This window comes from Dermochelys coriacea, chromosome 3 (assembly GCF_009764565.3).
Source record: "Dermochelys coriacea isolate rDerCor1 chromosome 3, rDerCor1.pri.v4, whole genome shotgun sequence".
NCBI lineage: Eukaryota > Metazoa > Chordata > Testudines > Dermochelyidae > Dermochelys > Dermochelys coriacea.
The window spans coordinates 195,558,147-195,702,325 of NC_050070.1; the positions used below are offsets into that span (position 1 = coordinate 195,558,147).

The 144,179-nt window shown below is 42.7% G+C and overlaps 2 protein-coding genes across 16 annotated transcripts; both read right to left on the reverse strand.

Annotated features, from left to right (window-relative positions):
* Positions 1–12,747: 12,747 nt before the first annotated feature.
* Positions 12,748–67,902, reverse strand: AFTPH (aftiphilin). 15 transcript variants are annotated; one of them, XM_038394516.2, is made up of 13 exons: positions 67,700–67,902; positions 67,109–67,146; positions 52,853–52,918; positions 51,542–51,689; positions 48,625–50,522; positions 34,871–35,022; positions 34,176–34,302; positions 33,753–33,809; positions 31,133–31,255; positions 25,228–25,288; positions 23,525–23,608; positions 18,259–18,382; positions 12,748–13,836 (listed from the first exon to the last, which is right to left on the reverse strand). In XM_038394516.2, exons 5-13 carry the CDS (start codon positions 50,488–50,490, stop codon positions 13,692–13,694), a joined length of 2,739 nt encoding a protein of 912 aa, XP_038250444.1. In that variant the 5' UTR covers positions 50,491–50,522; positions 51,542–51,689; positions 52,853–52,918; positions 67,109–67,146; positions 67,700–67,902; the 3' UTR covers positions 12,748–13,691. The 15 variants fall into 15 exon arrangements, with proteins under 15 accessions (XP_038250444.1, XP_038250433.1, XP_038250443.1 ...); XM_038394505.2 differs by having other exon boundaries at positions 67,109–67,205; XM_038394515.2 differs by lacking the exon at positions 67,109–67,146.
* A 49,544-nt stretch (positions 67,903–117,446) lies between these two features.
* Positions 117,447–123,081, reverse strand: LGALSL (galectin like). Its single transcript, XM_038397267.2, has 5 exons — positions 122,556–123,081; positions 121,811–121,882; positions 121,602–121,690; positions 121,005–121,182; positions 117,447–119,201 (listed from the first exon to the last, which is right to left on the reverse strand). Exons 1-5 carry the CDS (start codon positions 122,586–122,588, stop codon positions 119,058–119,060), a joined length of 516 nt encoding a protein of 171 aa, XP_038253195.1. The 5' UTR covers positions 122,589–123,081; the 3' UTR covers positions 117,447–119,057.
* Between the last annotated feature and the right edge of the window lie 21,098 nt (positions 123,082–144,179).

Genomic DNA, 144,179 nt, shown 5'->3' on the forward strand with positions numbered 1-144,179 from the left:
ATCATCCTAGCCAGGGCTTTGTCAAGCCTGACCTTAAAAACCTCTAAGGAAGGAGATTCTACCACCTCCCTAGGTAACGCATTCCAGTGTTTCACCACCCTCTTAGTGAAAAAGTTTTTCCTAATATCCAATCTAAACCTCCCCCATTGCAACTTGAGACCATTACTCCTCGTTCTGTCATCTGCTACCATTGAGAACAGTCTAGAGCCATCCTCTTTGAAACCCCCTTTCAGGTAGTTGAAAGCAGCTATCAAATCCCCCCTCATTCTTCTCTTCTGCAGACTAAACAATCCCAGCTCCCTCAGCCTCTCCTCATAAGTCATGTGCTCTAGACCCCTAATCATTTTTGTTGCCCTTCGCTGTACTCTTTCCAATTTATCCACATCCTTCTTGTAGTGTGGGGCCCAAAACTGGACACAGTACTCCAGATGAGGCCTCACCAGTGTCGAATAGAGGGGAACGATCACGTCCCTCGATCTGCTCGCTATGCCCCTACTTATACATCCCAAAATGCCATTGGCCTTCTTGGCAACAAGGGCACACTGCTGACTCATATCCAGCTTCTCGTCCACTGTCACCCCTAGGTCCTTTTCCGCAGAACTGCTGCCGAGCCATTCGGTCCCTAGTCTGTAGCGGTGCATTGGATTCTTCCATCCTAAGTGCAGGACCCTGCACTTATCCTTATTGAACCTCATTAGATTTCTTTTGGCCCAATCTTCCAATTTGTCTAGGTCCTTCTGTATCCTATCCCTCCCCTCCAGCGTATCTACCACTCCTCCCAGTTTAGTATCATCCGCAAATTTGCTGAGAGTGCAATCCACACCATCCTCCAGATCATTTATGATCCAAGTCCAACAGATGGCAGAAGAGCATTCATAGCCTGAACCACTTAAAAAGAAATAGATGCTGCTTCTCAGCTGCTGTTTTTCAGTAACCCACCTTTCTGCTGCTAAATAGCAGGCTTGCTGCAAAGCAGGTAACATTCCTGTATTTCAGGTCTTCGCCAGGGCTGTGGGCATTAGGTATATTCATTGAGGAGGAACATTTCCAACTGTTGTACCTCCAGTACTCAGGCTGAAATCCCCATTTTCCCCTGTAATGCAATAATCAGGCATCCTGCCTGTATCACCTGTAAACCAGCACAGTCCTTCTGTTCACACTTAAAAGGCAAGAATCAATTCTGAGGCCTGCCAATCAAATCCTGCAGGGCAAGAGGTCAGTGAAGGGGATGTGGAATTCTGTACACAAGACATATTAGTTACTAATGAGATTTCAACTGTAATACTCCGCACCCATAGCTTTCAAGATGCGTCTCTGCCACTTTGAACAAAAATGTTTAGGGAAACAGACCTCTCCAACATAGCTTTGTGGTGCCATGTCTGGAGCAACAGTCCTGAACTAAAGCCCAACTCCTGGGGCCTGAGTTTAGACAGATGATGAGAATCCACTGCTCTCATTGACTTCCACTGGGATTGTGGGTGCTCAACTCTGAAAAATCAGGCCCCTATTATCCTACTTCAGTGCTGGAGGGAAGGGTGATGTTCTTCTTTATCCTTTTAGATTTGTGTATTGCTCTGTCAGTGGCATTTGCTTTTTGGATCATTACCATGGTATGTCTATTCAGCTGATGTATTACACTGTACTAGCATTTATAAATACCAATCATTCACACTATCTGGAGCCCTCACAAGGAGCAGAGAAAACTGTAGAATTAAAATCTGACTATGCAAAGTCAGATTCTGCTCTTAGTTCCACCGGTGCAAATCTATTGGGCCAGATCCTCAGCTGGGGTAAATCAGCAGCTGACACCAGCTGAGGATCTGTCCCAGTTTGGCTTGAGTAGAATCACTCTGTTGTTACACAGGCTTAAAAGAGCAGAATTTGGCCCTTCTAAACAGGAACATCAAGATCTCATACACGTAAATAACCCCATTCTCAGCAGAGTGGCTTTAATACACAAAGGGAATTTAACATGCAAACTGCAAAACTTCAGTAGTGTGCAGAGAAATAATAGCACCAGAGCTCTTCCTAGGTGCCAGCACAGTCCTTCACTGTACTGTTCAAGTCTGTATCATCCCATAATGGAAACATACGAAATCTGTGCCAGCCTGATGGTCCATGTTGGAAAAGGCTGAACTCTCTACCCCTTCGTCCCTGAGCTGGGGAAGAACTGGCTCATGCAGTCTCCCTGCATAAAAAGGCAGCCTTCCTAATGTATGAACTCACACTGCCAGCTCGCTAAGGAGCGTCATTGATTTGGAGCCTAAAGGAACAGCTGTTTGGGTCCTCCCTCTCCACCCCTTTCCCTCCTCCTCAGCCAAGGGAGGAGGACAGTTGCCAGAGCAGACTCCAGATGGGTGGAGATGGAGAAAACTAGAGAAAAGGAGGGAAAGCTGAACACTTAAGTGCACGAAAGCAGCTAGGCAACTGCTTACTTTGCCACTGTCAGAGCCAGTCACAAGGAAAGTTTAACAACTTACAATATTCCTGACAGCTGCGTGATGCCACTGGCAGTTAGACCACCAGCTCCGTGTAGACTTTTGACTTACTTCAGGGTTAACTGAGCAACAGAAGAATTTAGTGTTCAGTAATGCACAATAATTTCACATACTACAATATTGGAGCCTCACAAACTATATGGAAATAGAACTGTCTTGCGCAAACTGGGACAAGTCATATCAGGCCCTTGGATATGGACAAAACATCTGAAATAAGGTTTTTCTGGGTGAGTTTAAAGAAAAGAAACTCTTGTTTCCATTCTGGTTCTACAAACAGCCACGTTTGTGTTTGTACTTAGAATCAATGCTGCCTAAGAGCCAAACTGTGTCCAGTGATCACCTTGGAAATACACAGAACCAGCCTTTGCAGTTTTGAATGGGGCTCAAACAATCCCCCCCAGCTTCCCTCCTCTAAACGCCCGTCAAACATGATCACAGGCTAGGCCGAGAGTGTGGGGAGGACTCGGGGAGAGGGTTCTGTGGGGCTAACCACACTAACTCACTTTATATCAAAAAGTGGGTGTTAGGAGTATAACCCAGCCTTCTCCTATGAGAGCAGCCGAGTCCAGCCGCTTGCGTCCATTACACAACTGCCAGTGTTTACAAGGGATGATTCCCGAACTAAGATTGGGCCATTACAGGGTACAGGGACGTTCTGGTGAATTTTAGAGATTTACAAACCTTCATCACAGCACCACGTCTCAGGGGGACACTCAGGCAGAAGATTAAGAAGCTCAGCTGAAGGCCAGTGAGAGTCAGTGGTAGTGCTACAGTTACAATGCATGAGGTCTCTTGCTTTCAGTCCTGTTATTATTTGTATTACTGAAGTACCTAGGAGCCCCGGTTACGGACCAGGACCCCATTGTGCTAGGCACTGTACAAACCCAGAACACAGACAGCCCAGCATCAGACTTCTACTCATACCACTGAGTGGGCCACAGAGGAGTCAGTTGGGTGGGAGCTTTGTGACAACACTAATGTCGTGAGCAGCCATGGGAGCAACCCTATGCCCCGCAGCCAGAAATCAGTCTGCTGTCGCTATGGCAAAGGGACCTGGGGCCATGGTCTCTGTGGTGCTGAGGCCAGCCCTGGGTGGTAGTGGTGGGGACTGCAAATAACTCATGATCTTTAGGAGGGGAGAAAGAAAATGGAGGTCCCTAAAAGCAGGAAGTACTGACAAGTACAGGCTTCACCAGCCAGATAGGGGAGCAAAGCAGTCTCCAGCCCATTCATGTTCCTGTCCTCCTAGATTAGGAAGGACTGTTTATTAGGCCAAGAGAACGTTTGTTGGCTATGTCTTCTGCAGATAGCTGTGCCTGCAGTGGTACAGAAAGGGGGTTGCCTTGCTTAAGAAAAATCCAGCATTCATTGCAGACTCCCTCTTTCACTTGGGTTTGTGCCACAATGAAGGGAGCTGAACATGATTGCACTGAAGCATTTGGTTTCAGAGTAGCAGCCGTGTTAGTCTGTATTCGCAAAAAGAAAAGGAGTACTTGTGGCACCTTAGAGACTAACAAATTTTGTGGCACCTTAGAGATTTCATGAAATTTCAAATTTGTTAGTCTCTAAGGTGCCACAAGTACTCCTTTTCTTGAAGCATTTGGGTGTCTGATGCATTGTGAAACTTCTGTCTATGTGTGGGACTTAAATACTACACAACTCTTCCCAGGTACTAGCCACCTGAGCAACTGGAGCTCAGTTATAAAGAGTCAGGTGCAACCAAATGAGCCTGCTTTTCACCAATTGTGTAATACCTTCCAATTACTAGTCTAAAGAGCTTAAGGCTCAGGGGAGTTTCAGCACTGGCTGCTTACATCCTGCCATTTAGAAGATTAAAGCTGTCTTGAAAGCCACACCTGGCCTTGGTAACAGGGCTGGCTGCAGTTCTCAGTGTCTGAGAGAAGCAAACACCGAGCCAGCATTTTGTCCCTTAGCGCTTTAAGAGTGAATTGGTCACATTTCACTGGACAGGCTGAGACAAAGGCACAGACAACACATCATTCAGCATACCTGCTAAACTGCACTGAAATCAGCCCTTCCACACTGTATTCCCACTCCTCCTTCATGATTTAAAAATCCTAGCACTTTGATAACATCCAGACTACAATTACAGCCATGGTGGAGAACCCACTTTCATCAAGGAGGGGTTCAGACCATGCTATAATATGCTCTGATTTTGCTTGCAAGGACCAGACCAAACCATGTTATAACCATAAGGGCAATAGCATGGTTAAAAGACACAGGCATATCCAAACTAGGTTATAGCATGGTTAGAACACATCCATGTCAAATGTGTTCCTTACCCTAGTTGTAACTGAGCAGACAAGGCTAACGGTTTGTACATATATTCTCCTTATTCAATAATGCTGGTGATGAAGGTGCAGGGTTGAGGGAAGAATCAGAACAGACAGCTCCAGGTCATAACTACTGTGAAAGCTAATTGACAGTGAAATTTTGATTCCTCTGTTTTGCTTTGTAAAGTGGGTTAGAATTCATTTGAAACCACAGGATCATATAAACTATGTATTACATGCCCAAAACTATATTGAAAAGAACATTAAGACAAGCCCTCAAGTTAGGAAATGCCAGAAACAAGGTTGCCTGTACAACCATAATTCAGCCCTGTTATGTGTATACATGATGATACAGTTTAATTACATGATCACACTGTTATTCTGTATTTTTTAATCTTCCACATTCAATATTTGGCCCTAGATCTTACTTAACACATGCCATCCAAACCCTGCACTACATACAGAATTATTTCCTCCCACGCATTTCTAAGGTGATATCACCAGACTGTCTTAGAGCTTCATAAATGAATGAACTCATCTTCACAATACCATCTTACTTCATAGGGGTGTTGGCCCCCATTTTGCAGCTGAGAACCGAGATGCAAGATTAAGGCTGAAAGCATCCACTAATTTTGGGTGCTCAACTTCTGATTTTCAAGAGTACTTCGCAACCCATAAAGAGCTCCCAATGACTCCGTGAGTGCTCAGCGCTTCTACAAGTCTGTCCCAGGTGTCTCATGTTGGGCACTCAACAAAGGAACACACAGATGGTGGCCACCCGTGAAAAGTTTGGTTCAAGTGACCGTCCCAGCATCACACAGGATGTGGTAGAGGCAGGGATAGAATCCGGTTCTCCAGGGCAGCATTCAACTGCCTTAAGCAGGAGACCGTCCTTTCTCTTCCTGCCACCCCCTCCCCCTGACACATTCACTACACACCTTCCAACACTTCTGCAACTAATGAAGCAGGTGTGCTACAGTCTCCTTCACAACACAACCTTGAATCATTCCCAAAGCACAGTCCATCCTGTGCACTGAATGAGACAGGAGTCCTGTAGGAAAAAAATAGTATATGATCATGTCACTAAAAACTGTATTATAATGCATTTGCACAAGGGGATCAAATTAACATTGCGCAGGCAATCTTAATTCTGGCTTTTCCAGCTTCTGATTGCTTGACTTCCAAACTTCACATTTTTGAATGTGTTTTTTTTAATGTGATTTTCAAAGAATTAAAGAAATGGGAACAAAAAGATTCTAATCATGTGGAACCATATTAATCCCCAACTTGGATCATCAGTGGAGTTCCGTCCTTTAGATTTGCAGCTCAGACGTCTGCTACTTTAGCCAGTGGAGTAAGGGGTAGCCGTATTAGGCTCGATATGGTGGTTATCTGTGTGGACTCCTTTGCCAGTGGGTTTCACATCTCTTTACTGACAGGAGAGGGCGGCTCTGGAGGGGAACGTGCTCTAGTGGTTCTAGCCCTTCTGCCTGTCTGCTCCCATCCAGCTCCTGTCCCCCTATCCCCTGCCCTCCTATCCAGATCCTCCCACCCCCACTACTTATACTCCAGAGTTCTTGCTTCCTCTGCTCCCCACCACCCTTTAGCTCCCGCAGCCCTCGGTCCCTCTATTTGCCTCTTGTTCCTCCCTCCCATTTTCACTCCTTTGCATTCAAAGCAGGCTGTTTTCCCCTCCTCGACCCTGCCTGAGCACAGCAAGGGAGGCCCAGAGCCCAGGAGAGAGTCTCTCTGCTCTCAGTTCCTGTTGCCAGTGTCACAGCAGCCTGTGCCAGCCAGGAGCAGCAATTGCAGGGAAAGTCCTCCTCAGTCCCAGTCTGGCGCATGCTAAGACTCTTCAGAGAATTTAGCTGACAAATGCTAACATGTCTCTACTGAGCATGTGCAGACAGACTTTCAAACACGTACAACTTAGGCAAATGTGGTGGCTTTCTATTGAGATGACAAAAAGGCATATCCCTGACTCCAGGGTGACCACACCCAGACAAATTTCAAGTCATGCTTTGAAGCAGTGGAGGCACTAGAGCATCTCAATGACCTGGGTGTACATTTAAAAAACCCCCCAAACCATGGGCAAAACAACATTTTCCCCTAACCTCATTCCTGGAAACAACTAATCACTTTTGATTACAATTTTCAAAAAATTTCAGTTGGAGACACATCCAGCATAGGAAACTTCAGTCCAAACAGTTAAAGTTGGCAAATTACAAACAGGATCTTGTAATGGAAAGTGTAGGGCAACCTTAACTTTAGGTGGCGCCTGCCAGCTCTGTCTGTAGTTTGCTTGCAACACTCTGCTAGGGGACATTCAGTGCCTGCTTATTCTTGTTTTTGTGTTTCCTTCCAGTTTGATCTGCTCCACTTTTCACATTTGTTTTCCCAAGTACAAGGTCTCTCCCCCACAGCATCTCCATTCCAGACTTATCCTTTTCCTTGACTTTATTTTCAGTTACTTGAAAGTTTAGCTTTTTTTTAATCAATCCACTTAACTGATGTGTAAAACTTGATTTTACGCTTAGTCCCATAATTCCTCCCCTTGGGTTCTGATGACATGGTAGCCACTAAAGAGCTCTACTTAGGCATTTCCAGCCTTGCATTCATATGTTGAAGAAACTCAGAAAACTCTAAACATTTACCCCAAATCAGCTCCAACACAGGCATTGGACCAAAGCTGAGTATTTATATTTGTAAGACTTTTAGAGAAGCCAACAGAAGAAATTCAGTCTCCACCCCCAACCAAAAAAAAACAAACAAACTTGTGCTTAATTTCATGTCTTCTGGGAACATGACTTCAGAGGTAATGGAAGCATTCCAAATGGCCTACACATCTGTGGACTGCGATTTCCAAAGCTACCTCATTTGGACATTCAATTCCCATTAAAATCAATGGGCATATAAGAAGTTCATTAGGCACCTACGGAAACCTCACCAATAGCACTGAAGAGGACTGTCAGACACCTAGGGCTCACCACTGCTTCAGAGGCTGTTGGTTCTTTTACTTACCAGTTTCCCCCTAGCAGGTACTTTTCTAGCCTTCATCACCGTAGCAGCAGATCACTCCTTCCTCCCTCATGAGAGCTGCTGCTCTCAGAACCCCCTGACACAACATAGCTTTAAAGTTTGCAGTGTTTTAAAAACATGTTAGAGAATCACATCACACAGCTCAGAGCTGTACATGGATTAAAATGGTTCTTCCTTCACCTACTCCCCACTAGCGGGAAGGAGGTTCACTTACTTCTGAGGCACATCAAACTGTTGGGTAGGGACTTTGCTGTTTGAGCATAGCTGTAAAGCACAGATGGGTAATGAGAGTCTGCAGGGAAATCTTATTCTTTGAACAGGCTTGATATTGCCATTGATGTTTGTGAAAGAACACTCAAGTGTGGTTTTTTTTTTTTGACACTTTCCCTTTATAGGTTTTTTGTTTTTTTCCCCAAGATGAAATGAAGCCTTTATGCATAGGAGTTCCAGATTTTTGTTCCAAGATGTTTATACCTGATGACAGGTGTTGGTAATCTTAGTTTAAGACTGCTCATTTCTTACAGCAGGGGTTCTCAACCTTTTTCTTTCTGAGCCCCCTCCCCCAAACATGTTATAAAAATTCCACGGTCCACCACTGCCACAACTGTTTTTCTGCATACGAAAGCCAGGGCTGGCATAAAGGGGTAGCAAGCAAGGCAATTGCCAGGGCCCCGCAAAGCTAAGTTGCTCAGGCTTTAGCTTCAGCTCTAGCTCTAGAGAGAAGGGCTCAGTGCCACAGGCTTCAGCCCACATGCTGGGGCTTTAGCTTTCTGCCCTGGGCCCCAGCAAGTCTAACACTAGCCTTGCTTGGCGGACCCCTTGTCACTGGCTTGCGGCCCTGGACCCTGGTTGAGAGAAACGCTGTCTTACAGAACATGCACCCCCCGCCCCCGTTCAGCAGGTGTCTGTTGAAATGATCCTATCACAACCATGGACCATCTACACAACATCCAACCACTAGAGCTGGACTGGGCAAAATTTGGGGGGGGGGGGCGGGAAAGCCAAGAGAAGTCCTTAGAATTTCACACAGAAGGACATAACAGCGTGTCTAATTTTGACTAAAAAAGGGGAGTAGAAAAAGAGCATAATCTTACAGAAAAGGTGTTAGATGGCTGAATGGAACAAGTGTATATTTTTACTTATATTGGCAATTGTAAATGCAGAGGGGTTTATGGACAGTAGCTGCTGGTGAAGAGACCAGTACTCACAGGTTAACTGTGTTGCAGATGGAATAACTGCTGGTGCTCCATAGCTTTACTGACATATGCCAGAGACACAGTCAGTCCCAACTGATAAAGAAATTTGTTTTTGGCTTTGTTTGTTCTGTAAGCTTAAATATCGAGAATATTTGGCAGGCTTGACAGAATTTCCAAACAAACAGGCAAAAGTCCTGCGGTGAAAGGTTTTAAATTGTTGATTATTAGTAACCAGGAAAGCTAAGACACCAATATTAATAAAACACACTGGGACAGATCTGCATTGAATTTATACCAGTGTAATCCCCAAGTAACTCCATTTGCTTCAGCGAGGGACTGTAGTAGAACTGAGATCAGAATCGGACACTGAAAAATCTGTGATACAATTATCAAGCAGTTGAGAAGTATTTTCATATACAAGAACTGCAGTTCCTGAAAGAAAGAGGAAAAATAAGCTACAAAATATAACTTCAGACCTTTTTAAAAAAGAAGTAGTCAGCTTTGCATAAAGGAAATGCTCCTCCAGCAATTAGTGAAATCAGAGAAGCATCTCTGCTTCTCTAGGCAAGACACCCTCAGGGCTCCACACAATTATCACTGTGCAGTATGTATCTGTGCAGTATATATCTAAGTTATGTGCGATTTATGTGAGGTGAACTGTTTTTGCAACTATCTTGTACCTTGACAGTATTCTGCAATGTAAATAAAAAGAGAGACAACCTCCAAAGACACAAAAGGGACAGAATGAGGCAAAAGGGGTTCTGTTTAAGACAAGTGAGCAACTAGACCAACATCTGACATGTGGCTTGGCTTGATCTGCTTTACGCTCATACTCCCACCCCCAATAATACCTTTTGCCCCGGTTGAAACCCCCTAAAATCCTAAACATGAGTTGCTGCATAATTAAATAAGGTGTTGATAGATTCACTTGAAGGTATTTGTGAACTTTCCTTCTGTGAACTCAAAGCTAATCGAGGTAAGTTATTATTGATTTTTCGATGAAACCTTAGATGTTGTGGGAAGTCTGGTATCAGGAATGCAGCAGGTGGCACTGTTCCCTATGAATCAGTACTGAACTACAATGTGCTACGGGGCATGTTGTCCTCTTGTGTCTTACCCAAATGAAAGTTCAGCTCTTTTAGTATCATTGAAGAACCCTGTGGCACTTTTCAGAGTAGGTGTATTAGATTTGGGTTTATGGCCAAACTCCAATTCAGACAATGGGTTTCCAACAAACACATCCTTGCAGTTTCAGCTGGGTATGCACACAAGCACTTCAACTATTAAAACCAAGCAGGCTCTCGAGTGAACGTGGTCCATATTTACAAGCCCCTGTAATATTACCTAACAATGTTTCTGAGAAGATACAAGTGGCCACCATCCAAGTGGCCACCATGAAGTTACAGGCAAGATTTCAATTAGAGAGAATATGCTGTTCATCTCAGTAGGCCCAAAATGGATAAACAGCTGTTTGTGGGCAGGTCTTCTCGATGAAAGTTGCTATATAAAACAAAGCAATCTTCTGAGAAAAATCTATAGACCTGTATACAGTAAAAAAGGACAGCTGTAGGGAAGACTGTCCATTCTACTAGAATGAACCAACGAAAGGATTAATATGAAAGGGAAATGTGGTTTTGTTTTTGTGGCTTGTTTTTAAAGCAAGCAACAAACATCTCAGATACTGACCAATTAAATGGATAAATTTAGATACGCATTTTATACATTTCAGCAATGTAAAATTTCATGCAAAAATCAACTAGCAACCAGGTTTTACATGAAGTTCGGGATTAAAGCATCAGTTACAATAGACATTCCCCTCCCCCATTGTCTCCCTTCCCCTCTTTCTGCCAGAGCCACCAGTCCTGCACTTTGAGCTTGGAAGACAAAACGGGCAGCTGCCACTAGAGGCAATTGTGAGAAGACTGAAGATCAACTTGCAGCTGGCACTCCCACCCCCACCTCTCTCTCTAACAGCTTAGTCCACTAGCCCTCAGCCTAGGATCATGAGTCAGCTCCCAAACATTTTCTCCTCAAACAATAGCTCTAGCTCTCTACTCCAACTATATCACACTAGTCTGGCTCTAATGGACACATTTGTAGTTATAAAAACAAAAGCACTGATTTTCAATACAGCAGTCCACTGTTAGAACTGAATGTTATATTAAGTAAATGTTGCAAAAAACAACAACTTAAAAAACCTCAGAATGAATCAAAATCTAGTACTGAGATGAAGTGTACAGTACAAGACAATGCTACAACGAAGATTATTTGGAAGAAACAATTTAAAGAGGTTTTTCAGGCAATAAAGCAGATGGCTTTCACATCAATCCTTTCAGCTATGCGGGGATGTTGCTTTACATGATGACACTATGCACTGGAGCACTAGTCAGAGAGCAGAGGAGACAGTTTAGGCTTTGCACACTTACTTTACTGCAGCTGTGAGGCTAATAATTAAGCCTTGAGTGGCCATCACAAACTAACTGGAACTTCCACATTACAAGAGGTAGAACTCAGGTGAATTTCTTTCGAACACTTTACAAAATAGGAACATTTAGATCAGCGATTTCCAAACTTTATTGCACCGTGACCCCCTTCTGACAACAAAAGTTACTACCGGAGCCCAGGAGGGTCGCAGGGGGCCAAAGCCCAAGCCCCACCTCCCTGGGTGGGGAGGAGGGGGGACCAAGCCAAAGCCTGAGCCTTACCACCCTTGGTGGTGGTGGTGGAGCGAAGCCAAAGGGCTTCAGCCCTGGGTGGGGGAGCATGTAATCTGAGTCCTGCCGCCCAGGGCTGAAGCCCTCAGGCATCAGTTTAATCCCTGGGCACCAGGAAGTCTAACGCCAGCCCTGGCGACCCAATTATATGGTTGCGATCCACTTTGGGGTCTTGACCCACAGTTTGAGAACTGATGATTTAGATTTAACAGGCTGAATTTTGTGAAGATGTATTCCAGGATTTAGCTATTGGCCAACGACAGCAGAATGAATTTATACGATTATGACCAAAATTTCAGACAGCTGGACAATGAGGCACAGGAAGAAGAGGCACATTTGTTGGAGATTTCTCAGAGCTGAATATTCACTGATGAATCGGTAGTTAATATTGGTACTATAAATAGCTAAGTGAAGACCTGAGATTACATGTTAGACGTGGACAGTTTACATTCCTGGTGGATCTCTCAATTGAAGGATGTGCTAGCTCACTGAGCTCTATCCAATTCCATTGAAATCAATGGGGGCTGGAACAGACAACCTCCCTCCTCTCACCAAAGATATTATTCTTGTAAGAGCTACAACAGGACAATGACATTAAAGGTTTGTGTGTCAGAGAAATTAAGGAAATACGACACTAGCATTTTTAATTGTTGTTCGGAAGTTGGCTGGTATAGTTGGCTTCCCCTACCTGTTCAGCATTGCCAATATACTGTAAAGCGGTCATGCTGTAATCAGACTAACTTGTTTCATGCCACAATGTCCTAACAGAGAGCAAGTTTCTGTCAGAAGAAAATAACTGCCTCAATTCAGAAGCTGGATACAATTAAACCATGCCTCGCTCTTCCTTGTGTAGGTCCCAAGAAAGTGTGTTGTGGGCCTGGTGCAGCCCAGAGGGAAGTTTTATTGTATGCTCTCCTAGTACAGTATATTTAATTGTCCCTTAGCATTATAAAAAACAAGCAAGCATATGTGACAAAGTGCATAAAAAGATATCAGACTATACACATCTTTTAAATTATTTTATTTTGTGTAAGCTAAAAGGAAATTTACACACTTAAATTTCAAAAGACCTTGGGCATGCACATTAACCTTGTTAGAGGTTCTTCTACATAGCTTTATTTTTCCATAGGAATTTCCCCAACATTTACAACCCATAGTTTTTACTGTATATACAGCCTAAACCATAGCAATCTATGATTATGTCATTTTACACTGTGCAAAATCAAACATAGGAATAGTGGTACAACAAAACAAAAACTGTAACAGGTAAATCTCATTGTAAGACATTCATAGTTTTGGTCCTTCTTTTCAAAAATCAAACTGATTAAATGTAGACTGATTCATAATTTAACACAAAAAGGTACTGACAATATACCTTTCAAAAGGCTATATAGTGTTTTAGCCATATTGTTAAAGTTTGAAGAGTTAAAAAACAAATTAAAAAAATTTAGGTTGATCAAACAGAAGAACTGCCTGCTTTAAAGAAACAGCTGAAAACCCCCCACAAAAAAACCCCAAACAAAAAAACCATGTGACCTTTTTCAGTTAAAATGAAATATTTTAATATATGCAGAAAAGAAATAAGACACTTGATACAATCTGAAAACACTGAAAGGGGATTTCACAGAGAGTGAAGATTGGAATTTTTTTTTTAAAATTTTTAAAGTTTTGTAAGAAGGACACCAGTGTATTTCACAAAGACAGAAATGTATACATCCGAGCACAACAAAAAGAATAAATCTCCAAAAAGATTCACCCCCAATTATTTACACTTTTTTCTAATATAAATTTAGATTCCAGTATGTAAATAAATATACATTACTATGTATACCTTTCTAGTGCTGCTTACCAACAAATCATCTGAACTTGAAGTTTTTAATTAAAGCAAGATTGCTTTTTATGACCCGGGGGGGGGGGGGGAATCAATAGAAAGTGTCCAATTCACATCACTTAGTCTACCTTTTCTTGGCAGCGTGTTGAAGGTGTTAACGTGGCTGGGAACATCAACACCTTGGCATGCATGAAAGTTAAGTCAGGAAGGCTAGAAATCACCTTGGCAGCCTCTTCACTAAGATGTTCTTCCTTTTTAGGCTTCCTGTTAAGAAGAGAAAGAGTGCATTAATCCATTACTTGACAATCCTGGAGAAAGAGCCACTGTTTGAGGTAACACCATTTCTGTAAAGAGATACAAATTATATCCTGCCTACTTGCAACATTACCTCACATGGAAGTTTGGCACAGAGCTTCTAAACATTATTGCAATGAAGGAAATTGGTTTCCTACTCAGATGTTAAATTTTTTGCAAGTTCTGAAGCACCATCATGGGATTGTTCACTTTATGTGAGAAATAATTGTAACTTTAGCCATCGGGTAAGATAGCAGGAGTACTATCATTAACATACAGAGAAATCTTTCAGTCCAAATCAGGAACATCTGAAAGGAGGCTTGGAGGCCTGCTAGATGCAATCCAGCTACATAATTAGTGGCTGCATCCAATAGTAACCCAGAATATTTTACCAAGTCCTTTTTCTATAGGACTCTCCATTTTAGCTTGTTTATCTTCAAGTTTAATATACCAGTACGTAAGGAACTATTTTGTCAATTCCCCCCACCCCCATTTTGAGGAAGTAACTGTATAATTGTGAGCAACCAGGCTGTGGATGAAAATGGTGCTACTTCACACAAATGAGGGTGCCTTGAGGAAGTCACTTGACATTTCCACAACAGGTTTCTAAACCTTCTGTGAGGGGACAAGTGAGATGGGTAAACTGATCTTGGGTTCAAACAAATTTCAGAAGAAAAAAGGATATTCAGAATGTTTCTTTTTCAGAGGGGATGGGATTAATTAAAAAAAACCTAACAGCTGATCGCTGCCAATTGTTAAATTCAGATTTAATAGTTGAATTTCGGTTGCAAAATTAAATTAAGACTGGAAACTTCAGGTCCCAGCTGCTCCAAACCAGCCTTCATTCGTGAACCCAGGATTAACCACAATCTAAGGTCCCTTTCTTTTCCTCCACAAGCTCCTGAAGCTTCCTCTCATAGCTACCAGCACCAGGAGCCAGGGAACAGGATAAAGGGAAGGCCTACCAACCCACACCTTACTCTCCACCACATACACCAATCTGGGGCATCAAACTCCAGCAGCCCTAAGTTACTTGCAACGTATGTTGGTTGGATCAGCATGTGCAGCTTCTGTGGCATGCCATAAAAACCCCCAAACACCAGACCACAAGTTATAGCCTCTTCATGTCACCATAATCAATATCTGGATTTGATACTAACTTCCATTTCCATCACAACCCCTTACCTGTAGCTGGCCTACCTCATTTCCCTCTGCCTATGCCTCTTCACATGCCTCTACTTTTCCTCGTCTTTATCCTCATCCTTTTCATATACATCCTCCCACGTCCTTGTCTTCATCTTCTTGCCTCCAAAATTACTTCCACCATCTTTGTTTCCTCGCTTTTGCCACATTATCAATCCCCCCCTTCAAAAAATTGAAACAATCTACAAAATAATGCTAACGCAAAGTGGGTATTATTAAAGCTATTGCATGGCCATGTTACTCCATTTTTTTTTTTTGCACTCTGATGTCCCTTTTTAGTCTCTATCTGTGCTTAAACACCACGAGGCTACTACTTGGGGTGACCTGTTTGCTTGCAAAGTTCCTACCATACTTGGGATGCTGAACCCAAAAACCCACAATCAAATATAACAATGTAGTATGCCGACAGACATTCGTTTGAATAAAAGACTTTCTACCACTTTGTAAAAACTGAATATTTTGAAAAGTCTGCCAGGCAAACAAGTACAAATCTAGAGAAAGACTTACTAGAGTAAACAAAGACATTTCCGAGCACTACATGTACCTTGGAGTTTGCAAGATTTTCTGTGAGTTTTCAGCTGTTTTTATTAAATATCTGTAAAACCACTCTACAGTTATAATGAAGTGAGCATTGTTCTCTTACATGTGAAGACTAAAAAATTTTTACATTTCTGTTCAGTGCTTTCAGACCATTGAGATAAATTTTCAAAAAAAGTTACTGTATTTCCAAGAAGATGCTAGATTGTCAGTCCTGCTATATATAGTACTGTTAAACAGTGAAGCTGAAATCAGATAAACCAAGACAGCTCTGAGGTTTAGGGCTCCCCCTAATGGTTTGCAGTTGAAATTTCATCAGTCACTAAAAGAAATGGAGGTTTCAGAGTATTCGCAAAAAGAAATGGAGTACTTGTGGCACCTTAGAGACTAACAAATTTATTTGAGCATAAGCTTTCGTGAGCTGTAGCTTATGCTCAAATAAATGTGTTAGTCTCCAAGGTGCCACAAGTCCTCCTTTTCTTTTTGCAAATACAGACTAACCCGGCTGCTACTCTGATCACTACTACTGTCACTATAAGTCAGTGGTGGGCAACCTGTGGCCCGTCAGGGTAATACACTGGTAGGCCACGAGACAGTTTGTTTACATTTGCACAGCTGCCTGCAGCTCCCAGTGGCTGTGGTTCGCCATTCCCGGCCAATGGGAGCTGCGGGTAGTGGCGGCCAGCACATCCCTGCGGTCTCCGCTGCTTCCTGCAGCTCCCACTGGCCAGGAACGGCGAACTGCAGCTATTGGGAGCTGTAGGCAGCCGTGCAAATGTAAACAAGCTGTCTGGCAGCCTGCCAGCGGATTACCCTGACGGGCCGCAAGTTGCCCACCACTGCTGTAAGTTCTTTTTGAAGATCAGCTTCTGGTATTTTCACACTGTGGGGAAACAGTAAAAACATTATTCCACAGACTCAGAAAAACACTCTGTAGCGAGTGCTTTCAACATCTAGCATTTGGTGTTTAAAAAACGACCTAGTCTAAACATCATAATCATAAAGTATTAAACTACAATACCATTCATATCATAGCATAATTCTACAATAAATGTCATTAAGTGGAAGCACAGAATAAAAGTTCTTTTCTTTGCAAATAATATAAATTAGTAGAAAAAGTTATTCAGAACGTGGCTTACTTAGTGTTACTGCCTTTTTAAATTTAATATGTTTAACACAGTACTTCTCAAGCTTACTTGATCGGGCCCCCTTTTGCGTCTGTGGTCGTTTACGCTTCCCCTCAAGTACATAGACCACTACCACCCAGCTCTGAAGGCAGAGCAGAGCAGCAGCAGCAGCTGGCTGGATGCCCAGCTCTGAAGGCAGCACACACCAGAAGCAGCAAGAAGTAAGGTGGCAATGTGAAAAGTTATGTGTCATCACTTTTCACAGCAGACTTGCACCCCATTGCCACCCTTACTTCTGCACTGCTGCTGCCACCCTGGGGCTGCCAGCTGGAACCCAGGCTGCATCTTGGTGAGGGACTGGAGTGGGAGGGGGAGGAGAGACTGAGCTGTCTCCTGGTGAGGGATTGGGTAGAGGGAAGTCCAAGCCTCCTCCCAGTGAGGGGATTGGGGGTAGTGAGGAGATCCTGAGCCAGGGTGATGGGGTTTTGGCTGTCCCCTTTATCCCCGCTCTTGAGTGTGCATGGCCCTTCTGCATAAGCCCCAGCCATCTGGGGCTGACAGATAGAGCTCTTAAAAAAACAAAAACCAAAAACAAACAAAAAAAAACCACGTCAGCATACAGCTCACGCATCCCTTGACCATTCCTGTGCCTCCCTTGGGAGGGCCCCCCATAGTTTGAGAACCGCTGGTTTAATTTGAATTTTAGATAGGAACGGGATATCTCTGGACGGAGCTAGGATACACAATCACTGAATAAGCCGTGAACTAGTTCTTATGAATAAGGACTGCTTGTTCTGCTCTAATGTGATACACAAGTCTTCAGGGATACATATGTAATCGAAAGGTTCTGATTTAGGTTGTGCATAAAGAAAAAGCAATGTCCATGAAGCACATACATACCATGAAGTACATGCTTATTCCTAAATACACCGCTTTTGGCAGTTGCCGTGGAGTGTTCCACAGATAAAGCTGGTTTTTAATGTGCAGTTTGTCCCCTTGCACCCACTTCTCTTGCTTGACAACTTTGCTAGCTAGAAAGCAAGTACAACTCTCCATATTATGGATTAACTAGAGTAAACACAACAAAAATGAGCTTCTCCCACAATGACCTGTTAGAGCTGACTCCTCTAAATCAATGTGAAACCTAACTAGTAAGTGCTATAGTTAAGTTTCTGTCAGGACTCACTTCATCCTCTCATTTTTAGCAGCTAATGATTTTCCTGAGAGATTCTCCTTTTCTGATCCAGCCATGTTTGGTATCTTTACAAATAATTAAATTCTGATAGAGAAAATTAATATGCACACACTAACTCATTTTAATGAGTCTCCTGATTTGATTACATCATCATCAAAATAGGGGAAAATCAGTGATGAAGTTGTGATGTGGACTAGTCTTCATTAATGCATTTACTAACATAAAATGTGTTTCATTCAAGGACTTGGAATCTAAAGGCACGGCCATTCATTTCTCAGCCACTGACCAATCCTTAATTTTCAAAATTCTTAACTGGTCGCCATGATTTACCTTGTAGATGTGCTTGCCTTCTCTACTGTGGACATGAGCCTTGCGAATGCATCAGTCACTTTGCTGCTTGCATTGGAGGTTTCCAGTTTTGAAGTTGTCAACTCATACAACTCTGGATCCACACCTTATAGTATAAAATAATAATCAGTGATGGTTGGATGCAAATACGTCATAATTAGTCAGATCAAGATGTTAAAGGCTTCATTTTCTGTAAACATCTGAGTAATTTAAAAATGTTAACAAAATACTGTAAGAAAACATGACAGAACTTGTCAATGTTTCCAAACCTCTCACCCCCTTTCAGTGGCTTACAACTGCACTAGAAAAATGTATATACAAGTGGACTTACATTTGGCATAAAAGGTCTCGACCTGTGGGCAACCAACATTAAGATTTGGTTTGCGCATTAGAGTGCATCTTGCACAGCTAACATTTTTATAAGTGTAATATTTAACATTTATTCATTTTCACTCAACTAGTTTTTATTAAAAAATAATTTAACAATTGATTGATTGGAACATATCATTTTAGCGACCATTTAGAAGTAGAAAAAAATACAAAATTGAGTTTTAAAAATGAATGTTTCATAGTGACAATAAATCAGTGGGCTTCAAATAAGATATTACGTAGTGTATTGCACAAACATTAAAACACATGATACCATATTAAGTAATAAGAGCTTGGCTGAAAATTGATGAAAGTGAGGAAGATCAATCATTCTTAACTCTACTTCACTGGATCTACAGTACAAACCGTAAAGTAGCATAGATTTATAATTATACCTAAATACTTGACCCATTGTATTTTCTCCTCTCTCTCACGTTTACAGCGCACCAATTATTGAAGTAACTGGATTCTTCAGTCTTAATTTTACAGCTTTTATCATCTTAAGCCACATCTGTTTTGACATTGTCCCTTGAATGAATTTTAGATTCTAATAGCAAACCATTAATCCGAAAGAATAAAAATACAAACAAACCTATGAAATGCAGTAACAAAATACAAAAAAACCCAGCACAGGCTTGGGCAAAAAACAGTGCTCACTTTACATTTATTTTTTATTACAAATATTTGCACTGTAAAAAAAAAATAATTTTTCAATTCACCTCATACAAGTACTGTAGTGCAATCTCTATCATGAAAGTTGAACTTACAAATGTAGAATTATGTACAAAAAAACCCTGCATTCAAAAACAAAAACAGTGTAAAACTTTATAGCCTACAATCCACTCAGTCCTACTTCTTGGTCAGCCAATCACTCAGACAAACAAGGCTGGTTACAATTTGCAGGAAATAATGCTGCCTGCTTCTTGTTTACAATGTCACCTGAAAGCGAGAACAGGCGTTCGCATGGCACTGTTGTAGCTGGCACTGCAAGATATTTACATGCCAGATGCGCTAAAGATTCATATGTCCCTTCATACTTCAACCACCATTCCAGAGGACATGCTTCCATGCTGATGATGGGTTCTGCTTGATAACGATCCAAAGCAGTGTGGACTGACGAATGTTCATTTTCATCATTTGAGTCAGATGCCACCAGCAGAAGGTTGATTTTCTGTTTGGGTTCTGTAGCTTCTGCATTGGAATGTTGCTCTTTTAAGACTTCTAAAAGCATGCTCCCACCACGTCTCTCTCAGATTTTGAACAGCACTTCAGATTCTTAAACCTTGTGTCAAGTGCTGTAGCTATATTTAGAAATCTCACATCGATAGCTTCTTTGCGTTTTGTCAAATCTGCTGTGAAAGTGTTCTTAAAATGAACATGTGCTGGGTCATCATTCACAACTGCTATAACATGAAATATATGCAGAATGCGGGTAAAACAGAGCAGGAGACATACAATTCTCCCCCAAGGAGTACAATCACAAATTTAATTGATGCATTATTTTTTTAACGAGCATCATCAGCATGGAAGCATGTCCTTTGCAATGGCGGCCAAAGCATAAAGGGGCATACGAATATTTAGCATATCTGGCATGTAAATACCTTGCAGTGCTGGCTACAAAAGTGCCCTGCAAAATGCCTGTTCTCACTTTCAGGTGACATTGTAAATAAGAAGCAGGCAGCATTATCTCCGGTCAATGTTCACAAACTTGTTTGTCTTAGCGATTGGCAGAACAAGAAGTAGGACTGAGTGGATGTGCAGGCTCTAAAATTTTACACTCTTGTTTTTGAGTGCAGTTATCTAACCAGAAAAAAAATCTGCATTTGTAAGTTTCTCTTTCACAATAAAGAGATTGCACTTCAGTACTTATATGAGGTGAACTGAAAAAATACTATTTATTTTGTTTATCATTTTTACAGTGCATATATCTGTAATAAAAAAATATAAAGTGAGCACTGTGCACTTTGTATTCTGTGTTGTAATTGAAATCAATATTGAAAATGTAGAAACACCCAAAAATATCTAATAAATTTCAATTGGTATTCTATTGTTATAAGTGCGATTAACCGCGATTAATGTTTTTAATTGCGATTAATTTTTGTTAATTGCATGAGTTAACTGTGATTAACTGACAACTAGAAATGATCTAAAAATATTAACTGTTATAAACTGATTGCAATGTTAGATATTAGCTAATGTCTGGGCATTGTTTAGAAATGCTCTACACACATACCAAACTTCAAAATCTCACCAGTTAAAACCCAGCTATGCCTGTTACTCCTCCAATTCCATTTTGTAACTAACAGCCATAACCTCGGTGCAAGTGGATGAGATTAACTGCCCTCAATTGCATTTTGTATAAGCTCCTCACTGCTGGGTCATTAATGCCCAGGAAGTGGCTGGCATATCAATCACTGGAATAAACTAAACAGTCTTGAGATGTGCTTAATAAATTAAACTGATGACAAAGTAATTAAAACTGATAATCCCTTGGTTAAACCAAAGAGGGGGGTGGAGGGAAGTGTTTGCCTTTGATACTTGTTCACTAGAAAGAAACTAGTCAACATGTACTTGTTTTTCCAAATTCTCATAAAGTGAGGTCTTAGCCAGATTTACATACAACATGGGAAAATGCGCCAAGTTTGAGACCAGTATACCATGCATTTTAAACAGTATCAGATGTTTACAGAACTCGGAAATGATCAGAAAACACTCAACTCCATTGAATGTCCACTTCTAGTAGGGGGAGTGACTTGCAAAAGCTTTTGAGATCCCATTAAGGTGTAAACAGTAAAGCTACAATTTTTTTAAAAAAAATGTGATCAGAGCGAGCCCTTTGGTATGCAGCTCTGTGACATATATAGAAGGTTGCAACTAACAAGTTATATCATTTATCAACTAACACAACTTAAGTATTATTGCATTCACTTGCATCAGAGTACAATTTTTGAAGTTATTGTTCAAATGATTGTGCTACTTGGTAGCTCCTACTGAATTATGTGTTTGCATAGTGCAATGAAGAAAAGTGCTGTATATACAACATAACAGATGTATAAATTAGACATGGTAGTCCCCTTAATTTATTGTTAACATTCACTTTATCGATAAAGTTATTTTGGATCCAGATATGACAACACTGAGGGGAGTCTAGGCAATATTTAATCACCAAAAGGTGCTGAAGTAATCTTTGACTGCTGACGTCAGTTTTGTTTTTTTTTAAACAAATAATTGGCTACTTGTCTCAAAAATAAGTCAAAGTGATTTTTTTAAATAAAAACTTGCATCTTCTATATTCCTTTTAAATGATCAGAGAATGGTTGTGGGCAGCACTACAAAACCTTAATGAGATTATTTGAGAAACATTAGCCAACCAAATTCTACATACAGCTCCTAAACAAAGTTAAACACAAAACATACACAGAGCTGTAAGCTAGGAAACAAATGACTTTCCCAGAAACAAGTCAGGAAACTACTGCAGGCAATGGCAATATAGCATACCAGGAAAGGTGGCAATACCTGCAGTTGGATGATACATTTGTAAACAAAGAAAACAACCAAAACCCATAAAGCAATAAAATGCCACCAAAGCATCACTGTAGTAATCACTTCAAGTGTCCACAACAGCAGGACAATGAGAATGTATATTACCATTCATCTTATAAAATATCTACTGGTGATATTCATGGATTTAATTGATGGATTTAAATTTAGCTATTATAAAAATCTCTCTGAAGGAATTATGCAAATGTCATAGCATGCCCTAAACTTCTCTATTTTGGCTCCCAGCACCTTTATGGCAAACCCATTATCACATTATTCCAACACCTCTGCACAATGCTTATATTATTTGGCTCCTGGAGAGGGAGTTGGAGTGAATTTGAGTGCAATTAAGAGTAAAGTTAAAAACCAAATAATTCAGAACTGAGGGAAGTTGTTCCTTAATTTAAAGTGAAATACAGCAATGGTCATAAAATGAAGAAATAAATGCATTTTGCAGGAATTTAAGTATAAATTTCAAGCATAAAAAACTTAAAATCCTAGACATAGGTTTTCACAAGCTCACAAAAATATTTAAAGCATGTCAAAACCACATTAAAGAAAATGTAACCATGATACAAATATGAATTCAATTGTTTTCCCATTTTATTCAAAGTAGAAAGTGACACATACTTTTGTTCCTTATCAAGAGAATGAACCATAGAGCATGGCTGAAATTGCTTTTCTTTTACAGTCAATGGTCTAATATTTGTTGAGCTTTCAGTGTCCTAGAAACATGGAACTGCTTGTTTTCAACTACGAATATTAAAAATACTTATTTTATCATGGCATTATTACTAACCACCAAAGAACAAAATTACAATTTTTAGATAGCCACATGTTAGCTATGCCCAATCTCTCAATACTTAAATATATAGTTCACACATTCAGCAAGTTACTATATATACACATACCTATATTAATTTCAATAATCAACTGTATTGTAATAGTCTTGTTTGAAAAGAGGGAAGGCTTCTCACCTTTTTATACTATACAGTATTTGTATTTTGTTCTAACTGCTTTACATTAATTATTCTGACAAGCTAGCTTTCAAAATTTGTCATTTGAAACAGATGGGAAAGTTTTACATATCTGATATTTAGGAATGCAAGAGCCATTCACTCCTTAAATGTGCATTAGTATAGAGCTGACAGTACCTTTTTAATACTTAGCACTTAATACAAATGTCAGAAAATAGCATACAGATTTAAAAAAAGTACTAGAAAGACATTTTTGAGAAATACAGTATAGAAGATCCTTGTTTATAGGAAAGTCAAGTGATGTGCTCATGCTTTTAGTAAATTGTTTAAGACTGTATTTGTGGTTTTAACACTCTGCTGACCTGGCATTGTGGTCGTGCTGCTAGAGCTACTGTCATCCACGGGCCCAAAGAAATCAAGGTTCAGAAGAGTGGAACCTCCACTAGCTTGAAATTCAGTGACCATGTTGGTAGGCAGCCATATAGAAGGTAAGCCAAGGGAGGGGTTTATGTGTAAAAAGGGGTAAGACACACACTTGAACATGCAAGTTATAATTAGTACTCATTACACAATTTAAAAATTGACATAAAACAAGGCTTACAATATTAGTTTGTAATTTCTAAAGAGGTTAACAACTTAATTCAATGTACATTTTCTCATGTACAGTGCAGCAAATAATTCAACACTAGTAACTTTATAAGTAGAAAGAAATATAGATTTATTTCAGTCTAAAAATGGAGTAGAACCAGCAAGAGACATCTGCCCAATTAAAGGGAAACAATTCTTAGGCCAATCTGTAGGAGGAGTTGAATGGTTGTAAATGTCAAAGAAAACAAACCATCCTTCTAGCATGAAGATGTAACTGACCTTCCAATTAAAGCACAGGATTGAAAACTGGACAAGCTGTATTAGCTAGTTTTAGGTTATGAACTGTTAATATCAGCTTAAAACAATGTAAATACATCATAATGAATGCCACGATTACATCCAGCTTCTGAGTGGTAAGTTATACTGTTCCCCTTTAACACTGAAGCAGAAATCAAACAGGATACATTTTGAAGAAGTTGCTTGTTAAAAGAAAGCAGGATGATTTGACTGAAGTAATAAGACACCGGACAACAGCAAAAGGGCCCATCCAGGCTTTCCTTCATCACCATGGTACTGATATCCAAGCTGTTACTTTCCACAGATCCTGGGAACAACACTACTAGATAGCACTGGTGTAGTAACAGATGTAATTTATTTTAGCTCATTTTTTAGCAACTCGTGCATTAGGAAATAATTGTTGCTAGCAGAAACCTCATGTTCTTTACAGGTTTCTAACATGCCACCCAACAAGTTTATTAAAACTTGTTACTTTTCCTTCTCCTCCAGCTTACATTTAAGGCACACGGTTAGTGTGACAACTCACTTCCCCATTAAAAAAAAATTATATAAAATTCTTTTACGTGAATTTTTACCTATGTAGACAACTATGTTTGTTAAAGTATGTAGCTACCTCTTTAATAATTGAACATATTTAGATTGAGTTTAAGCAAAAGTGATTACACATTAAAGTTATACATTTTCCATTTTAATATATAAAATACTTGTAATCTGAAAGCTTCCAGGTCAAGAAATATCTTTTGCAAACAGTTTTTGGTTAAACAATTGTGCTTTGAAGTAGCCACTATACACTTAATTTGGCCATTCATAAGGAAGTCTAAACAGATGATAATTGTGCACTGGGAAAAATACATGTTTAAAAGTAAAACATGTCAATCCAAAATCCTTAACTATTCAGATCTTCATTATAATCTGAAAATATATAATGAGGTATTAATATTGCCACTGTGTGTTCAGCATAAATGCAGGAAAATAAAATATTACTTAGTTCTTAGTGTTTTAACATTATAGATTGCTTTATTTGTGGCAGATCTAACCAGAAAGAAAGCCTGAATTTCCAAAGTTAAGAGTAAGAAATAATATATATTAGAAAAAAAAAATCAGCAGAGAGATGTTTGTCTGAACTTTGTAGCTTTCTTAACTCTAGCTCTGGTGCTAGAGGCTCTACGGAGAGACGTACCATCTAAAGGGTTAGTAAGGCCACTGCTACTCCAGTCAAACTGGACAGGTGGTAGAGATTCCTAGAGTTGAAAAGTCAGAAATCAGATTTTATAGTCAGTTCAGGTTATAACAATGTAAAACGTTTCACACAAATATTTTTTTGCACCTAAATATTAAGGGGACAATTGAATATAAAATAAATATTTTTACCTTCAGATATTGTGAGCTGCAAATTTTCTTAATATACTCATAAAAAAATCTGAAGTCTATCTCAAAGTCTGGTTCAATTATGAAATCAAAACAGATCAGATACCCTCCCTAGCCCCAACAGGTTTTTGTTAAATTAACTAAATTATGGCGACAAAAACAAAAACATTAATACAGCGTTAAAATTTAAGAAATTGCTACTCCAAATGGACACAGTGCAGTCTTTGTGCATGAAAGGTTGTGAACACACAGTTTAGCTTAGGTGGCTCTTTATTTTAAATATGAAGAGTACGTTCTGCACTTTTGTATGCTTTGGCATGATTATATCCAAAAATGAAAGTTATTCACCGTGAAGGAACCCATGTTTCCTTTCTAGAGAGAGGCTCCCCCAAGCACACCTGGGGAGTATACTACACTCTGAAAAGGAAAGACTGCCTACAATGACCCTGTGATATATTATCCTGACCAATAAAGGTGAAGCTAAGTCCCAAACTTTCTATCTGACGACAAAGAGATGGGGTGCCAGAACTTACACACACACACACACACACACACACTCAAAATCCAGGGGCAAGACTCAAAACAGAAAATGTGTCTCCTCCTGGGAGAGTACCTTAGCTTTCCATTTCCTTTTGTTCAATCCTTCTGTACACTTAAGTTAAACAAGATGCAGAGATGACATAGTATGAACAAGTAAGGAGGGGAAAGGAAGGATATAGTCAGCTTCCCGATAACTAGTGGCAACTTGTAGTGTAACTTGTAAATGGTTTGTATTCTGAGGACATCCATAGAAGCAGCATTACAAATACTTGGTATAGGTAGGCCTTGCTTGTTACATTTCTGCTCCCCAGTGAAATTAGCTATTAGAAACAATGGAAAGGATCTGCCTTAACTATGTAAGTTTGGTATTGTATTTTGTTTGTTTCATTATACTTGAGTCAGGAAGAACAATTGTAAATTTTGGTAATCAATATGGAATGTCTTACTGGAGTTAAACTTTATTTGCAGGTTCTTAGATATTAAGACACATTCTGACTATTTCTCTAAGAAGGGGGCTCTTGTTTTAATCAACTATTGCCTCCTTCTCTAAAAGTTGGAACAACTTAATGTTGAAAGGTTATGCAATTTCACAAAGTAGAGGGTCAGAGCCAGCTCCATACAATAAAGGTAAATCTTAAGAAGCCTCTAGCTTCTTGAAAAATATTATTGGAAACCAAAAAATAAGTGAATGGAAGTTCTGTATTTACTTATCGTAAAAGCTTTACTTGGAGAAAATCTTTTCTTCCTAATGCCTTTGCAATGTTTACAGTACTGATAAGTATGCTTTAAGTAGTCCCTCACAATCTGAGGTCTAAGGATTTAATCACATCTCATTTTTATTCACTCTTAGTGAAAATACTAGCATTTGAAAATATTCCAATTAGTAGCAAAGAAAAATAATGGTGCCAATGCAGAACCTGCAGCTGGTACTGTTATGACAGTCATGCCCAGTACGTTATGAGTAACACTATGATTTAATCATGAGTATTTTTAGTAAAAGTCATGGACAGGTAACAGGCAAAAAACAAAAAAAATCATGGCCCCATGACCTGTCCATAACTTTCACTAAAAATACTCATGACAAACTCATTCTTCCATTGAGAGAAATCAGCTCAAATCCAGGCTTTAATCACCAGAGAAAACATGGATTAATGGTTTCCTACCAGTCCCCATTTAGTCACACAATCACCCTAGAAATAGTTTGGAAGTCTCTGTTAAAGTACTTAGATTCAGGACCAGTGTTCCCTCTAATTTTTCCCACCCTCACCACATGATTTTTGTTGTGTGCACCCATATGGAGGTGATGTGTCACATATCACCTCCATATGGGTGCACATAAAATTCACGTGGTGAGGGTGGGGCCAAGGGGTTCAGAATGTCGGAGGGGGTTCTGGGCTGGGGCAGAGAGTTAGGGTGCAGAGGGAGGGGAGAGGAGATGAGGGCTCCGGCTGGAGGAGGTGGGCTCTGGGGTGCAGGCTGCCCTGGAGCTATGGCGAGGAGAGAGGACTCCCCCCAGCTCTCTCCACCTGCAGCACCTGGGCTGGGGGAGGAGGGGCACCTCTCCCTGCTGCAGCAGCTCCAGGGCTGGGGCCACGGGATAGACGCCTCTCCCATAGCCATGACAGGTCCATGCCGGGGCTGGGTCAGGGCTGCGAGAGAGGCACCTCTCCCACGGCTGCGGCAGGTCCAGGCCAACTGGGTTGGGTCCAGGGAAGGAGCACATTTCCCTCAGCCGTGGCAGGTCCTTGGCTGGGCTGGGTTGGGTTGGGTCCGGGGCAGAGGAATCTCTCCCAGCTGCCACCCTGAGCACCTGTGCGCTGCTTAGTAGGCTGCTGCGCAGCGTAGAGGGAACTTAGTTCAGGACTTAGGAGCACTGACAGAGCTGTATGGGTAAGATTATACCAGTGCCTACCTGGACTGAGCATCTTTCACTTTCATGAACACTGAATTTACTCTCATATGTTAGCAAAAAAGTGAGAAAGTATTCTATGAACTCTAAGTGCAAAAATTGGCTCCAACACAGACTGTCCTGCTTTTGGGGAAAAGGAAGTTATTCTGCTGGTTCAGATAGTTACTGAGCAGCAAGCTGCCAAAAATGTATATAACCTGAAGATAAATGTTGGCAACATCTGCAAAGTATCATGAAAGATGACTAGTCTCTGAGATAGTTGCTAAAAATCAAAGGAAAGGGGCTGGAGACAAAAGATTCAGATGCAGTTAAATGAATAGAAATTTCCTGGTGCTCTTGGCCCTAGGATGACTCTAGCAACACTGATCTTTCAAGGTTCTGTACAGGTATCCCAGATGATGAAAACCAATACAAATGTGTAGCAGATGTGGGATTTAATCTCTGCCAGCCTTACAGGCAGAAAATCCTTTGGAAGCCCTTGTGTTTACACCGTTTTCCCAACAGTATGTTTTTACTCTAATGAGAAGTGCCCAACAAAAAGTATGAGAAATCCGATTATAGGGGTAGGCTTTTTTCAGCCTTAGAGTAGGACTGTAGGTTGGGGTTCAAAAGATACAACTGAGTATGTGCAATTGTCAGAGAATTATCCTTAGGTTTGCTAAGGAAGTGAGGAAGAGGAAATAGAAAAACCTAGTTTTATTGTGCAATATTTAGCTTTCTGGTTTAAGAAATGAACAGTTTTTTAATTACCTTCTAGAGCACTATAAATATAGTTTATTGCTGTTTCACTGTGTGGGAGCTTTTTTAATTCAAAAGATACTGTTTAAGATTTACCAAAAGAAAAGGAGTACTTGTGGCACCTTAGAGACTAACAAATTTATTAGAGCATAAGCTTTCGTGAGCTACAGCTCACTTCATCGGATGCATTTGGTGGTTTTTTCCACCAAATGCATCCGATGAAGTGAGCTGTAGCTCACGAAAGCTTATGCTCTAATAAATTTGTTAGTCTCTAAGGTGCCACAAGTACTCCTTTTCTTTTTGCGAATACAGACTAACACGGCTGCTACTCTGAAACCTGTTTAAGATTTAAACATTTGTCCCCATACAAATAACCCACTTAAGAGATTAAGTCTGAACAAAAAGAATTCTTGCTGTCTTAAAGTTGCAAAACAAGCTGGCAATACAAATATAATGGCAACTTTTAAATATTGCCACAAACAGCACTGTAAACAAGACTTTTGGAAAACTGGAAGAAAAGACTTCCCATACAACTGTGTACAATTCATACATTAGATCATAAATAAAAGTGTTCACTGGAAAAAATTTACGATATAAGAGTTCTTGCTTTGTTTTTTCAAATACTGCCTTCCTTTCTAGAACAGTACTTCAGAGCCACTTTATTACACTTTATGGAATTTAATTATCAAGTGCCTTACCATTGCTTACTCAAAGAAATTTCTTACCTGTAATTCTTGTTCTTAGATCACATTCTTGGATCATTCACATGTATGTTACTGAAGGGGATTCCATAGCTGTCTTTGGCCAGTGGCCAATAGCAGGGCAGCGTGCATCTGTCATCACTAGCAGTTCTAGTGGCCCGTCATGCAACTAACAGGACCTTTTAAGAGCTCATCTCATTGAGTTTAATCAAAGCAGAATGCAAGCTAAAGGCATAAAATATATTCTGTCATTACATTTTACCTCCAACACAGTGGGGAAGAGGTATATGTGTGGATCTGCTGTGATAAATACCTTCAAAAAAGAATACCTGGTAACTTTCTCTCTAAAGGTCTGGTTCACAGCAGGTCTCTACTCTTGAAGATCAAACTTCACCAGGTATTTCTTTAAGCAACTAAGAAAGCACAAAGTTATCCTGAATGCTGAGATGAGGATAACTTCAGACTCCACCAAAGAAGTCAACAGATGTCCATAATACGAAGTAGAAGATACTCGATTGAACAGGAGAGGAATGTAGATAGATCCCCAACAACTTCTTTTTTTTAAAAAGGGGAGTCAAGGGAAGGAGAAGAGGAGTGGGGAACGGAGGTGCCGAGTCTTGCCATAGGACTTGCGAACAAAACTAGATGGGGGATGAATTGATCACTGAAACAAGAGTCAAATCTGGCCACTATTGATACTGATGGTGCTGAATACAAAGACAGAGATAACTAGATATAAGCATAAACACAGATGCACTTGGAGCACCCACGGTACTGACTGTTCTGAATGGAGTCAACAGCGAAAAATACGTTCACCACCAGCAAGACATGATAGTTCCGTGTTATTCCTAAGTCAACAAGGTAGAACAAGCAGCTAATGGAGATCAATAAGATCTGAAGTGCTCGATCCAGTGGCTTGACTAAGCACCAGAACAACTGGAACTAGAATCATAGATGTTTTTGCAATCAGAAGTCACGGGCCTGATGCATAATCAAAGGAGCTGAGGGGTTTATTTTACTTGACCTGAACTCTGAGGGATGTTTGGATTGAACCTCATTCTCTGAATCTGTGCTGCGCATAACTGAGGTGACATGCTCATGATTTAGATGCCTCAGTATGTCCCACTGACTCAGATGCTCCAGGTTTCAGAGTAGCAGCCGTGTTAGTCTGTATTCGCAAAAAGAAAAGGAGTACTTAATGTTCCACTGACAGATGTTGGAGACATTCACACATGCCAGTAATGGATATTTTATGACTACACCCAGGGTATTTCTCTAACTGGCCAAGCTGCTTCCTATGTATTCTGTAAGATAAAATAAAGGGAAAGGGAGAAAGGAAAAAAACTAGTGCAACAAGCACGTTTAAAACTATGCTTTAGAAAATTTAAGAAATTTCTGTCAGACAGGTAAAAGTGGCTCCATAAAGAAAATATGAAAACAAAAAGAAAAGGGCACTAAGGATAGGGAAGGTACAAGAAACCCAGAGAGAACTTTGAATGAAAAACATTAGCCAGAAGAGGGCCAGCTGTTATGGCACACTTCACAATCACAGCAGCAGCTCATTCACTGTCAGTTGTTAGAAAGCAGCTAACCATTAGAGGCATCAGAGGTCATCAGGGCTCTTAGCAAATGCAGGTCTCCCTGTTAGTGGCTGGCAGCCAGAGACAGCTTCAGGACTCCTTCCAGACACACACACAGGGTGGATCCAAGGGTGGGATTTACTGTGATGCAGAGAAAACTCCTTTATATGTTCAGATTCCTTTGGCCCTGGAACCCAGAACTGTAATATTATAAAGCTAGATCAGGCACCCTGCTTTCCAGTTTTTTACCTGGAACTGATCAGATGTACATGTGCTCATCTCTGGTGATACAGGGGTAGTCTGTCCTATGGAAGCTATTTTTTCTGCAGCGGATATTGGTTTCAGAGGTTCCTTGGTAGGCTCTAACATACCCTAAAAAAATAAGAGTCATGTGTACATATACGCCAAGAACTACACAGACATTGAAAGACAGAAAATATGGTACTAAATAGTAATATTCTGAAGTAGGTGGCTCCCAAACATTATTTCTGGGATTATTTTCATATTCAATGTTTTAAGACCTTGTCCGGCTCTATTTAGTGGATCATAGGGACCATTTTACAGTAAACGATGGAGACCCAAACCCTTTAACTGAGTCTTATTACTATCAGTAATATTACACAAGTCAGAAGATATTGTTCCATGATCAAATGACATTTTCCCTCCCTGCTGTAAGTGGACTATCACAAGGATCAAGTGGCACAGCAGAAAGGAATATAGTAGTATTTACTCCATTTTACCACCCAAAATAAATTGGTTATTTATAAGAATTGAGTCATTTTGTAGCATGATTTTGTCTCCAATACCTTATTTTCAGTGTGATTTGCTATTACTACTGCCAAGGATGTAAATCCATTTTAAAATCTCGGAATGGTCAATGAAACAGGGCTTTTCATTCTGAATCAAGTACTCAAGGCCTAGGACAATGATCTGAGTCAGCTTTGAACTCTCAAGCTCTTTTGCACACAAGTGAGAAAAACTGGTGTAGTCACAGGCATAATTTGCATGCAGACATACAAAAGACTTCTGTTCACACAGAAGCATGTCTAAACCATGGGTTTGTTCCACATATCATTGAAATTGAAATTAGCCACCAAAATTAGCTTGTCCAATGGTCAAATGGTTCTACCACATGAGGAAATTAATGTTCAGGACCTAAACTCACTGGATCAGCAAAGAAGCTAGATTTAGTTTCAGAATGGAGGGAACATCTGAAGCTGTGGGGTAAGAGGAAATAGTAAGTCATTTTGCATTAAAAGTCCATCTGCATACTGCTTATTTATATTTAGCAACTAACTCATTTATGTGCACACGTGTGCATACATATTATATAAAAATAAAATTTAGGAGAGTGGCTTCTATGATGTTATTTTCAACAAGAATTTCATAAAGATTTCTATGAGGCAAGAGCTGCTGTGATGGGTGACTAATACTGTGCATATTATTGGCCAAGTACACACCTTACTGGTACAATAGATGGTCCTGCTCCTAAATATACACAAGATAAGCCACTGCTCATTAATAAGAGAGATTTAAAACTCCCTCTGTAATATACAGTAGGTATATCCTGGTACAAAGCAGTGCACAAATAGGCTTGAAAGTCCAAGTCTGAAGGAACTGTTGTGAATCTTTATATTAAAATGTTTCCTGGTAAGTAACAGTGCATAATATGCATCAGACAGTTGTAATTTCTTCTATAAGGAGACTACATATTAACATTTAAAAAATAAAATTCCCATAAACAGAAAAAGCTTTTAAAACTCTGATCAGAAAAATTATGATTCTTGGTCTGTCAATGTGCGTCTTATTACAGATATTGCCAGGTGTATGAGATGCCAGACAGGACAACATGGATAAATTACTGCAATTCTTAAATGAAAATGGAGGAGATCATCACACAACTTTATTTTAGATTTCAAAGGACACTGAAGGGAAAAACCTCCTTTACGTACTGTTGCTATTTTTTTAAAGCAACCTTCAGAGCAAAGGCAGTCTATGATGTCCGTGGAGCACATCCTATAAGAACACATGGCCTGGTGCCCACTTTGTATGTGTTCCTTGAACGAGGCAGAAATTCATAGGAACCTTTGACTCGATCACTGCAGATCTTGTACATACAGGACATTATAGACTGGCAGACATGGAATAGTGCATAGCAATACAAGAAGATACACATGTATCTAAGAATGCTGAAAAAAATATTGTATTTGAGAAACAGCATGTGATCATGTACTCAGACTTATGTTCTAGGGATCAGAGTAACGGTTACATGAGCAAGAAGAAGAATGTTTGATGGGGATGGGGAAGAAACTTTGCTTAGTAATGTGATAATTGTCTACAATGGGTTTTCTTGAATTTACCTTAGCAGCACCTAGTACTAGTTACAGTCAGAAACAGTATACTGGACTATATGGACCTATGCTCTGATCCACTTTGGCAATTCCTATGTTCACATTGCCATTTCCTAACTGAGGATTTAACCCTGCCAGTTAAAACTTCTTTACTGAGGTTTTTTTCTTGAATATTTTAAAAGATGTATTCTAATCCCATGGATTTTCACTAAATATTAAAATGGGATTAAGCTAAAAGTCATTATTCAGCCTATACACACCTTAACATATTGCATTATCTTTTCTTCTCACCAAAATGAGACTGGATCATTCAGCATAATTTACTAAACAAATAAAGCAAGTTATTTACATGTTTTGCAAGCTTCTCTCCCTAACCACTCTATTGATGCCCAACAAGGGTTTGAGCATACAACAAAAATCTCTTTCAGCTTGTGTGGTGCTTAATGGCACTTTATGTATTTGATTACACTTTCATGGAATATACACAGTTTTTGTGGGAAGCATACTACGATACTTACCAGTCCTGCTGCATACATGGGTACAATAACAGGCTGCTTCTTGTTGCCTGTAAAGAGCTGATAAAAAAAAGATGGATGACTTAAGAAATTCTCCCATTCTGTCTTAATCATAAATAAAATTATTATCTTTTAAAATATGGGTCAATGGATTAGGGTTATATTTATGAGATTCATATCCGAGCATAGACCATATGAATTTATAACTAAACTAGGTTTTAATTTTCTTTTAAACAACTTTATACTGGAAATATAAATTTGCCTGAATTGTGAAGCTGTAGTCCTAACGTATACTGACACGAAAACTCATTTTAATGTAGGTCTTCTATGAAGAGGTTATCATTCAGAAAGAAACATAGGCATGCAGAACTAAATTTACTACAGCTAACCTAAAGAAACAGTTAAAAGTTTTATAGATAAACTCACAATGTTTCTTGTGTCGATTCCCAAGGAGCATAAAAGCTTTTTGTTGCTGTGGGAGCCACCCCACTGATATCTCAATCCATACGAATCATGGATATCCTGCAGCTCTGTCCACACTTCCATAAGTTCCCTATACAGCCCATGATAAATCAAATCATCAACAGGAAGAATCATATGACTCAGCAGCTTTAGACACATTCTAATTATTAATGTGACTGACATTATAAATTCCAATTAAACTTCTGCCCAAACACTAGTACTCAGGGGAACTAAAACTGCTATAGTGTTCTCAGAACAATTATTATTCAGACTTATAATTGGAAAATGATGCCCACAGCAGACAGAACAGGGCCTACTTAGACTTCATCAACGCATGAATTAATACAGCAATTTGTAGCAAGTGTAAGTAATAAGCTACATCCTAATTAACTATCTCATTTAGACATCACTTAAAAGCAGAGGAGAAACCACCAATTACATGAAATACTACCAGTACATGTGGTCACTGAAACAGACATACTGAACTACAATGATAAACTTTTACCCTATAATTTCTAAAAACACTTACAGAAACATTAGAATTTGACATACATCAGTACATGTTTTTTTAAGTTATAATCTGTGTAAAGACCTGGGCTTACTAAAAGCAGCTTTATTCACTTGATATTCTTTAAATTTGCCATATTAGTGTTTCTTACCCACTGTTTGCCAAAGTCTCCCCTGTTCTCATCTGTTTGTTGCTTGCTTCCAGAAAAAGGTTCAAGGACATTATCTCTTCTTCTATTTCAAGAACAGGTATGGAAGGAAAGCAAACTTCAAACGTTCGCTCCAAACGGCTTAGCAACGTTGTCTAACAAACACCAAAGAAACGTATTTCAAGTTTTCTTTAACTGCTTGTTCCAGAAATAAAGAAAAAAATCTGGTGTGACACAAATGAGAAACTATACATAGGTTTCAGAGTAGCATTCAAATAAAATGATAATACACTTTTTACATAACTTTTGTTAGAGGATCACAAAGCTCTTTACAACTCTAAGAATCACAACTGAGGGGTAGCTAAGTGACGTACCCACCACTGGCAGAACTGCTGTAAGTTTGACACAAGAAGTTATTACAATAGCCCGCTGAAACTGCAAGGTGAATATCGGTAGGAAAAATGTGCAGCAAGTATTCCAAGTGATGTTTAGTTAGGATGCGCGTTAACATCCCTCATTCGTATGGCAAGTACCGTCAGATCTTTACTGAACACAAATGGTCAAGATGTGGTTTTGAATGTCCTCTGAAATACAGAGCTGGAAACAGCAACGTTCCCTCTGACAACAGGGGACTGGTTTAATACCAATTTACAGGGAATAGATCTATTTCCTACATCATCTAGGTATTTATCAGGTCTCCATCAAAGTACTGACCTGGGCCAACCATGGTTAGTTTATAATCTAACAGGCTAATAGTATAAATATGGGCACCTGCTATGCAACACTTATTCTTTCCATAATACTCCAATACTGTGTGCTTTGCAAAGAGTATTCATTATTAGAGATTTGAGTAGCATCCAAATGTGCACTAGGCATGTTACAAATGAGAGATCCCTATTTAGCGGAAGAGCTTCAATCTAAATAGATAAATATCATGGAGGGGTGAAGGAGATGCAACATGAGTTTTTACACACACAATCATTTCAAAATATGAACTTTGCCCTAGATTATTCCCCCCCCCCCGATTATTTAGTGTATTTTTATATAATCATTAGCCCAATTTTCTATTTTTAGCTCTTCTATAAAAAGTTAACCCATATCACTGCTCTACATCTTGGCCTTTCTCCCAGTAACTCCCTTCTCTTCTCATTAACAGTTGACCAAAAGGGTTTCTGATGATTTCTGTGGGCTCGTGAGGCAGTGGAGTGCCTCCTCTAACATATCTTTTGCCTTCCTACAGAAGCTGGGACATTTTTAGGCCATCCTTTAAAAGGTGCTGGAGTGAGTGAGCCTGACAGCTTTACCTTCAGTGAAACGCCTATTTAGGGGCAAAATACAACAAAACCCCACATTTCTCTGAATATTGACCTACCACCATTATAAGGAACACCTAAGATTATGGCAACTGAAAAATCAGAGAATACACTTTCCAATTTACTCTATGCATTTGATGTATAGCCACTTTCAGTGTCAACTTTTTGTGTAAAAAAATTGTTAAACCACGACAAATTTTTGCATTTTTAAAAGACAAGTTTGGTGCTTTTTTTTTTTTTTTCAAAAAAAAAAAAATAACTAACCCTTCAGGTTTTGTAATCCTTACTATCATTTCATTTACATTTCCAACATGGCCCTTGCCATGTTGCAGCTGCTCTGCCGTTCCCTATCTGTCCACCTGCTGCTTTGCACAGCATGGAAGAGACTAGCATTTGGCTGTTCCATTTCTGATAATCTGGCTGTGGGAGCCCCAGGGAAAGCAGAAGAGGAGCTTGAGTTATGGTCCAAGCTTCAGGGAGTGCCTAGTAAGGATGGCTCCCTTCCACCATATATTTCACAGTAGCAGCCATGTTAGTCTGTATTCGCAAAAAGAAAAGGAGTACTTGTGGCACCTTAGAGACTAACAAATTTATGTGAGCATAAGCTTTCGTGAGCTACAGCTCACTTCATCGGATGCATTCGATGAAGTGAGCTGTAGCTCACGAAAGCTTATGCTCAAATAAATTTGTTAGTCTCTAAGGTGCCACAAGTACTCCTTTTCTTTTTCCACCACATAGTTACCCAGAGCAGTGGACATAAAAAGGAAAGATGAGAGCCAGTTATTACTCCCTGATACTCTCCCACAAGGCCAGGTCAGAGCAGCTTGGAGGCTGCTCTAATTTGCACTATCAGGCTAAAGTCCACAAGGGACTATATGCCAACTGAGGACAGCCAGAGCACAATGTACTCCAGCCACTCTCATGCTTGTGACGCACTCCTCTGCACCAAGGGCTGAGGCAAGGAGGTGCAAGAGCTGGGTTTTCTTCAAACTGGGGATTTTCCCATGTTGAGTGAATCCGCAGCAGGCGACTTGCAAGTGACTTCCACTCCCTTTGAAGCACCTCAGTGGCACAAATATTTAAACAAGGCAGACAACATGTCCATACATATTGTTTATCCTTAACCTTTTTTGATAGTCAAGATGGACAGGCTTAAAAATAACGTAATGCACTACTAATTATTTCCTTTTAGAATTTTTCTGTTAGTGCTTTTACAAGAAACAATCTATTTAAATACTATACTCTGTGTGCAACTACATCAGTTGCAATGATCTTTTACAAGTACTGACATTTACTTAATATTCCTAAGATATATGCTACAATCCATCAGAAATGCACAGCAATGCTCACTATGAAGGTAGCAGAGGTGCCCAGCCATATTGGTAAAGTAGCACACCATCAAGTTTCCCTGGAAAAGGTCAAGATTTGGGAATATACTCAATCCCATGGTGTAATGACTAAGAATAGGTTTGCTTAAGTAACAAGCCATCTACAAAAGGAAAGTAGGTATTCCCACTGTGAATACCTACTGCCACTCAGAAAACCAGGTCAATGTCTAAGTTGCTGGTTTGATTTTAGGGCAGTGTAGATGACAGCAAAGAAGGAATACAATACAAAGAGCCCTTAATAACAGAACTTCATCTCAGGCTATTGCCAGCACTCACATAAAAATTCAGATATAAAAGTTTGAGAGAGGAAGACATAACATTGTGCCAAGGCTGCAGGAATTACTTAATCAAAACATCCTTGGCACATGCTTTTATCTATTCAAGTCTTATAAAAACATTTAGAAAGATCTCCAATTATTTATAGGTGATGTACTGTGGAAAGTAGGAAGGTTTCCATCGAAAACCAGGAGATCTGAACTGGGGAGAATGCCAGCTCCCTGGACTCATGCAACCTAAGTATATCAAGGGAACAATGGCAATAGCTCTAAAGGGAGCAACTACACTTATTCATTTAATTGGAAATATGACACTGTGTTGGCAACTCCTGGGTGGAAAGGGAGTTACCAAAAAATAAACCCTTTACAAAATTCTGCTGCTATTTTAGAACTACATCCTTTTTGCTCCATAAATCCCACCCAACTGCTTTACTGGAGAAAAAAAATAGTGGAAAATATATATACACATTGTGTACAAGTTCCAGGTCTTCCTGGATGATCTAGTTATACAGTAACTTACTGTAAAGACGAAAAAAATCACAATCTAATTATTCAATATGAAACATTACCTATAATGCTTGGACACAGCAGCAAGTATGCTTCCTAAAATTTAATATGCAGTGTTGTAGTTGTGTTGGTCCCAGAATATTAGAGAGACAAGGTGGATGAGGTAATGTCTTTTATTGGACCAACTTCTGTTGGTGAAGAGACAAGCTTGTCCTCACAAGCTCTGTGTAGCTCAAAAGCTTGACTCTCTCACCAACAGAAGTTATAATAAAAAGATATTACCTCACCCACCTTGTCTCTCTAAAATTTAATATGACATTTGTTGAATAGAACAAATTGTTTGCACTTTTTTTGTGGCACTAAATGTATTTATGGCTCCTGAAAGTTCTGCACACATGCACCATTACAATTTGAGGAGAAAAGAGGGGTTCTTAAACCAACAAAACCAGCTCTAGGCACCAGCAAAGCAAGCACGTGCTTGGGGTGGCACAATTCCAGGGGCGGCATTCTGCCACCCTTCCTCCCCCCCCCGGGTAGTTGCGCTCTTGGATCTTGGGATGGCAATTTTTTTGCTTGGGGCGGCCAAAAGCCTAGAGCTGGCCCTGTAAATCAACAAGTAGAATTAAGAGAGTTAAACCATAACTTGCCATCCTGAAAGTTAACTATGATATTCCAGGCAATGAAAGAGAATCAAAGATTAATTTGTTTAGTTTCCAGGATTAAGAAATTTTAATAAGTACCCCCTCAAATGGGTCAAAGCAGTTATATATATTCTAAGGGCATTATAACTTAGGCCTTTTGTGCCTATTAACTGCATATGGTATATATGTGGCCAATTGTTTCAAGGTCCTCTTACTGAAGGCTATTTTGCCGCAGTAATGCAGGCACAACAAGGTAGAAGATTTTTTATTCTATTTAACTATGAAGTATTTATACATTAGTTTAACATACTTCTATAACATTTCTTATTTGGAAAAGCTATTAAAGTGCTACCTACTATTTGATTAGCACTAGTATCAATGTTTCTTTAGAGGGATTTTGATTCACATTGTATAAGTGTTTCTGAAGGTGGCCACTCATTCATTATATTTGAGTGCTGCCATCTCTCCAATTTCCACAGAATTTACGGTTAGCATTTTTATTTTAAAATTAGAAGGCAAGAACTGGTAGTAGCCAAATTCCAAACACAGGACACAATTGTATACCCTTATTCAAATGAGCAAGGAGCACAGGATTAGGCCCTTACTGATATCTTCTTAAAAAAAATTAAGGGCCTGGTATACACTATTTCCTCTCTTTTTACAATGCACCTTATCCATAGGCTATCAATAAAACATTTTATATAATAAATCTACACTGGCCCAAAGAAAACAGAATACTAGTTAAACCCAAAACCACAGTCTTGGAATTTCAGTGATAATAAATTAAAAACCTTCCCACTCAACACCTCCATTTCCCTTCACAGCCTGGGTAATGAATGGATAGACCTTGCAACTTGCCCTGAAAGGCAACAAATTTGGTCTCCATTGGCAGATGTTACTTTGAAAGTAAAGAGAGTGGAAGGGGGGCCCTCCACAGAGCACCTTGCCACAAGCTCAATGTTGTACAATATAGGAAGTGTAAGACTGCCTCCCAGTTGCCATGGTATTACAGAAGGAGAGGCGTGGAAGAGAGTCCCTCCTATGTAAAAGATCCAAACAATAGAGGGATTTTTAAGATAAACTGCAATTCAAGGTTTTAGCTTTAACTGCACAAAAATCTTTCGAAAGACTTACACATTCAGGTGGTTCAGGTGTTAGTCTCCAAGGTGCCACAAGTACTCCTTTTCTTTTGACATTCAGGTCTGACTACAGAGATTAAACCAACAAAATGATGCATAGGCAAAAGCGTATGAAGAGAATAAAGCAGCTAAATTTATAAATCTAGAAGAGAAAAGGGTTTGTGGGGACAAAGTTAAATGAAGAAAGAGAATTATTTGGTCTCAGAAGATGGACTAATGCCCCTACTCTACTTGTGCTACCTTGATGACCTCCTCATCATCTGGACCCATGGAAAAGCCGCACTTGAGGAATTCCACCATGATTTCAACAATTTCCATCTCACCATCAACCTCATCCTGGACCAGCCCACACAAGCAATCTATTTCCTGGACACTAGGGTGCTAATAAGCAATGGTCACATAAACACCACTCTATACCGGAAACCTACTGACCGCTATTCCTACCTACATGCCTCCTGCTTTCATCCAGACTACACCAGACGATCCATTGTCTACAGCCAAGCTCTACGATACAACCGCATTTGTTCCAACCAGACAGAGACAAACACCTACAAGATCTCTATCAAGCATTCTTACAACTACACTACCCACCTGCTAAAGAGAAGGAACAGATTGACAGAGCCAGAAGAGTACCCAGAAGTCACCTACTACAGGACAGGCCCAACAAAGAAAATAACCGAACACCACTAGCCATCACCTTCAGCCCCCAACTAAAACCTCTCCAACGCATCATCAAGGATCTACAACCTATCCTGAAGTACGACCCATCACTCTCACAGACCTTGGGAGACAAGCCAGTCCTTGCTTATAGACAACTCCCCAACCTGAAGCAAATACTCACCAGCAACCACACACCACACAACAGAAACTAACGCAGGAACCTATCCTTGCAACAAAGCCCGTTGCCAACTCTGTCCACGTATCTATTCAGGGGACACCATCGTAGGGCCTAATCACATCAGCCACACTATCAGAGGCTCGTTCACCTGCACATCTACCAATGTGATATATGTCATCATGTGCCAGCAATGCCCCTCTGCCATGTACATTGGTCAAACTGGACAGTCTCTACGTAAAAGAATAAATGGACACAAATCAGACGTCAAGAATTATAACATTCAAAAACCAGTTGGAGAACACTTCAATCTCTCTGGTCACTCGATCACAGACCTAAGAGTGGCTATCCTTCAACAAAAAAGCTTCAAAAACAGACTCCAATGAGAGACTGCTGAATTGGAATTAATTTGCAAACTGGATACAATTAACTTAGGCTTGAATAGAGACTGGGAGTGGATGGGTCATTACACAAAGTAAAACTATTTCCTCATGTTTATTCCCCCCCCCCCCCAGCTGTTCCTCAGACATTCTTGTCAACTGCTGGAAATGGCCCACCTTGATCATCACTACAAGAGGTCCCCCACCCCGCTCTCCTGCTGGTAATAGCTCACCTTACCTGATCACTCTCGTTACAGTGTGTACAGTAACACCCATTTTTTCATGTTCTGTGTATATAAATCTCCCCACTGTATTTTCCACTGAATGCATCCAGTGAAGTGAGCTGTAGCTCATGAAAGCTTATGCTCAAATAGATTTGTTAGTCTCTAAAATGCCACAAGTCCTCCTTTTCTTTTTGCGGATACAAACTAACACGGCTACTACTCTGAAATCCAACTTTGTCTTCCTTTCCAGGTCCTTCCTAGTCAAACTGTGTGTGTTATAAAGTAAAACATTTTTAATTACCTACTTGACTTTCATTTTTAAAGTATAGTTTCCTTCATTCAGAGAAGCCATTTAATGGCTCATTTGCTGATATACTTGCTGCTCATTTGCTGATATACTAGCAGACTTTAGAACTTTGCTTCAATGAGAAACTCCTGCTGACAACAATAAGCAGTAGTAATATGCACAACTTGTTATGTATGGTTACAACTTAACTTGTGAAACTTACAATGTATCTGAATGTAAATCTGTGCCAATGCAATCTTAATTCATCCCCATGCATGTTGTGATACAGCCTTCAATTACATGATTACATACTATTTCTCCACAAAACCCCCACTTCATTCAGTGCACAGAACTGATGGTGTTCACTGAATGGAGAGCTATTCAATATTTCTTTCTATCCTCAGAGATTCATTGATTCTAAGGCCAGAAAGGACCGCTGTAATCGTCTAGTCTGACCTCCTTTGTAACACAGGCCATAGAACTCCTCCAAAATAATGTATTTGATATAGAGCACATCTTTTAGAAAAAACATCACTTTGATTTTAAAATGGCCAGTGATGGAGAATCCACCTCACTATTAAAAATGTATACCTTATTTCCAGTCCTTTTTCTTTCATTGTATCCCCATGTTTTATTTACTGGACACCATTCAAATTCAGCACTCAGTTCAGATTTACTCATTTCCCCCAGACTATTTTTAGGAAACTTAAAGCACCTGAGAGCTTCACAAATATTAATGAATTTATCTTTATAACCCCCCTGTGAAATTAGGTGGTATTATCCTCATTTTACAGATGGAGAACTGAACCACAAGGTCATACCCAAAACTGTTACAAGTGTCCACTAATTTTGGGTGTCCAACTTAATATGCCTATGGCCTGATTTTTATTGAGTACTTAGGAAATTTTATAGCTCTTTATGTTACACAGAACCACTTGAATCAACTTCAGTTGCAATTATAAGTTCTCAGTTACCCAAATTGGGACAATATCCAAGTTATTACTCAGGAATATTTTGTATCACATGGTTTCCCTGTTCAGTTTTATATTATTGTTTCCTGATTCTTTGGTTTAAACCTGTGCATTCAAAGCTGTAAAGCAGGGGTGGGCAAACTACGGCCCGTGGGCCGGATCTGGCCCATCAGGGCTTTGGATCCAGCCCACGGGATCGCCACCCCCATGGCACCACAGGCCCCGAGCTGCTCCCGGAAGTGGCCGGCACCACGTCCCTGCAGCCACTGGGCGAAGGCTCTGTGCGCTGCCCTCACCTGTGGGTACCTCCCACAGCAGCTCCCATTGGCTGGGAACAGGGAACCATGTGGTGCCAGCCTTCTGGAAGCGGCATGGGGCCAGGGCAGGCAGGCAGGGAGCCTGCCCTGGCGTGCGCCTCTGACACCCTGGAGCCACTCCAGGTAAGCGGCGCCAGGACAGAGCCTGCACCCCAAACCCCTCCTGCACCCTACACACCAACCCTCTGCCCATAGCCCCCTCCCGCACTCCCCATTCCCTCCTGCACCCCAACCCCCTGCCCTGAGCCCCTTTCTGCACACTGAACCCACTCCCACACTCCAACCCCCTGCCCCAGCCCTACATTCATGGCCTTGCATGCAATTCCCCACCCAGATGTGGCTCTAGGACCAAAAAGTTTGCCCACCCCTGCTGTAAAGGGAGGTTGTTAAGGAACCCATGAAGGGCAAAACAATGACAGATAAGGGAGTTTCAGGTACTTGCTTTAAAAAAACTAAAACAATGGCTGGGCCTCAGTTGGGGGAAGAAACTACCTTGCTGGAACCATACAGATAAAGATATTTTTCTCTTCCCAAAGCTAGGGTTGAGAGCAAAAGACTCTCAAGGGTTAAAGAAAGTTCCCTGGCAGAAAGGAAGTATCAGATCAGTGGGAAGCTGAAAGAGAGAGAGACAGAGTCAACATGCAGCAAGGCTGACACAGAGAGCCAGAGTCTGCAGCAAGCAAGCTGTAACGTGCAGTACTGGTTTACAATGGTGCCAGTGGCGCCAGGTCCACACTTAAATGGGGCCCCAGCCCAGCCTGCTCCACTCACACTGCATCCTGAGCCACTGGCTCCTCTCCACCTCCCCACTCACTCCTCTTGGCCAGCAGGCCCAGGGCTTCTCTCCACCCCCTGGCCCCGCCCACCAACAGCACCCGATTCCTTGCCCCTCCCCCCCGCCCACTGCTTGCTCCTCTCCACGGGTGGCCAGCCAGCCAAGGACTCCTCTCTGCCCCCCCATCACTGGCAAAGGAGAGGAGCCCTCAGCCACTACTGCTCCAGGCCAGTGATTGACTGTCCGCTTCCTCTTTCCCCGGGGTTGGAGCCCATCTCTCCCTGGTGCTCTGCAGAAGCGGCAGGCTGGGGAAGTCTGTGGCTGCCCCCCCACAACCCCTGGAAGGAAATGCCTCCTCTGCCACAAGCACCAGTGTCAGGCAGGCAGGGTGGGGCCCAGGGGCCATGCCATTCTCTCGAGCTTCAGTTGTCTTTCCCCATTGCACTGTACTGGGAGCGGGGATCCCTGCTCTGCGCTGACTCAGCAGGGCTGGTGAGTGTGGCCAGGGGGCAGGGCTTGGGAAGTGGGTCTCTGGGGTGTCTGTTTTGGGGTATGTTGGAGAATGCCGGGCAAGGTCTGTGTGTGTTGGGGCACTAGGGTGTGGGGGTTGTATGGGGGTGCTGGACAGTTGTGATGGAGCTGTAGGCAGGCACTGGGTAGAAGTGGTGGTGTGCAGGGCACTGTGCATTGTGGGGGCTTATGGATGGAGCACTGGGCAGTGCCAAATGGGCCTGCCCCCACGGGGAAGGGGCATGCTGGTAGCACAGGGCTGGGGGGGCCAGTGTGCGTCTGGCGACTGCTGGTTTGTAACCAGTGCCCTCGCACTGCACTGGGTGGAGCAGGGCCGCCCCCGCCATGCCATGCTCCATTGCCCCTGGCCAGACCCTCACTGTGGGGACTGGCCTCCCCATGCCATGCTCCATTGCCCCCATGAGGGCCCACAAATGTGTTTGGTGCTGGGCCCACAAAAGGTTAATCCAGCCCTGGTAACTTGATGCCCACAGAACAGAGGGCAACAAGGTTAAGTCATGTCTACCTAGGACTTGTGGGAGGGAAGATGCCAAGTGTAGGTAAGACAACAGGCATTTATGTCTCTGATTTTAAAATCTACTTCTTTCCATTCTGTGTACTGTTTGGGCAAATAATTCCTACTTTGTTTAGTACACGCTGCTTCTGTATCACTGCATAGACTCCTGAAAGGCAATTCTGGCAGGGTCCAAGCCCAGTTGGATCTGCTAGGTAACAAAGCTGGCACCCAGGGAGGGGCCCAAAAACAGAGAATGTTTAGATTGTGGCATCTCAGCCAAAAGAGATATGGAGGCATGGACCTGCCACTTGCAAGAGGTTCACTCAGGAGAACTGGAAGGGGATCTAAAAGGGCAGCCTACCTAGGGACAGTGACAAACAAAACGTCTTCAAATCAGGCACCAGGTGTGTCAGAGTGGAGATCCAGAAAATGAACACACAATTAGCAAAAACTTATGAAAAGTTTAAGTTAAATTAAAGTTTGAAGTTCAAGGGACTTGCTCAGATCACATGGGAACTCAAAGAAGGGGACAGAATCTAGTTTTCCAAAGTGGCATCCAACGGTATTAACCACAAGACAGTTTCTCTTCCTGCAGTCCCTTGCCTTCCAATTCCTGCAATAAATGAGTAAGGGACCCTACAGACCCCTTTTTCACTACATAACCCTAATTCGTTCCACAAGCACTGCCAATCCTGTACACTGCATGAGGCAGGGGTCCTGTGTGGCAGTAGAAGGTGGCAAAGGAGCTTTATAGTCACAAGGAGGCAGAATTAATGTTGCGCAGGCAACCTGCATTCTGGCATTGCCTAAGTTTAAGTGCTTAACTTTGTACCCTTAAGATCTTTTCTATGTCGTTTCCTAAATTTTTAAAAAGCAAACTGTAAAACAGAAATTCCACCCTGTGAAACCATAGTGACCCTCCCATGGGATATCCGTGCAGTTGGCACCTTAAGATCCTCAGCACAGACCTCTCCTATTTGAGCTAGAGGAGGAACAAGCGGCAGTAGCAAGCTGTTAATCTCTATGTGGACTAGTCACTGGCAGGAAATAAAACATTTTGCGAGTGGGTTTCACAGATAATTGTTAGATAGCAGAGAGGTATTGACTTTGGAATCATGGATTCTATTGAAGTTTCTGGAAAGAAATGTACTCTAGTGGATACATATCCTTCTGTCCCATTCCCTGCACTCACCCACCCCGGCCCCCCGCAACACACAACATCCAGCTTGTCCCTTTTTATACCTCTTCCATCTCCTCTTGTCCTCTCCCCAAATGTTTCAAGTTTGCCAAATTACAAGCAACTGATTACGTGGCCTTGTAACAAAGTGTTAGCCAACTTTAACAACAGGTGTTGCTGCCAGCTCTACCTATCATAAATTGCATTCCATCCCTCATCATTTGTTTTTCTGCTTTCTTTATAGTGCCTGATTCTGTGAGCCATTACTCATCTGAATAACTTCTCTGAAGTCAGAGGAATTATCTGTGTACAGGCTTGAAAAACCTGGCCCTTAGACTGAGGGTATTTTCAGGATAGGGAGCTTGTCTCTGGAGGTGTCTATAGAGACCTACCAAACTATTAGCATTATTTTTCACAGGTGCTGGGAAGTGGGAGGATTGTTCTTAAATATCTTAAATGTTCGTGGTAATGGATTTTTATGTATAATTTAAGAAGAAATAGGACATAGCCTGTACCATACATCTCAACACTCAGGTATGAACAAATAATTTATTGGTTTTGTTGCATAGCAATCAGTGAATTAGATTAACTGTTAAGCACAGTCAACGTGCTCAGTGCATCCATGACATGAAAGATGGCAGTCTCTGCCCCAAGAAGCTTATGAGCAATATCACGTCTAACCCTATATATTGATCAGAATAGGACCTTATACTTAAAAAAGGAGGCCTAGACTATATTGCAACAACTGTTACTGGATATTCACAGTCAAAATGAGACATTACTGGATGCTTTGAAAGTTTTAAATATTCAAGAGCTTATGTAATGTTTGTCCATCAGCCTTTGGTTTTGAGAGAAGAAACTATTTTTATGCCCCTTTAAAAAGGATGTGTTAAAATAGCTGTTTTCAGCAATGTACAGACGAAGTTGTGCAACTTCTTAGTCTAATTGCAACAAGAAGCATGGAAGATCCCCTACAGAAACTGCAATTTTAGACCATTTATTTTAAAGGGAGGCTGCCCTGATTACAAATTCCAGCCACAATTAATTATATGTTCAAGTACTTGACACTGATGATCCGTTTAATATTGCAAAAATTAAATTTCCAACAGAACCAAATAAGTTCAGAGCAGAGATTTTCATTTTGTCCTCTAACACCCTGGTTGTGCCTTTGTGATCTAGTTATGTTTACAAAAGCATTGCACTAGGTTACCACTAACAACATTAAATTAAACTCTCCCCCGCCCAGTCTGCTCCACCTTGCAATTAGCTGTGATTCTCGGAGTACCTTTCCCAGACCTGAAGAAGAAGAACTGTCTCAAAAGCTTCTCTCTCTCGCCCACAGAAGTTGGTGCAATTTAAAAAAAAAAAAAATTACCTCACCCACCTTGTCTCTCTAATATCCTGGGAGCAACACAGCTACAACTACACTGCACACGCTCAGCAAAGGGAGCTTTAAACTCAGTACAGTTGTTCTGAAGTCAAGAATGCACTACTACATTCAAACATCTACCCTGGTGCAAGAGAACCAGATGACTGAAGAAAAAGCCCAGCTAGTAAGTTGGAAATTAGTATTTAGTTACACAATTAGCAATAAGGCAAAAATGCAATGAACGTTACCAGCATCTTTTGAACAGTCATCTATCCCCATATTCTTGCTTAGGTATAGCAGTGATCAAAAGAAACCACTCTTGAATATTAATACCTTTGCCATAATTTTTAACCTCCCTCCCCCCACAAAATAGTGTTTACATAGTAGTTTTCATAACAATTGACCCTTTAATTTTCTAATTAGTGTGACCTTAAGATTTAAAGCATTAGGGAAAGAATTTCATATTTTACTACTAGACCAGGAACAATTTTTTAACAGACTGACTGTGCATGACGAGGAAGTCAGAATGGACAACATGAACAGGAACGAAGTGACAAGCAAAAGTCTTAGGAAAACACTTTACATTATCAGATTTTTAAAAAAGATTAAGATTGGTGATTAGTTTGTCACTTATTTTAACAGACTACATTTCAGGGACTAGGAGACCTACTGGCTTTCAATTACTCTCTTTAAAACAATTTTTTAAAAGGAGTATTGATTTAAAAAGAACACCATTGTATTATTTTGCATCTGTACATCAAATGATAATGAAAACCACTGAAGCTGTTTCTATACACCAAAATAGTAAGTAAATCTATGGAACAGCTGAAAGATGACACATTGGTGAGTCTGTAAGGGCATCTCCATAATGGAAACGTCAAAGGAGTTCTACATCTGTCAGAGGAATACATCTGTGAAAGGAATACATTTTCCAAAATCCAAATAAAAATTCTCATAACAAGTATTCTTTGTGAAATACACAAAAGCTACTGCTTTACATATATTCAAAAATGTGCACTGGGAAAGAATTGTATGCACAATGGATTATTTAAAAAAAGGGACACTTGGGTGATGTAAGCCTTATAAAGCAATTTCAAAAAAATCCAAAAAAGGGACAAAATATAGAAAGTTACCTGAATTGAAAGTGCCGATTCTTGCCGACTGACAGCTCCCTCTAAAGATGCCAAAGCAACACTGTCAGTCTGATGGGTCATCGGGCTGCCAATACTAAGAGATGGATCTGTCCTATGTGACTGCCATGTCTCTTTTCTATAATGAGATTCAGCAGCTTGTTCATCTCCAAAAGCAGCCCAGCAACAGCTTTCTTTCTGTTCATCTTCAAAAGCATTCCATTCTGCAGCTTCGTTACAACCAGCTGAACTAAAGTCTGCAAAGTCATCAGAGTCCTGAAAAGCACTGCACTCATCTTGAGGTTTTGGCACTGAATCAAACTCTCCAAATTCACTATTCTCTCCATTTTCCAACTCAGCAAGAGGTGGGACTTCCAAGTCAGAAAGCATATTGGTAGCTCTATATTCTAATGTCTGATTTAGTTCAGAGTGATCTAACCTTTGTTTGTCGACAGTTAACACAATACTTATATCCCTAAAATCACCAAATTCAGCACTTGGCTCACTGAAGCGTGCAGATTGTTCAGAAGATTCTTCTAAACTTAAATCATTCACTGACTCTTGAGTATCGCTAATAAAGGCGGGAGATGCACCACTGACTGTGCCAAAATCACCAAAATCATTTTCATTTGAATCACTACAAGGCAGAAATTCAATGCTACTTTCACCATTCTTTACATCTTCAGAATCACCCAAATCAGTTTCTTCTGCAGGATCACTGGTGGGGTTTTGAATTTTAGTAAAGTTGATGCTTTCTGTTTCTAAAGAATCATTAGCCCTAGAAAAATCAAGTTCTTTGCTCTTCCCAATGTCACAATATTTTTGCCTTCCAGTGTTTTCTGCATTTTCAGTAGTGCCTATTGAAATTTCAGTTGTTTGAGGTGTGCTACAAATGATGAAGTCGTCATGTTCCAGTGCTGTAGGGTCTTGCTCACAATTACTACCGACTTCATTATCTACTAAACTGGTTTCTGAAATGCAAGCCTGCTCATCTTCAGTGTAAGTCTCACTTTCATATTCATAGCTTCTATCTGAAGACACTTCCTTTGTAATACTTTGTTGAGCCACTCTATTTATTATATGGTTTTCCTGTACATTCAGTGCTTCTCTTTCATTAAAAGCTTTGCATATTTTATGTCCGGGTTCTTCTAAATGGATTGTTTCATTGTTTGAGAATGCAGCAAAATCTACAAAATCCTCAGCTGGGCTAGGCACAGAGTCTAAACTTAACTCAGTGCTATGAGTGCTAGTAGTTTTTAGTCCCTTTGAGTCACTGACACCGTCCAGATCTTCTGTTCCCTGAGGATTTACAGAATCCAATGCTGCAAAACCATTTGTTAGAATCTCTAGACATGGGAGTTTCTCACCATTACAAGTGTCTATTTGCAGGTCCCGGCCTGTAACTTTCATATCAGTTCTAATGCCTTCAGAGGAGAAACCCTCTGCTTTCCCAATGTTCTCTTTTTGTTCCCCTATTCTCTTTACATCTTCCAGATTTACATCAAAGGAACTACCTGAAGTTCTAGATTTACATTTTTCTTTGCTGGTATTAGTTGATATATCAGAGAGTTCTTTAGCGGGTTTAGAAAGTTCTGCAGTGCAGTCTTTAACTTTACCATTTTTAACAGAGTTAAAGGTTGCAAGGCTATCTCCATTGTCAGAGTAATCATGAATTGGCATAAAATGGTTTGTGGGTATAAATTCCTCCTTTGAATTACTGTAGTCTGGTGCATCAAAATCAGCAAAACCTACGCCAGAAGTGCCAACACCAGAGAATCCACCAAATTCCCCAAATTCATCATCATCATCAGCGCCATTGTCAAGTGGTGGAGGGGAAGAAGAGTACATCCGAATTATGTCTGGTTCCATTGTTTAATTCCTTTTAGAAGATTAATTTATATCTACAGAGGAAAAAAGGACATTATTACTTTTCTGACATAAAAAACAAATTATGCAGTTTTACAGTTATACTGTAAAAAAGTGAGATTGTTAATGTGTAATATTTTATTCTGTTTCACATTTCATTTAAAGAAAAATGATATAAGCAATGCATGGGCAACATTAGAAAAGGGAAACAGTTGTATTCTGTCATCAGATAAAGTATTCACAAAATGTGCTAGAGATTGCATCATATTTATCTCAGAGCTCTAGACAGGAAGTGTCTGATGTGGCTTTAACCAACCAATTATTGAGAGGAATGGCTAAAATATAGACCTTTGATGACTGTGTAGGACTTTATAAAGGGGGGCCAAAAAAAATAGCATGATTGAAACTTTCTAGTTCTTTTGTTTTTTTAATATATCGTCACAAAAATTGCCATGCAGTTAAGACTTCCTGTTAACTGCTGGAAGATTACATCAAGATTCCACACCAAAAAGAATCCCGAAGACATGAAACATTTGTTTTGACAAGCTAAGGAACTCTCCACAGAGGTGGTCAAAATGGGCTTCAGTGGTTCTTAACTTCTCTTGGCCTGTGACTCAAAAAATGTCCAAAAATACACTTGACATATCACACCCCACAATCTTGTGAATGTGTGTAAAGAATTATGGGAAAATATTAAGCCATTTTAAGGGTTGTGTGTCAAAAAATGGGGAATTCTCCCCTCCTGCATGACATTCACCTCACAAAGATAGCTCCACAGGATCCTACCTTTGGACTGGTAGGGGAAAGGGGGAGAGGAGCTGACTGGATAGTGAGTAGGAGCCTGGAGTTCCCGAATCATAAGCTCACGAAAGCTTATGCTCAAATAAATTTGTTAGTCTCTAAGGTGCCACAAGTACTCCTTTTCTTTTAGCCAACGGACCACGTAAGTAACATGCAGTGTCAACACAGATACTGCGTTGCCCTAACTACACTGACACAAGCCTACTCCTCTTGTGGAGGTGGACTTACTATGTTGATGTAGTAGGGCACTTACATCGGTGGGAGGAAGGCTGTAGTGTGTACACTGACATAAGTAGGTTGACATAAGCTGCCTTACGTTGACCTAACTCTAAGGTAGACCAAGCCTGAGTGATCTGAGGGCTGCCATCTCTCTCTTGGCCCAATTAACCACTGGACTCAAACTGGAAGGAAAGGCACAAAAAATATTTCTATTAAATATTCAGTTTTTAGTAAAGACAAGTTTCTAAAAAGCAATAAAAGAACATTTAATGTCATATGTTTCACACTTTTCTTTAAAAACAGAATAATTGATATTCATTAAGTTCGTGTCCCTTTTTAAATCAATGTAATGTAAATAAATTATACAATTACAAGTATTTTAAAATATGGCATTTTCTGCACACTGTTTTTAAGAATAGCTATCTGGCTTCATAACCCTTCTCCCCAATCAATTAAAGCCTTAAGTGTCATTTCAGATCTGAATTTTATTCTACCTTAAGATTATTATGAACTCAAGGGAGACTTAAAAGATTATGTATGCAAACAGTGAAGACAGTCTTCCAGTCATTTAGATGGAAAACAGGTTGAAAAACACTGATTTAGATAATATCTACCACTAAACAAACAGCCTCTAGTTTTTTATACCATAAAAACAGTTTTTCACCTCTGGTTGTGGATCTGTAGTAGCAGTTAAAAATGATCTTAAAAAGGTAGAGAGAGTTTGATCTGTTTAAAAAAAAAAAACAAATAACTTTGTAGCCTTAAGTTTACTTTTTGGCTTTCTGACCTCCAGCAAAAAACAGGGAAAACAAGATTTGATATTCCTGATATTTCTGCAAGTAAAAAAAACAAACAAAAAAAAACAAAAAACAAAAAACCAAGCAGACAATTCTTTAAAAGGAAAAACAAAATACATGTTTCTCATTCAGAAAGTAGTAATAAAAGGACACACAAACCCCTAACTTATTTCTTTACATTTCACCTTTAACAGAACACAACCCCCAGAGCAATGCTACCTTCAGTAATGTTGTTGGTGACCAAATCACTATGTTTTTGAATAACAAAGCATTAGAAAGTTAGGCTCTGACTGAAAACGGAAGAGGGGTAGAAGAAATGGGGGGTGGAGGAAGAAATGGAACAAAATTTAAAAAATGTTTTCAAATTTAATAAAATATATTAGAATAGATATTGATAGCCCTCACAATACACCACGTTTGTTAAGTGTAGGTAACTATGTTAGTGCAGTAATAAAACAAAAGTCTGGTTTGCTCTTCTCATTCAAGAGGCCATCAAGTTTTTAAAGAGCTGTAAAGATAGTACTTTTTAGGTCCCAGGAAAACAGTACCTTATACAATTCAGTGGTCCATCTGGTTGGCAGAGAAGCAGCAAAGGGCTGAGAAGTGGGTTCCATCTGTGTCATCGGGGTACATGGATATGAACAAAGGGAGGGAAAATAAATGACTGGGGGAGAAACGCAATTAGAGAAATCTTCTAGTTTATGCAATATAGGGCCAATATCTTGCTAACATTTTTCCTGCAAACTTTTTTAAATGTCACCAAATGACAAAAATGTTCACAGATTCCACAAAACTGACTGTACAGTTCCATTGTGTTGCTGTGTACTAATTACTAAACAGTTGATCTATTTTATTATACTTGTATATATTTATTATACATGATCTGAGTTCAAGACAGCTACATTTTCAGTAGCAAAAGAAGGTTAAAACACTTGTATTGCTATTTCAAATTTTCTATGTTAATTGAAAGATGCACCAAAATTAATCCTCAAAAAATTAGTCAGAAGCCTTGCTTAAACTTGAAAGCTTTTTGTTTAGAAAACATTCTGCCTGTATCTATTTGCACTATCACCACATGTGGAGAATTTGCCTTTTTTAAATTCAGGGATTTGCATGAAAACAGATTCACTGTTCCTGCTGCTTACATATCACGTGAATTCAATCCTTTCAAAAAACAACATTTATCTCCACAGCTAATAAAACTGATGTCAAACACTAAGGATTAGGATTTCAGGTGAGAAATGAACAGCAAAAACCAATGAATTTAAAAGAAAACATAATTCTTATTTCTAGACAATGTCCCTACCAAAGATGATTTTGTGTGTATATATAGCATTTATCTCAAAGCTTTTTAAAAACAAGACAGGGATCACTTAATCCACCACTAAAATGGAATAAAATAGAACTGTTTAGTAATTAGTACACAGCAACACAATGGAACTGTTTAAAGCCTAGATCCTGCAACAGGACCTGCAAATGATTTTAAATGGTCAAGACTTGTGAAATGTCAAGTTACAGTGCCTCTCAACAATCATAACTTTGCCAGCTGGCATCTTGCCTTAGAGTTTGTATATTTAACTTTATAATCTAGCCCCATGTAAAATAATTGTCTTTTTAAAAATAAACTACATATTCAACTACATACATGTATATCATATGACTTATTTGGAAGCTCTGATGTGTTTCAATTGTAACAAATACAGAAGAGCTAGGGTTACCATACATCCATTTTTTCCTGGATATTGCCTCTTTATTGAGCCTCTGTTCGGGTGGATTTTTCAAACAGGCAATGTCTGAGATTTTTTCTGGAGCTCAGAAAGAGCCCTGACTGGTCCACTTTCTGATTGGTCCCTCCCCTGCATTGGCAGCTCATTGGTCCATTCCCTGCAGCCCCAGCTGCCGGATCCTGCCTACCCAGGCCCCAGCTCCCAGCCCTTGGGAGGGTCTTGTAGGGAGGCACTGAGGGATGGCTGTCACTGCGTCTTGGGCTTATGCCAGCCACCCTGCAACAGTGACAGGGAGTGAAACTACCCCCTACCTTCCAGTAACTGTTCTCTTCTCCCCTTCCCTTCCCCCCCCCCCCCCCCGCAGTATCCTCTTTTTGGGAATGTGAAATATGGTAACCCTAAGAAGAGCTCCATACATATACACACACATTATACATGAAGAGCTGTATGGAGCTCTTCATGTATAATGTGTGTGTATGTAAGGAGCTCTTCTTAGGGTTACCATATTTCACATTCCCAAAAAGAGGATACTGCGGGGGGGGGGGGGGGAGAGGGAAGGGGAGAAGAGAACAGTTGGGGAGCTGGAGGAGGTACCTGCATGCATGCATACACACACACAGAATATACTAATTCACAGGACATAGGAAAGGTGCATCATAGTACATAAAAGGATAAATCAGTTTTTTCAAGAATTTGAAGACAAAGTTAAAAATTCAGTGGAAAAATCATGGCATTTTTTCCTAAGGTTGGCTAACTCAAATGGCAAAAATTGAATTTGATTACACTTTTCAGTTTAAGAGATGGCAATACTATCAACTCTCACTATGAAATGGAAACAATCATTAGAATTTTCAGCTTGCAGGCTAAATTTCTTTTTTAAAAATTCAGAATCTTAAAAAAAGGGAGGATTTACTGTAAGAGCTTCCCTCTCCAAAGACAAAACTATTGAAGTGAATCCACTGTCATTCTCTCAGACATTAACATTCTGTAAAATCTGTGGCTTTTCAGCATGACAGCTTTCTTCATTAATTCCTTTAGTTGTTAATCCCTGCTTTTGTCTGACATCTCAAATGGAGTCTAAGAGCTCGAACTGTGGGTTTATCTTGTGACCGAGAATTCTTTTCTCAGTTTAAACATCTTCTGAGTCACACTCTAGGCCAGTGGCTCTCAACCTTTCCAGACTACTGAACCCCTTTCAGGAGTCTGATCTGTGTTGTGTACTCCCAAGTTTCACCTCACTTAAAAACTAATTGCTTACAAAATCAGACATACAAATACAAAAGTACCACAGCACACTTTTTAAAAAATGCTTACTTTCTTTTTTATCTTTTTCTTTTATAATTATAAAATAAATCAACTGGAACAAATATTCCACTTACATTTCAAAGTTTAATATATAAAGCAGTATAAACAAATCATTGTCTGTATGCAATTTTAGCTTGTACTGACTTCTCTAGTGTTTTTTATGTAGCCTGTTGTAAAACTAGGCAAATATCTAGATGAGTTGATGTCCTGCCTGGAAGACCTCTGTGTACCCCCAGGGGTACGCGTACCCCTGGTTGAAAACCACTGCCTATACAATCTGGCAAAACAGGTATTCCTTCTTTCTGTGGGGTTTGTGCCCACCCCATTAGAGCCATTTAGACACACACAAGCCTTGGTTAACTCCTTGAGAGAAATATATAAAATTATCCCACCCTACCCTTAGAGAAGATGGCTCTGAAATAGAAGTTTAGAAGAGCTTATTCCAAGATCCAATCATTTGAAAATTCTGGAAATATGAATTTATGAACAGAGCTTTATCTGCAATTGATTTAAAATAAGGATGGTGGGGTTTTTTTTGTAGAAAGTGCCACTGTGTGCGAGAGGATGTAAGGAAGGCATTTATTTCCATGGTTTGAAGTTTGTACTAACCTGGATTTCTGGCAGTAGAGCTTTTTTTTTTTTTTTTTTTTTTTAAATGTGAGGTAAAGGAATGTGTCCTTGACTGTTCACCTCTAAACGGTTTGCTTGGACACTTTCACAAACTTACTTTTAGAATGATACTTAAATATATCAGAGGGATCAGTTTCTTCTCAATACAAAATGCATCTTCAACAATAGTTCTTCTGAGCAGCTCCAATTTTCTTTTTGTACTCAGAAAAATTGAAAGATCATGCCCAATATTGCTACCGTAAGTGAACTGGATTGAAGAGTCACACTCCTATCCTTCCCTATAAAGTGTGGGTTTTAACTTCCAGTGCCTATTCAGACACATACTGAAGAAAATATTAACTATCATTCGTGACCTTTCCATATCTGTATGATTATAAAAAGCAGTGATCATATCATATTATATAGGGGGGAGGGATAGCTCAGTGGTTTGAGCACTGGCCTGCTAAACCCAGGGTTGTTAGTTCAATCTTTGAGGGGGCCATTTAGGGATCTGTGGCAAAAATTGGGGATTGGTCCTGCTTTGAGCAGGGAGTTGGACTAGATGACCTCCTGAGGTCCCTTCCAACCCTGATAATATTCTATGATCACAAGTGTCATGCATACGCTTTTGTTCTAAGTCTTATCTCAGTCTCCAACACAAAGAGGCAACTGACTTCCCTATGTACACGCTATAGCTTATGTTTGTATAAGTTATGTGCGAACAAGGCAACCCCATGAGCGACGTAAATTACCTAAGCGTCGATGTAGACAGAGCTTCTCCCACTGACATAGCTACTGCTGCCAGCAGGGGCTGGAGGAACAAAGTCGACAGGAGAGCTCTCTACCATCTGCTTACAGCATTTGCTCTAAGAGCGCTACAGTGGCACAGCTGCATCAGTACCGCCATGCCGCTGTAAGCTCTGTAGCGTAGCCATAGCCTTAGAGGACCAGACTGTTTGTACTATGAGGAGTCCTAGTTCTCTCTTCTCAACAACTTGAGATCCCACAATGGCTTCTGTGTTAAAAGAAGAGGACTGTATTTCCATTTGACTTACATAAAGCTTATTTTGATCCACAGAGGTCAGCGTTGAGTGATGCAAGTCACATAGAGGTGTGGTCAGCTCTGGGAGAAGCTAAGTTTTAAAAATAAAATTGGTTTGGGCCATATTCAGTATAGTCTATAATGTTTTGCTTCCTTTATCTTTCTCTATATATGTTATACAGATACATGCTCTCCACTATTGGTGCATAAAGTGCAAGAATATATGTTTGGAGAACCTGTACAAAGAGCTTATTTTCCATGAGGACCATTAAAACCTGCAAACATACCTCTTAGACAGGTCCATTACAGTCTTTCACCTACCATTCAAAAGAATTTTTATGCCAAGCTTACTTTCTTGTTACATGACTTGTTGCAAACTGGTTTCAAGTTTTCAACTTGTAACTTTATATTTCAATGTCTATCAATTATAAGGGCATTGGAACTACTGACAAACTTACTGCTATTGAAAGGATTCACTGACAACACCATGCAAATGAACATTTGTATTTTATTTTAAAGGCAAACTAGAGCAATAAATTCTGAATATTTAATTTTGATCAAGGTGAGTTGTTATACCAGCTCTTAGTTTCATCAGTTTCTAAATAAAAAATATGAAAGTATATACATCTCAAGAAATTTAATCTGAAATAAAAATATTCAATGGGAGAGTGAAAACTGGAAAGCAATAATGCTGAAAGAGGCCAGAGAGTGACAGATGACAGGTTTGAGTGGTCCAGTAGACTAAAGGCTTGTCTTCACTACCGGGGTAAAGTCAACCTAAATTACGCTACTCCAGCTAAGTGAATAATGTAGCCTGAGTCGACGTAGCTTAGCTCGACTAACCCTGGTGTCTTCACTGCACTGAGTCGACAGCAGATGCTCTCCAGTCGACTTCCCTTACTCTTCTCAGAGAGCTGGAGTACCAGGGTCAACCAGAGAGTGCTCTGCCATCAATTTAGCAGGTCTTCACTAGACCCACTAAATCGATCCCTACTGCATCAACTGCAGCAGTGTCGATCTTCCGTAGTGGGGACCAGCCCTAATCATGGATTTGGGAAGTCCCATTTCCAAATTCAGTTCTACCAGCTACTTTGTGTATCGGGGAGTAGAATATTCACACCCAAGTGACACAAATTTTGCGGACAGAGTGTAGCGTAGACATAACCTCAGATAAATCACAAACTCTAAGAGCCAAATTCAGAGGTGATTTTTAAGATGGTACAAGTCAGACATCCTTAGATACCTCCAACCACTCTAGAAGCACTTAACACTGTGAGAGCGTAAAGGGAGTGGGAGTTTTATCTAATTTACATGTTCTACCAACTACTTGGAAACGAAGAAAGTGTAAATTAAATTAGACCACCCCCTGCTTTAAATTTACACATTCATATACTGTTCCCTTAGTTACTTCTCATTCCTTGGTTTGAGAGTTACCCCAATTTAGACTCCTTTATATTTAAACCGTGGGCCAAATTCATAGGCAATGTGTAGGAGGCAAGTGGGCACAGTATACACATTGGGCAGGCTGGAAAACAAAGCATAAGTTACATCAACTTCAACTTCCACAGACCTACTTCTAAGGGCATGTCTGTACTAGAAACTAAGTTGACCAATGTTAGGTCTACTTTTAGTAATGTTAGTAATTACTGCGGTGGTTCAGGTCCACTCTACCTAAGGGCATGGCTACACTTGCAGATGTAGAGCGCTTTGAGTTAAACCAGCCTTCATAGAGCGTAGTAGGGAAAGCGCTGCAGTCTGTTCACACTGACAGCTTCAAGCGCACTGGCGTGGCCATATTTGCAGCACTCGCAGCGGCACTGGGAACAATGCATTATAGGCAGCTATCCCAGCATGCAAGTGGCTGCACCTTGCTTTTCAAATTGGGGGGTGGGGTGGAGTGTGACAGCGAGTGTGTTGTGTGTATGTGGGAGGAGAGAAGGTGGGTTTTTGGGGGGCTGAGAACATGTCAGCATGCTGTCCTGCAAGTTCAGACAGCAGCAGGCCCCCTCCCCCACCCCACCCTGCCCCTCCTCTCACACACACACATAGCATTCCACAGTAATGGTTGCTTTGTCTCGGAGGAGATAAGCAGCCAGCTGTCAGAAACACAGCTTTCAACAGGCATTTCCGCATTCCTACAGCCAATTCCAAACAATGACAAGAGTGGCCGCTTGACTTAAGGCAGTGATTCTCAAACTAGGGCCGTCGCTTGTTCAGGAAAAGCCCCTGGCGGGCCGGGCTGGTTTGTTTACCTGCCGCGTCTGCAGGTTCAGCCGATCGCAGCTCCCACTGGCCACAGTTTGCTGCTCCAAGCCAATGGGGGCTGGGGGAAGCAGCGTGGGCCAAGTGATGTGCTGGCCGCCCTTCCTGCAGCCCCATTGGCCTGGAGCAGCGAACAGCGGCCAGTGGGAGCTGTGGTCAGCCAAACCTCCAGATGCGGCAGATAAACAAACCGGCCCGGCTCGCCAGGGGCTTTTCCTGAACAAGCGATGGCCCTAGTTTGAGAACTACTGACTTAAGGGGATTATGGGACGTTTCTGGAGGCTGATCAGAGCGCTGTAAAGCAATCTGTAAAGCTGATCAGAGCACAGCGAAGTTCACACTGGCGCTGCGGTGCTCCAGTGAGGGCGCAGCAAACGTTATTCCACTTGCCGAGGTGGAGTACCAGCAATGCTGTAGCCGCGGAGTCAGAGCGCTCTGTGCGCCTTGCCAGTGTGGACAGGTAGTGAGCTAGTGCAGCCGGGGCTTTACTGCACTGTAATTCGCAAGTGTAGCCAAGCCCTCTGTTCCCTCTAAGCTGTGTAGCTGCCTATTAAGCCCCACGCAGGGGCTCAGGGCTGCAGTGGGGAAGAGATGCTTCTCCCCTTCCACAGACCTGTCGCAGCGGGGAGAGGCATCTTCTCCCCACTGCAACCCTGAGCCCGAGCACGGACCTGTCCTGTATTTGCTGCAGCTGTGGGAGAGGAGCCCCTTCCTCAGCCCGGCCAAGGTCTGCCACAACTGCCTGGGAGAGGAGCCCTTTCCTCAGCCCAGCACAGCCTTGCTGGAGCTGACACAGCCAGGGAAAGGCGCCTCTCCCCCAGCCCCGAGCTGCTTCAGTGAGAGGGCTGGGGGGAGTCCTCTCTCCCCACTGCAGCCCCAGGAAAGCCTGCACCCCAAACCCCTCATCCCTGGCCCCACCCCAGAGCTCACACACCCCCTGCACCTCAATCCTCTTCCCCAGCCCTGAGCCCTCTCCCACACTCCGAACCCTTAGGCCTCACTCCCACCGCATGAATTTTGTTATGTGCACCAATATGAAGGTGATGTGTCACACATGACCTCCATATTGGTGCACATAACAAAATTCATTCCGCACGTGGACATAAAAAATTAGAGGGAACGCTATATTTTACCCTCCTTTTGTTGGTGATGCGTGTCTCACCAGGAGCTCTTCCACCAACTTAAGAAGGGCAGTATGGGGGGGCTGAGAGTCTGGGCTCTCAGCGTCACATGCTGCTTCCCACCGCCGTAAACCCAACTGCTTCCTGGGGCTCTTGGCTCCCTGCCACAGTTGGGCTCCCAGCTGCGAGCTCCGTGCCTGGAGTCCAGGTGGCTCCTGGGAGCCTCTGTGAAGCCACTAGACTCCCTGTGGGGAGCCAGCAGCCTCCAGGCAGCCAGTGGGGAGCTCAGCGACTACCCTAAAGCTCCCAGCTCCCTACAGGAAGCCCAGCTGCAGTGGGGAGCAGGAGCTTGCAGGCAGGACCAAGAACAGCATCAAGGCACCAGGCAGCGCCAAGAGCCTCTGGGCAGCACCAGGGCTCCCCACGGTGGGGAGCCAGGCAGGTGCAGCCCAGCTCAGAGCGGGGAGCCCAGGCAGCAGCTGGACTGGGAGCCAGGGACCAGCTAGACTCTGAGTGTGGTGGACGCAGCATGGCTGGGAATGGGGAGCCCAGAGGGGCAAGAGACTCTGCCCTGTGACAGTCCAACTTTGTCAACTACACAGCTACAGCTAGTTTATAATGTAATATGGCAGGAAAAAACACCCATGTAATTTTGGGAAACGTACACAGAGGCAGCAAGGGTGTACCTCCTTTTCTATGTAGCTCTTAAGATACTACTGTACTCAAAATAGAGTGCTCAGTTCTGAGCATCTAATTTCAGAGGTAAGCTGTAAAAGAGCTACAAAAATAGGAGGCCAGGGGTTGACTAATAAGGAAATAAAAGAGCTAAAGGGGAGACGTATTTAAAGGTGTAAACATTAAGGAGGGAGATAACTATTTAAGATGGTAAAAAAGTATAATTAAAAGTAGTTGGAAGAAGTTAAGTGCAAAATTGAAGCTGATTAGCAAGACATTCCAACAATAAAATATTGTAACATATTTGATTCTCCCCGGGGGAAGTGAAGGAAGCCTATCACTTGAGACACCTGAAAGTAGATTGGAAAATAAAAGATCAAAAAAAGTGCTGTTAGAGATTTCTTTAGCACCAATCACTAAGATATTTAAGTGCTTTAGGTGAAAAAACCTGCATCGGCAGTGAAATGGACTCAGTCACTAACTTCTGTTATCTCCCCTTCCTCAACAGCATTTTATTCCTGCCTTTGCAGGGTTTGTTTTTTTTTTTGTTTTTTTTTTAAATGGGAACAAAAATCTCCTCAATGACATTTGTGATCCTCAGGGCATCAAAGTCTTGTTTTCTACTGAAAGACATCTTCCTCTCTTATAACTCTACTCATTACTGGCCTATCAAACTAAATCCCCATTTTTTCCTCCCCATGACCCTTAAGATACAGTGGAAGCCTTGAACCAGCACTAATTTCAAGTCAGGCAATGAGCAACTGCACCTGGGTCAACAGTAGAGCAAACATGACCAAAGTGATGCATTTGAGAATAGGAATAGAGAGGAGAGCCATGGCCTTGAGTATTTACTTTTAATCCTCTAAATAATAACTTCAGAACATTAGACAATGCACTGGTGATGTACTAATAATGAAAGAAAAAATGGAAAAAAATCAGAGATGCAGTAAATAAACCAAAAGAAAAGGAGTAACAGCTATAGTAATAGAAAAACAGCTATTCTCCTCAACTGTTCAGTGTGTCCCAGCACTAATGGTGTTCTAGAACTCCTGCTGCAGAAAATCTTACTGTTGTGACAGACATAGAATCGAAAACATTGATTTATTTTTCAGGGCTGTCAAAGGTAAAATCTTCTTGTGGATTTTACTGGTAAAATGTAACACAGAAAAGAAAATTAGGCTTAGTAATTAAATTTAGAAACAAAATTAATTTATTCCAGTTTGATCAGTAACTCTCTTACTAGGATGCGTTTTTTGGTAAGTAAGAGTGTTGGGAACCAGATGATGTTTCTCTCTCACTGTCCACTCCAATCACTCTAAAACAAGGAGTGGGTTTATTTACTAGTTTCAGAGTAGCAGCCGTGTTAGTCTGTATTCGCAAAAAGAAAAGGAGTACTTGTGGCACCTTAGAGACTAACAAATTTATTAGAGCATAAGCTTTCGTGAGCTACAGCTCACTTGGATGAAGTGAGCTGTAGCTCACGAAAGCTTATGCTCTAATAAATTTGTTAGTCTCTAAGGTGCCACAAGTACTCCTTTTCTTTTTGCGAATACAGACTAACACGGCTGCTACTCTGAAACTAGTAAATAAACCCACTCCTTGTTTTAGAGTGATTGGAGTGGACAGTGAGAGAAAAACATCATCTGGTTCCCAACACTCTTACTTACCAAAAAACGCATCCTAGTAAGAGAGTTACTGATCAAACTGGAATAAATTAATTTTGTTTCTAAATTTAATTACTAAGCCTAATTTTCTTTTCTGTGTTACATTTTACCAGTAAAATCCACAAGAAGATTTTACCTTTGACAGCCCTGAAAAATAAATCAATGTTTTCGATTCTATGTCTGTCACAACAGTAAGATTTTCTGCAGCAGGAGTTCTAGAACACCATTAGTGCTGGGACACACTGAACAGTTGAGGAGAATAGCTGTTTTTCCAGATCTAGTATGTTCATTTTGTCTAAAAATATGACCTTTATTCATCTCTGCTTGTATTTACAAAACATAATGTACACAACATTTTTAAATAATCAATACCATTTTCTCTTGAATCCCTTTATAAACATTTTACATCAATTGTCTGTGGTCTCAGTAAGCTCTAAAATATCCTGCAAAGCCTTCCATTAGCAAGTGCTAGGTTGTAAAAAGAAAATAAAAATGAAACTCAAGAGACTCAGTTCTTTAAATGTTAGAAAAAAGTCCTTTCCTGGGTTACTAATAATATCAGATTAGATTTTAAATTGTTTCATGGTTAATACATTTAATTTTTGCTGTTTTACTTTTTGTATTTCACTCAAATTGGGCAATGAAATAGGACTAAAATTTTATTTTACAGTTTTCAGGAAGTAGCATTATGTTTGAGCTGAGGAATTTCTTAAAACAATAAAATAATTTCACTTAAATTAATGTTTCTAGTCCTAGCAGATTTTGGAAACTTAAATATAAAATATAAATTTTTGGCCCAATGTGAATTGACAGTGTCCCCTTAACAAAATCAGATTCAATACTTTTCCTTAATACTCTATAACCAAGTTTCAGTTGCTATATCTTCTAAAACTTCACTACCAGAGAATAAGTATTTCTATCATTTGTATAGCCATCTACAGCCATTGACTGTGAATCAATTTAAGGTCTAGATTGGCAGTAATACACATTGTATTGTTGCATACAGAGTAAACTACTAATCCGTAATATACATAAATATTACAAGATGACTCAAAAATTTTAGCATTAACTGCTTCTGAAGTTTCACTTTAGAACAGTTTTCAACTAAGTCAGCAATATTTTTAGGCATGAAACTCAGTATTTAAGTATAAATTTTAGGTACCTGATTACACACCATTAGAATTATGTTACCCTGGGTCAACTGTTCTTACAGATATAAAAATGTTATTAAAGTTAATGTTTAAAATCAAATATACACAAGTTAAGAAGGAAGGTACTGTGCATCTGGGGGGTTCTTAAGATATATACATAGTACATAACTAGCATAGACCCAGACTGGGTTGCGGGAGATTTTAAGATGTCAGTTGATAAGTGGTCTCTGTTATGCCACCCATAGAACGTATTTAGAGTCCAAGTCAGTATTGGTGTAGTGAATAAGTACACGGGTGGGGTGCGTCCCTTGGTTCGAAGGAAGGAAATGGGTTATTCCCCTGACCAGCATTTCTCGATTACTCGACTTGGTACTGACGGTGTCCCGTGATGTGCTCTGTGTATGTGTTTCTGGACCACCTGATGGTGTCAGACGCCATGAGCTGTCTCCTGAGTCAGGCGTAGCATTGACAGATTCCACACGCTCAACTGTTCTTACAGATATATTTCAGAACAATATGCTCTGAACTACATATAACAAACCCTTCAAACTTAATATGCACTAAAGCAAGAAGCAGACGACAACAGCCCAGAGGTGAATTCTCATTTGTAAAAAGAACAGGAGTACTTGTGGCACCTTAGAGACTAAAATTTATTTGAGCACAAGCTCTCATGAGCTACAGCTCAGTTCATTGGATGCATCCAATGAAGTGAGCTGTAGCTAACAAAAGCTTATGCTCAAATAAATTTGTTAGTCTCTAAGGTGCCACAAGTACTCCTTTTCTTTTTACAAATACAGACCAACACGGCTGCTACTCTGAAACCACTCATTTGTAAGGTTCACTCAAAGTTTGGTAGGTGAAGTACTGTCCTAATAGGCAAAAGAGTCACTGCTGCCTCTGCTTTATTGTTGCTACAGCTCACCAGCTTTAGGGCAAATAAACATTTCCTTCAACATACAAAAACATGTATTCAACAGATAATAAGAAAAAACCCATCAGGCTGTATTGTGCTATACTGTCTTAGCAACAGTAGACTTAACATCATCTGATAAATGATGATTGATGTATCTATATAGTTGGTATATTAAGAACAACGTAGTATTTGCATAAGTCCAGCACTTGAAACAACACACTCTGTTTACCATTGTCTTCTAATGAAAACATGAACTTAAGGTTTCACATTTCCTTCCCCAGCTACCTGCTTCCTAAAACACTATTGTGAATGGAGTCAATTATCTTCCTTCTGTTCATTCAGAAAAGGGTTCTTAGGTTTTAAACAAATTATTCAAATCATTTAATAAATATTAGAATCATAGAAATGGAAAGACCTATTCAGTCACCATGCAAATATCCTTGCCAATACATAATTGTTCCCTGTAGCACCAACCCAAAGCTTTAAATTTAGAGAAAAAAAATATTTCTAGAAGAAACTCTACTATAAACAAAAGTTCACTTCAAAACAAGACTGTTCAAGCACCTCCTCATTTACAGAAGCAGCTGAGCAGTGTAGTTTGAGGGGGCTGAACATAAAGAGAAAAACTGATTTTTTTTTTTAATGTCAGTCAAAGAAACACCAAATTTACATGTGTTGTTTTGGGCGTATCCTTGCTTAGTTACTTAAGTTAAGATGAAAGTTAACGTGGTTTAAATTTGCTTAAAGTTCTTAGCTGCATTTTATTTACTTTCAACCACACAACCTTAAAACAAAAAAGCAACGTGACTTCCCCATTTCCTACCCAAAAATTGTTAATACTGTATTCTTTAAGTTACATCTCTGGTTCCGAGTACAGGAGTTGTTATACTGAGAATTAAAAGAAAAGACCTTTTAAAACAATTCATCCTAAATGTAAGTTTGTGTGCATCTACACACGCTCACATAGCATATAACCCAGCAGTTTTTCCTATGCTTAAGTAGGCTGAGTTTTCCAAAAGTCTACTTCATAACAGTATGGCTATTGAATAAATGAAAAGTAAATAATTAAGTTTAACCTCTCAGAACAAGTCCAATAGCATTTTTTAAGCAGAACTCAATAAGACCACTTTACAATGAGCTCAACTTCTAAAAAGTACCTCAAATGAAATACAAGTACTTGTGGCACCTTAGAGACTAACAAATTTATTTGAGCATAAGCTTTTGTGAGCTACAGCTCACTTCATCGGATGCATTTGGTGGAAAAAAAAAAAGTTTTTTGCTCACGAAAGCTTATGCTCAAATAAATCTGTTAGTCTCTAAGGTGCCACAAGTCCTCCTTTTCTTTTTGCGAATACAGACTAACACAGCTGCTACTCTGAAAAATGAAATATAGTTCTCTATTTAAACCATAGGAGAAACAAATTACTTAGTAATACAGTGGGGCCCTCTTTTAAAGCTTTTTTTTTTTTTTTTTCCTACAGAACAACTTATGAGCAGATTGCAGTACACTGAAATTAAATTGAAACCGCCTAGAGCGAAACATTCAAGCAGGGCCACCATTAACAAGCAGCCAATCTCTTGTCCTCAGTGACTACTTTGAAGTAACTACAGCATTACTGTGTTTACTCTTTAGACACCATCTCTGATAAGAAAACAACTTTTGTTTGTGCGTTGGATAGCCATGTATGATACTGAAAACAGGTATATGCTGAAATGTAAAAATAAGCAGAACCATTCTAGCGTTTTGACAATTTTGTTTTGGCACACTTCGGATTTCCTCTGCTTGAAAAACAACAGCACAACATTACTTTTAGTACTACTTAATTTGTTTGTGGATTATTAAAACACTGTGTCAAGCACTCCTCGTCATACAAAGACAAAAAGAAAAGTTTGGGTGGCGAACAATACAGCACAATCTGAATGTCCAATAGCATATCATATGCAACTCTACCCAACCCTCCAACCATAGTTCTTAATGGAATTAAATACAGCAAAACGTGCACTAAAAATCCCATTTATAACAGGAAACCCCTATTTTAAACAATCAATCACTTTGGAATATCTTCCAAGATAGGTGGAAGAGTTTTGTCTGACCTTTAGTTAGAGACACACCTCTGACAAACAACTGAGTTTTGTTGATGTATGGCTTTACTAGAGTACAGCGAGAACTAAACAGAAATCAGGCGTCCATGTGACAGTTGTCTCCAATAAAGGCGATCTACTGACCCAAAGGACAGCCATCAAGGAAGGGAATCTGTTGGCTTAAGGAAAGGAGTACTTGTGGCATCTTAGAGACTAACCAATTTATTCACTTCAGATTTTCTGCAGCACTTACCACTACACTACCTCAGCGTTGCAGCAGCCTTAACGCATCTGTGGGAGCAGAGTGAAATTCAGAAGGTTCCCCTCACCCTTTTGGGGGGCACAGAAATCTAAAATAAAAAACAGCCCTTCAGACCGCCTTCCCCAGCTTCACCACTAGCAGCCGGGCACAGAAGTGAGGAAAGAAACGACTGAGGAAGCTACAGGCCCTGGTCAGACTCACTCACACACCAGCCGCTGGGTCAGAAGATACGAGCCTGGCACGGGTCCCAGGAGAAACCCGACCCACACGCAACACAGGGCCACAGGAGCAGCCTCTGGGCCCTCCAAGGGGCGGGGTGTGTGTGTGTGTGGGCGTGCGGGGGGGGGGGGTTCAGCGATCCCAGATAGGGGGTTTCTTGCCCCCCCCCCCCGCTGTCGCCTCACAGCAGTGCCTGTGCCCCCCAGTCTGTGGGTGGGGTGGGGAGAGGGCACAGTGCGGGGGCGGGGCGGGCGTCTCCGGAGTCAACGCCTGCCCGCGGGACGCTCTCCTCAGGGGCGGGGGCGGGCAGGGTCTCACCTTTCAGCCCTGACCCGAGCGCAGCGGCCCGGCCCCGTCTCTTACCTCCGGCCTCCTGCAGGGGCGGCTGGGCCTGGCATGGCCAGGCGGAGGGTAGCTCCGCACAGGGACCAGGCCGGTGTTATCTGGGGCCTCCCGGGGCGGCCACCGTCAGGGGGAATCCATGTCAGAGCCCGCCTCGGTCCAACCCAGCCCCCTCCCCCCCACCGCCCACTTAGTCCATTCCTCCCAGCATGCAACGCGCCCAAGAGCCGCGGACACGCCACTTCCGGCAGTTTGCCGGAGCCGCCCGGAAGCCCCAGCCTGTAGCCTAGCGGTTTCCAGGGAGGTGCGTGACGCCCTCCGGCCATCTTGAACCCGGGCAAATCTCACCTCGCCTTATGGTAAGGATAGGGGATTCAGCGGCCATCTTGGACCCGGGCAAACTGGCCTTTTTCCTTAGGGTAGCGGTAGGAGCCATCTTAGATTAGGGCCGAGCGGCCCCGTTTGCCTGTGACGGGGCTTGATGAAGCGATAGGGACGCTCGTGCGGCCATGCTGAAGTAGGGCACCTTGCCCTTTCCCTGAGCGGGCAACAGTGAACTCCTGGGTCAGGCTGGGCCCTAGAGAGGGAGAGCCCCACCCTAGGGAAGTCTGCCTGCACCTGCAGCTGGTAGGAGTGAAGCTGGGGAGGGGGGAGGATGGCCCCTCAGTCAGCCCCCTCCCTGCACAGCCTTGGGACCTGGCACAGCCGCTGTGACTGACTCCACGCTCCCTGCACATCGCCCTGCCCTTAGCCCTGTAGCAGAGCAGGAGGCTCACACCCTTGTTGGCAGCCCCGTGCATTCAAAAATCACCAGTCAGGCCTCAAGGAATCAGGAGATCAGCTTAAAAATCACCAGGCTTTTACAAATATTAATTTTGGGGGTATCTTTATTTGCTTTGGGGTGGCTGAGCCTTTGTGTTCCCCTTTTCAAGTTTTTCTCGACTCCAGCCACGAGGACAGAAGATTGTATCTTTAAAAAAAAATAAAATCTGAGATTCCCAGGTAATCACGTGACTCTAAGAGCTGGTGCTGTAACACACCCACTGGGGCAGGAGTGAGGTACAGAGAGCAGGTGGCTCGCCCAATCTCATGCAGAGACGGAGCAAATCTTAGCCCCTTGTTCTGCCTTTCTAGGCACTTATCAGCCTCCACCACAGTAATAGGAAAGTGTGGTCTCCCAAGGAATTAAAAATGAAAGAAAATTAACACTTTGTGGTATGGGTTTGCTATCATGAAATTTAAGGCCAAGTGTGTTATGGAGAAGAGTTTGTACTATGGTTCTCCTTCCCCAGATCCATGCTGCCGCCTGTGAAAAAATTATGTGTAGTTGTAATGGAGAGGGTTCAGAGATGGGACCAACAAGATTGAGTAGGAACATGGAAAGACTCTTATAAAGAGAATCTGAAAAGATGGAGATTGCTTACCTTAGAGAGGAGGTGAAAAAGAGGATACATGATAAAAGTATACAAAATAAAAAATTGCATGGAGAAGGTAGATTGGAATCTTCTTTTCTAGTTGTCTCATAACGCAAGGACAAGGGGAGACACTCAATGAACTTGGAAGGTGGCAAATTCAAAACCAATAAAAAAAAAGATACAGTACGTGTTTACACAACTCATGATTAGCCTGTGGAACTCATTGCCCCAAATACCATCGAGGTCAAAAGCTTATCATGAGTCACAAAGGACGTGAATACAAGTAACAGAACATCCAGAGTTATAAACCCTCGTATTTCATGGTATAACCCAACCTTTAAATTCTGGGCGTTAGATTGAAATGTCCTGGTGGGTAAGTTATTCCATGATTGTTTTCTGTCAGGTTTCTTGCACTTTTCTCTAGAACATCTGGTTATGGCCAATGTCCTATTTGTGGGTACTGGGGCAAGGGGTTTTAGGTCTCCCTCTACTAAAGGCTCAATCCCTCATCTAAGGGAGAGGAACCACTAAGCCTAGACCACAAGTGACTACATGAGACAACGAAGGAGAAAACAAGAAAGGGGATGAGGTCAAAGGTTAAACATCAGGGAACCAGGAGGGGACACTGAGCAAAGAACACTGGACAGAGCCCAGTGCTCCTCAAAGGCATCTAACGAGTCAGTGGATACTGCCCAGAAGAAACTCTGCCCATAGACATGATCAGATGAAGGACCAAAACAGGCCCTACACTCACAGAAGTAACCCCCTGTCACACTGTCTGCAGTGGCTCACAATCATGAGTGCCTACCTCAGGACAGACTATTGAAAGCAGGGCAGTCACCCCAAACTGGTGGTATGTTCTATAGTTAGATTTCACCAACTCGGAACCAAATGTGAACACCCAAAGTACTACAATAGTCTTATAATGGAGTCACAGACAGTCCCTTTAGACATGCCAGTATATCTTGCCACCAAGGCAAGCTGGATGGGCTATGTAATAAATGGTCACTTGCACTGAAAATCACAAAATATTCACATTGCACCCAGTCCCAAGAGACCAGTCACTCACCAGGTTGATCTCCATCTTAGGTCTCACACCAAAGACAATGCTGGTAGCCAATTTTATAGTAAACCAACTAAAGGTTCATTACCTAAGAAAAAGGAATGAGAGTTATTGAGAGGTCAAAGCAGATAGAAATATATGTACAGATGAGTCACAGATATATGTTCAAAAGGTAATAGAGATTAATCTGCCAGTTTCCCAAAAGTCTTTTAGGGCTACCCAGAATAACTTGGGGGAATCTCTGTCTTGTTTGGTTATTTTACCATGTGTGACAAAGTTCCTGCTCTACCTTGCAAAAAGAAAAGGAGTACTTGTGGCACCTTAGAGACTAACAAATTTATTTGAGCATAAGCTTTCGTGAGCTACAGCTCACTTCATCGGATGCATTTGGTGGAAAATACAGTGGGGAGATTTATATACACACACAGAGAACATGAAACAATGGGTTTTAACATACACACTGTAAGGAGAGTGATCACTTAAGATGAGCCATCACCAGCAGCGGGGGGGGGGGAGGAGGAAAACCTTTCATGGTGACAAGCAAGGTAGGCCATTTCCAGCAGTTAACTGGAAAGGTTGTTCTCCTTTCCCCCCCCGCTGCTGGTAATGGCTCATCTTAAGTGATCACTCTCCTTACAGCGTGTATGATAAAACCCATTGTTTCATGTTCTCTGTGTGTGTATATAAATCTCCCCACTGTATTTTCCACCAAATGCATCCGATGAAGTGAGCTGTAGCTCACGAAAGCTTATGCTCAAATACATTTGTTAGTCTCTAAAGTGCCACAAGTACTCCTTTTCTTTTTGCGAATACAGACTAACACGGCTGTTACTCTGAAACCTGCTCTACCTTGGTGCGTCTTGCGCTTATTGGCGGATTTGCTCACCTTGGAGCTTCACGGCAGCCCTCAGCTTGGCCATTTTTCTGAATTCACAGTCCAGGTCGACTCCTCCTATGTCTGATCAGGATTTGGGGGGAACCCTGGCCTGTCCTCTACTCCGGGTTCCAGCCCAGGGCCCTGGGGAATGCAGCTATCTAGAGTGCCTCCTGGAACAGCTGTGCAACAGCTACAACTCCCTGGGCTACTTCCCCATGGCCTCCTCCCAACACCTTCTTTATCCTCACCATAGGACCTTCCTCCTGGTGTCTGATAATGCTTGTACTCCTCAGTCCTCCAATAGTCCACGTTCTCACGCTCAGCTCCTAGTGCCTCTTGCTCCTAACTCCTCACATGCACACCACAAACTGAAGTGAGCTCCTTTTTAAAACCCAGGTGCCCTGATTAGCCTGCCTTAATTGATTCTAGCAGCTTCTTGATTGGCTGCAGGTGTTCTAATCAGCCTGTCTTAATTGTCTCCAGAAGATTCCTGATTGTTCTGGAACCTTCTCTGTTACTTTACCCAGGGAAAAGGGACCTACTTAGCCTGGGGCTAATATATCTGCCTTCTATTACTCTCCTATAGCCATCTCGTCCGACTGTCACGTATCCCCCCCCCTCTGCTCAACACTATGGGGTTGGGCAACTTGGGACGTCAGGCAGTGTACTCGTGTCAAGCCATCTGCATTGCCATGGTGGCTTCCAGCCCGGTGTTGTATGGTGAATTGGAAAGGTTGTAGGGACAGGAACCATCTGGTCACCCTTGCGTTATTCTCTTTATTTTGCTGCATCCACTGGAGAGGTGCATGGTCGGTTACAAGAGTAAACCATCATCCCAGAAGGTAATTATATAGTGTTTCTATGGCCCATTTCACAGCTAGGCACTTCCTTTCAACCACGGTATACTTCTGCTCTCTCAGGAGGAGTTTCCTGCTGAGGTAGATGATTGGGTGTTCATCTCCGACCATCTGCGATAGGACAGCTCCCAATCCTACTTCATATGCATCTGTTTATAAAATGAATTATTTGTTGAAGTCTGGGGCTATAAGCACAGGTTACTGCAGAGGGCTGTCTGTAGATCCATGAATGCTTTCTCTGCGGCATCTGTCCACTTCACCATGTCTGGACCCCGGGCTTTTATCAGGTCTGTCAGGGGATTCGCTCTGGTAGCAAAATGGGGAATAAATCGTCGGTAGTACCCCATCACACCCAGGAATGCCCGGACTTGCTTTTTCCGATTCGGCCAGGGCCAATTTTGGATAGCCTCTAGTTTGTTTAATTGGGACTTGACCATGCCCCTTCCTACAATGTAGCCAAGGTATTTAGCCTCAGCTAGCCCTATAGCACTCTTGGCTGGGTTGGCTGTGAAGCCAGCCTGTCTTAGCGTGTCCAGAACCACTTCCACCTTTCCTAAGTGGGTTTCCCAGTCGGGGGTGTGAATAATCACATCGTCCAGGTATGCCACTGCATAAACGGTATAGGGCCATAGGAGCTCGTCCATAAGACGCTGGAAGGTGGCAGGTGCCCCATGCAGTCCAAAAGGAAGAACAGTATATTGAAACAGACCCTCTGGTGTAGAGAATGCTGTCTTTTCTTTCACATCTTTGGCAAGGGGAATCTGCCAGTATCCCTTTGTTAAATCAAGGGTGGTCACAAATCGGGCATTGCTGAGGCGGTCAACTAACTCATCGATACGGGGTATGGGGTATGCATCGAATTTGGATATCTCATTCAGCCGGCGAAAGTCATTACAAAACCTAGTGGTACCATCGGGTTTGGGCACCAACACAATCGGGCTTGACCACTGACTGTGGGACTCTTTGATGACTCCCAGCTCCAACATCCTTTTTATCTCTGCCTTGATCTCCTCCCTTTTTGCTGCTGGGACCCGATAGGTCCTTAAAGTTACCTTTGCCCCAGGGTCTGTGATAATGTGGTGATATGCTTCCATGGTCCGACCTGGTTTGGTTGAAAATACATCCTGGTATCAGTTGATTATCTCAGTTACCTCCTTCTTCTGGTTGGTGTCAGATCAGTGGATATCCTGATCTGTTCCTGCATGTTATTTCCCTGGATCGGGGTATTTTGGGCCACTACACACGCTTCTCGTTGGTGCTAAGGCTTTAAGAGGTTAATGTGATAAATTTGTTCTTGTTTCCGGCGTCCTGGCTGCTGCACCTTGTAGGTTACTTCCCCCATGGATTCAACCACCCCATAGGGCTCCTGCCATTGGGCCAAAAGCTTGCTTTCTGCCATGGGTATCAACACCATCACCCGATCCCCTGGTTGGAACTGTTGGACTTTTGCCTGGCGATTGTAATGGGTTTGCTGGGCCTCCTGGGCCTTTTCCAAATGTTCCTGTACAATAGGGGTGACCCGGGCTCTCCGTTCTCACATCTGGAACACATGGTCAATTATATTTCTCCCCTCACTGGGTTCCTCTTCCCAGATTTCTTTTGCAGTATCTAGTATGCCACGGGGGTGGCGTCCGTATAAAAATTCAAAGGGGGAAAACCCAGTTGAGGCCTGAGGTACCTCCGGGATTGCAAACATAAGGTAGAGTAGTAGGGTGTCCCAATCCTTCCCGTCTCAACTTACCACTTTCCTTATCATTGCCTTAAGGGTTCGGATAAATCTTTCTACCAGCCCATCGGTCTGCGGATGATAGAGTGAAGTTCTCAGAGTATGTATATGGAGAAGCATACAGATGTCCTTCATTAGCTTCAACATAAATGGGGTACCTTGGTCTGTTAATATCTCCTTTGGTAGCCCCACTCAGGCAAAGATCCCCACCAACTCTTTCGCTATCGTTTTAGAGGCCATGTTCCGCAGGGGGATGGCTTCAGGGTAGCGAGTAGCATAATCCAGAACGACAAGTATATATTGGTGGTCCCAGGCTGTCTTCTCCAGGGGTCCCACAAGATTCATGGCTATTCACTCGAAGGGGACCTCTATGATTGGAAGGGGTACTAAAGGTGCCCTCAAGTGGGGACGGGGACTGTGCAGCTGACACTCCGGGCAAGACACACAGTACCTCCCCACTTCTTCATGTACTCTGGGCCAGAAGAATCGTTGCAGGACCCATGCCAGGGTCTTCTCTACCCCTAAATGCCCCCCAAAAACATGACTATGGGCCAGACTTAATACAGCATTCTGGTGTTTTTGAGGTACTAGGATCTGCTGTACCTTCTGCCCCTGTACTGGTGCAACCCGGTATAAAAGATTCTTCTTCATTATGAAGTAGGGTCCTGGTCCCTGGGTTTTCCCTTCCATGGGGACCCCTTCTATTTCGGTCACCTCCTTCCTAATGTTGTCGTACCTTGGGTCTTCAGCCTGGTCCCGTCCAAAATTTCCTCTCCCGGGTCTAATCTGTCCGAGATCTAGGGGGCCAGTCTCTGTTGCCTCTACTGGTTCAGGGGCATTAGGGTGTGAGTCAGACTCAGGTGCTTCTCCCTCCTGGGTGGCCTCCTTTTCAGCTGCTCGGGTCCGCCTACCTACAAGAGCGACCCTCTGGCTTTGGGCCAGTATTCAGGTTCCCAAGGCCTTAGCTGCCCTTCTTTCCCTTTTCGTCTTTCTATGCTGTCTGGGAGTGGAGAACAAATCTGGGGATATTTCAGAGAAAGTTGGGGGTTGACAGTCTACTGTGGATGCCTCACTACTTTCAGGGCTTCCCCCTTTCTCCAATTCCCCTACCTCCAGACCTGGGAAATCCCTCCCTATGAGCACTGGGTATGGGAGTTTAGGGACTACACCTGCTGCTACCTCAGTGATCCCCTGAATCTCGATTTTTACTGGGATGGTGGGGTAATAACCAACTGTCCCAAGGAAGCATGTTATCCCCGTATGCTTAGCCCACAGCAGCTGACTACGCTTCACAAGCTTCCCCGAGACAAGTGTGATAGCACTCCCCGAATCAACCAGTGCCGTGGTCTCTACCCCATTTAGCTTCACTGGTCTAGTGTACATATATGGGGTTAGTGAGACCCCCACAAGGTGGATTAGGGAGCATGGGTCTGCCCAGTTCCCCAGGTTACACTGCATAGGCTCCTCAGCATTGGGACACTGTGCAGTTATGTGTCCCCACTCCCCACAGGCGTCACATCTGTATGAAGCCCTAGACATTCCCTGGTCTCTTGGCTTGGGTAGTCTAACATCATGATCCCAGTCAGTGCTCTGACTCTTTGTGGCTTCTGGTGGGCCTTCAGCCCCTCTCTTTTTCCACCTGGGTTCTCCTGGTGGCCCAGTCACCCGAGCTCTAGGGCTTGGTGCTGCTAGTTTAACCTGGGCTGCTTCTTCTTTAACTGGTCGGGTCAGCTCCCTTGCTTACCTTCACCTTTCTACCAGTGCGACAACCTCATCGTAGGTGGAGGGTTCATTCTGGCTTACCCAGGTTCGAAGGTCTGGCTGTAGTCCTCTCATGTACCGGTCGATGACCAGAACCTCTAGTATCTCCTCTGAACTCTGGGACTCAGTTCGTAACCACTTTCATGCAAGATGGATGAGGTCATATAATTGGGACCGCTGTTTTTTTTTTCCTGGTACCTCCACTCATGATATCGCTGGGCCCGCATTGCGGTGGTTACTCCAGATCTGGCCAGGATCTCTGCTTTCAGCTGGGGGTAGTCTGTCGCAGCCTCTTCAGGCAAATCATAGTAGGCCTTCTGGGCCTCCCCACACAGGGATGGAGTGAGGATGCCAGACCACTGTTCTCGGGCCCAAGCCTCCCGAAGGACAGTCCTCTCAAAGGCCAGGAGGTATGCCTCTACATCATCCTCCCACATCATTTTCTGCAGCTAATTGCTGGCCCGCATGATCTGTGTCCCATCATGGCCATGGTTCAGCTTTGTAAGGGCCTTTACCTGGTTTACCAGTTCCCGCAACATAGCCCAGTCTTGAACAGCCTGGTCCATCAGCAGGCGATTAGTCTCTTGCTGCAGCTGCACTGCCTCCTGTTGGGCAGCTGCCTGGACACGGGTACCCTCCTGCTGGGCAGCCGTGGCTTGTATCAATGCCCGCACTATCTCCTCCATTGTGGTGAAAAAAAATAAAAATAGACTCTCTTCCCTTTTTTTTTTTCCTTCCAAACACCCTCCTTCTTCCACCACGCTGTGGACACCAGATCCCACTTCTGATACCAGTTGTGACAAAGTTCCTGCTCTACCTTGGTGGGTCTTGCGCTTATTGGTGGATTTGCTTGCCTTGGAGCTTCACAGCAGCCCTCAACTTGGCCATTTTTCTGAATTCACAGTCCAGGTCGACTCCTCCTGTGTCTGACCAGAAGTTGGGAGGATTTGGGGGGAACCCAGGCCCGCCCTCTACTCCAGGTTCCAGTTCAGGGCCCTGTGGAATGCAGCTGTTTAGAGTGCCTCCTGGAACAGCTGTGCGACAGCTACAACTCCCTGGGCTACTTCCCCATGGCCTCCTCCCAACACCTTCTTTATCCTCACCATAGGACCTTCCTCCTGGTGTCTGATAATGCTTGTACTCCTCAGTCCTCCAACAGTCTGCACTCTCACTCTCACTCTCACTCTCACTCTCACTCTCACTCTCACTCTCACTCTCACTCTCACTCTCACTCTCACTCTCACTCTCACTCTCAGTTCTTAGTGCCTCTTGCTCCCAGCTCCTCACACACACACCACAAACTGAAGTGAGCTCCTTTTTAAAACCCAGGTGCCCTGATTAGCCTGCCTTAATTGATTCTAGCAGCTTCTTGATTGGCTGCAGGTGTTCTAATCAGCCTGTCTTAATTGTCTCCAGAAGATTCCTGATTGTTCTGGAACCTTCCCTGTTACTTTACCCAGGGAAAAGGGACCTACTTAGCCTGGGGCTAATATATCTGCCTTCTATTACTCTCCTATAGTCATCTGGCCCGACCCTGTCACACATGTTAGAATCCAAACAGTCCAGAGATAAAGAATTCTTCCTTGTGTCTGTACTTATAGCTTCTCTCAGAACCCAAGCGGACAGCAACAGGTCCCATGCAGGTCCCTTCTTCATGGAGTGGCTGGGGGAGAGGAGGAATGCACTTAAAATCTTTGATACTTGATCTCACAGGATGGCTCATTTGTGTTTAATGAACAGGATTTAACATCTTCTTGTAAGAGACCATCATTTGCATTACACAAGGCTTTTTTTTTGTTTGATGGGTCATAGTGACAGGAGTATATACAATGCAAATGTCTGCTGTTACATTATAATATGGTGTATAGTTGAGGGAGAAAAATATATGCAGCATCCTACAAGCATTTTATAAAACACTAAGCACATTCTTATCGACTTAACATCTAATATTGATTTTGATAATGCTAACACACAGGTAAACAAGACTGGTTTCCAGTTATATATTTGTAAGTGTTCAGTGAGGTCTGGGCCCTTGATATGAGCTGGCACCTGGTCTGCCAGAGCCACAACCTCTGTCCAGCTTCCTCTGAGAGTGATGCATGGCCATCTTGGCCAGCACTAAGAGGAGGTTGATGAGGAGATTCCATAAATTTGTGAGACCCCAGATGGAGTGTGCAAGAATTAGGAAGTGCAGGGGAAAGTATTCTGGCCAATGTCAGAGAAAGGTTCCTGGATTAGATTGGCTACAGGTCTGGTCCAGTATGTCAATTCTTATATTCCTGTGTTTCTAAATCTATTCAAGGAAAGAATCCAGCAGTCAGGACTCCACTTTCCATCTTGACCCTTTGTGACTTTAGGGCACAATACTTAGAGCAAAATGCTCAGTCCAGGTGGATCCCCATAGGTCTATGCACATAGCGCTCACACCAGGATTTAGGACCACACACTTCACAAGCAGCAGAATCTGCTGGAGCTGCTAGTATCAAAGAATAAATGGGTGCAAATGTGCTATTTGAATGAAGAGGAGAGAAGATTGAAGTGTGAAATTACAAAATATGCACAAGGATTTTCAGGATATGTCCAGAGGTTAAGGAGAAGAAGAGGAAGGGTACAAACACCCAGCTGGGAGTACAAGAATGACTACAGTAATCAAGCTGTAGATCACGCTGTAGTTTAGTTGAGTAATCCACTCTTGTTCAGAGTTTCAGTTTTACAATGTTATTTATTTATTTGTTGTTCAGAAGGAATACTAAAACCTCTGTGGAGAAGTGTGTTTTGTGGAGGGTAAAGAGTCAGGGAGAGAGGATTCTAGGCTATTTTATTTTAAAATCTTCCATTTTCTTCTATTGAGAGAGAGAGATGGAGAGAGAACAACCCTTGGAAAATGAGTCAAAGAGATAATACATGAAAGAACACTGATGAAAAAACAGTAAGTATTCACACTATGTAAATTGCAATAAAATTAATATATTCAGATTTTTTAAAATTGTAAATCTGTACATAGTATTAGTAAATATTCTCTTAGGGTATGTCTACACTATGAAATTAGGTCGAATTTATAGAAGTCGGTTTTGTAGAAAGCGTTTTTATACAGTCGAGTGTGTGTGTCCCCACACAAATGCTCTAAGTGCATGTAGTTGGCGGACTGTGTCCACAGTACCAAGCAACAGTCAACTTCCGGAGCTTTGCACTGTGGGTAGCTATCCCACTGTTCCCGCAGTCTCCGCCACCCATTTGAATTCTGGGTAGTAATCCCAGTGCCTGATGGGGCTAAAACATTGTCGTGGGTGGTTCTGGGTACATATCGTCAGGCCCCCGTTCCCTCCCTCCCTCCGTAAAAGCAAGGGCAGACAATTGTTTTGCACCTTTTTTCTTGAGTTACCTGTGCAGATGCCAGACCACGGCAAGCATGGAGCCCGCTCAGCTAACCGTCACCGTATGTCTCCTGGGTGCTGGCGGACATGGTACTGCATTGCTACACCGCAGCAGTTTATTGCCTTTTGGCAGCAGACAGTGAAGTATGACTGCTAGCCGTCGTCGACGTAGTCCTGGGTGCTCTTTTAACTGGGTGCCTGGGCAAACATGGGAGTGAGTCAACCAAGTCATTTCCCTTGTTTCGTCTCATGGCGATTGAGTCCTACCGGCAGTGCACTATCTTTTAATTTGCAGCCAGCAGAAGACGATGGCCAGTAGTCATACTGCACTGTCTTCTGCCAAGCACCCAGGAGGTGACGATGGCTAGCGGTTGTACTGCACAGTCTGCTGCCAGCATGATGTATAAAGATAGATGAAGTGGCTCAGAACAAGAAATAGACCAAATTTGTTTTGTATTCATTTTCTCCTCCCTCCCTCTGTGAAATCGATGGCCTGCTAAACCCAGTTTTGAGTTCTTTCCTTGAGGTTTTGAGTTCTATTCTTGAGGCGGCCATTCAGTTTCTCACAAAGCCACCCCCTTTGTTGATTTTAATTCCCTGTAAGCCAACCTTGTAAGCCATGTCGTCAGTCGCCCCTCCCTCCGTCAGGGCAACAGCAGGCAATCGTTCCGCGCCTTTTTTCTGTGCAGACGCCATACCACGGCAAGCATGGAGCCCGCTCAGATCACTTTGGCAATTAGGAGCACATTAAACACCACATGCATTATCCAGGAGTATATGCAGCACCAGAACCTGGCAAAGCGAAACTGGGTAAGTAGGCGACATCAGCGCGGTGACGAGAGTGATGAGTACATGGACACAGACTTCTCTCAAAGCACGGGCCCTGCCAATGTGGGCATCATGGTGCTAATGGGGCAGGTTCATGTGGTGGAACACCAATTCTGGGCTCGGGAAACAAACACAGACTGGTAGGACCGCATAGTATTGCGGGTCTGGGACGATTCCCAGTGGCTGCGAAACTTTTGCATGCGTAAGGGCACTTTCATGGAACTTTGTGACTTGCTTTCCCCTGCCCTGAGGCGCAAGAATACGAAGATGAAGCAGCCCTCACAGTTGAGAAGCGAGTGGCAATAGCCCTGTGGAAGCTTGCAATGCCAGACAGCTACCAGTCAGTTGGGAATTTGGAGTGGGCAAATCTACTGTGGGGGCTGCTGTGATGCAAGTAGCCAACACAATCAAAGATCTGCTGATATCAAGGGTAGTGACCCTGGGAAATGTGCAGGTCATAGTGGATGGCTTTGCTGCAGTGGGATTCCCTAACTGTGGTGGGGCCATAGACGGAATCCATATCCCTATCTTGGCACCGGAGCACCAAGCCAGCGAATACATAAACTGCAAGGGGTACTTTTCAATAGTGCTGCAAGTACTGGTGGATCAAAAGGGACGTTTCACCAACATCAACGTGGGATGGCCGGGAAAGGTACATGACGCTCGCATCTTCAGGAACTCTGATCTGTTTCAAAAGCTGCAGGAAGGGACTTTCTTCCCAGACCAGAAAATAACCATTGGGGATGTTGAAATGCCTATAGTTTTCCTTGGGGACCCAGCCTACCCCTTAATGCCATGGCTCATGAAGCCATACGCAGGCAGCCTGGAGAGTAGTCAGGAGCTGTTCAACTACAGGCTGAACAAGTGCAGAATGGTGGTAGAATGTGCATTTGGATGTTTAAAAGCGCGTTGGTGCAGTTTACTGACTCGGTTAGACCTCAGCGAAACCAATATTCCCACTGTTATTACTGCTTGCTGTGCGCTCCACAATATCTGTGAGAGTAAGGGGGAAGATGTTTATGGCAGGGTGGGTGGTTGAGGCAAATGGCCTGGCTGCTGGTTACGCACAGCCGTACACCAGGGCGGTTAGAAGAGCACAGGAGCGTGTGGTGCGCATCAGAGAAGCTTTGAAAACCAGTTTCATGACTGACCAGGCTACGGTGTGAAAGTTCTGTTTGTTTCTCCTTGATGAAATCTCCCGCCTCTTGGTTCACTCTACTTCCCTGTAAGCTAACCACCCTCCCCACCTCCCTTTGATCACCGCTTGCAGAGGCAATAAAGTCATTGTTGCTTCACATTCATGCATTCTTTATTAATTCATCACACAAATAGGGGGATAATTACCAACGTAGCCCAGGAGGGGTGGTGGAGGAGGGAAGGACAAGGCCACACAGCACTTCAATAAGTTTAAAACTTATTGAATGCCAGGCTTCCGTTACTTGGGCAATCCTCTGGGGTGGAGTGGCTGGGTGGCCGGAGGCCCCCCCACTGTGTTCTTGGGCATCTGGGTGAGGAGGCTATGGAACTTGGGGAGGAGGGCGGTTGGTTACACAGGGGCTGTAGCGGCGGTCTGTGCTCCTGCTGCCTTTCCTGCAGCTCAACCGTACGCCGGAGCATATTAGTTTGATCCTCCAGCAGCCTCAGCATTGCATCCTGCCTCCTCTCATCATGCTGCTGCCACCTTTCAGCTTCAGCCCTCTCTTCAGCCCGCCACTTACTCTCTTCAGCCTGCCACCTCTCCTCCCGATCATTTTGTGCTTTCCTGCACTCTGACATTGTCTGCCTCCATGCATTTGTCTATGCTCTGTCAGTGTGGGAGGACAGCATGAGCTCAGAGAACATTTCATCTGAAATGTTTTTTTCGCCTTCTAATCTTCGCTAGCCTCTGGGAAGGAGAAGATCCTGTGATCCTTGAAACACATGCAGCTGGTGGAGAAAAAAAAGGGACAGTGGTATTTAAAAAGACACATTTTTATAGAACAATGGGTACACTCTCTTTCACGGTAACCTTGCTGTTAACATTACATACATAGCACATGTGCTTTCATTACAAGGTCGCATTTTGCCTCCCCCGCCCCCGTGTGGCTAACAGCAGGGAACATTTCTGTTCAGCCATAGGCAAACAGCCCAGCAGGAATGGGCAGCTCTGAATGTCCCCTAAAGAAAAGCACCCTATTTCAACCAGGTGACCATGAATGATATCATTCTTCTGAGGATTACACAGAGAGATAAAGAACGGATGTTGTTTGAACGCCAGCAAACATACACTGCAATGCTTTGTTCTACATTCAATGTAGTGAATCTTTGTTCAAAATGATTCCTGAGTACATGCTACTGGCCTGGAGTGGTAAAGTGTCCTACCATGATGGACAGAATAAGGCTGCCCTCCCCAGAAACCTTTTGCAAAGGCTTTGGGAGTACATCCAGGAGAGCCACGAATGCCAGGGCAAATCAATCATTAAACATGCTGGCTTTTAAACCTTTTATAGTATTTTAAAAGGTACACTCACCAGAGGTCCCTTCTCCGCCTGGTGGATCCGGGAGGCAGCCTTGGGTGGGTTTGGGGGGTACTGGCTTAGGGTCCAGGGTGAGAAACAGGTCCTGGCTGTCAGGAAAACCGGTTTCTCCGCTTGTGTGCTGTGAGCTATCTACAGCCTCCTCATCATCGTCTTCCTCGTCCCCAAAACCTGCTTCCATGTTGCCTCCATCTCCATTGAAGGAGTCCAACCACACGGCTGGGGTAGTGGTGGCCAAATCCCCTAAAATGGCATGCAGCTCATCATAGAAGCGGCATGTTTGGGGCTCTGACCCAGAGCGGCTGTTCGCTTCTCTGGTTTTCTTGTAGGCTTGCCTCAGCTCCTTAAGTTTCACGCGGCACTGCTTTGGGTCCCTGTTATGGCCTCTGTCCTTCATGCCCTGGGAGATTTTGACAAATGTTTTGGTATTTCGAAAACTGGAACATAGTTCTGATAGCACGGATTCCTCTCCCCATACAGCGATCAGATCCCGTACTTCCTGTTCAATCCATGCTGGAGCTCTTTTGCGATTCTGGGACTCCATCATGGTCACCTCTGCTGATGAGCTCTGCATGGCCACTTCTGCTGATGAGCTCTGCATGGTCACCTGCAGCTTGCCACACTGGACAAACAGGAAATTGAAATTCAAAAGTTCACGGGCCTTTTCCTGTCTACCTGGCCAGTGCATATGAGTTGAGAGTGCTGTCCAGAGCGGTCACAATGGAGCACTCTGGGATAGCTTCCAGAGGCCAATACCATTTAATTGCGTCCACAGTACCCCAAATTCGACCCAGCAAAACCGATTTCAGCGCTAATCCCCTTGTCGGGGGTGGAGTAAGAAAATCGATTTTAAGAGCCCTTTAAGTCGAAAAAAAGGGCTTCGTCATGTGGATGGGTGCAGGGTTACATCGATTTAACACTGCTAAATTCGACCTCAACGTCTAGTGTAGACTAGGGCCTAGTTTAAAGTAGTGAAAGTTATTTCAAATGCATAGCTTGAATCTAAGTAATGTATAGTGGGAGCCCAGTTCTTTCCTGCTGTGACTCTTTTGACTTCAGTGAACTAACTATATATTGTACAGCACCTACCACAGTTTTCCTGTGGTAGGTGCTGTACAATATAATCATAAAAAAAGATGAATTTGGACTATTATAGCCCTGATCTTGGAAAGACCTAAGCATGTGGTTAACTTCAAGTATGCAAGTAATCCCATTGAACTCACATGCTTAAAAATAAGCATATTCATATGTTTTTTTGCAGGTTTGGGGCCCACATGTGGAATAAAAAATGAGCAAATGAATTTAAAAGTAATCCTAATTAATCTACTAAATTTAATAAATAATATAAAATCATTGTAAAAATATGATAAATTATATTCTCAGTTTCAGTTAGGTTAGGAATGTTGTTATTGCAGCTGGAGCCAACAGTATGTGATTCATTTGCTGTTTTATTGCTATTATATTTTGCCCCCTGGTGGTTATTTTAGATTTTTCAGATAGCTGTCTAAAATCATGTATAAAGCATCTGTTGATCTGAAGGGAAGTAAAAAATGAAATGGGGGAAGGAGGAGAACAGGAAGCAGGATAATTTAACACACTACAAAAGGTTAGGGTAAAACATCTTAGATTATTCTGTTTGGAAACAAGGAAGAAAAAAATCTTTTTAAGTACAAGAAAATACAAATGGTTGTAAGTGAACAGACAAGCAACCCATCTCTTCCCATATCTGGCAATGGCTATTAAAGTCTTAAAGGCCCAATAATGTACCTAACTGCACAGCAATGTACCATGAAGGGTTCAGTTCTGACTCCAGCTGTGATCAGTTTATGGCCTCAGCCATAAGTGTTGATAGCTCTTATAATAATTTCATTCTAGCTAATATAACTACAGGTGCTAATCTAAAAAAAAATCCAATAAGCTTTTAAATTTATTATAGGGGCTATGTGTATCAATAATATGCCATGGCTGTGACTTCCATAGGTATGGGCCTGAGCCTATGAGGTGCTGAGGGTCTCCAAGTCAATGGGAGTTGGTAGTGTTTCACGGCTCACATGATCAGAACCACAAATCAGCATTGATTGGTTGTTTTGTATGGAAATTCACTTTACAACAATCAAAATGGAATGCAGTATCAGACATAAGAAGTAAGCGTTCAACCTGGAAAGTGAAGATGAAGCTCACTATTTATATACAATATGATGGTAGTTGGGAATGTGTGGTGAGATGTGTATTTTTATATCTTCTGTATAATCTTCAGTGACTGAAAGAGGTCAAATTTTTTCCACTATGAAGAGATTCACTCTATGACAGTGATAACTACTATAGATTTGTTCTGTGAGAGCCCAGATTTCCAGAGTTTGAATCTACACGTTACAGCACTAATTTCAATAGAAAACCTTTTCACCATCTAAAGTTTCCTTTATAAAAAGTGTATTACTGGTGAGCACTGTAACTCATAAGAGGGTCATGAAAACATTGTTCCATTAATCTTGATTTAAGGATCTTTTTCTTAAAAGCTGTTTTTTCACTTATTCTTTCAAGACATTTAATCTCTCTGCAGCTGGATGTAGAAACTAGTTCTCTTAAGTTAGCTAGCTTGATGTAAATCCTAGTGGAGACAAAACACTATAATTTTTACCTTGAGGTAACTAGTCCTGACAAACTCCAAGTAGGGATACCCAAGTGGAGGGTATAAGGTTGACCTCAACTACTTACATCAAGGTAAACACAATCTGTGCCTTGTTTTCACTAGAAGCTTACATCACAATAACTATCTTGATATAAAAACACACATTTTTTGTGGCAAAGACACAGTCTGAATTTCACACTTTAAGTCTTCTCTGGACTAGAGAAATGAACTGTTGCAGCTTGAAGCTGGTGGATGACTGTGACATACCGGGATACCATTCAAACCAATGTGGGGAGGAGCTTGTGTCATCCCTGCCCTGCTGCTGTAGGCTCCAATGTGGACTGCTCACAAACAGTCTTCCACCATAAAAGCCACACTCTAAGTATCTGTGTCTAACTGCAGCCTGCCATTTAGACCCTGACTATCACCAGCCTTGGTTATACTGCATTGTGACTCCAACCCACCTCGGTCCCAGATTTCCCCCCAGAAATGTATATCCTGTATTGCCCTCTCCTAGACAGTACAAATATATTAAGTCCATTATTCCTTTAAGGGAATAATATACCAGCTAATTATCTTAAATAGAGTTACCCAGACACTTTAACTTAAACATACTTGATTAGGTAAAACAGTGATACAAGTTTATTGACTACAAAGAGAGATTTTAAGTGAGTACAAGTAATGAGGCATAAAAGTCAGAAATGGCTACAAGAAAAATAATTTAAAAAATGCTTTCTAGTGCTTAACTTAAACTGTATTTGATTCAAGCAAAATTTCTCACCATATTCTTTCAGCAAGGTTACTGACCAAACTCTTCAGGTCAGGACCCCTCCTGCAAAGTCCAACAGCTGTTTTCCTTTGTCTTCTTAAGTGTGTTTACAGCTTAAGTGCAAATTAAGGCAAACATACATTCCTTTGTTCAAGATAGGCCTGTATGGCCAGTTTGGTGCTACGTGAGTTTTGAACATGCACTCTTAACATCATACAGGGGAATCTTGTAACTTCACAAAAATGTGTTTCCACTGACCCGCAAATTATAAGTTTTCAAATGATACCTTATAAGACATACCTTGTACAAAGATCGTTACAATAGTGAGTAGGAATGTATTTCGTCACAGTGGCAAAGGTGTAAATTGTAATGAAGCAGTGTATTCACGCTAGCCATCTTATTTTGGATGCACTACTGTCGTGAATCCACACACAGAACTCCCTGATCTGCAGTTCCCCAACACAGTTCCTATCCCACTATTTTAGTAGAACAACCTGCAAAAAATACCATTCAGTGCATAAATGGCAGCATTATAACTAGTGCTTATGATATATTCCATATGAGATATTTAAAATGAATTTAAAGTATTATAACTTGTTAGTTTTCAGAGTAGCAGCCGTGTTAGTCTGTATTCGCAAAAAGAAAAGGAGTACTTGTGGCACCTTAGAGACTAACAAATTTATTTGAGCATAAACTGTAGCTGACGAAAGCTTATGCTCAAATAAATTTGTTAGTCTCTAAGGTGCCACAAGAACTTGTTAGTTATTGCAATATAACATGCAACTTACTATAATTATATTGTAACAATTACTACAAATAATGTTGCTTCTGATTCTTTGGTATTTGGTGGCTAGTCCCAATAGTGTAGTCCAATGATTGTTCGCAGCTGGTTCTGTCCTGGTTGAGGAAATGTACATGCATCCCAGGGTCTACCTGCTCACACCACTCTTCATGGTGAGATGATGGATAGCTGCCCAGGCTGTTCCCCCTCCCACTGGTGCCCACGAAGGTATTCTGAAGAGCACTGCTGCATGTGGTGCTCAACCAAGCAAGGAAATAATTCCTTACTTTTCCATACAATTAGTGGTTGTGTGTGAAAGCGTTGTTGTTTTCATACTATAATGGCTTCTTTCTCTCATGTGAGCTCCTTAGAATCTAGAGACAAGAGTCCCAAAGGGGAACATGGAAGCTGGGCAAGTCCTTCTGGGAGACTTCTTTACCCAGAACTCAGCTGCCCCAGTTCCCCTGCCACATCTATGGCAGTGCTCTCATTGGGGGGCTATTCTGTGCAGCAGGAGGAGGGGAACAGAGGAAATGCATGGTCAATAGGGAGTCACCTGCTGTTAAGTTAAAGATGTCTTGAGGGTGGGTTGGGAAGTTCAACTAGTGATTCTGTGCCTCTCTCTCTAATATTAATTTTAAACCAGTTTAACTCCAGCAAGATCACAACCAGCAGCACCCATATATTTATTGCTGTTTTCCTAATTGTTCCTTTTGTATTGTCTGTCTCGGGTCTCCAGTATCCAGGAGATGCTTGTGCATAAGCTGCCCAATTAAGCCCATAGTAAGGGACAGACATTTATTTCACATGTGCTTCACTTTCAGATTCAGGCCTAGAGTGTTGTACTGTTTTTTAACCTTTTATTTTCCTTTATTTTTTGATACCAAGTTTAAAAGAAAAGGAGAATGGGTTATACTGTTAAAAATATTTTCTTTAAAAATGCAAAGTCTGTTGTATAAAGTAGTTATGAATATATTTGTTTCACATTCCTCTATGACTGCAATACCTGCACTACTTATCAGTGCCACAAAAATACTTGATCCAATTCCACCTACAGTGTCTATGGTGGAAAATCAAAATTAAATGGCAAGATTTGGTTCCAAACATCGAGGTCCTTGAGTGCTGCAATATCACAGGTATTGAAGCTTTTATCGTGAGACTGCAGCTGAGATAGTATGATCATGAGATCTGTATGTCTGACAGTAGAATACCTAAGACTGTCTTTTATGGAGAATTGCAGCCTGGAACTCATTTAGCCACAGACCAAGAAAGCATTACAAAGACACTCTCCATCTCAACTCTGATCTTTCACTGTTGACCTCAACACCTGGGAGCTCTTATCCCATGACAAGATCTGATGGTGGCAGCTCTGCCACCTTGGACAGAGATTTTGAGAGCTCACAGATTGCTGCAAATCAAGGACAGACAAGCAAGGCATGAAGCTAAAAGCAGTATACATTCACCTACAATAGTTTTCACCTGCGGCACTCACAGGTAGGGCTATAGGTATGAAATTGGTCTTTGGTCTCAGCTTAGGATGCACAAAAAGTGACTGTAGCTCATCCTTCAAACTCAATGGGAGATTCCATCAATAAAGATTTATTTTTTGAAAAGAAAATAATGGAAACACTGTTTTTCCATTTCGAAAATAAAAATGTAATTGGCTGTTTAGATGTGCCCTGCAGGGGTGGAGAAGGCAGCCAAAGACCACCTCCACTCTTCTTGGCGCTGCATGTAGTGGTGGTGGGGGGAATCTTCACAAGTGATGAAACTAGTACTCTGTGCTCTGAAAGCTGGACAGAAGCATTGTGATATTGCATTAGGAGGACTAATTGCACCATTGCAGCTGCTGCACTAGCACATGCTGTCTGCACTCTCATTGTAACAGTTCAAAGTGACATGATGATGGATACAACATTGCTTAGCCTGACTCAGAGCATGCACAGTCACAACAGTTGGTTGATCTATTGTATGCTGTTGTAAGCACTGTTGTGAATGGACTCAAAGTATGTTAGAGACTTGCTAGGGGGTTGCCACAGCTCTGGCAATGTGAAAATATTATGGCACAGACAGAACCTCTGTGCCTCCCAGAATTATAAAGCATATATATAAAGATATATTGCTCGGTCTTTCTTCTCTCTGACCAGCAGGGACTGGACTTTGTTTACTTTTGTTTGTTTGTTGTGTGGTCCTTGTGTTAGAAGCATACCTAGACAAAGTGTGCAGTTTGCGCTAAAGTTTCAGAACTTTGTGGTCATCCTGATATCTTCTGGGGTGGAGTTCCAGATTTTGTGGGCTGATTGCTGAGAAAGCTCTGCTTCCTGAATATGTGAGTTTTGTTCTTGAGGATAATAATTATAAATATCCAGTGATATTTATGGGAAATGATTGTGACAGACTTTCAACTCTAGCAGTTGGTTTACATTTTGAAGGTTATCTTTGCAATTAAAACTATTAGAGTTACTTGCTTTCTAAGTGCCAACTGAAATTAACTGTGACATTTTTAAAGGATCCCCAAAACAAGGAGAACAATGCTTGGTGGCTAATAATTCAGTTGTTCCAGTAGAATATAGCTATTGTGGAAGCACATGAGCATGGAGGGTGAGATGGTTCCTCATGTAATTTAGCCTCATCCCATGAAAGCTTTGAAGATGAGGATTGGAAGCTTGATTTTTGACATGATACGTCATAGAGAGCCAGGAAAGACAGCGGAGGACTATGGTAACATACAGCCAGTGACCTGGATTGCTAAGCGCATGTACTGCTATGTTGTTAAAGGTTTATAGCTTTTTTAAGGTATGTGTTTTCATACCTAGGTGCAGAGAAACACTATAATGAAGCCTGGAGGTCTTGAATTCATGGATCATTGTATTTAAATCCTAATCTGACAGGAGAGATTTTAGTCTCTTTACCAGCCATAATCAAAGGTATCTTTTGTAGCTGTTGCTATTTGGATATCTGGAGGCCTAGAAAATTTGTCCCCAGTAATTCTGAAACTATAAAATCTGCCTATCAGACACTGCCTGTGAAAGTGGAATTGGAAATGGCAAGGACAAACTGTCATGATTCACCTGCGTACCTGTCATAAAACCCAACCATTTGTCAGTCTTAAGAAAATGGCAATTTTCTATAAAAATCCTGCAGTTTAATTGATGCCCACTTTGGAGCCTGTAGCATTCTGGTGTGAATTTAGTGTTCATGAAAGATGATGGCTCAACAGCTCTAGATACTGAAGTCCTCTCTTCCATTATTATAGAATAGATAGGGCACAGCATCCCCCACATCCCTACCTATGTGTCCCAAGACTTGAAGAAACCACCTCTCATTGAAGGATAGATCATTCTTTATCTCATAGATACTAAGGTCAGAAGGGACCATTATGATCATCTAGTCTGACCTCCTGCATAACGCAGGCCATAGAATCTCACCCACCCACTCCTGCAAAAAACCTCACCTATGTCTGAGCTATTGAAGTCCTCAAATCATGGTTTAAAGACTTCAAGGAGCAGAGAATTCTCCAGCAAGCGACCCATGCTACAGAGGAAGGCCCTTCATTGGCCTCTCTGCTAAGGCTGCCAATAGGGCTGGTCAAAAACCAGAATTTTTGTTCTGTGGGAAATTTTGTTCTGAATTGGAACAAAAAGCTGAAACTTTTCTCAGAATGAAAGTTCCAAAAAAATCATTTCAGAACCATCTAATTGTTTTGCTTCAGTAATGTTGAATTGTTTCATTTCACTAATGTCAAAATGTTTTTTTCTGCAACACTGCAGTCTCCCATCAGACAATCTGATCCTTTGGGCCTGCAGAGCCACCAAGCATTGTTCTCCTTGTTTTGGAGATCCTTTAAAAAATGTCACAGCTAATTTCAGCTAGCACTTAGAAAGCAAGTAAATCTAGTAGTTTTAATTGCAAAGAACCTTCAAAATGTAAACCAGCTGCTCGAGTTGAAAGTCTGTCACAATCGTTTCCCATAAATATCACTGGATATTTATGTTCCTGACATTATTTTATATGGATCCCAGAAATTATTGAGGGCTGCAAGGCCTGTGGCTTCCTTATTTTGGCTCAGATTGATTTTGCCAGGATGGGGGAAAGTTAACTGAAACTAGTTGCATTAATGTTTCTGTGAGCTTCTTTCTGAATACCAATCATCTGTCAAAACAATGAGGAGTTCGGTGGCACCTTAAAGACTAACAGATTTATTTGGGCATAAGCTTTCGTGGGTAAAAAAAACCTACTGGACTCCATGAATCTGAAGTGGAGTTTTTTTTACTCATGAAAGCTTATGCCCAAATAAATCTGTTAGGCTTTAAGGTGCCACCGCACTCCTTGGTTTTTTTGTGGATACAGAATAACACGGCTACCCCTCTGATAGTATCATCTGTCAGAGCATCTACTGAACTGTCAGTTCAAGATGGCCACAAGGGGGCAGCCTAGTGGAATAACCATCTTAGAGCCAACACAAAAGGATCAAAAAAGTAAGAGACCCATTCTCCCTTTCCACATACACAAAGTGGTTGTAGTTGTTGATTTCAGAGGAATCTATTAAGCATCACATGCAAAATGCATATTACTAGATGTTCAGTTTATCAAGAAACGTACAGTTAAACCCACCACAATATTGCCAACTCTTGCTATTTTCTCCTGAGTCTCACCATAATTTGCTGTTTTTCTTAAAGCCCCAACTCCTAGAGAGATGGGATTATGTGGAAATCTCAGCTTTCATTAAGAAAACTAAGCACCTTTCTAGCCCTCAGGATTGGAGAGAAAAGCTTGAAGATTTAACTGAGTATATTCTAACGGCTCAAAACCCTGATGATTTTTGAACACTTGGGGTTGGCAATACTGAAAATGTGGGAAGACAATTGTTCTGTTTTAGTTTTAATTTTGTTATTTTTATTAAACAAAACAACAAATTTCAGCTGTCATTCTCCTTCTTTATGCTTTGGTTTCTTTATCTGTAAAATGGGGATAATACCTAACATAACAATATCACATTTAAGTTTTGTATAGAACTCTAAACATGTTTAGTACTAAACATGTTTAAGTGATAAGTATTATAATGGTCTCCTTCAAACTGAGCTGTTTTGAATAGTAATATAAACCCTGTTAACCTTCATTAACGTTTATTTTAATAGTCTAATTTCTAGGAGGTGAAGAAGCCTTTCTGCATAGGTGCAGCAGCCATTTAATATTGAGTTTTTGAACTGGTTTATTTTTCTTTTAAACATTAAAAAAAGTTAGTCAGCAGCCATATTACATTATATTGGGAGACGCGATGGGATTACAACACAAACATGGTCAATAGGGTAGAGATACCTCCTTGCTGAACAGACAGATCAGCAGACGATGAGGAAGCAACATGGCACAACACCCAAATGCAGAGAAGAAAGATCACTGCTAGAAAACCTGTTGGAAGCAATTTATCCTGGCACTAGGGCTTATAGTAGCTACATAGGACAGAGCAACTAAATGTGGAGGAATTATAGGAGCTGTGTCACCCCTCGATGATTAGCCATCAACAGTCTCAGACTGACAAGAGGGACACATTCCTTTTCCGATTGGGCACCACATGAACCTATCCAGACACCTGATTCATGGCACAGAGGCCAATGTGCAGCAATAACTTGTAATAAGTTTCTAACCATTACACCCACAGATTCTAAGTTATAGCATATGTATAACCAGACAGTTGGCCCCAGTTCTAATCATGCATCCTCTTCTGCTGTCAGGAGAACTCCTAATGACAGGAAGATGCTTAGACAAAACTCCCTTGTCCAGTGGGATGCCTACCTATTGGTGGAGTAATTTACTTCAAATTGCTGTTCTCCACACTGAAAAATGGAGGGGAGTGTATACATCTGGGCTTTGTAGTGATAGTTTTAGTTTATCTGCATCAAGCAATCAGATAAATGCATCAGGATGCACAGAAATAGGTGATCAACCATTACATTGTACATTTTCTAGACTTATTCATTTTCCTTAGTTCATGAGTCACAGAAGGAGACTTCAGGCAGAACTGATTGTTGCAGCCACAGTTTTGTGGCAATGGAAAAAATGTCAGTCTTCACATCCCTTTGTGGAATGATGTCAAAATTGCATGTGCTGTGAGCACTCTGAAGACATGGAAGAGCTGAAATTGCTAAAAGTGAATGTGTAAGATGCAGATATTTCAACTATTTAGAAGCTTATTTGATTTCAACAATACACAGTAACACTGGCACCATCATCCATTCATTTTCTGAATTTTAAGGGTGTATACATTTTCAAAGCATAACCTGCCTTTGGAGACTAAAATGCTCCGCTTTGATATTGATTCACAAGAATATTAATATAGATGTAGGAGTTTCTGGACATTTTCCCCCCACACATCAGTTAGCATTGTGTAACTTAACCTTGTAAATATCAATAAAAATCATCTGGGAATATGCCATCTACTCCAGCTGTTGTGGAGTCACATCCCTAGCAAAGACCAATGCCCTGACTTAGAAACCTGAATACATTTCCTAGACCTGAAGAAGAGCTCTGTGTAAGCTCCAAAGCTTCTCTCTCTCAACAGGAGTTGGTCCAAGAAAAGACATTACCTCACTCCCCTTCTCTCTAATATCCTGGGACCAACACAGCTACAACACTGCATACTAATCTAGAAATGGAAGTAACAGTAACATATTGAGTTAGGTTGAGTAAATGGGAGCAAGATCAGACCCTCAAGAAGCATGTTCCAAATTGGTCTTGAACAGCCCAAGTGGTAGGGGAAGGATTTGGGAAGAAATGAGTGGATGGAGAATGGAGCAGCAGTGGGAGGAGGAGGAGGATTGAACAGAGAGGATGGAGCAAGGAACAGCAGCAGGACAATCAAAGAGACACTGGAACAGAGGTTCTGGGGCTGAGACTGATGAAGCAGTGGGGGAAGTCCTGAGTTGAAAGCTTCCCCCACACTTAACATACAGGATCAAACGAAGAGTCCCATGGAGTGGCAGAATCAGTTGCTGCTGGGGCAACCAGAAAAGACTAGAGACAGTTGAACCAAGCATTCCAAACATTTGCAAATTCTGTTTTAACTAATCAGTATGTGAACATAAAAACCCATTGCATTAAGTTGTAGGACTCCATCTGGGTACTAGAGGGAAGCGAAAGTATATGTTGCTGCATGAGGCTTGGCTGCTCGTGCTTGGGGGGAGGAACAAGAAGTCAGCCAGTGCTTATGGCAGTGTTCCAGACCCTAGAGAGAAATTTTAGGGTATGAGCACAACCCTGGCTCTCCTTGCACACTCACTCACAGCTGCAGAGCAGCACTAAAGGCCAGCACAGGCTATATCTGTAGAACTGATGTAGCAACTACCACTGCTAAGCATGCTCACCTCAGCACCCCTGCAACATTACGCCTGCTCTCTTCTCTAGGCAGGCACAATGGGCCAGAGCCTCAACTATTGTAATTGGGAGCCTGTGATGGGGCATTCAACTCACTACCATGGCACCTCCTGCTGACCATCCTGGGAATTAGCTTGGGGTTGCCAGTGTGCCCTTCTCAGGTGGTGTCTCACCCATCATCACTCCTGTCTCCACATCCAGGACCCATGTCGCTCCCCAGACTGCGTCATTCTCTTCTGGACACAGCCCTCCAGTTGTGCCCCACTTGGTTCTTCCCCCATTTCCAGTCCTCAGTCCAGCCACTTGCCTCAGTGGCAATCTGCAGTCCAGGTTCTAGCCACTCATCTTAGTGGCAGACTGCAGTCCATACACTGGCCACTTCCCTCAGTGGCAAGTGGAGGCTAAGGCGGGGACGGACCCGGACCTGCCCACTACTCCGTGCCCTAACCCAGGGACCCTATAGCCAGCAGCCACATACTACCCCTCATCCAACTCTCCCATCTCGTTCCCTGGAGCACTTCCCCACAGCCCCAGCACCTCCTCTGCCCTTGTATCAGGGCCTTAGTTTGGCAGTCATCAGTCTGGAGCTTCCTCATACTCTGTTGACCCTGCCTAGCACTGCTTTGTCTAGGGTGCTCTAGCCCTCTAAGCAGCCAGTCCTCCTCCCTCAAACTCTAGGGAGTGACTACCTCTGCTTTGCTCAGCAACCTCTTCTTATATGGGCCATCCTGGACCTGATTGGCTCCTCCAATAAGCCTTCCCCTAATTGGCTGGCACTTCAAGCCTTTTCCTTATTGGCTGCCTCCTGTGCAGCCTCTTAAGGGGTTACTTTAACTCCTTATATACCAGTGAGGGGGCAGCCGCCGCATCACAGAGCCAGTCTTTTGACTTATATGAGGCTGTTCATTTGGCCCCCAGTCTCCAGGGACCCCCACTCAAGCAGTGCTGAGCATTCCTAGCAAAGCTCTGGATCCATAACAGAGCTAAAATAGAGCCCGTACGACTTAAAAAGGGACTACTTTTTTTTAGAAACATATGCATCACAAAAACGATGAGCCAAATCCAGCTGTCACAGGGTGACTGACCCCTTTAATGGGAAATAGAGTCAGCTGCACTCATGCCATAATTAATTAGCTGCTTCCCCTTCTGAGGAGGGCAGGAGACTAAGGAGCGCCAACTGATAGTTTAACGGACAGGTGGACCTTATGAAAGGGCTGAGAGAGATCAGTTTCCCCAGTGAAAACACAGGGAGTAAGCAGGTTCCTGTGGAAGGCCCTGAACTTGTGGACTGTGTGCTCTATGCTGGAGCAGGGAAAGATGCAAGGAACAGAGCCCAGGAGAGGCTGAGAACAATATTCCAGGAGAACTAGCCTGGAGGCTGAGCACTCTATCCCAAAAATATAGACTCTTAAAGGTACCACAGAAAAGGCCTGGGAATAGGGCCTAGAGGTACAGCTGAAGAGAAGCCCTCAAAGGGAAGAACAACGTTTTTTGTTTGTTAGGACTTTTAGCTGTACTTCTGCTACCCTAGAAGAGGTTAAGTTTTGTTTGTGACTTGGCTAGAGGGCTAAGCTACATCTCCAGCACAGACTGGCATGTGTGGAGAACCAAGGAGATCCACCTTGGGGAATGAAACTCAGGCAGGGAACACCTATAGTGCCTCATTTAACCAATAGAGGTTGCTAGGGAGCAGCTCTGCCCCGTGACACCATCCCTGGTGTAATTCTATTGAAGTCAATGGATTTACATTAGACCAGAATTTGTTTTATTTATATTAACCATTTAATTTTAAAAAAATCAATACTGCTTGATAATTACAATAACATACTATTGGTTCATCTGTTAATATGCACGTTTCTTAGATGTGATGAAGGCACAGGCATGGTGACAAAAGCCCTGAAGAATATACACTTATGTATTGCATATTTTGTTACACATACATTTTTCAAGGGGTAGCTTTGTATTTATTTCTCCATATGTATTTAAGGAATTATTGACAACTACTATATATTTTGGCAATATGGTCTTTATTGTTTGCTTGGTCAATGTCCAAATCAGCACTTCTGTGCCTTTAATGAAGTACTAATTGCTACTGATGAGCAATTTATATGTAAATTGTATTGGTGCTATTTGCATAATTGTGCAATTTGCAATTTTATATTAGAAGTGCTGGAATGATTGTATCCATAAAACCATTTAAATGTGAAGGGCCCTATTGTCTCGTCCCATAGAAAGTCCCATCGAGGAGGGAATGTACTCGTGAAAATTTGTGAAGTTCACTGTGCTTCATCCTTTCAAATGGAGTTTGTTCCCCTGCAGAAGAATCAAGATGCTTGGCCCTCCACCCCCAAGATCCACAGGTAAAACCCATCCGGACAGCACAGCTCATTTAGGAACCATGTTGTTATCTGTGGGCTACCTGTGTGGTAAGAATTAATGCTTCTCTGAATAGCACTGATAAGAAATCAGATGGAAATAGCATGGATTTCCCAGGGGATGATGACCCCTCCAACCAGACATGCCCCCTAAACTAGAAGGAACTCCTACTGAGAGCTGTTCATCATGGTGGGTGGGGGGTTCTGGAAGCTTGAGGACTAGGGATATAATGCCTCATTGGCTGCCCTTTTGGGGTATGTCTGGCAGAAATTACACTCATTTGATTCCATGTGCACTGCCCAGCAGAGGAGATGATGGGGCCTGAATTAGAACTGAAATAAAATTATATTTTTGTTATCAATCCTTTAGAGATCCCTGTATTGTACCACTTCAGGAAAAAGTACCACAGACCTGTTCTAACCCATTGTCCCCACACTCAGGCAACTTGGAATATACTTGTATCCTCTCCATGCCTGAAATAGTGGTGAACTCTTTTTGTCTTTTTCCATATCAGCATCTTCAGATGCAGAACTGCAGAAAGGCATGTTAAAGAGATTTTTTCCATTCTGTAGTTATTTCACCATTAAGATGTGGATACAATTCCTTATATGATGAAACGTCAGAGACACCTGCATCATTTACGCATCTCCTGACTCGGCTGAATGTTCATACTGCAGTGCTTGCTTAGAGCACGGCAATCCCCTTGGGAGTTCATCCTCTCAGATCAATACAGATTAAGGCAGACAAAGCTGCACTTTTCCTGTAACTGGAAAGCAGAGTGTCACCTACCAACAATGTGTAGCCAATTAGTTCATTTTATCATTTAATTGTGCTATCTATTGTTGTGGTTAACTCATACATTATTTCATATATAATTAATGTGTGATGCATAGCGTTAAGTTGTAGATATAAGCATGGGAAGAGGAGTATAAGGTTGATAAGTATTTAGAAGTGATGAGTGTGTATTAGGTATGTAAGTAAAGTAAGGCTGTAATGCAAGGCCTACAGGCTAAGGCCTGTAAAATTTCAGCTTAGCCATACTAGACTTCAGGCCTAAGGAGGCTTGACATACGTAGGTGACCCAGGAATAACCCTGTACCTGCAAAGTTACAAGATTACTGTAAAGAATGTGCCAATAGGTGATGTTCAGGAAAATATGCTGCAGTGTATCCGTAGAGACCGCAAGACACCTGATGGTAGCATCATGGACATTTCTGCTTTCACTGCAGGTTATCATGGGAACATGTTTACGTAAATACTAATAAGATGCTAATGAGAATAAGGGGAATTCAGAAAACAACCTATTAAAAAGCAGGGCCCACCTGAAAGTTTATGGAGTTGTGGAAATGCAGATTGGAACCCTCATGCATACGATAGGGTCATGAGACAGGATAAAAAGGATTCCCTGGTATGGTTAGGGTGAGAAGACTCCAGCAGGAATCACCCCTCTATCGATGACCACTTGTTGAGAGTTCCAGCAGACTCTATGCCAGGGTATCTTTGGGTATGTGAGTACGACTACAGCATTGGCTATTGCATGGGCTCTCTCGGGATTTGTGATTGTAGCCTTAATCATCTGCTTAGCTTTAGTGAAACTTGTAATACAGACAAGATTCCTTACTTTTGATTATGTTTGTGATCACTGTCTTACTTTGTTCTTCATGTGTTCCCAACAGCCTTCTAACCTAAGAGAATCGCTAGGGGTATCTTTCACCGTGTTGATCTTAAAACTGTAGTAACACAGGAGCTGGAGTCACACATTAGGCACACTCATTTAACACAAAACTACCAATTCAATTTAAAATAAAGGCTACAAATGTATGTCTAAGCTGCAGCTGGGAGCATGCTTCCCTGATTCGGTAGGCAAATAAGTGCTAAGTCTGTTCAAGCTAGAAAGCTAAAAATAGCAGCGTAGCACAGGCAGTGGGTTAGGCTAGCTGCCCAAGTCTGATCCCAGGGGGTGGGGACAGGTTTCTACTCAAGCAGGTAGCTTGAGCTGCCAGCTGTGCTACACCTGGCTACACAACTATTTTTCAAGTGCCAGCTGGAGCAGAGCTAGCACATCTGTCTTTCCCCAGCTGGGAAGCAGGTTCCCAAACTGCAGAATAGACATACCCAGAGAGTCACTTTGTGTTTAGTTTTGGAGCTGTATTTTCTTTTTGGGCAGCTGCTATTGCACTTTTTATTCAGCTTTGATGGACCAGGAAAGTTTCTATTATTTTTATTTAATTATTTTGCATAGCATCTGGTCATGGATTAGAACCCCCTGGTTCTGAGGTGTTTGTGGTGTGTTTTCTGTTTTGTATTGCTGGTACTGCTTGGAGGTAGCCATCACCAGGCTATAAACTAATCTGAAGAGATTTCCAGGCTTATATTTATCTGTGGGAAAGTTTCAACTGCAGGAAGGCTCAGGCCCTTATTGCTGTGGCATACCTAGGGCTGTCACATCCCTAACTGAGGAGAGGTGGTCAGCTCTGAGATGCTGCTCAAAACAATCTGCCACCCTAGGCAAACTTCAGTGCTAAATTTGCTCCCTGTTGCTAAGCTATTGCAAGTGAGCCCCAGCCCACCTTGCTTAGCCACAGTTAGCCAGCTCAAGTAGGAGTTTATTCTTTGGGTATTAGTGAGAGAGGCAGGCTGGTTGACAGTGGGTGATGGAATTGTAAAGCTGTCATTTCGTCCCCGACTCAGTTTCACAGGCCGAGCATTCAAAATAAAATAAAAAACCAAACGCTTTTCCCCAGAGGCGGCAGAAGCTCACCTTGAATGGGGGGGGGGCTGAGGTTTGGGGCTGGGACTGTGGCGCTGAGGGAGTTCAGGCAGCACCCAGGGCGATGGCAGTGGGTGGCAGGGCAGGCACTCAAGTTGGTCTTGGAGACATGCAGCAGGCTCAGGAAGTGGCCTGGTCAGGGTGGCAGCAGCAGAATAGAGTCCCCACTTCTGCCCCACAGCAGCTGCCCACCCAGCTCCCTGCCCCCACTGCTGCTTTTGTGCAACTGGCAGCTTCTCCTACCCTGGAGGAGGAAAAACTCTCTCTCCATCCCCAAAATGATGCAGCTCCACCCAGCTGCCCCTTCCCAGCCCATCCCCTCCCTCCAGGCTCTTGGGCTGGAGGAGGAGCAGAACCTAGGCTCTCTCATCTCACACCCACCCTGGGCACAGATTAAATATTGGAGGGTGGAAATATAGATCACCCCCCAGAATATTTCCATTGCAGGGCTGCCAGCCCCTATGGCCTCCCAGTTCTAGCAGCTGCCTAGTTTGCTGGTGTGGTTCCTGCCTGCTCTGCCCTTTTCTTAGGATTGATATGAAGAGTTAGATGGAAGAAGATTCCACCTGTGTTAGACCCAGAGCTCACTCCTAGCACAGATGAGGCTCTACAAAGTGCTATGGAAATTTGTAGCAGGTTGCTGGGGAAGCTCACTTATAGTGATGCTGTTGGAGAGTGAGTATGTAATCTGGAAAGGAGCAGATAGTCTCTGTAGTCCTGACAGCCTAGCACTACCCACAGAAAATGCACTGCATTTGTGTGAGCTTTTGAATCCTGTTTTATTCCTGCACTTCTGTTTCTTTGGGCTGATAAATTATTCTTGAATGTGACCATTTAAGTTCCTATGAAGTGAACATCACGCCAGCACACACAGTGCAGTTTGCATTTATCACTGCCTGTTATCATTTGACTACCAGAGAAGGTGACTCTTTTAACCAGGAGATGACTGCCAGAAGAGAGGCCTCCAATGAGACCATTACCAAAATATCGTTCCATGATCAAAGAACTCAGCAACCCATCATGCTTATGCTACAACATCTAACTAACCTCACATACACTCTTGTCATATTGTATTAATTAAAAGTCAAAACATTTCAAATGTCAGAGATGTGTGGGTGTGTACACACACATTTTGTTTGTCTGTATGAAAATGCTATCTCCATGTATCTCTTCAACTCAGAAGGGGCAACACCAAGCCCTTCCCTGATCCATCCTAAAAGTGGGGGCTATCTCTTTAAAATGCACTCCTGGTATGAATAAAACTGTGTGTCTGTCAAAACAACCATCTTCACTTTTGTGCCTTTAGAAGGTGTAATCCAAACCTAATCTAACTAGGAATTTGCGGGCTAGATTTTTCCCTCACAGATACTGGTATAAATCAAAAATAGTTCTGGTGGCAGTGATGGAGTTACAGTGGTATGAAATGGGTTGAAGTGGGAGGAGAATCAGGCACTGAATTTCTAAGCTCTGTCCTGCCCTCCACCTGAATCACCGTGGCAGCATCTGCCCAGGAAAGAATAGAACCAGGATGTCGTGTCTATCTGAAGTTCCTTAATTTAACAAGTCCTATTAGCTGATCATTACACCTGTATTCGCTGGTGTTTGTGACTCTCACAGCCTTTATCCTGAAGTCTTTGCTCAGTGTTTACTTGAGCAAAGCTCTCATTGAAATCAGTGGGAGATTTGCTTGAGTAAGAACACAACAGAACTTCCTGGATTTGGCTTAACGTGTCTATATAAAGAACACAGCTGTAAGAAAATGAAAAGTCTGCAGTCATAGACTATCAGGGTTGAAAGGGACCTCAGAAGGTCATCTAGTTCAACCCCCTGCTCAAAGCAGGACCAATCCCCAATTTTTGGCCCAGATCCCTAAATGGCCCCCTGAAAGATTGAACTCACAACCCTACGTTTAGCAGGCCAATCCTCAAACCACTGAGCTATCTTCCTCCCCCCTCAGGCCTGATCTGCTGAGTAATGCTTTTCCCTGGGTGGTTGCAAATGTACTCAATGTAATGCATTCAGACTAAAGGCTGAGTAAGCAGTTGGAGTAGCTGTTACTTTTCACTGAAACCATGTTCCTTTTCCCTCTATTTTTCAGAGGCACTGTGGATTTTTTGCTTTTTGTTTTTAGTAGAGAGGCTGTTGTGTTTTGAGTACCTTGCCAATACTTTGCAGTATTATGTAAGAAGAGAATCATCTGCACACTTACTGGCAGAACCAGTCTGGGTTGTTGCTGGTTAATTATTATGAGAATGTGACCTGCACGTTGTTTCTGTCACATACATTCACCCATGAGGTGTCCATCTAATAACAGTAACTGACATTTATACTTTTAGCCAAACATTCCCAAGAGTTAGACAAACAGATTTATATACAGTGATCACTTCAATCCATCACTGATGTTAAGCCACTTCTGAGTTAAAAGGTGATAGGTTTTAAACAGCACCCACAAATGCTGCACCCGAAACAAAGGACAAAAAAGAAAGACTATGGGCAAAATTCATTCCCAGAGTAAACCCACCAACATCAATGGAGTTATGCGAGGGATGTATTTGACTTTGTCTTATTACATTTAAGATGCCGGGGAATTTAGCATAGGGGATTGTAATTCAGTTACCAGACTGGAATTTAGCTGGGACATCCAGGAGATAACACTACTGTTCTTGCAAGTGGTGCCATGGACCAACTCTCCCCACTTTCCAGAATATCTAGCATTTCGAGATCTGTTTTTCTCTTCCTCCTTTCAGAGACAGGAGAAAGATGGTGGTCGGTTAGAAATAGGTATGGTTAAAAAATTCTCCAGTCTGAGCTCAGTCTGAAGTGAGATCCCTGGTCTCTGTAGATACAATTCTGCTTTATCTTTCTTTACAAAGATGAGCCAGACATTTGGGGGTGAAAATTTCCCCTTTACCCTTCTGAGGTCTACCTCTTTTTAATAATTTAGGGCCTGATTCAGCACCCATTGAAGTCCATGGAAAGATTCCCATTAACTTCAATGGGTGTTGGATCATTTCCTTAGGGACCTCTGCTCCAAAAAGCAACAAAACAAAAGTTCTTAAATAAACCTACATGCTTGAAGTTCTTTCCACATCATATGGAGATTCTAGTTAATAGAGTTGGCTGTATGCCTTACATGTAAAAGGTAGGGTTACCATACATCTGGGTTTTCCCCCGACATGGCCTCTCTGTCTGGGCAGATTTCTGAAATAAGAGGAAATGTTCAGGATTTTTTGTTGCAGAGCAGACATTGCAGCTCAGAAAGAGCAGTCTTCACACCCTGATTGGCCCCTCCCCTGTGTCCGCAGCTGCTGAATTCGGCCCACCAAGTAAGTGGAGCTGCTGTAGGGCCTCAGAGCCCAGTCGGGAGGGGTGACCGGGCCGAGCCCTAGGTCCCTACCTTGGAAAGCAAGAGAGGACCGCAGAGAGGTGCTGACTGATGGGCTGGTGCTGCGTCCCCGGACTGCAACAGCCTCCCTGCCACTGTGACACTGCCCCCCACTTCAAGTGTGACTGGAGGCCTCATGTACCCACTTCAGCACCCCTCAAATGTCCCCTCCAGCACTGCCAAATACCCCCTCCCACTACACATGCATCACTGCAGCAGCTCCAAATACCCACTCCAAGTAAACACACACCCCTCCAGCACGCCCTATGCCCCCTCCAATACACCTCGCCAGCACTCCCCAATTCTCCCTCCCAGTACACATACCCCTCCAGCCCCCCAATATCACCTCCCAGTACCCCCTCCAGCACCCCCAAATACCTCCTCCCAGTACACACACACACACACCAGCACCTCCAAATACTGCCTCCCAGTACACACACCCCTCCAGCATCCCCAATATTCCCTCCCATTGCCCCTCAAATATCCCCTTCCAATACACCCCCGGGACCCATCAAATACCCCCTCCCAGTACACACACACACACACCCCTTCAGCACCCCCAAATACCCCCTCCAGCACCTCCCAACTTTACCCCGCTCCCAATTACCCTTCCTGCTGCCACTGGCAGTGTCTTCTCTTTGGGAACTTGAAATATGGTAACTCTAGTAAAACGTCTTTGCATCCCTTTGTCAGATTGAAAAGGAGGTACTTTATGTATGTATTGTCACAGGTAGGTTGTCCATCTATTAATTCCAGGGCTTTTTTCCATTCAGAGCCACCGTATTGTCAGAACAGGTGGTCCCCTGTGGAAGCAAAATAATTAGTGTCTGTTTATTATGTGAGTGATGTATTCTCATTTGCCTTTGGCAGCCAAAAGCTGATTCTATTGCTTACTTTCGTGTGGTGTATTTTTTCTTTTCTTTTTTTACTTAGGTATTTAAGGAGATGCATCTCAGAGTCATACATCCACCACTAGTTATGGCATGCTTGGCTTTATTCTTTTGTGAATCTTGGACACAAAGTTTTGGCTAGTAGGAGTCACTCAAAACAAGATTCTCAACTTTGCTCCCTAATTTAGGCATCCACTTGGTATAATCTGAAGCAGAGCATTTGTGGATTAAGCATCAGATTTTACTGCACTAAATAGTCAGAATTGCTCTTCGAAGCCTTCGCCCTGGGAAGCTGTTGACACATGTTCGAGTCACTGTGCTATCTTTTTCCAATAAATGCACATATAGTTTTGTTTATATGCATTAGTTAAATATTCCTGCTCACTGAAGGAAGTGTTGGCACATTGTTTACATCTGTTTGCCAAACGTCACAGCCAATGGCTCCATGACCATAAATGGAAACTCACCTGTGAAGGATATCCAGAGTTTCCCTTTGGACTTGTTTGAGGAATAGGATGAATAGCTCAGGTAAAGGTAAACACACCTGACGTGTGTTCAACATCTGTTGCAATCTCTAGGTGAGGAGTTATCAGCTCTCACTTCACTCTGCTTCACATTCTCGTGAAAGTCATGAATTATATGTCTTAGTTTCAAACACTCCCAGGAATGGAATGAACTTTTTGTGCTATGCTCTGTCAGGCAAACACTTAAAAAATAGCAATAAAACCATTGGCCAAATCTTGCCACTCCATTCCAGCATTGTGGGCTAAAAATCTGGTCTCAGTACAGAGGAAGTAACAATGGTTTACTGTACATGGGGGAGCAGGCTTTGGAGAGTTCACACAGTAGGAGTGGAGGAGGTAGGTCAAAGCTAGCTGAGGAGACGTAGGACAGTAAGATCCAGTACCATGACTACAAGGGTCCACTGTTTAAAATCCCTCATGTACATAGAAGGCAAGGACAGGAGCCACTAGTAAAATCTATTGGCTGCAGTAGTAACTGTGGCAATTTCATTCCCTGTGTTCCCACAAAGGCCCTGATTCAGAAAAGCTCTTAAGCCCATGCCTACCATTGTTTATATTGTCCTAAATTGGGGCCAAACACTTCCTGGGCCCAGTTAGTTTCCTTGGGCTTTATACAAATTATCAGGATTTGGCTCAATAGGTGGGTTTTCATCTTACATTTACATAGCTCAGATCGGTGTTAGACAATGTTTAATCTCTTGAAATGTACCTTTCTTGGTCTGAGAGACACTTTTTGTTCTTCTGCCAGTTAACTCTCATTGTGTGGTTTGCATTGACACTATTTAACTTTTTTAAAAAAATTTGCTGTCATGGATATGCGTCTCATGTCACACACATCCTTCCATAGATTCTCAAATAACTTCGGTGATAACACGATAATCAATATCTGTGTATAGGTCATCAGGAATAGAACAAAATAGAACAGGAGTCTATGTTAAGAGCTTCCATACTCAATGTGTCTCAGAGTACTTTACAAAGGATCTCAGGCTATCGCTAGCTCACAGTAAAGAATGGGAGACTCACTGCAAATGATTGAATTTTTCAAATTAGTAAGGGAACATAGGCATAAAAACACAATGTATTTTATTCACTTATTTTACTGAACGTAGCTTAACTTATTTACGATCACATTCCCTGGTAAACTGGCTTTAAGATATTATGTGGAAGTAATGAGTCCTAGTAATATGAATCTGCTGTTAAGTCTTTGCTGGGAAATGAGATCAAACTGATTTTTGTGGGGAGTGTTGTGGTTTGTTGTGGTTTGTGGATTAGTGAAGTGTGGCCCCTTGCAAGGAGTTGAAGTGTGATTGTGGCAGAAAGGCGACTGTATAAAAACGGCAATTTCTGACTCCGCATCCATGCTTCCTGTGTGTGTTTGAGTCATGGCTGCTTGCTTATCTGACAAAACTGTTAGCATAACAGAGCCAGTACAGGTGTGGAAGATTGAGCTGGAATCTGTTCTGCCTCACTCAAATAGAATTGTCAGCCAAGTTCTGACTGCAGAACCTTAATGACTGAGGAAGGTGTAAGAGGCAGAAAGAACCAGTGAAGCCACCACATTAAAGAAAAAAAGTGAAAACGGAACAGGAATGAGATTGCATTCAGGGCCTAATTGAAATTCACTGATGTTTTCGATTGGAAGCTCTTTTTTGGCAGGCCCATCTTTTTGTACAATGCTTGTACAATGTTTGTACAATGCATAGCACAGTGGGAGCCTTGTCCTTGACTAGGGCTCCTTGGGACTATAGTAGTAATGCAAATAATAATACTAATAAAGTCAGGAAGACTGTTTGAGGGGGACATCAACAGGATAGTGTCCAGCAGAGTGTGTCAGCTGTGACCTGGAAGGACTGCTGACTAGGGTAGCAGACAGTCATTCAGTACCATGTCCATCCTGTCCTTTGCTGAGTGTGGAAAAGAGTGCTGCTGGGGGGGCATGGAAAATCTCAGATGAAGAGAGATCAAAAAGATTGAGATGGTTTACCTTAGAGAGGAGAGGAATAAGAGAGCATGTGATAAATGTATGCAAAATGTAGACTGGTATAAAGAAAGTAGATTGGGATCTTCTATTTACCCTGTCCTCTAATAAAGTATAAAGAAGCATTCAGAGAAACTGAAAGGGGTCAAATTCAAAACTGATAAAATAAAATACTTTTTCACACAGTGCAAATTAGTTTCATTGCCACAAGATATCATCGTGCCGAAAGTGAAGCAGGATTCCAAAGTGAATTAGACTTTTATATGAAACAAGAATATCCAGAGTTATAACAGTAAATATATAAAACTCAGGAGTTCTGAATAGGATATAAACCCACGTGCTTCAGGGCAGAAACTAACCTCTAATTAATGGGGATTAGGAGAAAACTTTCCCTGGGGGCGGGTTATCCCATAACTGTCTACGCACTATCTACCCCATCCTCTGAAGCAACTGGTAGTGGCCACTGCCAGAAATGATATTCGATTAGTTGGACCACTGGTTGGATCCAACATAGCAAATCCTAGGTTCCTAAAATGGATTGAGATAATCATCTCCTTTACTTCAGAGAGTAATGTCTTTCTGCTGAGTCTACTGAGATGCCAGGATGTAGAAATGGAAGATATACAAGTGACAGTCTGACTTCTCACTCTAAAGACTACTGGTTGCAAGCGTGTATCTCTTGTTACTCCTGCAAGTGTACCCAAGTATCTATGTTTGCTCTTAATAACTATTACCTTCCAGAGTTTGATGGCCAGCTGTGTAAGGAAGCTAACACATGGCCACCATTATTCTCCACCAATACCATGATGTGCTTTTTAATGTGTTACGGTGCAAACTGAGGAACGGTGGGAGCAGACTGGCAAGACTGCATATGGATCATCTCTTCACTGTGGCAAGTAAGGCGCATTGGCTCCCACTTCTCTTCCATACTGGCCAGTGCAGGATCAGTGCAGTTTCAAACTGGAGACTTAGAGGTAAAAGCTCTGTCCTCACCAACTGTCAAGCTTCTGAGCTATCCTGTGCCCCTCCGAATAGGAGAACTGTTGGCGGTGTTGCCCAGGAATTCTTCCACTGATATTTTGATATGCGAATACATGATCATCCAGTTGCTACAATTACATTGTGGGAATCTGTTTCTAAAAATATTGCAATCTCTGCTACCCTCCAACAATAGCAAAAGATAATGTGTCATGTTTCTTAGTTACCAGTGACATACAGGATGAAATTAATCAATACAGCTGTTAACATAAAAAGCAATAGTAATTCTAGCTGATTTTCCTTTTGCTTCAGCCTTAAAGAAACCGATTGTCATTTATCCTGCAGTATCACACCCTCACTCACACAATGAATTAAAATTCTCACATGCTTCCTTTTGCATATGCTGATTAGAATCCTGTTAGTCTTTTTGCCTGAGAGCATTTGTGAACAGCATAAAGTTATTAGTTTTATTGTGAGTCCCTAAGCAAACTCATATTAGACCAGATCATCAACTGGTATAAGTCGGTGTCCCTCCATTGAAATCAATGGAGCTATGCCAGTTTGTACCAGCTGAGGATCTAGCCAATGATTTTGTCTATGGGAATGTGTGTCTGTGTTGGCCACAACATCTTCTGAAAGGCAGGTGCTGCAAACTACTGCTTGTTCTTGGGCCTGATTTTCTTTCATTCTGTATTATTTATATTGTATTTTAAAACATGCTTCAGTAGTGGTATGCAAACACTTTTTAACATAATGCCAAAACGTCTGTTTGCAAGGTTTTATCATTGTGTATTTACTTTTTCTAAAATAGTCTGATTCGGGGGGGGGGGGGGGAGTGCCTTTGAAATTTTGTGGATTTTTTTTCATTGTGGGCCATTATTGAATGAAAAATAAGGTTCTGGTTGGCTCAATTTAGGTATGAAATACACAAATATTTCATAATTTTGAATTGATATTTTTTGAACAAAATTCAATTAGAATAAAAATATGTGGAACATTAAATGTTTTTGATGTGAGAAAAGGCCATTTCATAAAATTTCATGACAAGGAACAAAATTTTGGGGGTCGCAAAATGGTCCAGAATTAAAGGATAAAATGTTTGCACCAAATACCAGGATTTTTGCACAATTCTAATAATAAAATATGCATTTCAATACTACGGAACTTTAAGACTGAGTCTATAGAGACCACACTGTCCGAGGGCCAACTTCTGCCACTTCTGTTCTTATTGTGAGCAGTGCTTTACTCCACAAATGGTCTCTTTCATTTTAACTGAAGTACTTGCAGAGTATATTACTACTCAGTAGGAATAAGGGTGGAAGAAGCTGGCCCTAAATAGTTATCATTATAACGAACAGTGTTGTATGGTGATTGGAGCCTGCACTCAGAGGTTCACTCAGGTATCATAGTGATGGGTGTGCTAAAATGTAGCTAGATAGATCTATTCCCAGCTCTGTCACTGATGTCTGGGAAAGCCACATATAACCTAATTCCTAAGTTTTCCTGACTGTAAAAGGACACAATAAAAATTAAATGATATTTTGTGAATCTTATTAAGGGTTTGTAAAGTGTTTTGAGATTATGTAAGTGAACACTATTATATACATATTCAGGTCTGAATGAAGTAGTAAATGCCTCAGATGATGTGTGTAGAAAAGAGATGGGTCTGTGTCTCCAAGTTAGGATCCTGATCCAGATCCAGAACTGAACTTCTTTGGAGCCAGGATTTTTCATCCAGGTTTATCTCTGGTGCAGATTATCTGTCACCACTAAGAAAAGTATGTGAAGATGAGTTGTGATGAATGAAGAAAAGTCTCACGTTTCTATTGATCCTTTCAGTACAATAATACATAGTCACTCCTGGGTTGGCTTTCTCTGACTGTGCATTTGTGTACACTACTAAAAACCAAACCAAACCAAAAAAAAAACACCCCACACAGCAGTGAGTCTCAGAGCCTAGGTCTACAGACTTAGGCTCGCAGGGCTTGCACTATGGTGCTAATAACAGCAGTATAGACATTCCCACTCTGGCTCTGAAATCTGGTGAGGGGGGGTAGGTCTTAAGGCCCAAACTCCAGTCCAAATGGGAATATCTGCATTGCTATTATTAGCACTGGAGCATGAGCCCCGCAAACCCAAATCTGTATAGCTTGGTTATTGTTTACTCTGTGCAACAACTTGTGACTTTTACTCCGTGAGCTGGGGAGGTAAAAGGAGGCCCATCTGCATCATCCTCTATGCTACCTTTGTGTTTCTTTAATTCAAAGATCTTGTTTTCATCTCTAGTAAGTACTGAACCTATTGACTTTTTAAAAAACTCCTTTTTTACTACGGGCCAAATACCCTCCTGGGCTTTGAATAGGGTTCATGATGCATAAAGGCTGAGTAAATTGGAAGTTTCCCAGGGGGAGAGAGAGAGAGAATCCACTATGCCAGGCTATGAATCAACCATGCAGTAGCTTTGCAGCTGCTACTAAACTCATCATGGATTATAATATTATGGGCACTGGTTGTGCCCCATACATAGTGGCTTTTGGCCAATGGATCTGCGCAGTCACAGAGCCGCTGGGCATGTCTCTGAAATCTCCTGTACAATAACTCTGATCCGGTCCCTGCAAAACATTCCTTCCCTGGTACACAGGGGGTGTGGTTCACCCAGCAGGGGCTGATCTTGGCCCACACACCCACTTTCAGTTCAGCAGAACCACTTCTGTTGCACTGCCTTTTGGATACTGTGCACAAGAGGAGGGAACCAAGCAGGGTATGGACCTATGTCATTGAGACCTTATAATCTGGTACTGAAGGCCTCTCTGTTCCACTTGAATTGCTGCAACCAAAAAGAGATACTATTCAGCCTCACTGAAAGTTTTCTCTAATTAACCCAACCTTCATTCTACCTGGGCAAGCCAATTCCTTCATGCCACATTCAAAATCCTGAGAAGTCCCAAACCTGTACTGCTGCTCCACTCTTGAATCTCTATTTCAAAATTACCATTGATCAGCCCAGGGAACAGGATGGGGATTCTTTTTATCACATCAACACAGGTCTTTAACTCGCCAGAAGGATTGTTGCTGCAACGCACCTCCTCCTCAAGCTCTTTAGTTGGCTGCAGGGGCATTTATTGAGGTACGCCCTCCACCTCAGAGTCTGGGGTGGCAGCGTTCCCTGCCTGTGCCAACAAGCCCTGTCTGGGAATTGAACTGCCTCCTACCTAAATCCCTGCATAAGAAAAGAATTTATAACCCTTCAGAGGATGTGTACATGAAATTTCAGAGCCAGACTTAGATGAGCGGTGAACAGATTTCATACTTTAAAAAATACATGCCGCTATATTTGCAGTAAGTAGCTGCATTAATGGTATTTCTGCATGTAAATCCCTCCACATGAATAGGGCTTCAGATACATTCCAACAAAACGTGGCATAATATAATCAATTCTCTAGATCAGTGGTTCTCAACCAGGGGTACATGTTCCCCTGGAAGTATGCAGAGATCTTCCAGTGGATACATCACTCATCTACATATTTGCCTAGTTTTATGACAGGTGACATGAAAAGCACTAGTGAAGTCAGTACAAACTAAAATTTCATACAAAGACTTGTTTATACTGCTCTATATACTATATCAGTAGTTCTCAAACTGTGGGTGAGTTCGTTTTAATGGGGTTCGCCAGGGCCAGCATTAGGCTTGCTGGGGCCCAGGGCAGAAAGCCGAAGTCTGAGCCCTGCCACATGTGACTAAAGCCGAGCCCGAATTTTTAAGTGAGGTGAAACTTGGGGTACGCAACACAGATCAGACTCCTGAAAGGGGTACAGTAGTCTGGAAAGGTTGAGAGCCACTGCTCTAGATCTTCCACGGCTGAAGTGGGAGTTAGACACCCAACTATCATTGAGAATCATTGGAAGTTAGATGTCGAATTCCCATTCCTACTTTCTGAAAACCTCCCCCTCCGGCCTATATCTATATCTATATCACACTCAGTGCTATGGTATTGGTTGGGTGCTGACGGCAGCCTTTGTACGTTTTTGCTGTGCCACGATTGGCATTCTCCAAACAGTGTGCTAAGACAGATACACATTTCTAAAACATCTGTGCCTGAAGAGAACAAAAATGGGGTGTGGATTGACCGAAAGTGGGAGGTTTAACATCAAGACTCCATCCAGTTGTAGAATACAAACTTATCAGGAACAACTTTAAGTGTAATTTATTCTGTACTTTTGCTGGAATAATCAATGCACAGGAACTGGCCGGCTATATATAATTGTATATACCTTTCAGTTAAATCAGAGAGCTAAATGCAAAATCCAGCTCTCAGGGACAGCATTTGTGACAGATGCTGAAGAGCACTGTGGTTTACACTCACACAAGATGGATATAATATGGCCAGTTTTCATCTAGTGAAATTCTTGCTCCCCTCTCTTCAAATGCTGAGGGCCCTTAATGCAGCAGAGCTACTATAGTTCCACTGCACTGGTGGGAGGATGGTGGATATAGGGCGATGCTTCATGAGGTCTGTACCGCCTATGAACTAGTGATCTGCAGGGGCTCTCTGTGTCCTTACAGGTCTGGGGAAAGGAAAGGTGAACCCATACCTATGCAGATCTACCAGCCAACTCTGCCACCCACTCTCAGTCTCACACATAAGGGTGCAGCAGCCTCAGGGCCTAATGAAACCCTCAGTTTACAGTCTGCTGCTGCTCTGCCCTCTGAAAGGGCTACTTTCCCTCCACTGCCAGCACACAGCTAATTTACTCAGGAAGTGCACTTGATCCACAACAAGAAAAGGAGGACTTGTGGCACCTTAGAGACTAACAAATTTATTTGAGCATAAGCTTTCATGAGCTACAGCTCACTTCATCGGATGCATTTGACGCAAAAAACCAAATGCATCCACCAAATTTTTCCACCAAATGCATCCGATGAAGTGAGCTGTAGCTCACGAAAGCTTATGCTCAAATAAATTTGTTAGTGTCTAAGGTGCCACAAGTACTCCTTTTCTTTTTGCGAATACACTAACACGGCTGCTACTCTGAAACCTGTCTTGGTCCACAATGTAACCCTTAGCATTTAAGGCCAGATTCAAAGCCCACCAGTCAAGGGAGAGATTCCCATCGGCTTTGGGCCCCAGCTGTAGAATAATTCAGTGCAGTACAAATTTCAGGCCACCATATCTGAGAGAAACTTATTTCTTTTTAAACAAATGCTAATTTGTGCCCCAAGACTATTTGCCAGTTCCCCTTTCACATGGATTGTTGGGGTTTCTTAATATCCAAATTCTGTTTAGAATAGTGGGGAAAATATAGAACAAACTTCGAAGTGGGTGCAAGCTGGTAACCCCTTTGATGGCAATGACTTACACTAGGTGTGAAATTGGTCCACAGCTACAAAAAGGTCAGGAGAGGCAAATAATCTCACAGTCCCAAAACCTCTTTTCCATGCCAAAATGTAACATTTTATTGGAAAACGGTTAGAATGGCTAAATTTGAATCCAAATTCCCCAGCTGTTCAATGCTGTTTGAATCTAGGGTTTTGACTTGGACTCATTTCTACCTTTTACAGCACAGAGTTTGCTATAGGGCCCATCTTTCTCTCCTTGAAGTCAACTGGAGTTTTGATAATAACTTTAATAGTAACAGTATGAGACCTTCAGGCCTGATTTGGGCCCATTTAGGTCAATATGAAGACTCCCCATTGAGTTCAGGGGGCACTGAATCAAGCTTTTAATCAGCATCATTCATGTCAAAAGCTGAAATATTAGCATAGACCCAGGGCTCGATCCTGCAGGCTTTACTCACAAAAGTAATCCTTATGCATAAAAATATTCCCACTGAAGTCCACAGGACGACATGTGTGAGTAAGGACTGCTCATTTGGGTGATGCTTTAGAGATTCAGCCCCCTAAATCTTAGAGCCAAACATCCATATAGAAACCCTGCTGTCCTGGCATTAAGAGCTGAGTCATGCTCATCTTACATTACTTGATGTCAATGGGAATTTTGCATGAGTAAGGCAAGTAGGATTTGCCCTTAAGAATGTAACCTGACTGTCCAGGATGGTGCACTTGAACTGAAAAGTTGTTTCATCCAAGCTGCAGTCTGGAGCACCACACTGCTGTTTTAGTAGGGGAAGAATCTAGAAAATGTTCAGAGGATGACGTTTGAAAGAAATGAAGAGGGTATGTAATTAGAATAAACCATCCAGGTAAATGACACCACCAATTAATGGTTTCATATTTTATTCTTATTAAAAGTTCATTATTAAATTGGCACAACATAAAAATAGATTTGTGGTGAACAATACATATTATTATTGTCAGATCATCTCATGCCTACCCCTTTTTAAAATCAGACTGTAACTTACGTGAAGCTCTCCACTGTGCTCACCTCCAAACCAGCATTACTGCGGAACGGAAAGGCTGTGCTTTCTAATAGTTCTATTCAAATACATATGGCAGGCAAGAAATATTCCCCTACTCATACTTCTAAGTAAATTTAGAAGAATAAAATACACCTATAAACTGATGCTCAAACTTTGTATGTTTCAGGTCAGAATAATAGCACTGGGGTGTAGAAGACAGAAATATCCTCATTCCTATGGACCTACTCCCACTCAAATCAAAGAGAATTTTGTCATTGACTTCAAAAGGAAGAGGATACAACTCTATGCTAACAGACAGATCCAATAGGTCTAGCAATAGAAACTAGGGAAGATGCGCAGTAACGTGGGCATGGATTATTTTGATGTTGCACACAGTGCTGATCATCATACAGCAGGCAATAATTCCTAGTTACACTAATTGTATTTTTCATATATGTCACTGGTTGCTGGGAGGGGATGAGAGGGTGTATCAAAGCAAGACAAAAAGTGTCTACAGCTCCTTTTTCCCCACATTTGGGTTGGCCCTAGTTATGAACACAGATACAACTTTTCAAATTAATTGTATAGCTGAGATCAGAATCTGGACCTTTTTCTTTAACACATCACACAAGTGGCACAGCTCAATTTTCAAACACTTCACTGAATAAAGTTTAACCAAACAGAAAAATATACACCTCTCACCAAGGAGTAATCTTTCGTTTTTCTGAAAAAAGCAGGGAATTCATTGCTAGAGTTCAGTTTATCTTAAGAAATTAGAGTTTGAAATATTTGTTTGCACTCTTTAGAAAGTGGCAGGGGAGGGGATACCTAGATTCTGCCTTGGGACTTGTGTAGGCAAATTGACCTATAGGGCCATATCCTCAGCTGGTGTAATTGGTGAAGCTCCACTGAAGTCATGCCTGCATATACCAGCTGAGGATCTAGTTCATATATTTTAAGGAGTTGAGCATAGGTATCTAAGGTCAGAATTTGGCCTGTAATCACCATCAGCCTAATTCTTATGTCACTTACACCAGTGAAATACCATTGATTTCAGGAAAGTTCCTCTTGATTTCCACCTAAGTGAGAGCAGACTCAGGGCCCATGGTGCTGCAGTTCTATATATAGAAAAGTCAGTGTCACTGCACTATGGGTCTGCTCCTGGAGCCATTTGGCACGTGGCGTTCCCATGGATTTCAATGGGAGATCCATGCAAGGAGCAGCTACAGGCCCATGTCAGATGTACCATATGACTGTCAGCATTACAAACTACTGCAATAGAATGGCTACCATGCTTTTTTTTTTTTTTTCCTAAGTTTTCTTCTTATTTACTCTCAATCCCTATTTCAAACAAGGAAGCTAGGAATTTAAGTAAGGTCAGGTCTTCCAAACTTAAATTCCAAAACTAGCCTCAGGGACATTTACGCATGTCCTTCAAACATACCTTCTCAGAAAACTCAGCTTAACTCACTCTCTTATGCTTTGGCAGGCTGTGGTACAGAACTTGAACTCTGCCTTTGAGCTTACACTCCATTAGCATTGCAATACAGCGTGCTACCACTGTGCCACTAGAAAGCCAGTGTGATGGCTCCATGGTTCTCATTTCCTCCTTGTGCACAATTTTAAATAATGGAATATAAAATCTCAACCCCACTCCTACACATTAAGAGTAATCAACAAAAATGTCTGGGCCTGCCTCTCCATTGGGTTGCACCAGCTTCATTGATCTCAGTGGCATTACAACGGCATCAAACTGGCATAGCAGAATGGTGACTCAGGCTCTCGCTCATGTCACATGCAGTATGTTCAAAACAGCCCTCAAGCAAAACGTTTGCTTCAAGCAGACTTTACCTTGGTTTTGTGACACTGCATATTTTTACAAGCTGGTCATGGAAACGAGAGGAAATTCAACATATCACACATAATTTGGAGGTTCACTTACACAACGCGAGAATATTTAGTACAAAATGTTCTTCTAGTTTAATGCAAATATCTTTAACTGTGCAATAGAAACATTAGAAGACATACTGTAACATTTTAAGCAGCTTAGACAAGAAAAAGCATTTCCATGAAGTATTTTCAGAGAAACACTATCTCTACATAATGCTGAAGTATTTCAAGGCTGTTTCTGAGTAGGCAACATTCTCGGATTTAAAAAACAGTAATGAAATCAGGTTGTGTTTTATCACTGCCAATTCCAAACGTAACAGTGTGGATTTTAAAGCTATACTAGTCAAGAGGATAGCATCTACTCCTATTGGTATTTAATCACTCGGGGCTTTATTCATTCAATATTAGGTTCCTCTCATTGTAACAACTGATGGCACTAGGTGGAAATTTACAAAATAAATTACAGCGAAATGTTTCTCTAGTAGATTATTAACCTGCTCACCCCAAGTGGATCAGCTCAGCATTCAAGAACTCTATTAAGAACAATACAAGCTGCTGGCAGTTGAACTCTTTGGAAAACCTCCCCTTGGGAGGTGCTGAGTCTTTTTGAGAGTCAGACCCACAGAGGCTGCATGCTAGATCATCCAGCACATCGATGGACTAATACTAAAGACAGGTTTAAAAAAAACTTCCAGAGCTGAATCATCCCCAAACTCCAGGGAAACTTGAATCCAGACCCAAGCTTTGTAGCATAGTCCCATCTCTAATGAATACTCTGCATTTTCCTATTAAATCACATAAGGGTGTGGTGATGTTTCTGTTTCTAAAGTAAGCTTTAGAATAAAGTACATGTAGGGCCTGATTCTTGTCTGACTTATTCCACACATCAATTAGTTAAGAGTAGCTCCTCAATGGAGTTAGCTTTTATAAATCCAGTGTCCAGTAAATCAGAATCTGGCACTTACTTACATGCCATCTCCAGTCTTGTTTGATTCTTTATAGCCTGGAACTGCCCAATGCAAAAACTGAAAAGGCTTCCAAGTATCTACCAAAGAGACTAATGGAGATGGAAGCTGTAACTGGGACTTCCTGGCAGGTTTCCTCAGCATCAAAGGCTGCAGATCTTTATGCTAAGTTAAGTCCAAACATACTATAAATGTGTTTATGATCTTTCGTCTCTCTGGGCCTGCTTCTAATCTCATACCAGTGAGAATCAGGAGGCTAGTCATCGAAGTCAATGGAATTATATTAGGCAAGACTGGAATCAGGCCCTACAAGCCTTTTCCTGGGACAGAAAAGTATATGTTGTAAAGAGGGACTTGAATGCAGTTGAGAGCCATAAAACAGTAGCTTATAAGGGACTGGCATAGCACAAAGCCATATAAGGGTGGGCAAGTTGGATGGGCCACATCATGGGGTCTGTTGATCCACACAGAGCACCTGTCATGGGCATGTACTTTGCACTCTCTGGTCCTGCTGCTGGTCTGTACAGGGCTAGTGCTGGGTTACAGCAGGCTGGGGGCTGCTCTAACTTATACCAGCTGCAAATAGTCCCAAGGGGCAGAAAATGCAGTGAGAGATCAGCTTAGCATAGTGGCAGCCCAACCAAGTCTCTTGTCTCCAGCTATACAAACAGTGGGGATGGGAAGTGGCATAAGAGCACCTCCACTGGCTCTGTGCTGTCAGAGGATTGTTCTTTCTTTGGTGATAGCCTCCTTGGGCCAGGTACACGAGCATTCTGGCTGGATTCTGCTGGTGACATGGCACAAAGTAGCAGCACCACGCCAGAGAGCCTGCCCCTAAACGTTCAAGATTGAGAACATGCTGGACCAGTTGGCTACTAATGCCTCTTCCTAAGCATAATTCATCTTCTACCTGCATCTGCCTTGCAACTATAAACAGTTTCAAAGCTGGAGAATAATCCAGAGGTTTCACGTAAAAGCTTCTTTTCCTAGGATTTTATTTTTAAGAATATATTTTTGTATTGAAACACGGCCAGCATTCTTAACATATTTGAAAATGACACAGTCATTTCATTACTTATGTATCGTGTAAAATTGATAAAAACAAAGCAAGACAGGAACATTTCATATCAAGAATCAACCTGCAATACAAACAGAGTCCATTTTACATATAAAGTCACACACCAGAAAACATGTAGGCTGGTTTAAATGGGGGGAGGGAGGAGAGGGAGAGGAGAAATCACAAATTCAAAGATAAGGCTAAAACTCCATCTTTAATTTGCACTGTATGGCTAGGGGCACAATCCTGATCTCACTTGCACCAGCAAAACTCCAGACTTTAATAGAGTTACTTTTCATTTACATTAGTGTAAGTGAGATATGAATCAGGCCTCTATGTTTTTAGCTCATATGGAGTCTCATCCAAAGGCCACTGAAGTCAACAGAAAGACTCCCACTGACTTTAATAAGCTTTGGATCAGGGCCATAATTGGAATTTTGGCTCACTGTCTAAGGCTTCCTGATTCAGGGCCAGATTAGCTCAAAGGGAGGGCAAAATGAACTGATTGACAATTGGTGTTCTATCCTCACTCTGGATGTTTCAGTTTTGGTTGGCTTAAACCAGATCTTTATCATAAGTTTAACATAGTTCAGCGATTATTCTTCCTTTTTTTTTTTTTTTTTTTTTTTTAAATGTTGTGCTACAAAAAAGGCTCCAAAATACATGTCTTAAAAAAGTCCCTATAATACATGTTTTATAAATTGTCTAAATAAATGTTTATTTTACAGACTAGAACATCTCAAAAAGACTTGTTGTAGTCCATTGTGTACATCCAAGGAGAAGTGTATGAAGTCCTAAAGAAACTATGAAAAGTTACTGTGTTCATTCGTAGTGTAGAGCAGTTACAGTGTTTAGAGAGCTACACCTATTACTTAAAAAGCTATTTGGAAAACTTATTCAAGTGCAATAGCTGATTTTCAAGTGCTAATAACTTGGCTGTCCACACACTATTTTAAATTTTAACACCAAAGATCAAATTCTGCCCTTCGATGAGAGCAGAGAATTTCCCACTTACCCCCAATAGGCTATTGCCCATTATGAACTGATGAGAACAGAATTAAATTCTGCAGGCTAAGTTTCAAAAAGCACAACTAAACCTACAAAAAACCTTCTATACAAGATTTTTTTTAAAACCGCTTTAGCTCAGACTTAACATTTACAGCAAAGTTATAAAGTCCTGAAAAACAGTCTATAGTGAATACACGAGCAGACCCCCTACCTTTCTGGGTCTACAGGGCACAATTAGAATATAACTAACTGTTCAGCAAGACACCTGTAGTGCTTCAATAATGATATGTCAAGTTTACCCAAAGAATCTAAGACATTTGTACATTCAAAATACTTATACTTTGCTGTTCTTAATTATCAGTAAAATCGTTCATTTTTACTAAGAATATATACAGAGATGAGTATAAATAAATAAACTACGGATAAGCATCAAAAACTGTATTAACGTTCATTTGTGCAAAACCTTGTAACAATCTACATTCTATGCATATACCCTGACTAAAATATACAAGCCAAATCCTGAAGCCCTTACTCAGTTTTTGCACAGCCCATGGGCCAACTCTTCCGCTGGCATAAATCAGCCTAATTCCACTGAAGTTAATGGAACTATACTGATTTACACCAGCTAAGGATCTGCCCTTTTCTTCGGCAAAACTCACAGAAATCAATGAGAATTGTGCTCAACTAAAGGACTGAAAGTGTGATCATGAGTCATGACTCCTTGAAGTCAATGGGAGTTTTGCCATTGCTTTAAATAGAGACAGGATCAGGCCCTGGAAAAGGACGTCTGCATTTGGCTCTGTTTTGTGCTACACTAATCCACTTCAGTGCAGAAACTATTTGCAAAAAAAAAAAAAAAAAAAAAAATTTTTTTTTTTTTAAAATCGCTGACCAATAGCTGGCTTTAGCACTTGTTTCAGAAATTGCCTTTCTCTGAGAAGGTTAATAGCTGCTACAACTTATGACAAGACTGTAAATCTTTCTGAATCCATTCTAATTTGATTATCCTGCATGGAGGGGCTAATCTGTTTGAAGAAAAATGGCTCAGTGTCTATAAATCAACAGCTTTCTTCAGTAGGATAAATATCAGTTCAATTCATCAACATATTCTTTACTGGACACAGGAAAGAAACAGTGAAGCTTGCCTATAATAGTTGTGTCCAAACTCAGCTGTCACAGATCTTCCAGATAGAAGATTCACCTGAGCCAGTTTGGAATCTACAGTTTTCACTAGGTCAGCCAAGTTTAGTAAGACGAAGATCTCCATTGATCTTTATTGTGTCAATTGCTGACAGCGTTTCAATACGATGGTAAAAATCAAAAAGCTGATGTCCATCCACAAATACTCTAAAACGTGGGTGCTCACAAAGTATTTCAACCTGTAAAAAATAAAAATGATGAACCAGGTTCACAGTGTAACTGGAGTGCTTCATTTCCTAGGGCACAAATGTCAGTCAGTTATTCTTTACATGATAACTGTTGGCCATTTTATTACTGAAACACCATGTACCAGTGAGGATATCGTGGCCAAAGTCTGCTTTCCATTACTCTCATAGATCTGGAGTTACTTCACAGAGATCATTGTGGTTATTCTAGATGTACAGTAGTACAGTCAGAAGCATATTGGATCCCAGTCCTATTGTTCTGGACACAAAAGTTCCACTGACTTCAATGGGAATTCCCAGTTTGGAATAATGGCAAAAACAGGCCCCATACGCTAAGTAACATGTAATTACAGAGGGATAGATCATGCCTCCAGGTTCACGTGTGGATTTCTACTCCCTCCTGTGCAGAATAAGAAGTAGGGTGACCAGACAGCAAATGTAAAAATTTGGGGCAGGGGTGGGAGGGTAATAGGAGCCTATATAAGAAAAAGGCCCAAAAATCGGGACATCTGGTCACCCTAACAAGAAGGGTAGTTGCTTACACAGCACTACCCCTCCCTTCAAAGGACTCTCTGGGTGTTGAAATTCATGAGAGGGGAAGAGATTAAGGACTGGTTAAGCTGGAGCAGGTAAAGTATAGTACCACACTGGGCGTGCCTGGGGTCAGGGAAGGATGCACATCATCTCCCCCTACTGCCCTATGGAGACACCGTGAAAAAAAGTGATGTAGCCTAGTGCTGTATCATCTGTTCTGCACAGCATTGTCCATGGTGATTACTCACATTTAAGGGAATCCCTAATCTAGCTGCAGTCAGAGGGAGTCACAGAGCCATATTGCCAGGAAGTAGGGATGTGAGATTGCTGGGGGCACAGAATCGGTCCATATGATCCATCCATCCATCCATCCATATCTGGAGGATCTCTAGGGATCTGTGTCTAATCAGGATGTTTAAAGCTTAATAGGAGCAAACAAGGCACGCTCAGGCTTTCTGGGGCCTTGTGCAAAATCAGACAGACAGTGCCTGAAGCATGCTTCCATAACCTACCCCCTGTGGAAGACTGTTAGCTTTTTGGGTTGGAGGAGGATTATCTTGGGGCAGGATGGTTTGGCTGTTGGTCAGAGTTGGCGTTTGTTTTGGGGTCAGATAGGCTTTATTACTAGGGAGAGGGGCGAGACCTTTTCTGGGTTAGCTGCATGGAGAAGGCAGCCTGCCTGCCTTTCTTCTCTGTGCACTTTGAGGTTGCAGAGGCACCATTTGTTGGCCACGATTAGCAAAGATGTCTTCATATAATCATAAAAATTAGAGATGGAAAAGTATATTGGGTCAATCCAGTCCATCTCCCTGCCAGGGCAGGATTGTTCAAACTGCTACATCTTTACACTGTATAAGATTTTTTTTTAACTCCAGGGTACAGAATTACTAATGATATATTTATTTTAATCTACTAATGCAATGGGCCAAAATCAACCCTGGAGTAACTCCATTGGGGACAAACAGTTGCACCAAGGATGAATAAAGCCCTCTTTAACTATAAAAATTACAAACACTATGTCCACTATGATTTTACAGCCTATTTGGGAAAATATTCTATAGCTGCAAGTATGAGCATATGCATGAATACACACAACAGCTGATGAATACTTTAATGCCTTTAGGTCTGTTAGTTGTTACCGTAACAGAAGAAATTCTTGTACCTTAATGTGATTTCTGAACATGCACACAAAAATGTTTGCATTATCACATCAAGTAACACCTTGTCAAATATGATGTATATTCTTCTGCTGGTGGTACTCACCCTAAATGGCTGGTCTGGAATAAATGGAAAGTAAGGAATTGATGATTGTTCTTCGCCCCATTCGCCAGATACACAAGAGTTTCTGAGGAACTGTTTGTCTGTAAATACAGCTTTCAGTTCAATGGCTACATCCGCAGGAGGATGTTCTGATTCCCCACATGTCAGACTGATGTCAAAGCTGAAAGAGGAATAAAACGGCTCTCACTCGGCAAGAAAGAAGCAAACAAATCCAAAATGCAGCAGCACGCCGGATTTCTAAGCTTATTCAACAAGCAAATCTGAATTTGTAATGGGAAATGGCTAGTCCCCAAAGTTGAGAAAGAGACCATGACACATTATTCTCTAAATTGTGTCCTCCTTTAAAATGTTGGGAAACAAAACGATCCTTTTAAGAAATGCCCCCTCTATGGGTCAAAGGAGAAATCAGCACTCTATAATCTCTGATAAAAATAGCTGTCTTCAGAAACGATGGATGTTCTTTGGGCAAATTCTCATCATGGGAACGTAGTACTTTCTTGGAGCTCTTTGTTGGGAAAATGCAGACAGGACTGGACCAGCCCTGCCAACCAGAAACAAGCTCTGTCTCTGTGTTATTACCTCTCGGGGTTGAGATCCACCATGCCCATAACTAAGACCTTCTTTCCTGGCCTCATTCCTCCTTTGATGTGTCCACAAAATGGGACGATCTGGAAAAGAACAGCAGGGAATCAGAGGGAGGAACCCTCAGGCTGGAAACAGACGGGGCCAAATCCAGACCACAAGCACAATTATAGGAAAGGGAGGGGTAGCAAGTCAAAACAATTTACCAGCCGTGGAAAATACACATCTGCTTGCACTGGAGATCCCAAGGAGTTGTTTAAATGTCCGTCCTCTATTTTCTGAAGAGGAAACAAAACACACACTGAGACAGAGAAACCCCTGCTCCTTCTGTGCGTTTATTACCGAGCCTGCCTAGGAGTGGGACCTCTGCAGCAAATAACAGCTTGGGGAAGTCTCTCTGCAGCTTGCCAATTTGATTTCAAGTCACCTCCTCAATATGGTCCATGTTCCCAACTCCTTTGCAAAACAAAGGGTGGTTCCTGCTCTCCGAGGGTGCTTCTCTTCAATTCCCAGCAAGTGTTCAGGCGCAAATTCAAAAGCCAGAGGTCGAGCCGAGGCAATATTTAGCTATGCACATAGTCTGTCCCCCGACCCCTCTCCTCGCCCCGAGCAAATGCCCAGCTGCATGCAGGAGCATTCACCCCCCCCCCCCCCGTATCGGCCCTCTGGAGATATGGGGAGAGGGGAAAGAGACCCGCACAAGGGGATGGGGGGCCTCCCCCCCCCCCATTCAGCGCTCCAGCCCAGCCACCGCATCCTCCCCGACCACAACGCACCCCGAGCCGCAGCCAGCCTGGCCGATTCCCGCGGGGGGGGGCTGCCGCGGCCGCCGGTGCCGCTCACAGGTATACCGGAGACGCGGCGGCCGGCGTCCCCGCCCAGCGGCTCCGTCCCGGGGGGGGGCTCTGCATGCCCCCCCCCCGGGCAGCAGGCAGGAAGCGGGCCACTTACCAGCGCGTCCCTCTTCGCCACGGATCCCGCCATCTTGCTGAACCGGTGCAATGTGAAGGCGCAGGCGGCCGGGGCGGGAGCGGGACGCAGCTCCGCGCAGGGGCTGACCCGGCCGGGGGCGGGGGCTCGGCGCTGGACCCGGAGCACCCAGGCGGGCTGGTGCCGCAGCCGGGGAAGTGGCGGCGCTTATGGTCGGCAGGCGGCATATAAAGCCCTGCCCCGGCCGTGGGGCAGCCCGGGGCCGGGGCCGGGGCCGGGTGGGGACTGGGCGGGGTTGTTGCAGCTTGTTCCACTCGCCGCGCGCCAGCGCCGGGCTCCCGGGGGCCTCCTGCCTCGGATGAGGGCCCCGCGGAGAAGGGGCGCTGGGTTCAGCCCCGTAGGGAGAGCGGGGGCTGGATTTCACACGCCCCAGCGGTCGGGGATGGGGGCATTATGGTGGGCCCCCGCCCCCCAGCGCCTCCTTCGTCGCCTGGCCTTCTCCCAAACCGAGACCCCGCGTCTGGACGCCCCCCAGCCTGTTGTGGGCCGCCTGGGGGTGGGCCAGAAGCTTGCAAATGGCCCCTCCCCCCGTGTTTAAAAGCCCGGGTCCAAACGTCCCTCGAGCTTTGGGGTGTGGGGCGCTGGGATTCCGATGCTGTGGCTCCCGCCGCAGGGCACGTCTGCGCTACGAAACGGGGTCGAATTTTTAGAAAGCGATTTTACGCAGTCGGTTGTGTGCGAGTCGCCCCACTTAAGACCATTACGTCGGCGGAGCGCGTCCGCAGGGACCGAGGCTAGCGGCGACTTCCGGAGCGGGGCACGGGGGGTAGCTATCCCCCAGTTCCCGCAGTCTCCACCGCAGTCTCAGGGGTGAGATCCCAGTGCCTGATGGGGCAAAAAACATTGTCGCGGCTGGTTCTGGGTACGTGTCGTCAGGCCCCCTTTCCCGCCCTTTGTGAAAGCCACGGCAGACCATCATTGTGCGCCTTTTTCCCTGGGTTACCCGTGCAGACGCCATCCCACGGCAAGCTTGGAGCCCGCTCAGCTCACCGTCACCGTACGTCTCCTGGGTGCTGGCAGACGTGGCACTGCATTGCTACACAGCAGCAGCTCTTTGCCTTGTGGCAGCGGACAGTGCAGTACGACTGGTAGCCGTCCTTGTTGTCTCCTGGGTGCTCTTGGCTGGCCTCGGTCAGGTTGGTCAGGGCACCTGGGTGGACATGGGTGCTCCTGGCAGACCTCTGTAAAGACTGGGAGTGATTCAGGTCATTCTCTTCTTTAAGTTTTGTCTAATGGAGATTCAGTCCTGCCTGGAATATTGGCAGAGGGATAGCTCAGTGGTTTGAGAGTTGGCCTACTTACACCCAGCGTTGTGAGTTCAATCCTTGAGGGGGCCATTCTGCCTCAGGCTGCTCTCCCAGCCAGCCTAGCCCTTCCTCTGTGAAAGCAACGGCCGACAATTGTTTCGCACCTTTTTCCATGCGGGCACCATATTGCTGTCAGCATCGTCATCCAGCATTGCTGCTTCCACTGCCACTCTGCTCTCCTGCTCACGCCATACCATGGCAAGCATGGAGCCTGCTCAGATCACTGCAGCAGTTGTGACCACTCTAAACACCACGCACATTATCATACAGTATGTGCAGAACCGGAACTTGCAAAAGCAGGCGAGTAGGCGACGGCAGCATGGTGAGGAGGGTGATGAGGACATAGACGCAGACTTTTCTCGAAGTACAGGCCCCAGCAATTTGGCCATCCTGGTGGCAATGAGGCAGGCTCATGCCGTGGAATGCTGATTCTGGGCCCGGGAAACAAGCACAGACTGGTGGGACCGCATAGTGTTGAAGGTCTGAGATGATTTCCAGCGGCTGCAAAACTTGTGCATGCGTAAGGACACTTTCATGGAACTTTGTGACTTGCTTTCCCCTGCCCTGAAGTGCTAGAATACCAAGATGACAGCAGCCCTCACGGTTCACAAGCGAGTGGCGATAGCCCTCTGGAAGCTTGCAACGCCTGACAGCTACCGGTCAGTCGGAAATCAATTTGGAGTGGGTAAATCTACTGTGGGGGCTGCTGTGATCCAAGTAGCCAACACAATCATTGAGCTGCTGCTATCGAGGGTAGTGACTCTTCAGGTCATAGTGGATGGTTTTGCTGCAATGGGGTTCCCTAACTGTGGTGGGGCGATAGACGGAACGCATATCCCTATCTTGGGACCGGACCACCAAGGCAGCCAGTACGTAAACTGCAAGGGGTACTTTTCAATAGTGCCGCAAGCACTGGGGAATTACAAGGGACGTTTCACCAGCATCAGTGTGGGATGGCTGGGAAAGGTACATGACGTTTGCATCTTTAGGAACTCTGGTCTGTGGGAACGGCTGCAGCAAGGGACTTACTTTCCAGACCAGAAAATAACTATTGGGGATGTTGAAATGCCTTGAAATTATCCTTGGGGAACCAGCCTACCCCTTATTGCCATGGCTCATGAAGCCATACACAGGCAGCCTGGACAGTAGTCAGGAGCTGTTCAACTATAGGCTGAGCAAGTGAAGAATGGTGGTAGAATGTGCATTTGGACATTTAAAAGTGCGCTGGTGCAGTTTACTGACTTCGTTAGACCTCAGCGAAACCAATATTCCCATTGTTATTCTTGTTTGCTGTGTGCTCCACAATATCTGTGAGAGTAAGGGGGAAACGTTTATGGCAGGGTGGGAGGTTGAGGCAAATCGCCTGGCTGCTGATTACCAGACCAGGCAGCCAGACACCAGGGCAGTTAGAAGAGCACAGTAGGGCATGCTGCGCATCAGAGAAGCTTTGAAAACCAGTTTCATGGCTGACTAGGCTATGGTGTGAAAGTTCTGTTTGTTTTTTGATGAAAACCCGCCCCCTTGGTTCACTCTACTTCCCTGAAAGCCAACCGCCCTCCCCTCCCCCCTTTGATTACCGCCTGCAGAGGCAATAAAGTCATTGTTTCAAATTCATGCATTCTTTATTAATTTGTCACACAAATGGGGGAATAACTGCCCAGGAGGGGTGGAGGAGAAGGGAAGCACCAGGTGGGGTGCGGGAGGAGGGGAGGATGGAAGGACAAGGCCACACTGCACTTCAAAACTTACTGAATGCCAGCTTCCTGCTTGGGCAGTCCTCTGGGCTGGAGTGGTTGGGTGCCCGGAGGCCCCCACACCATGTTCTTGGGCATCTGGGTGAGGAGGCTATGGAACTTGGGGAGGAGGGAGGTTGGTTACACAGGGGCTGCAGCGGCGGTCTGTGCTCCTGCTGCCTTTCCTGCACCTCAACCATGCGCCGAAGCATATCAGTTTGATCCTCAGCATTGCGTCCTGCGTCCTCTCATCACGCTGATGTCACCTCTCCTCTCGCTCATCCCTCTTTTCCTCTCACTCGTTCCTCCTGTCCTCATGTTCATTTTGTGCTTTCCTGGACTCTGACATTGTCTCCCTCAATGCATTGTGCTGGGCTCTTTCAGCATGGGAGGCCTGCATGGGCTCAGAGAACATTTCATCACGAGTGCAGTTTTTTTGGCTTCTAATCTTTGATAGCCTCTCGGACGGAGATGATACGTGGAATGATGAAACATTTGGAGCTGTAGGAGGAAAAAAGGGAGATTAGTCTTTAAAAAAAGAGACATTTTAGAGAACAATGGGTAGACCCTTTCAGGGTGAACCAAGCTGTTAACATTACATAGTACGTGTGGTTTCTTTACAAGGTCGCATTTTGCCTCTTATATCGAGGGCCTGCCAGTATGGTGTGGGAGATCACACACACAGGGCTGGCGGGCAACAAAAATTCGGCTTGCAAGCAGCCATGGTAAGCCACAGTCTTTTGGCTTCTTTAACCTGCCTAATATGTGGGAATGGTTTCAAACAGCAGCACCCTCATTTCACATACCAAGCACCCGTTGTTTTGGCCCTTTAAAAGGAGTGTGCTGCGGTGCAGCACAAACCCACACACAACCAATTCTCTGGGATGATCGCTTCATCCCTCCCCCCATCGCGGGGATGATTTCTGTTCAGCCACAGGCAAACAGCCCAGCAGTAACGGCCACCTCTGAATGTCCCCTTAATAAAATTCCCCTATTTCAACCAGGTGACCATGAATGATATCACTCTCCTGAGGATAATACAGAGAGATAAAGAACGGATGTTGCTTGAATGCCAGTAAACACTGGAACCATACGCTGCCAGGCTTTGTTACGCAATGATTCCAGACTACATGCTGCTGGCCTGCCGTGGTAAAGTGTCCTACCATGGAGGATGGAATAAGGCTGCCCTCCCCAGAAACCTTTTACAAAGGCTTTGGGAGTACATGCGGGAGAGCTTCATTGAGATGTCCCTGGAGGATTTCCGCTCCATACATGTTAACAGACTTTTCCAGTAGCTGTACTGGCCGCGAATGCATCCCAAGTCTTCAGGGCAAATTAATCATTAAACACGCTTGCTTTTAAACTGTGTATTACATTTACAAAGGTACAGTCACCAGAGGTCCCTTCTCCGCCTTCTAGGTCCGGGAGCTCACCTTCGGTGGGTTGGGAGGGTACTAGATCCAGGGTGAGAAACAGTTCCTGGCTGTCGGGGAAAACGGTTTCTCTGCTTGCTTGCTGTGCTTCAACCTCCTCCTCATCATCATCTTCCTCGTCCCCGAAATCCACATCCCTGTTGCATGAGAGTCCATTGACGGAGTCCACATAGAGGGCTGGGGTAGTTGTAGGGGCACCCCCTAGAATGGCATGCAGCTTATCATAGAAGCGGCATGTCTGGGGCTCTGACTTGGAGCGGCCGTTTGCCTCTCTGGTTCTTTGGTAGGTTTGCCTGAGCTCCTTAAGTTTCACATGTCACTGCTGTGGGTCCCTGTTATAGCTTCTGTCCTTCATGCCCTTGGAGACTTTTTCAAATATTTTGGCATTTCGTCTTTTCGAACGGAGTTCTGATAGCACGGATTCGTCTCCCCATACAGCGATCAGATCCAGTACCGCCCGTTCGGTCCATGCTGGAGCTCTTTTGCAATTCTGGGACTGCATGGTCACCTCTGCTGATCAGCTCTGCATGGTCACCTGTGCTGATCAGCTTGCCATGCTGGCCAAACAGGAAATGAAATTCAAAAGTTTGCGGGGCTTTTCCTGTCTACCTGGCCAGTGCATCTGAGTTGAGAGTGCTGTCCAGAGCGGTCACAATGGAGCGCTCTGGGATAATTCCCAGAGGCCAATACTGTCAAATTGCATCCACACTACCCCAAATTGGACCCAGCAAGGTCGATTTCAGTGCTAATCCACTCATAGATTCATAGATACTAAGGTCAGAAGGGACCATTCTGATCATCTAGTCCGATCTCCTGCACAGCGCAGGCCACAGAATCTCATCCACCCACTCCTATGAAAAACCTCACCCATGTCTGAGCTATTGAAGTCCTTAAATCATGGTTTAAAGACTTCAAGGAGCAGAGAAGCCTCCCTCAAGTCAACCAGGCCCCATGCTACAGAGGAAGGCGAAAAACCTCCAGGGCCTCTCCAATCTGCCCTGGAGGAAAATTCCTTCCCGACCCCAAATATGGCAATCAGCTAAACCGTGAGCATATGGGCAAGATTCACCAGCAGATACTACAGAAAATTCTTTCCTGGGTAACTCAGATCCATCCATCTAACTATCCCATCTCAGGGGATTTGGCCTATTTACCCTGAATATTTAAAGATCAATTACTACCAAAATCCATTATCCCATCATACCATCTCCTCCATAAACTTATCAAGTAGAATCTTAAAACAGATAGATCTTTGCCCCCACTGCTTCCCTTGGAAGGCTATTCCAAACTTCACTCCTCTGACGGTTAAAAACCTTCGTTCTGATTCAAGTCTAACTTCCTGGTGGCCAGTTTATACCCATTTGTTCTTGTGTCCACATTGGTGCTGAGCTCTAAATATCCTCTCCCTCTCCTGTATTTACTCCCTCTGATATATTATAGAGAGCAATCATATCTCCCCTCAACCTTCTTTTAGTTAGGCTAAACAAAGCAAGCTCTTTGAGTCTCCTTCATAAGACAAGTTTTCCATTCTCGGATCATCCTAGTAGCCCTTCTCTGTACCTGCTCCAGTTTAAATTCATCCTTTTTAAACATGGGAGACCAGAACTGCACACAGTATTCTAGGTGAGGTGTCACCAGTGTCTTGTATAACGGTACTAAAACCTCCTTATCCCTACTGGAAATGCCTCTCCTGATGCATCCCTAAACCGCATTAGCTTTTTTCACAGCCATATCACATGGCAGCTCATAGCATCCTATGATAACAATACTCCCATGTCCTTCTCCTCTTCCGTTACTTCTAATTGATGCGTCCCAACTTATAACTAAAATTCTTGTTATTAATCCCTAAATGCATAACCTACACTTCTCACTATTAAATTTCATCCTATTACTATACTCCAGTTTACAAGGTATCCAGATCCTCCTGTATAATATCCGATCCTTCTCCGAATTGGCAATACCTCCCAGCTTTGTATCATCTGCAAACTTATTAGCACACTCCCACTTTTTGTGCCAAGGTCAGTAATAAAAGATTTAAATAAGATGGTCCCAAAACCGATCCTGAGGAATCCATTGGTAACCTCCCTCCAACCTGACAGTTCGCCTTTCAGTAGAACCCGTTGCAGTCTCCCCTTTAACCAATTCCTTATCCACCTTTTGATGTTCATATTGATCCCCATCTTCTTCAATTTTACTAATAATTCCCCATGTGGCACGGTATCGTTGGGGAGGAGTACAGAAACCCGTTTAAGAGCCCTTAAAGTCAGGAAAAAATGGCTTTGTAGTGTGGACGGGTGCAGGGCTAAACCAATCTAACGCCGCTAAATCCGACCTAAACCCTTAGTATAGATCAGGGCTAAGATCGCTGCGCCTTCCTGCTGGAGACACAGCTCTGCTTCCATCAATATTTCCTTCTGCCAAGAGTTCTTTGCTCCAGAGAAAATCAAGAAGTGGTTTTACATTTGCCAGACCCCAAGCTTCCGGAGACGGGTTGACTGAGTTTAAGGTTGGCTCCTTCTGGTTCCCCTAGCAGAGGGGTGGGCAAACTTTTTGGCCCGAGGGCCCCGTCTGGTAGAAATAGAAATTGTATGGTGGGCCATGAATGTTCATGAAATTGGAGTAGGTGCAGGAGGGGGTGCGGGCTTCAGGATGGGGCCAGAAATGAGGATCGAGGGGGCTCCAGGTGGGGAGGGGTGAGGGCTCCGGCTTGGAGTGCAGGTTCTGGGGTGGGGATGAAGGAAGGGGCTCGGGATGAGGGGTTCAGAGTATGGAAGGGGGCTCTGGGCTGGGACAGGGAGTTGGGATACGAAAGGGGGTGACGGCTCTGGCTGGGGGTGCAGGCTCTGGGGTGGGGTTGCGGATGAGGGGTTTGGAGTGCAGGAGGGTGCTCCGGGCTGGGATCAAGGGGTTCAGAGGGCAGGAGGTGCTCTGGGGTGCAGGCTCTGGGTGGCGGTTACCTCAAGTGGCTCCCAGAAGCAGCAGCATTTCCCCGCTCCGGTTCCTATGTGGAGGCACAGCCAGGTGGCTCTGCTGCCCGCTGCCCCATCCGCAGGCACTGCCCCTGCAGCTCCCATTGGCTGAGGTTCCCAGCCAATGGGAGCTGTGGGGGCAGCATGCGGAGTGGAGCCTCCTGGCTGCCCCTATGCATAGGAGCCAGAAGGGGGACATGCCGCTGCTTCCGGGAGCCATGTGGAACGGCCCCCGACCCTGCTCCCTGGATGGAGCACCGGAGCAGGTCGAGCCCCAGACCCCTCTCCCCAGTGGGTGCTTGAGGGCCGGATTAAAACGGCCAGGAGCCCACCCCTGCCCTAGCAGAAGAGGTCCTGGTGAGTGATGAGCTGTTCTCTCTCTGTGTGGTCATGCTGCTAAAGGAAGAGATAGGCTCTGTCCCTGGTTGTGGAGCTTTGAAAAGAGCAAGACCCCAAGTGCTTTGTTTGTACTTAGAGCTGGACCCTGAATCAGCTCCCAAAGTGTCAGGGCAGGGGGATTTGAAGATGAGGTTTCTGAAAATCAGGAGCAGTTGAGCTGGAGAAGGCCTTTCATTTTGTTTGAACAGTCTGATTCATTTTATTTTAAAATTGCTGCCTTCACAATTGAGTGGCTTGGGGTAGGGAAAGAAAGGAGGTTATAGAGCCATCAGACACTTCAAGTAGCAGAACCCTGGACCTCTAGATATCTGTATCTGCAAAGAGGGATGTTGAATGGAGGTGAAAGACACTTCCCTGCCTTTTTTTACCTTCCCACATTTTTGGCACCAATCTTGCTTCCATGGAAGTCAGAGTTCAAGCCATTGACTTTAGTGGGAGCAGGAACTGGTTTTGACACTGCTATAGGTAAGTACATTAGGCCTTTTCTGGTTCAGATTTACGTTTATTTTGTTTACTTTTATTTTCTTTTATATTTATTTTTAGGGGTGGTATTTTTCTGTTTGATTCAAAATTATTCTGAGATCCACTGTGCCTTTGTAAAGATGCATCCCTGAAAAACAAATGTCTATTGCTACATTTATTTACATTTTACAGTCAAGGGCTTTAAGTAATTTCATATATTAAGCGCCTGATCTTTCAGATCTTATTGAGGCAAAACTCTCATTGAATGGTAATGAGACCTGCAGGATCAGACCCTCAGGATGTATTTGATGCTACAAGGCATTAGGTAATATACTAGTCTCTTGCCCATGTCATATAGCAAGTATTTTGAGTTCTTCCCTACAACATTCTAATGACATAAGCTAATTGAGTGAATCAATAGGGCGTTTATTGCTCATTACAGAGACCCAAAACCTAGCTAACACCTACGCACGTGGAGAGTTCTTGCTTACAGAAGGTGGTGTAATAGGGAATCCTAGCTCCACAAAATAAAATCTCTTGGACCCACTCCACTCTCAGTTACACTAGTACAAATCTGCTGAAGTCAAGGAGACCTTAATGGTGCTGCAGTCGTGTGAATGAGAGAATTACAATGCCTGACTAAGGACATCACAGCTCTTAGTGCCTTTTGACTATTAGAATTCACTATATTTATCACAGAATTATTGATTTTCTATTTGCAACAGTGTAGTAACTGCATTATTCATGAGCTCAGTGTTCTACTGGGATTTAAAGAGCCCCCCGCCAAGCTAGGATTTGGTGACATGAATGTGGACAGATGAACATGATTTCTGCAGGGACCATAATGAACAGCATGGTACAATGGACTGAGCATGGGACTTTTTCATGTTCTTATGCTACTCCCATTATCATGGTCTCAGAATGCCTGACTTGGGGTCAGAAGTCCTGACTTCTGATTCTGGCTATGCTGTGTGGCCTTGGGCAAGTCACTTCTCCATGCCTCAGCTTTCCCATATGTAAAACTGGGATCTCCTCACAGAGGCATTATTAAGATTAATTAGTTGCAGTTTGTGAAGTGCTGTGTGAGTGCTTAGTTGTACTGTTATCTGGGTTTTAGATACCATAATGATAGGTACCTGGGAAATAAAGTGGCTGGGTAATAAATAGTCACTCTGTCTAAATCTTCATTCACATGACGATATCAAGATTCTATTGGGAACAAGGTAATATTGTGAAAAAATTAAATTATCGGACCAAAATTTTCAATAATGGATGATGATTTGGGGGTGCTTTACTTTCTGAATGCCCAGTTTCAGACATCTTGGGCTTGATTTTCAGACATCCTTAGCACCTGCAGTCAACAGCAGGCACTCAGCACTCCTGAACGTCATACTAATGGTTTCCTGAGTGGGACTGGCACCAATTGAGGTAAAGAATCAGGAAGTCATAACAGGCCAACCAAATCTCAGTGCAGGAGCAAATCAGGGCCAGTTTGTTCGGCTATGGGCATTCACCACTTGGAAAACCACTTTCCTCAAATCATGTTAGGAAATTGAACTCGTAAACAGTTCAGTAACATGGTGCCATCATATATTAAAAATTATTGGCTTTGTGGTAAGTTTAGTATATTTGAATAATCATAAGATAATCACAAAGAGGATTTTCTAAGCGCGAGGTAGTTTTATGGTTTTGTCAGGCCATCTATGATGCCAGACTGTGCTCTCAGTTATGCTGATGCAGCCGCATTGACTCCATTAGGGTTTGTAGCAGTCTAACTAAGAGCAGAATTTGCTCTGAGGGTTTTAATTTTGTATAATGGAGCAGGGACTCCTATTCAGTAATGCATGAGGAACTCTTCTGTGAAATATTTCACCCCCTTCCAACTTGCTCCCATTGTAGAGGGAGACCCTTGTAAAAAAGATTCGAGGTAGCTGACTTAAAATCATAGAGGCAAATCCTTCAGGCCAAACTTTGAAAGGGGTCAGCTCTAGTAGGAAGCGTGATCATTATTACAACTTTAAAAAAAATTTAAACTAAATCTTTCATTGCTGCATAATTAAATAATAAAACGTGGCCCTTCTAGCTTCTTTGTGCTACATTTGTTTGGCTGTTACAGATGCTAGAATAAATGTCGCATTTGTTCTCTTGGACCTGGAAGGATTTGGTTTAAACAATGTGCACGGTGAGGTGGTAATGGAGCAAATTCCTTGCGTTTTTAGGCAGAAGGAAAGGACATGACAGTCTGTGTATTTTGCTGTCTGTCCTACATTCTCCTCCCCTACACAGTGGCCCATGAGAACTTTGAAAGGCATGCTTCATGCTACATACAGGGCTAGAGTGGGACAGTGCCAGATGAGGAAGCCACACAAAAACCTCACCCCCTTGCGCTGCTGGGGAGGTGTTCGCCTCTGTTCCTCCCTCTGGGGAGCAAGACAGCAGAGGGAGCAGGGAGGAGGCAGGATTCTGGCTTAGCCTCACCCTCTACAGCAGCCCTTGTAGCTGGCACAGCAGAGGAGCTATATGCCCCAGGTTTGTGATCCACTTGTGCACACAAAGAGGCCCTGCAGTTGAGTGTGGTTGCTTGAGAAATAACCTCCCTGCAGGTCGTCCTGGAATCATGTAGCTCCCCCTCTACACAGGGCTGTGGTGTAGATGCTGTAATCTAGCCCACAATGTTCTTCAGGAAAGAGAACTCTGAGCCAAGTCTGCTCACCTTACATGAAGTCCCATTAAATCCTCTGCAGAAAAGGGCCCTGGCAGATATGTGTGGAGAGATCTTTGTGCCTGTGTGCAGCCCCACTGGAGTCAGTGAAGCTCTGAGCAGTCACAAGGCTCTGACCTCACAAACCTGTTTGCAACACCGGGGGCTAGGTGAGTGGGATGTGGCCCCAAACTAGCTACTGCACGGAGAAGTGAGTACTGAATCCTCCTTGGCCAGTAGACATGAAAGCCAGGCAGTAAGTGGCATGGTGGGAACGAAACTCAGGAACATTTAGCAACCCTTCACCCAGGCACCAAAGCCATTGCCGGGGATCTGTTAACCCTGCACATCCCAAGTGCCACTCCCCTTGTGGATTTCATGAGGTGTTTTTAATTTTTAGGTGTCCTTCACTAAAAAGGAATGCAGTATGATTACAACTTTGGTGTGGCATAATTACCTTGCATTTCTCACCTCATTACACCTGACATGGCTGTATTCATTTACAGGCTTATAGACTGACTGGTCTTGCTGCTGTGGTTTTATAAAATTGCTGTCAAGATGTTAGGTGTTTGCTGGTTTCATGGAAGCTTTGCCTGGTTTCAGGGTGGAAAGGAACGAGGGTCCATATTTAGTAACAACCTGGAACACCTGAGCAATGAGTAAGAGAAAGTATAGCAACACGTTTTACTCATATAAGCAAACTGTGGCTGGAGCCAAATCTTTTTTATGTTTTGCACGTGAACAAGTTCAGAAGAATGACAGTAAGACTCTCACAGTATCATTATACATCTGTCAGGGTCCCTGGCTTTTCATCCCCAGCTTTGTAACTCAGCCATTGTAAATCATATGGGGCTGGATCCTGCTACCTGACAGAGGTTTGACAGACTGTCTATAATTCTGTGTAAATACAGGTTGTCCGTGCTGGTGTGCCAGTCGGGGGGGAGGGTAAAAGGTACTTTCCTTTCTCTTTGTGCACAGATTGGGAACAGTCCTAGCTCCTGTGTGCAGGATGTACAAGGAGTCCGTAGCTCTAGCGTTGCCACAGTGGTAGACTTCCAAAAGTGGGAGGGGTTTGGTGGGGATGAGTCTTTGGTCTTTCCTTCCAATAATGCAGGATGTCATGCCAAGACTGGCTTTTCCTAGAGGACATGGGTCCCAACTTTTCCATACTATGTGGTGGCCACTGCTGGGAAAAATATGTTCCATTAATCCTGGCTGCACCATAAGAATGGCCATACTGAGGAAGACCAATGGTCCGTCTAGCCCAGTATCCTGTCTTCCGACAGACACCCATTGTGGCTAACAGCCATTGATGGATCTATCCTCCATGAATTTTTCAAGATCTTTTTTGAACCCTGTTATAGACTTGGCCTTCACAACATCCTCTGGCAAAGAGTTCCAGAGGTTGACTTGCGTTGTGTGAAGATCCAGGCAAGAAGTTTTCATTGACCATTGTGAACATAGCAAATGCCTCACCAATGGATGCTGACTCAGTAGCTCATTAGAAATAAATCTCTTACATACCCATGCCACATTGCGTACCCAGGTACTCTCCTGTTCATCCTAATACATAAAAAGAAAAGGAGTACTTGTGGCACCTTACAGACTAACAAATTTATTTGAACATAAGCTTTCATGAGCTACAGCTCACTTCATCGGATGCATTCAGTGGAAAATACAGTGGGGAGATTTATATACACACAGAGAGAACATGAAACAATGGGTATTACCATACATATTGTAAGGAGAGTGATCACTTAAGATGAGCTTTTTCCAGCTGGTAGGGAGGGTGGGGGGAATGAAGAAAACCTTTTGTGGTGATAATCAAGGTGGGCCATTTCCAGCAGTTGACAAGAACATCTGAGGAACAGTGTGGGGGGGGGGGGGGAATAACATGGGGAAATAGTTTTACTTTGTGTAATGACCCATCCACTCCCAGTCTCTATTCAAGCCTAAGTTAATTGTATCCAGTTTGCAAATTAATTCCAAGTCAGCAGTCTCTTGTTGGAATCTGTTTTTGAAGTTTTTTTGTTGAAGAATAGCCACTCTCAGGTCTGTAATTGAATGACCAGAGAGACTGAAGTGTTCTCTGACTGGTTTTTGAATGTTATAATTCTTGACGTCTGATTTGTGTCCATTTATTCTTTTACGTAGAATTTGGCCAATGTACATGGCAGAGGGGCATTGCTGGCACATGATGGCATATATCACATTGGTAGATGCGCAGGTGAAAGAGCCTCTGATAGTGTGGCTGATGTGATTAGGCCTTATGATGGTGTCCCCTGAATAGATATGTGGACAGAGTTGGCAACGGGCTTTGTTGCAAGGAAAGGTTCCTGGGTTAGTGGTTCTGTTGTATGGTGTGTGGTTGCTGGTGAGTATTTGCTTCAGGTTGGGGAGCTGTCTGTAAGCAAGGACTGGCCTGTCTCCCAAGATCTGTGAGAGTGATGGGTTGTCCTTCAGGATAGGTTGTAGATTTTTGATAATGCTTTGGAGAGGTTTTAGTTGGAGGCTGAAGGTGATGGATTTTTGGGAATGCGGAAGCCTATACAGGAAGGATGGGCTCCACCTAAACTAAAATGGAACCAGATTGCTGGCACTTAAAATTAAAAAGGTCACAGAGCAGTTTTTAAACTAAGGGCTGGGGGAAAGCTAACAGGTATGGAGGAGCACATGGTTCGGACAGAGACACCTCTTAGGGGAGGATCTATTAATGGAGATTCTCTGTGTCCTAGTAAGGAGGAGAGGATGGAAGATAATAAAATATGGGTAGGATCTGATGAGAAACTGTCAAATGAAAAGAAGTCCCATTCAATTACATCATGCAATGTCAGACAGCTAAAAAGTGACAAGTTTTAACAGTGCTTATATACAAAAGCTAGAAGTCGAAATTATAAGATAGCTGAGCTAGAATGTCTTGTATTAAATGAGGATATTGATATAATAGGCTTCACAGAAACTTGGTGTAATGAGGATAATCAGTGGGACACAGTAATATCAGGGTACAAAATACATTAGAAGGACAGAACAGATAATGCTGATGTGGGAGTGTCACTATATGTGAAAGAAAGCATAGAATCAAATGAAGTAAAATCTTAAATGAACCAAGCTGTACCATAGAATCTCTATGGATAGTAATTCCATGCTCTGATAATAAGAATGTAGCAGTAGGAATATATTACCAACCACGTGACCAGGATCATGATAGTGACTGTGAAATGCCCAGGGAGTTTAGAGAGGCTATTAAAATAAAAAACTCAATAATAATGGGAGATTTCAACTATTCCCATATTGACTGGGTACATGTCACCTCAGGATGGGATGCAGAGAGAAAGTTTCTTGACACCTTAAATGACTGCTTCCTGGAGCAGCTAGTCCCGGAACCCACCGGAGGAGAGGCAATTCTTGATTTAGTCCTAAGTGGGGCACAGGATCTGGTCCAAGAGGTGAATATAGCTGGACCGCTTGGTAATAGTGACCATAATATAATTAAATTTAACATCCCTGTGGCGGGGAAAACACCACAGCAGCCCAACACTGTAGTATTTAATTTCAGGAAGGGGGACTATACAAAAATGAGGAAGTTAGTTAAACAGAAATTAAAAGGTACAGCGCCAAAAATGAAATCCCTGCAAGCTACATGAAAACTTTTTAAAGATACCATAATAGAGGCTGAACTTAAATGTATACCCCAAATTAAAAAACATAGAAAACCAAAAAAGTGCCATTGTGGCTATACAACAAAGTAAAAGAAGGAGTGAGAGGCAAAAAATCATCCTTTAAAAAGTAGAAGTTAAGTCCTAGTGAGGAAAATAGAAAGGAGCATAAACTCTGGCAAATAGGTAGTAGTTGAAAGCAGCTATCAAATCCCCCCCTCATTCTTCTCTTCTGCAGACTAAATAATCCCAGTTCCTTCAGCCTCTCCTCATAAGTCATGTGCTCCAGACTCCTAATCATTTTCTTTGCCCTCTGCTGGACTCTTTCCAATTTTTCCACATCCTTCTTGTAGTGTGGGGCCCAAAACTGGACACAGTTCTCCAGATGAGGCCTCACCAGTGCTGAATAGAAGGGAATGATCAAGTCCCTCGATCTGCTGGCAATGCTCCTACTTATACAGCCCAAAATGCCGTTAGCCTTCTTAGCAACAAGGGCACACTGTTGATTCATATCCAGCTTCTCATCCACTGTAACCCATAGGTCCTTTTCTGCAGAACTGCTGCCTAGCCACTCAGTCCCTAGTCTGTAGCAGTGCATGAGATTCTTCCATCTTAAGTGCAGGACTCTGCACTTGTCCTTGTTGAACCTCATCAGATTTCTTTTGGCCCAATCTTCTAATTTGTCTAGGTCTTTCTGTATCCTATCCTTACCCTCCAGCATATCTACCACTCCTCCCAGTTTAGTGTCATCTGCTGAGGATGCAATCCACGCCATCCTCCAGATCATTAATGAAGATATTGAACAAAACTGGCCCGAGGACCGACCCTTGGGACGCTCTGCTTGATACCAGCTGCGAACTAGACATGGAGCCATTGATCACTACCCATTGAGCCCAATGATCTAGCCAGCTTTCTATCCACCTTATAGTCCATTCAGCCAGCCCATACTTCTTTAACTTGCTGGCAAGAATACTGTGGGAGACCGTATCAAAAGCTTTGCTAAAGTCAAGGAATAACACGTCCATTGCTTTCCCCTCATCCACAGAGCCAGTTATCTCGTCATAGACGGCAATTAGGTTAGTCGGGCATGACTTGCCCTTGGTGAATCCACGCTGACTGTTCCTGATCACTTTCCTCTCCTCTAAGTGCTTCAGAATTGATTCCTTGAGGACCTGCTCCATGATTTTTCCGGGGAATGAGGTGAGGCTGACTCGTCTGTAGTTCCCCAGATCCTCCTTCTTCCCTTTTTTAAAGATGGGCACTACATTAGCCTTTTTCCAGTCATCCAGGATCTCCCCCGATTGCCATGAGTTTTCAAAGATAATGGCCAATGGCTCTGCAATCACATCTACCAACTCCAAAGAAATCTACTAGAATTCTTTGAGGAGTCAAGAAGCATGTGGACCAGGGGGATCCAGTGGATCTATTGTACTTAGATTTTCAGAAAGCCTTTGACAAGGTCCCTCACCAAAGGCTCTTAAGCAAAGTAAGCTGTCATTGGATAAGAGGGAAGGTCTTCTCATGAATTGGTAACTGGTTAAAAGATAGGAAACAAAGGGTAGGAATAAAAAGGAGTAAACAGTGAGGTGGCAAAATTTGCAGATGTTACAAAACTACTCAAGATAGTTAAATCCCATGCAGACTGCAAGGAGCTACAAAAGGATCTCACAAAACTAGGTGACTGGGCAACAAAATGGCAGATGAAATTCAATGTTGATAAATGCAAACTAATGCACATTGGAAAACATAATCCCAACTATAAATATAAAATGATGGGGTCTAAATTAGCTGTTACCACTCAAGAAAGAGACCTTGGAATCATTATGGATAGTTCTCTGAAAGCATCCACTCAGTGTGCAGCGGCAGTCAAAAAAAGTGAACAGAATGTTGGGAATCATTAAGAAAGGGATAGAAAATAAGACAAAAAATATCATATTGCCTCTATATATATCCATGGTACACCCACATCTTGAATACTGCATGCAGATGTGGTCACCCCATCTCAAAAAAGATATATTGGAATTGGAAAAGGTTCAGAAAAGGGCAACAAAAATGATTAGGGGTATGGAACGGCTGCCATATGAGGAGAGATTAATAAAACTGGGACTTTTCAGCTTGGAAAAGAGACAGCTAAGGGGAGATATGACTGAGGTCTATAAAATCATGACTGGTGTGGAGAAAGTAAATAAGGAGGAGTTATTTACTCCTTCTCCTAACACAAGAACTAGGGATCACCAAATGAAATTAATAGGCAGCAGGTTTAAAACAAACAAAAGGAAGTATTTTTTCACACAACGCACAGTTGGTCTGTGGAACTCTTTGCTAGAGGATATTGTGAAGGCCAAGACTATAACAGGGTTCAAAAAGGAACTAGATAAGCTGTTAGCCAGGATGGGCAGGAATGGTGTCCCTAGCCTCTGTTTGCTGGAAGCTGGGAATGGGCGACAGGGGATGGATCACTTGATGATTACCTGTTCTGTTAGTTCCCTCTGGGGCACCTGGCATTGGCCACTGTTGGAAGACAGGATACTGGGCTAGATGGACCTTTGGTCTGACCCAGTATGGCCGTTCTTATGTCCTTACGATTACAGAAAGTCAAAATCTGTTTTTGGTAGCTAGCATAGATTATAGGTGAGTTTTATGACCATTAGATCATCTAGTCTGACTTGCAGTATAACACAGGACATATAATTTCATTCACTTACTCCTGTACTGCCCAACAACTTGTGTTTGACTAATGCGTATCTTTCGGAAAGGCATCCAGTCTTGATTTGAAGACTTCAGGAGATGGAGAAACCACTGTGTACTAGTATGATAGGTATGGAAGACATCAAAACTGTATGTATTTATATCGTTATTGAGCGAGAATTTGCCTTCAGTACTTATTCACATGTATTCATCACACAGGAGGTGATGGAGGGATGGTGGTGTCTGTGGGGGACTCTACATAGTTGTAAAGTGGCCTTAACATTTCTATTTTCCACGGGAGCTGAATAGCATCAAGATGTTGCTACAGAAGGAGAATGTGTGCTGCTGAAGGGGCCTGGAACCTAGCCCATCTCCTTGGGTCTTTCCGGTTGTACTGGTACCTCAGTGGAGTGTACAGGAATGAGCAATCCTGTCTAGTGTTATAAAGGGCCTCATTCTCCTTTCCCTTATGCTGTTGCAGTTATATTAGGGTTTGTTTACAGGGATACTCAGGAAAATTTATCTGAATTAACTAAAGGTGTGAATTTAAAGTGGATTCGTTAAACTGCATTAAACCCTTGTGTGGATACTGTGATTTAGAATTAAAGTGGCCTTAATTTGGTTTAGTTTAATTCACTTCCAAGGTGTAAAACTGGATGATAATGAGGCGCACCCAATAGGAATTGCAGTACCGGGTCAGGCCCATGGTCCATCCTGTCTCCTACAGTGTCCAGCACCAGCAGCTTCAGAGAAAGCACTGTTTGCTTCATTTTTTTTTCATGCTGGTAAACATTGTGTATAAATGTAGGCAGCTTGGATGTGAGCGTAACTACTCTTCCTCAGGACAGTGCTGGGTTCCTTAGCCTCTCCCTTCTGCGTGTCATGGTTGAGGTGAATTGGGTAAGTGACCTCTCCACACATCACATACCATTTGGTGTGTTCATAAACACACCCTCCCACACTCACCCCTACGCAATGCAACTGTTGGAGCAGCAGAACAAACAGAACAGGACAGGTATTTAACACGACTGTGCATTGTCATGCGTTAATTGTGTTCCTTTCTGAGAAACTGATGAAGGAATCCAGGATCCACCCCAGCACCAGCTGTTTTTTTTCATCATTGGCTGACATATTATTTATACAGAGTGTCTTATAATTTCAGATTAAAAGGATCATTTATTTCACACTATGAACCTTTTCTTGCTGCTCACTGAAATGTTTTGGTATGAGTATCACCTTGTGGGTTCACATTTTCCTCATGTGCATGATGGAGAAATCAGCCCTCCAAAGCTCACACTGATTGGGACCAAACAAACTCCCATTTGAAGAGATGGGTCAGATGAACGAGTTATTTAACCACACACACTGTTGATCCCCAGTTAGGATACTCTTTGGTGTCCATTTGTATTGCAGAATAATTATAGATCCTGCAGCGTGTGTGATAAATAGAAGAAGGCACCTTGAGCCGAGAACGTGTGCATTAATGTAAACCAGATATGGGATTAGCTATTGATTGAATAGGAAGCTTTTGGATCTTCAAAATCCTCCTGCAGCCACATCCATAACTTCCAAATGCTAGGGTGGGCAGAAGTGATAGTTGCAAAGATCTGATAGGAATCAGGAGATCCATAGGTCGTGAACCATGTCTTTGTGACCTCAAGGCAGATTTATTGTACTGTGTTTTATTTGGGATTTCCTTTGAAAAACATTGTGTTGCCATCTCTCATGATTTTATCATTAGTCTCATGGTATTTGTTCTCTTTTCTTAAAGCCTCATCTCCTGGAGTCATGTTATTTCACGAGACTCTCGTCTTTTATTTTTTAATGTAAGTTTTTGGCCAGCATGGGTGTGGAGAAATGCTTGAAAATGTGACTCCCTAATGGCACAAAAACCAGAAGGCAAATAAAAAATTCAATATATATTTTTAAATGTCATGATTTTTAAGCCAATCTCATAAATTTTTGTGGCCTGACTCATGAATTTTGAATGCCGGGGCTTGGCAGTAGCATTGCAGCTACTGTAGCACTTGGAAGCATGCCTGCTAACAAGCTTTTGCCCATGAGTGTCAGTGAAGCCCATGCTCCACAACACTCATTGGCTGCCTTTTTTCCAATGAGTGTGCACAAAAAGGTCCTTGTACTTCTCAATATGCACATCGTAAATTGCTATAGGACCACTCTGCCTGAGAGAGTCAACCTGTTGCTTTCTGTGTTCCTTTACAATAATTGGAAATGGCAGGACTGAAGCTCCTGGCAGTCCCCCAACATAACCTCAAGAGTATTATAGCTGCTTCTGCATTGAAGATCCATATGTGTAGAATCTTCTCCTCACCAATAAATAGTGCATATTTATGGCATCTGGAGCTGGGCTCCAGCTGTGAGGTTTGAAGCTGCATCTGGCTCTGAATTTCCCCACTGGTCAGGGCTTTTCAGGTCCGTGTCTAGTGACATCTTGCTGAAGAAGCCTCAGTACGTTTTTGTTACTATTGAGCTTTATCTGGGTGGGTGGTTATTTTATTAATAGATACTGGAAGCTGGGTTATTTGTTGTTCTGCTAGGTTCAAACAATGAGGCCTTTTAAAAAATGTTTGTCAGGTTTTTAGTTACATTTTGTGGGCTGCCCAGTGGCCTTTGTGCATAATACAAAAATATGGAGCTCTAAGAATTCCTCATTTTAATTCCTTCTCACCTCTGACACCTTTAAATGGCTCCAGAGGTTGCAACTGAAAAACGTGAGATGCTTCACAGCTGGGGGGCTTTGTCTAGAGTGGACAGAGACTCAGCTGGAGTCTGAGGTTGGGCCTTGCTCTCCTAACTCACTTTGATGCATCTGAGAAGTTCCCCCAACTCTTGACCTTCTCCTCAGCTTTAGAGGCCACCACCACGGCATCTGTAGGCCATCATTCCTGTTGACAATGCAGCATAGTTCTGCCTCAGGACCAGCCCTGGCCTAAAGTGTGGTTCTACTCTGAAAAATGAGCATGGAAATAACATCCTGGAATTCCATGTTTATTGTCTCAGAGATTCCAGTGCCAATGTGCTTTTTTCCCTGTGATGGCCAGCCTTGCAAATTCAACCTGGAATCTGGGAGTCAAGCTGGGTCTTTATGTCTTGCACATCTTCATCTGTAGTAAAGGTCCTATCTCTGTAGGGCAAATTCTACGCTCAGTTGCAGCTGTGCAACCCCACTGTCTCTCTTATCTTCATAGGCTCTGCTAGGCTAGCAGGAGTGAAGGACCAGGAACAATTTCACTGAGTCATGGAAGATGGCAGCTGTGGCTCTGCCTGCACATGGGGAGTGTATATGTTGGGTACGGAAGTGCCACGTTTTCACAAGTAACCTGAGGAATCCCCTCCAATTAAGCCAGGGGATTCCACGGCCTGATGGAAAGCCCACTGAAGACAATGGGAGTCTTTCTACTGATTTCCGTGGGCTTTGGATCAGGCTTGCAGAGCAGTACAAAGCAGCTGGAGCAGGGCTGAGGAACTGGGCCCACATCTCTTAAGAAACTGTGTATTGCTGGATTTACCGGTGACTGTGTAAAACAGAAAGAAAAGGAGTACTTGTGGCACCTTAGAGACTAGCAAATTTATTTGAGCATAAGCTTTTGTGAGCTACAGCTCACTTCATCCGATGCTCACGAAAGCTTATGCTCAAATAAATTTGTTAGTCTCTAAGGTGCCACAAGTACTCCTTTTCTTTTTGCGCATACAGACTAACACGGCTGCTACTCTGAAACCTGTGTAAAATAGAAAAGGAGTACTTGTGGCACCTTAGAGACTAACAAATTTATTAGAGCATAAGCTTTCGAATTTCTCTATATTTTAACATAAGATTTTGGTATTGAATTCTATTATATTCATTCAATAATGTAGTGTTAGAGCCTTATCTTGCCTTAGGATTAAAATGTGTTTTTTTGGTTTTCATTTTTTATGATAAAAGTGAGTAAATAAAGAAGAAAAGAAAGCAACACAGAAAACATATTATCCACTTATAACAATATTACCTAGCTATTATACAGCACTTTCCATCAGTAGATCTCAAAGTGCTTTACAAAGGGGTCAATAGCATTATCCCCATTTTGCAGATGGGGAAACAGAGGCTCTGAGAGGTAAAGTGACTTGCTCAAGGTCACCCAACAGGCCAAGTTGATCACTGTGGGTGCTTCACTGATACCAGTGGTGAAGTGGAGTGGGAACAGCCCAGAATGCCACTCTGGTGTTATTTTAGAAGGTT

Coding starts and splice junctions, on each gene's coding strand:
- AFTPH (XM_038394518.2), bottom strand. CDS start 50,490: ATGGAACCAGACATAATTCGGATGTACTCTTCTTCCCCTCCACCACTT. Junction 35,023..48,624: donor AATCGGCACTTTCAATTCAG/GTAACTTTCTAT, acceptor GGTGTTTGTTAG/ACAACGTTGCTAAGCCGTTT. Junction 33,810..34,175: donor GAATCGACACAAGAAACATT/GTGAGTTTATCT, acceptor TTTTTTTATCAG/CTCTTTACAGGCAACAAGAA.
- LGALSL (XM_038397267.2), bottom strand. CDS start 122,588: ATGGCGGGATCCGTGGCGAAGAGGGACGCGCTG. Junction 121,883..122,555: donor TGGCGAAGAGGGACGCGCTG/GTAAGTGGCCCG, acceptor TTTCCTCTTCAG/AAAATAGAGGACGGACATTT. Junction 121,183..121,601: donor GTGGATCTCAACCCCGAGAG/GTAATAACACAG, acceptor TTCCTCTTTCAG/CTTTGACATCAGTCTGACAT.